Source organism: Ambystoma mexicanum, chromosome 3q (genome assembly GCF_040938575.1).
Source record: "Ambystoma mexicanum isolate Mex_15411 chromosome 3q, UKY_AmexF1_1, whole genome shotgun sequence".
In the NCBI taxonomy this organism is placed as follows: Eukaryota; Metazoa; Chordata; class Amphibia; order Caudata; family Ambystomatidae; genus Ambystoma; species Ambystoma mexicanum.
This window is the reverse complement of record NC_090926.1, coordinates 444,401,137-444,545,315: the sequence shown is the minus strand read 5'-3', so window position 1 is coordinate 444,545,315 and position 144,179 is coordinate 444,401,137. Positions and strand designations below refer to the sequence as shown.

The 144,179-nt window shown below is 45.0% G+C and overlaps 1 long non-coding RNA gene across 1 annotated transcript; it reads right to left on the bottom strand.

The window, feature by feature from the left end:
* Positions 1–64,282: 64,282 nt before the first annotated feature.
* On the bottom strand, positions 64,283–131,034 carry LOC138581875 (uncharacterized). Its single transcript, XR_011304837.1, has 3 exons — positions 130,950–131,034; positions 126,748–126,870; positions 64,283–66,140 (listed from the first exon to the last, which is right to left on the bottom strand). It is a non-coding gene; the product is annotated as an uncharacterized lncRNA (long non-coding RNA).
* Between the last annotated feature and the right edge of the window lie 13,145 nt (positions 131,035–144,179).

The window sequence follows — 144,179 nt, the reverse complement described above, 5'->3', positions numbered from 1 at the left end:
GAGGGCACACAGAATCAAGCATTATTTTTTGGTCAGATTCTAGTGAATATTGAGGTGCGTGCTATTTTGCCTTTTGAATGCATTCTGCACACAGTTGCAGCCAAGAAAGTTATGGTCCTGTTTGTAAACATAGAAAGATATCTTTCATGTGTTACTCATTCCACGTAACAAGTGAAGAATAGAGCTGAAGTCTTCAGGGGCTGCTCAAAGCAAATGCTATATTTCAAGGTCTATTGATAAAGGCAGTTGTAGCCCGGAAAAGTATCTTTGCTTGTATACATGTAGAAAGCTATTCCTCATGTGTTGTATTCAGCATCCATGCAGCAAGATACAGATATAACAGAAGGTTCATACGCTGCCGAGGCTAGTGATAAGCTTCAAGGCCATTGCAGCAGTGTTCTGGCCATCCATTGCAATAAAGGATGCTTGAAGTCCATAGTGGGGAAAAGCTCATTTATCGCATGGAAAGCAATTGAAAACTAAATGTATTTTTGCCCATTGAAATGTATTGTTGCCCATTACACTTTAATATTTGAATCACAGGGAATGTAATGAGAAAACCCAGTCATTACACATTGTTTTATACTTTGCATATATTCTAATCCTTCATAAAGCACACAACAAAAGGAAGTCATGCAGCCTTAGTCTACTTATTATGTGTCCTAGTTTCTTGTGATTTTATACAGACACATGTGAAGCAGATGGTAATTGCATTTTACCACAAGTGGTATTTACTTTTTACAGCAGTCGGTAAAAACTTAAGACCAAACTAGTCACTGTCAATTGGTTGATTACATTGATAACTGTTTTCCGGTGTCCTGGCAAGTATATTCTGGGTTACCACCAAAGTATAAATCAAATACCACATGATGATGAAATTGTGATTCAGGGCGCACCAGTCTGATTTTTACATACTGGATATGATCTGGATATAAAAATAATCGAAAGGTAGTCTTATATATTTGGGGCTCACCAAAATACCATGAAATATCCCAACATGCTCGCAAAAAAAAAAAAAAAGAAAAAACTGCTAAAGAACCTTAACAGGCTGCTCATTGTAAGTTCATTTTCTGGCTAGACAAATTACGCCAATCTACAAAAGGAAGTGGCATAAGCACTACCATATTTCAGAAAATGTGCATGGGTAAAATGTGCAGTTTTCACAAAAGAGTGCACATGAGAAATGTGTAAACGAATCGTACAAAACTATTCACAAAGGAGGTTGGAAAAGGATAAAATACGAACAAAAGAGTAGAGTTATAGATGCATTAATGCATGTTGAGGGCTGCCATCAATATACAACAGAAATGTGAAAATCATCCGCCGACTGTGCAGAAAGGAAGGACAATTGCTTTGGTAAATTAAACATATTTAGCCTTCTTTACTGATGAACCACACATTTGCCATTTGACAGCTATTGTAAAGCTATCTTATGACAGGTATTGCTATCATTCATTAGATAGTGCTATGGAAAGTCCATATAATAACATCATTACCAGGAACACCATAAAACATGGTTGTCTAACTCTAGGCATCAAGGGTCGGAATACTGATGGATATTCAGGATATCCCTCAATATTCTTGAGAAAACATGTGCATGCATTTAAAGTCATTGGGGGTCATTATGAGTTTGGAGGTAGCTATGGTGCTATTAGCTCCATGGCTGCCTCCAAACTCGTGTCCAGGTTCTTTGAAAAGGGACTTTCCGGGTCATTCCAACCTTGGAGGACCCGGTAAGTCCCCATTCAAAATACCCATCCCCATGGGTAATGGGGAGGGAGCTAATAACAGGCCCCTTAATAACGGGCCCGTTATTAGCTCCCTGGTCCCCTTGCGGGACCCTCAAAGGACGTCTGGTCTGACCAGACATTCTGAGCGGGTCCCGCGAGGGAACCTCGTAATGCGTTGGTAAGGGGTTAACAGCACTGGCATCCTAACCAGCGCCGTTAACCCCTTACCACCGTACTCATAATGACCCCCATTGTATGCAAATGTATCCCATGCATATTAATAAGGGGCATCCTGAAAAGCTGACTTGTTTCTGGTATTCGAGGCTGGGAGTTGGACAACTCTGCCATAGAATGTCCAGCTGCTCACTCTACTAGTAGAGGTTGCCAACAAATACAAGCAAGTGCTGTCAGAACAAGGCAAGACATGAACACAATGGCCCCCATTACAAGCTGGGCGCAAAGGGATACCGGGCACCGGTGATGACACTGGTGCCGGTAATCCCTTTGCGCCCTACTAAGAGGTCCCTTTGCGGGTCCCTCCCTTAACGCCTGGTTTTACCAGGCATTAAGTACGGGACCCGCAAAGGGATACTGGGGTCAATTTGCGGTACCGTTATTGCCACCTTCCCCCTTCCCATTGAGCCCTATGGGGGCTCAAATGGGAATGGGGAATGGCATTTCAAATGGGATTTGTTAATCCCTTGTCAATGGACTGCTGTGCATGCATAGGTCACACACATGAGGACACAACTCTAAAGTTATGAAATATTTGGTCTGAGTAGTTTGCCCAGTTCTGTTATTCTTTTCTTCACTTTCTGGTACTTGAAGTTTCACTTTTCCCATTGTAGTTGTAGGACTACAAGTCTGAACATGAATGGCTTAAATGATGCACTGTACAAGTCCAAGATCAAATACATCATTAACATCTATAGTACACATTTATGTCCCTATCAGAACAATATGATGCCACTAGCAATGTCAACAGAGTGTTCTCAAAACTGGGCATTTTCATTAGAGCAGGGATCTGGAACCTTCGGCTCTCCAGATGTGTTGGACTACAATCCTCTCACTGTTGACTGTGCTGGCAAGAGCTGATCGGAGTTGTAATACACCACTTTAGGAGAGCCAAAGGTTTCAGATTCCTGCAAAGGATAATAAACTGAAGTGGAAATACTTTTTAATGCCTCGAGTATGAAAATAAAATGATATAAATGCATGTTTATAATATGTAGCAAAGGGTTGGATTTGCTTGGAAAGCAATAAAGGAAGACTCTCATTTTCAACATAAAAACCTAACCAAAAACACATTCATATTTCTTTTTAAAAAATCACAAGTTTGTATTATTTTTTGGGGTGCTTTCAAAGGTGGAACATAGCAATTCTAACATTTTTTTTTTCGGACTACATGAAAGATGGTGAACAGAAGTAGGTGACAAAAGCTGCTATGCTGGACAGCCCTGAAATCCACTTCATGTCACTCTGTCAAAATTGATCTTGGGTGGGACAATTAACCCAGACTAAACAATCATTATTAGGACATCCGATATCCCGCAATTTCAATCCTGCATCTACAACCTAAGATACACCAATATTTCCCTTTCTCTCCAGCTAGACAAGACTTTGTGAATGCAATCCATTAACACACACTTCGATATTTTTCTAGGAACTTTGGTTTTAACCTTACCCTCTTACATATGATATACGATGAATATGTTGAGCCGAAACTATCACATCTACTAGAACAAAACAGACACATTTGTTCCAATCATTGTATATTTCGTGTTCTAAGTGAACTGGTGTTTCTCTCTCTTTCCTAGTCCAGGATGACTCCTTTCTGTGATCCGCTCTCGTGTGCTGACTTTGCATACAAAATGGCGAGGTGCAGAATGCCTATCAGAAAGGTGCTTTACTGTTGAAAAGTACCATTCAGAAAAAAATAAGTATTACATATTGAATCAGTTTGAAGCTTCCAAAACTATCACACAAGCATCCCAGTGACTGTGAATCCTGGATGTGAGAAAAGTTGTGAAACATCGCCATCCTGTCACTGTGCGATTAAATACACTGCCATAGCCATGTGACAGGAAATGATTACCAACAGCATTCAGCATCACAACGCCAGGTGGAACACATATCTTTGGCCTGTGTAGCTGCATGGAAAATGCCTAGAAACATAACACAAACCAAACCTCATACAATAAAATGCCTCACTCAAGATCTACATAAAAATAAATTCCACCAGTGAATGAAGAGCATCAAAAGACCCAACTACAAATCTGGGCCCATTGCCCAGAGCACCAAATCACCCTATGCCTGCAGTTGCCATGACAGACTTGGCACCTATTGCAGCCATACCGATCATGGTCAATTGGGTTGTCATGATGACCATAATGAGCAAGCATGACAGTGAAAGATCTTTGTGCTTAAGTTAGACATGAAATTAACATAAACAATGTTACCTCTTTTCTACAAGGTGCTAGCTAATTTCAAAATGCAAACACAATCATTGACTTGAGTCATCTATTAGACATAAACATCTATTTTCTTCAGCCATAATTACATCAAACAACTGAAAGGAACATTAATGGGCACCATGTGTGTTCCTTTTATGCCATCTCCTGAATGGGCTGGTATGACAGGGTCTACAGCTCTGATATTTTGTATTGTGCTGTGGGCAAGGTGCATAAGTGATACAATAGTAATATCAGATGGACCTTTCACCCAGCTACATAGCTGACTGTTTTCACACAGCAGACATGTATCATCATAAAGGCCAAGTTAGGGAATCGAATAACCAAAGTGTTATACGAAATGTGTGCCGGATTGGACAAAATATACAAATAGTAAATGTAAATATACAATATACTAAACGTTGTCAGGTTAGGCCTTCTTCTCAGTGGGGTAGTGTGGGGGGAAAATGTGTCCAAAGAAAGTGTCTCTCGTGAAAGTAAAATGCTCCAGCTAAGGTTATGCCAGTGCTCTGTACGTCCTGCGGCTCTATTTCCCGTGGCAATCCACATAATAATTCTTAGCTCACATTCTTATGTTTTAAAGAAAGGGTTCCCTCGACCTTTTTACCACCGTTCCTGGGGTCTTTTCTCTTGAGTTCACAATCTCGAGTTTAAGGGATCCTACGCCCTGTTTCCCACAGTTCTCAAAGTCTTTTCTCCTTGACTCTACGCACTGCACCTGGAGTTTGTAGGCAGCTTGCATTAGCGTGATCGTGAGAGCTAGGCCTTCTCTAAAGGATTGTAATCTAAGTATGAAAGGTGGCTGTCTTAACCTTGGGCCAGTGTTCTCAATAGGTTCCCCACTTCTTTCCTATCTAGCAGGTTTCCGCTCCTCCAACCACCTGTTCCAATCCCTCTCCAACCCATTGTCCCATTTCAGGTTTCGCCACCACATATCTTTGCTATTTGTTATTTGTAACTTTGTATGTACCCTTTGTTATATTGGGGTCCACCACCTCTGATATACAAATTCTCCACTCCACACTTTGCTCTACTCAAAACCTGTGGAAGGGAGCTCAGCCAATCAGGTGTGTTGGAAATACAGGTAAGAACACAAAGTTTCAAACCTGCATTTATCAAGTCACCCAAGGCACTTCACCAAGGTACCCATAATTATTTGTTCTGGCCCCTCCGCCAATGCCACCCACGCCACCCACCCCTCACCATACCCTCCTCCCCCAAGTCATCCCCCATGAACCCTGTGTTCCCTCACTCCTACCTCACTTACCTTCTTGCACTCCCAACACCACTACTCTTTCCTGGGCCAACATTGAAATAGAAAAGTGAGGAAGCCCCTTTTCTACTTACTAAGGCGGTGGCCATCTTGGATTTTGGGTCACACAATGATAGCTCGTCTACATTAAAAAAAAGAAAATAAAAAAGCACAATGCTTGGGAGACATACAGGGTCGCTAAAGGCCCTGAGCCTCCACTGAGGCCTTTGTTTCACTTGGGACCAACCCCAAGTTCCTTCCAAAAATACAAAAAAGGTAGCAGGCACCCCTCGCTCGCCTGCTACCTTTTTTTGAAATATTTACAAGGAACTAGGAGCGCCTGAGAACTTGGTCACCCTGAGTTACCTGGGGGCAACCAGACGTGGACTGGTCACCTCACTGAAGAGGCCCAACAATGCTGAAACATGTGTATGAGGTTGCTCTTGGTACTCTTGTTCAGAGAGGAATTGCCATAGCATTTCGGTGCTGGACAAAGACTGATATGCAAATGGATATTACCCATCTGTGAAAGGTACAGTGAGCAAAAAGTGTTTGCTGCAAACTCTCATCTCAGACCAGGTTATCATGCCATGTTCTTTCTGGAGAGGAGCACCTGCTACCTTTTTTGACATACAAATGCACTATGCTGTCCTTGTATTTGAAACATTAAAATAGATGCAGCATTGAGGTTTATGTGGCTTCATGAATATTAAAGAAGGACAGGAAGGTATGCATCCCTCTAGGCAATCGAACAGCTATGTGTGGCAAGGCACTGTGAATGTGATGAGAATACTGTTCAGACAGTGCAGTACAGCTACTCTTATGGCATCCTTATCACAAATGGAAAAAGAAGGGGATCCTATCCCTTTCTAAGTCAAACATTATTAAAATGTGTAAGGAGGACTTAGAAGACTTCACTTCCTCTAAAGTTGAGACAGTGACAGAGGTAATCTCTCATTATCTCACTTTGGCCTGGTAAAACAGTAGAATATCCTGTTTGCTACGTTTGGGGTCCTTGCAGAATCAAAGATGGGGAGAACTCTGATATGGGGACATGTGGGTTGTGTTTTAGGTTAAGTTATTCATTTGATAATGTGTATTCCTCGTATATTAGCATGATTATGTCTTATTTTATGGATTGTTGTCAACCCATTATACATTTAGTATAATGGCACCAAAACGGCCCTACTGGACCTTAAAAATCAAATTAACGATATCAGAGACTCAGGTAAACCCGCCCTACTCCTTCTCTTAGATCTATCGGCAGCATTTGACCTTGTGGGTCACAAACTACTCTGTCATCACCTATCAACCTCAGCCTTCTTCTCACCCGAGGCAATCACCTGGATCACCTCTTTCCTACAAGGAAGAGCCATGCGTGTCTTCTCAGACCAAGCGGCCGCAAATCCAGACACCATCCTATTTGAAGTACCACAGGGCTCTTGCCTATCCCCTATGCTGTACAACATTCAAGTCCCCATTCCTCTATCCGGCAACTGCGAGGCTGATTCCAACACTCTTAATTCCATCTATGCCACCATCCACACATGGATGGTTGATAACTGGCTCTGCCTTAATGGAATTGCTACTGCAAGATGGAATTGCTACTGCTAGACCCTACTGACTCACGAATCATTCTGGATAAACAATACCAAACATTCACCATCGACAACATTACCATCCCCATCTCCCACTCAGTCAAAACACTGGGATTATACTTAGATTCTAACCTCACTATATCTAGACAAGTCAATGCAATAGCCACCTGTGCAGCCTACTATTCCAAACTCCTCAATGCCAGTAGACAGTTCCTCTCAAAGACAAACTGTCTGACAATTGCTCGAGCCATCATATGCTCAATGCTGGACTATAGTAATGTACTCTTCACAGGAACCACAATTAAAAAGCTAGACAAATTACAAACTATTCAAAATAACGCCCTGCACGCAGCACTGGGCATCTCCTAAAGAGAACATATCTCAGCAGCCAGACAACAAGCTCACTGTTAGCCTGTCCGCCAGCGCATCCTGTTCAAAAAGCTCGCATCACGCATAAATGCATCCATCACACCGCACCTCCATACCTCTTTCACAGACTCATCCTGCCTCCTGCAGCAAGACCCATACGAACACCATATGCCAATCTTCTGCCTGTTCCAAGAATTAAATGTGCCAGAGGTGCAGGCGCGAGCTTCCCCTTCATTGCCTCCAGGCACTGGAATTCCCTACCTCAAGCCATCAGAGTTGTAATATATTGTAATGGCTTCTGCTACAAACCAAATTGATGGTGATGATGACGATTATGTGAAGAAGTGATAGCAAGCAAGGGAGAAAGTGAGAGCGAGGGACATACGGAACAGGGAAAAGAATAAAAGATAGGGGGGGCAGAGAGAAACACTGTGACTGACTTAATTAATGGGACTGTGATGGCGGAGAATGACCGTGATAAAGGACTATGATGGAGCAGGATTGTAATGAAGAAGGATTCTGGTGAAATACTATGATGAAGGAAAAGTACTTTGGAGAAGGACTGTGATGTAGAAGAAAGGCTGTGTTAAAGGAGGACTGGGAGACAGGAAACCGAATATGACAAATAACTGTTATGAAGGAGAAGGACTATGATGAAGGATAACAGCTGTGATGAAGGAGAAGGACTGTGATGACGGGCTGAAGAAGAAGGACTGACAAAGGAGAGGTGACAATGTAAAAGGACTGTGACAATGGATGTGACAAAAATGAAGAACTGTGAGGAAGGACTCTGACAAATGAGGAGGATTATGACAAAAGACTTTGATGAAAGAGAAGGACTATGACAAAAGAAAAAGGACTGTGCTAAGGAAGGGTTCTGAGAAAGGACTGTGATGGAGAAGGACAGTGATGAAGACAGAATCTGATGAAGGAGAAGTACTGTGTCAAAGACTAAAAGACTGTGACAAAGAGGAAGTACCATGATAAAGAACTGACAAATAAGAAGGGTTGAAGACAGAGCCAGACTGTGAACAAGTGAAATTACTGTTACACAGATTGTAACAAAAGCAGTCTGTAATAAAGGACTTTGACAAAGGACAAGGGATATGGCGAAGGACTATGATGAAGGAGAATGACTATAACAAATAACTGAGATGAAGTATATGCAATATGATGATGGACAACAACTGTGACAAACATGAAGAACTAATGCAGGAGAATGTCTGACTAAGAAGATTGACTGTGGGAAAGGAAAAAGACTGTGATAAATGATGTTTACAAAATAAGAGGACTATGATTAATGATTGTGGCATAGGAGAATGACTGTACATGGAGAAGGACTGTGATGAAGGAGAGGGATTGCGATGAAGGAGATGAACTGTGATTGACTGTGACAAAAGAGAAACAATGTCTGTAATAAAGAAGAAGGACTATGATGAATGACTGACAAAGGAGAAGGATTGTCATGACGAACTGGTGGATAAGTGATGTGTCGAAGTAGGATTGCAAAGATGGAGATCTATGAAGGAGGACTGTAATGTAGAAGGACTTTGATGAAAGAGAAATAATATGATGAAGGACAGTGATGAATGAGAAGGGCTGTGACCAGGTAAAAGGACTAGTATGAAAGAGGACTGAGATAATTGAGAAGGAAGGGCAGGCGGGAGATGATCAGCATTTCCTGGCTTTCAGGCTTGTATCACATGGTATTATTGTACATGTATTCATGTAATTGTAGTGGTAAAATTAAACTATGAGAACTGTACAGGAATTCAAAATTATGTCAGAAAAAAAACATCACAATTGCAGAGCGTTTCAGACCTAGCAGGGGACAAGTTGAATGTTGTGTTCACATTTTTTAGAAATGTGTTGGTAGGAAAAGTGGTCAGCAGTTTTTTGAGAGTTGCTAATTCTAAGGGGCTTTCCCAGTTCCTTAATCTGTAGTTACGGCCAACCCATTAACTAGATTAACTTTTGAGGGGTTTGCTGTAATTAACCTCTAGCACATTTCTGTTGCAATTGAATGGATTTCAAAGAGACCAATGACATAGGCTTTACGTCTGAACATATGCACTACATCCCCGTGTAATTAAAGCATGCTGGCTAGAAGTTAGGGTGAGATGTCAACTTGGAGAAAGATGTGAACACTACAAATGTGCTGGAACATCTGAAAGGCTGGTCTTGCTTACTGGGGCCAATGGCATGCCATGATCCTGGTTTGTGAATGATCCACCAAATGTCTACCATGCGGGGCATGATAATGGACTTCCAGAGCTCCAGAAAGTGTTTCTGTGGCTTTGAGGGGAAGTGTATTGAAAGCATAGCTAAGGGATCTTTAATTGTTGGTGGCATCTGTCGGTCTCCCTTTGTGATGACAATTAAATTAAGGGACATGTTTAATGCTGATGTAGAGTGTCAAGTCTTTTGCGGTGGAGATAACTGTGGGTTAGGTAGCCACGCTGGGTCAGGAACAAACAAGCCAGTGGCAAACATATTACCTCACCCAACCCTAAAGTGGCACCAGAAAGTACAGGTTATTCATAACATGTTTTTTCGTGCTTTTTCAAGGCTATGATGGATCCAAGCATGGCTGTCAAATATATTCTTTCAAATTCTATATTCTTTCAGCAGACGGGTGCTGGTGCAATGATTCAATAAGCACAACTGCGCCATTTTGTTTAAATAATTTATTCCAAAATGACCTATCGACTAGCTCCAAACCCCTCCTCTCACATGCTCCAGTCTTGAAATGTTACAGTACAATTTTTAAAACTGCTGATGACTTTTGAAAACAACACCTATTTAAGGGGAAAAGCCTATCCAAAATGGCTTATCTCCTTGTGTGCCCTTTCAATACCCGCAGAAAATATAGATTAGAGCGCAGAGGACCAGAGACCATGCCCAAAAGAACTGGAGAGCAGACCCCAGGTGGCAGACTACAGAGGCCAGACCCAAGAGACCATACCAAATAGACCAGATCCAATGAAACAGAGGCCATTCTCCAGAGACCAGAATACCAGAGACAAGACCCCACATACCAGAGATAATATCAAACTCCGAAAGACTAGACCCACAGAGCGAAGAGACAATGCTTCCACATACCAGACCCCAAAGACCAGAGCCCAGCATCTCAGAGACTGAACCCAAAAACCTGACCAAATAAGAGCACCAGAGACTAGATCACACTGCAGGGGCTGGACAATATTTGAGAGCAGAAAATTGGAGATTCTCTAAGTTTCGGTATGTATAGCATTTGAAACCGGTATAGTGCTTCAATTGTTTTCTTTTCAGAAGACTACTTCACCTCATATATGACTGTAACTGTTTCTCAGATGGACTTATGGTTATTGTTCAGGTTGTATTATTACCTGCACCTCATACTGAATTATGCATACAGTTACATACACCAGATCCTTAGGCAAGACCGGACCTCAGCCCAAACAGCAGAGATCAAATCAGAGTTGATGCTAGACCACAGTGACCAGAAACTCTTTCTCACCTCAGAAACCAGACCAGGGATTAGACCCCAGAGAATGGATTTCAGGGACCAGACTCAAGACACATCCTCAGACCCCAAGGACGGGAACCAGTGACCAAACCCTGTCAACAGACCAGAGAACAGACCCCAGAGACACGTGGTAAGAGACCAGACCCCAGAGACACACCCAGAAAACAAAGAAGATACCCCAGTGATCACTCCCTGGAGACCAAACCCAGTTCCAGGGAACTGACTCCAGGGCCCTGAGATTAGATCAGAGAACAGACCACTGAGACAAGAACAAGAGATTTTCGAATGCTGTGATATGAAATGCAAACGTGGACAAGTGTTTCCAACACAAGTAAAAACAAGATTAAGATCAAATATTATTAACAATAAATTCAATACAATTACAATATGCGGACATAACTCGCTTAATTGTATCTATGAACCATTCCCCCTCATGTAGTATATCGTTGCAAATACAGGGAATGATTCATAATACTAATTAGAATATTGTAGTGGCATTAAGACATGGGGTTAACTAATTTGGGGATACAGATGTAGAAACAGTATAGGAACAGCCATGACTTGTCAGTCAATCTGACATATGTTAGTTCTGGATTGTTTGTTTTATTTGTGGATTGTTTCAATTGTTTCAATTGTGAAACCATTTTGAGCCAAGTTGAGTGAACATGGACATTTCCTTAGTCGTACTTATATATACGTAACACAACGTTCCTGATGCTGATTTTCTAAGGTACACAGCAATGGATGGGATCGTGAAGTTAGAGAACAAAATCATAATATTTCTATTTTGCCCCTGGGTTTTAGGTCTATCGGATAAGATTGTTACAAAATTAGCCTTGAAATGTTTGGTAATAAAATCACAATATTCATGCGTAAGCCAAAGAAATTAAATCATGTATAAAATGTATAAAATGCCAATTTATAATCTAATCGAGTGAAGGGAGGATGTAGACAATAACTAAGAACATAGTATGATAAGGATTCGTGTGTATTTATACGGTATCTACACAGTTAGTTAATGACTATTTCAGCAAACACGATTATTTCCACAGTAGTGCTTTGAGTTAAGGGACTTCACTTCCTACTGTTCATTGCTGGAGACACACACAGCCGCAAAGAATGAACGACAATGCATCTTAATAGATTTGTGATATCTACCTCTAAACCAAATAAATCGAATCACATTTAACAGTGTAATTTAAAGCTTATTACAGTGAAGGGAATAAGTAGATAGAATTAAAGAAAAAAGTAAACTGACGTACAGTGTCTTAATATGGAGGAATGTATGTTGTACTGTTTAATCACACAATGTGAATTCCCTTACTGGTACTTTGGGTTACATGATATACATTTTCGACAGCGATTGTCTGAGGCACACACGATGCCAGAAATCGTACTGTTTTGGGACTGCGTTGAATTATTTCAGATTACCCAGAGGCTGATATGCTGCGAGAACTAAAGGGCACGACCTTCCCTTTTCAGGCAAATCTGTAGTTGTTTCCTAACATTATGTGACCAGGCATATCATTCCAGGCAATGCTTTAAATGGGCCACTTCTACCTGGCCCTCAGTACCTGAACTTCTTATTTTTGAGCATTTGAGTACCTGCACTTCTCAATGAAAATTAAAGCTGTTTGTTTGACTTTATCACAACTTAAAGGATTAGCCTTTGTGAGGCAAAGCATCAGCCTCTCCCTACTCCTCGCTCCGCCACCCACAATGCCCATAATGTCTCCTTCAGGGACCACAATGCAGAACAAAAGGAGAGACAAACATGCATAGACTGTGCTCTCAGCACACCAGGTGCAAAACAGTGGTTTGCTAAGTGGGCTTCACCTGTTACCATTAGTATCCTTTGATGGAGCAGGGATTGAGTTGTATCTGCTAGTTTGATACACAAACATTTTATATAGACATTCACACTTTCTTACTAATGCATAACAATCAACCGGAAGTTTGTGTGGAAGAATCTGACATACACAGCTTTGCCAAAGTGTGTGCCCCTTGGCACATACATTAATTTCAATGGGTATTGCCTGAAATCAAAGGGGTGTGCCTAAAAAGCATCTGTGCCCAAAGTTCTGGGTTGCCCAGAAAGCGTTGCGACAGACTTTCTAGCTTCATAGCTTGGTGAGTACCTGCACTTTTTATTTCTATTTAAAGCACGGTTTCCAGGACAGCACGGAAGCTCACCATCATGTTTTACTTCCATCTTCTCGCCTGCTGGAGAATTGAACCAGAACCCTGCCAGTAACAATCCAGTGCCACATCTCGCAGGTGCTGGATTGAGGAGGTTTATTTGACTTGTGGCATAAAGCCCTTTCACATGCGGCCGAAAAGTCCAGTTCTCGGTACCCCTGCGTTTGAATTGTTTTTGAATTGCTGCAAGTCCTGCAGTGTTTGCAGGAGATGGGAGGAGGGTGTTTGGCTATTGTAATCCGTGTGTCCCTTAAGAGTTGCGAATTGAAGTTGATCGGAAAGGGAGGCAGCATAACGCTGTATGCTATGGGAGGCAATGACACACTTATGGTGGTGATTTAAATGCATTTTCATTCACTGTGTTTTCGTTCTGGTGTGGAGTGGTGGAAACAAATGACTCAGTTATGATGTTTGAAAGAGGGGTGACGGTGAGTATGGGGGGAAGCAGGTGTGGGTGAAGGCGGTGGAGTAAAGGGTGCATCGTTCCACCACTTTTCGTTTTACTCTTCGACCCCTGAGATTGCCATTTCAGCAAAGGCTGCCTTTGAGTTAGCTGAAGCAATTACCCAGCAAATGTCACAGTGCTGTGCTTAATATTCAGAGGTTAAAGTGTAGACGTGTGTCAGAGTTGTAAGAGTTCCTTTGCTTTTAGCGGCATAGTAGTGGGGACGGTGATGTGGTGGTTCCTATAATTTAAAGCTAAAAAAGGGTTTAGGTCTATATGGTTGAAAATATTTGACCTTATCCATTTTGACCTATTTTCTTTGCCATTTTATTTTGGTCGAAATTGCAGAGGGCGACCGCCCGCAAAACTGCCTCCCACATGCCCCCACCTTAACCTATTCCCTTACCCCTCCATATATATTTATTAAATTTAATTTGACCGACAAAAACGATCAAAAATATTCGGTCAAATGGAAAAGGTGAAATGTTTTTCCATCATGTATGCTAATACCTCAAAAAGAGGCTTCTCTTTCAATGTTCTCCCTTTGGACCATTCTTACCTATTTTGCTGTGTGTGTAGTTTTTGTGTTTGTGTGTGTATTTTGTCTTTTTTGGGTGTTTGTATAATTAAAATGTAAACCTAATGTTTCATTTTTTTTTTTCAAATTGATGGTCTTTTTCCTTTTTGTTCTCTTCTGGCAATATTAAAGATGGGCTCAGAGGTGCAGCTAATGTAAGAGGAGGTGCAGGATTGGCCATGCGCTTCAGCCACGCGTGTAGTGGCCAGTTCACTGCAGAGAAGCAATCCAGAGGGGCTGATGATGAGTTATCTCTGATGTCACTTCCCCATAATCATAGTCAGTGGCATTTCGTCCCAGGAGGATAGCTCAGCGGCAGCGTGCTCGTCTTGGAAACAAGACGACAGGGAGCGACACAGGTTCGATCCCTGGGTCCGCGCTTAGTATTAAGCGCGTTATAAATAACCTATCATATCAGAAGAGGCATGGAAAATGCATGATGCCAAACACTAATCGTTTCTTAGTATTTGTTTAGTTCTCCTGTTTTTTGTAGTTTTTTTTAGTTGACAGTTTTTTTGTGTTTTTGTTGACCGTAAAATAGAAACAATACATGTATTGTTGTAAAGTTGCCTTAGTGTTGCCCTTTGAAGTTCATGCCTTTACTCTTGCCCTCCGAAAACCAGTTATTAAAAAAAACACTCTATAAGTACTGATGGAGATTAGTAGTCTAAATCATAATGTAATATACTATACTGTCCTCTTTGTTTTCCTGGTTAAAATTATGTTTCAAAAGTTAAAATAAGTTCACAAAATGTATTGGAATGTCAAAAAATGGGGAATGTGTCATGGCCCTAGGAATACTCATTTGGGCAGCAGTCACCTACCACACAATAGGGCCTCCTGATTTAGACAACATGGATTATTAACTTGCAACTCTCTATTGCATAGATTATCAATACAATGAAGACTTTAGATGAACAATCTCTGAAAATAAACAAAAGAAAATATTTTAATGATGGTGGTCAGTGATATAGCATAACACAACCCTTTAAGTACATTGAAAACCTTTTGTAGGACACAGAGACTCACCCTGCCCCACTTAACGCAGTGCACCATTCAACCTTTGAATCCTGCAATGTTTGGGAATGTAAACCGGCACGCACAGATACGAAAATAGAGAATTCCAGAAGGGGCTATGTTTTAAGCTTTTCACACTCTGGACAGATTTTTATCAAATGCTCTGAAAAATATCCCTATCACGGGCTATGCGAAACTGGAAACTTTGGGGAACATTTGTTAAACAGCGTAAATGTAATAGAGAAAACAATAACATGTTCTTTTAAACTACTTCCATTCGTGTTCCCATAGAGAAAAAGGTGTTTCCATTGAAGTCATGTCACATAAAGCCGATGGACGGATTTGCACCAAATAAGAATCAGGTTGGGCATAAAGCGCTCTAGATGTTCTTTTTTTTTGGCTTGCGGTAAAACGTGCAGTTGTTATTAAATAATTTTACAGGGGGGCTGCCCCCAGTCCCAAAATACGTTTACATATTTCCCATTGTGCCTTGCATCAGTGAGGCTTTTCACAAATTAAAATCTCATTTTTTTGTGTCCTCGTTGCGAGCTATTCCAAAGGTAATCCAGAGGGAAGCTGAAAAAGAAAAGCGCACACATTTATATTGGGAAGAGAGAAAGGGGTGGTTTCATATCAGGGTAGAGGTGAGGTGGGCAAAGAGAAACACATATGAAGTGGGAGAGTTAGGGGTGGCTGGGGAGTGAGCTTGTTACACGCTTTGTGCGTTGGGGGTAATTCTGTGGAATGCCGCAGGATTATTGTGGAAATGTTGCAAGAAGTGCCCGGAAAAAGAAAATGCATCACACAAATAGAAAGGCAGTATTTAGAGATGGTCAAGGAGCATTTGCAAAGAGGGGGATAGAAGCGACGTGGGGCACATGGAAAGTTGCAATGGGGATGGGTAAGACTTTGAAATTCTTGAGTATTTTCCCATTCCGACACTAACCCACCACCTTTTTTTCCTTGATGAGACCAGTTTCACAGTAAAATGGCCGTTACTATACAGTCATTTTGTGGTAACTTTACACACTAAATTTATGCAAGAACTAAGGGAGGGTCCAAAACACCTCTTTCCAAAATACATGCTAGAACATGCAGGTGACCACTAGCATTAATCATCAGCCATGGCCAGAGGGATTTAATCATTCAATTGTGAAGAGTATATGGCCCTTGGCTGTAGGCCTGGCCCGCTCTCCATGGCCAATGTCTCCAGTGCCTGTGCTATTTTTTGTGAATGTATTCGATGTGGTCCTTGGACGCAGCCAAAGGCATCTGGTAAATTACTAAGGAAGGGTATATGGGGCGGGGTTGAGTAATGAGGACAATGGGCCTAAGATTGAGTATAGGAGAGAAATATGGGTCGTGGGCCTAGGCCATATCTGCAGTCTTTTTGCCTTATCGCAGTACAATTTTCCTAGTCATGAAATGTGGCTGGTGCGGGAAATGACATAGGCCACCAAGTAGATATCACCCCTGATGTGTGTTTTGATTTCTTTGTTGATCTCCACTATGATCTCACATATGTGTTCATGGGCTAAGCAAGGGGGTGGTGTCTGAGTTAAGACGCCACTGAATTTCAAGAATTTTGTTATGCTTTATTTGATCCAGGACCCGTTGCCATGGACTTTGTGTGCTATCACTATCCACTGTGCAACAAATATGATAAAAGATGGTGGGACACCGGCCACAGCTTTTCGTCATGGACAGAAGCCACAGTCTTTGCCTGTGTCCTATATCCACATCACTAGTGATTAACAAGGTCCCACTGGCAATGGCTGTGGCCACAGCCTTCAGCCAGATGTCACCAATTATACTAAAAGACCATGGCTCACTGGCCATGACCTTCAGCCAGGGAGCATATACCCCTCAAGAGTAAATGAACAGGTCCCACTGGTCATGCCTTTTGTACCTTTTGGCTGTGACCACTGTCCACATTGCAAAAACTTAGATAAAAGAGAGAGGCCCAATGTCCATAGTCTACAGCAGGCAACCATAATCCCCTCACTACTAAATAACCCGGTCCCAACAGCCATGGTATTTTTCCAAGGACAGTGGCAAGGGTCTTTGATTGTGGCCATTGTTCCACAATAAGGCTAAAAGACTATGGGCCTCATTACAACCTTGGTGCTAAGTGCACCAACTTTACCACCATGGTGTAAACTCCGTTTACACCATGGTGGATGGCGGATTTACTGCCCCATTCCAAGGTGAGTGGGGCGGTAAATCCCCATTTCCCATTTTCCCTTCCCCATTCCCATTTTTGCCCCATAGGGCATAATGGGAGTGGGGAAGGCGCTAATTACGCCGCCGTAAATTACGGCGGCGTAATTAGCACCATGGCAGGTTAGCGCCATGGATTTTAACGCCTGCTAAAAGCAGGCGTTAAAATCAGAATCAGGCGTTAAGGGTTAACGGTGGCGTTAACCCTTAACGCCTGAGTTGTAATGAGGCCCTATGGCCCCCTTTTCTGCCCCTTCTCTCATTTCCAAAATCATTTCCCTCAGAAATTTCGTCTCGCAGCATAACTGTGATCATCATAGGGAGGCCTTGTATTGCAGTGTGAATCTTTCCAGCGATATCACAGCTATGGCTTTTTATTTACGAAAAGACTCAGTGATGCAATGCACCATGGGAAATATATCAAAGTTTACTGCACACCACAACAATTCAACCATATTCTAGTTAGGACTAGAAACAGTAACTTCATTCTATTACAAATCCAATGTTAGCACTCACTTCAACTATAATATTGATGAATCTGGCCTAATACTTGAAGTGAGTGTTACGGTTGGATTTTTAATGGTACAGAGTCATTGTTTATACTTGCAAGTTTTATTGTTGAATTTGTAGTCGTATACAGTGAGTGTTTGTACCTTAAATAATGTTATTTCCACTTTAGGTTGACTGAACGTTTTATGAGATTAACCTTACCTCTCAATTTAAAATGTTTGTTTTTTTAAATATTTAATTTCAGTGTGTTTTGTGGGTTAGTATGCCATATTGCATATGAACATGTATCGTTTAAGTGCATTCAGGATGATTTTTTGTTGAATAAGTGTATTAGAATATGAGCATAAGGCATATAAGCCTTATGCTTATATGCAAGTGCTATGCATATGACAATTAACATCAAAGTTAGTGCTGACTTTGATGTCAATTAGTATATGTATAGTATTGTCTATAACGGACATTTCATACACCACCAACATTTCAAGTTTGTGCCCATTAATTTAGCATGTGTGTTCTAGCTCTTCTATACAAAAGGCAACTAGGTAGCATATGTGCGTGCCATAAAATCGTGTGTCTTAAGAGTGTATGGTGTAAGGCATACGAGTGTTTATGTGTGTATTTGTCTGATGTGTTAAAGTGTAAGAAAAGAGGTGATGGATGGAAGGTTTAAAATTAATCGTACCTCTCGTGATTGATATGTGGTACCCTCCAAACAATCATTATTCACCCTGTCAAGCATTACAGAAAGGGGAAAGTCCATATGTAAATCAGGCTTGGACCCACCCCAAAAGGGAAAGGCCTGCCCAAATTGCTTGTTTTATTTTATGCATCGCATCCATCACCTGTTTTGTTTTGCTATATCAAAGTGCTACAGTTTGTACATATATACAATCTACGTCTTGTGTTTCATAAAAGTGTGTGCCAGAAGAATGTGTTTCAGAAAATTGTGTATCATAAGACTGTATGCCATAATAACGTGTGTCATAAGAGAATGTCCATTAAAACAAATGTATTGTAAGAGTGTGTGGCATACGAGTGAGTGCCATAAGTGTCTGAGTCATAAGTGTGTGTTGTGAGTTTGTGTGTTGTTAGTGTGTGTGTCGTAAGTGTGTGTGTGTGTGTTATAAGAGAATATGTGCAAAGAATGTGTGTGGCATGAGAGTGTGTGGCACAAGAGCATAGGGTATAAGGGCCTGTGTCTTTATTGTCTGCGTCATAGCTGTCTATGCGTTAATTGTCTGAGTTGTACGTGTGTGTGTTATAAGTGTTTGTGACATATGTGTGTGTGTTGTATGTACACGTGTTGTATGAGTGTGTCATAACAGTGTGTATTATAAATGCATTAGTGACATGTGCGTGTGTCATAAGTGCATTTGTTGTAAGAGCATGTGCTTTAACAGTGCGTGTCATAAGAGTGTGTCTCAAAAGAGTGTGATGTAATAATTTGTGTGTGTTGTAAGATCATGTGTCGTAAGAGCATGCATTGTAAGAGAGTGGTGTGTAAGAGAATGGGTTATAAGTGCATGTGTTGTAAGAGCATGAAGTGTAACAGTGTCTGCATTTGTGTCATAAGAGTGTGTCTTAATAGTGTGTGGGTGCACATGTGTGTGTGTGCCTGTTGCAAGAGTGTGTGGTGTAAGTTTAGAACATGACTTCTGCCCTGTAGGAGTAAAAGGGTGAGTACTGGCTAAAGCGTATTTGCCCCAACTCCACCCCAACAGCTAAAAAAACAGTAGTGATCCCTTTCATAAAGGTAAACAGGTACTGTTAAGAGATACAACTCTTAAGAGATACACCTCTTTTGCCTTTGGTGATAATGTGGGTAGAGTGAAGGCTAAACTCTCAAAATGGGTGGACATGTTGTTTAGTAGCAACCCAAACAGCAACAGTACAACAGTTCAAAATAAAGGTAATGTCCAATCAAGGTTGTTTAAAACGATATATAATGTAATTAAACACACCATCTGCAAAGTAAATGAGACAGAACATCCCTATACAAAACCAACAACTGAGGAAAGAGCGCATGACATGTACAGATAGAAAGATGTGCCTCTCTGAGTCATGAATCAGTTTCTAAGACAAGTACAAACCACAGTTATTGTAAAAGCATGTGTACAGGTGGAGAATTGATTAAAGGTGATGTAACCAGCCTCTAGGCCCCAAAGGTGGACCAAGGGGGCAGTTAGCAGTCAATAATGCCTTCTGCTGTACTTTACGGTTCAACGGTATACAATCAGGTTTTTTTGAGTAGTTTGACGAAGTTCAAGTGCAGTGGTCATGTTGTTCTAGACAGGGAGCGGTGTAGAGGAAGGGTCTAACAGGTGCTCACTGGGTTTCAAAGGTTATGATTGAATTGCATATTAAGAGGGCCACCTGGGTCAGATTGACAGTTAGTTTGACTGCAAAGAGTTTGATGACTGGATACATGGTTATGACAAAATTGGTTAAATTAAACGTTTAGGGGCTGTGGATCATGCAGTCCACCAGGTTTAATTTGACGGCTGCTTCAATGACAAAGAGTCACAAGACATGATGCACAGTCCAGTTCAGGCAGTTTCATAAGGCGTTAGAGGATCAGGATTTGATAATCCACCAGTTCAGTGGTTCAGGTACAGCAGTCACATTTTTGCAGACAGAGAGCAGATGTCATGCTAGGTAAAACCCAAGGTTGTGCTGTTCAAAGGCGATTCTTGGAGAAGTGTGGATCATGAGGACCACCTCGGTTTGACAGCGAGAAGACGGTGACTGGATGTGCAGTTCAAGTCGAGCTGCTCCTGTGTGGCATTTGAAGGTTGCAGACTGACAGATCGCCCAGGGTCTGGTAGAGTGTCAATGAGATCAGCAAAGATGATGCTGGTGGTTCAAAGGCAGCAGTTGAAAGGATGAACTTCGGGATCTAGGTGAGGCAGCAATGTGCTCAGATAGCGACGGCAAACCGTTTTGAATTTGCAGTTCAGCAGTTCAGATAGCGGGTGAGTGCCAAAGGCAGTTCCATGGCGTCCTGGTGGTTTGATATAGTCGAACAAGGTTGAATCAATGTTCAAATTGGTTTGATGGTGAACACACAGGAATCTTAGATTGCTTGACTCTTGGTTGCAGTGAATCCCAATCCAGGGACTTAAGGATACGTTTTAGTCCTTGTTCTAGGATTCCCACACACAGGGGAAGCTGGTCCACAACTGATGTGTCCCTCAGCATGGCGTTGTCCTGGGTACCATTGTGGTTGGCACAGAGGCAGGTCTTGTCCCACCAGCAGTTGACCACAATGATCCCTCAGGATGGTTATAGGACAGAGCTCACCTCTGCCTTGGACCCTCAGTATTCACCTCACTGGCAGAGGGCTTTGGGGAGATCTACTCTCCCAACAGAAGTCCAATGAATTCATCCTTGAGTGTTTGTCAAAATGCAAATCAAAATAGGAGTGGGCAACCAATTCCTTTAAAGGCAACAACCCGCATGATATTGGACTAAAGCTAGCCTTCTTAGGGGCCCAATCCCTGTTCTTAGAGCAAGTGCACTTTGCCTTCTGACATCACACTCACAGTTGAACCTGCTCTGTGCCACTGGAGAATAGGCACAGCAGATCAGGCTACTCGTGCAGCAAGGTGCAGGTGTATACTTTGCTTTTGGAATGGTGCTTATGAAAGGGCAATCTGACTGGCAGATTGCCCTTTCAGAGATGGAATCACTATATCATGTTATTATTGTAAGGGAGGCATGGTATCACAAGTTTGACACTGACACAAAAGGTACAATTTGTAAAACCTTTATTAAAGTTTGTGGGCATGGAAAAACTCCTACTTTGCCCAATAGCTAGGATGGGAGCAGCCTCTACCATCAAATAATAATAAAACAGTCCCAGGTGAGTCTGTCAAATGAAAATGGCCTACACTAACACAACCTAATGCCTGCCCTATCTCTTGTACAAAAAGTGTGCAAAGGAGAATATGTATGCAAAGGAAAATCAGTGTTAGGATATATAGAATAAATGTGGCTGAGTCAGCTCGCCTCCCCAAGTTGGACAGCACGGAGTAAGACTTACCCCATAGACAGTATGACACACTCTAGCTCAGGTTCTAGAAACAAAGGCAGTTCAAAACAATGATCGAGGCCCGCCTGGCCTTCCACGTTAAAGTATCTCTTTCAAGCTTTCAAAACACAGTTCAACAAAATGCTTATGCCGGTCTCCCTCAGTTGGGCTTGGAGCTTTCAAAACAAAAAGTTCACATAGGTCTCCCTCAGATGGGCTCTGACTTTTAAAAGCAATACTTGCAGGGATTCCCTTTCCCAAACTTAATTCACATCCTTTAGGGGTTCCCTTCCCCTAACTTATCAAACTTCCAGTCTCCCTCAGTCGGGCTCTGACCTTTTCCTGATCGCGAAGACTTTCGAATGTGCATGACTTTTACTATAGACCTTTGCAATACCACTCCAACTTTCCCTTCAACCACACTCTTGTGTTATTTGCCCCAGTGTCTCTTGGTCTGGGTAGTTTGATGTCATAAGCACAAAAGTTCAATGTTCATCTATGTACTCCCCCCCCCCTTTTCCTGGGGTTAATTTGGACCATGTTGCTTTTTATAGTTCATTCACTTTATCGCTTCATAACAAAATCATTTCACCTTTCACAGAGTCCTAACTTTGATGTGAGTTTTCATATGTAAAATAGTTTACATGTATGAAACGCACTGGTTCCAAAGATATGTGTACATTTCATGTAAAGGATGCCCTTTCATTCTGTGAATGCTTCATACATAGATACATTTTAAAGTGTGAATTTCTCGAAAATGGCGAGCTGAATTTTCAAAATTATTTTCAGTGCACCAAATCATGAAACTATATATGTGCCTCCCAAATATCTTGAAAATTGATGTGGCGAAATGTGAGATATGTGGGCATATGTGAATACCACACATTACAAACTGTTCAAAACCAGATTAAGACCAAATTGTTTTTTTAATATGAATCTGTGTAGCATTTTCTTAAAGTTGGCGTGCAAGAGTGGCTGCCGAGAAATGTACTGTGAAATTAGATCAGTGTTTTTATGGAAGGGTTCAACATGTATTTAAAAGTCATTTTCTGTAAACCCATAAACAACTCATCTTAACCTTAAATATGCCATGCACCAGAATGATGGCATTGTATATAGGTGTTGACGATTAGTTAATTACTCATCCATGCAGGAAATTCTGGTCCTTTCAGTTGCAATGTTCAAATGTTGTGTTGATGACTGTCATTTTCTAATTAATGAAGTGGTTCACCCTCATTGGGATTGGGGAGGGAAAAGCTGGAAGTGCAGCATTCCTAGGTGGGGTAGAGTGACTCTGGTGCTGCCTCTTTGGAGTCCGGTTCTCCCAAACAAATTTTAAATACAGGATGAAGGGCACAATACAGTTCTCAGCAGTGCACCTGGCAACTCCTGAGATGTAATGAGGAAGTGTCAGTTCTCAACACAATACCTGAACATTGCTAGTACATTCACCAGAATGCCTTGCACTGACGGGCAATAAACCAAGCAACTAGACATCAGTGAGGCAGCACTGGGGTCCCTGTAGCCCACTTAGAATTGACACATTGCCAGCTTCCTCATCTCCACCCACTGAGATTCAGCTACTACAGTAATGGAAGATGTCAGTTCTCAACACAACACCTGGACATTGCAACTCCAAGGATCATAATTCCCTGCACTGATGAGAGATGAACTAATCATCAACACTTGGGAATGCCTTCCTGAAGAGAGCATGAGGTGGGAAAGTGCTAGAGCTGACAGGTAGACAATTGAGAACTTGAGTGCCACATTCATCCTGTGTCTCAGATATAAATAGATAGATAGATAGATAGATAGATAGATAGATAGATAGATAGATAGATAGATAGATAGATAGATAGATAGATAGGGCATATATTAAAATCAACATTGTTGAAACTTTACCTTACCCTCTGTGACAAATTGAATTTTGATTCAGAGAAGTACAAGGATGAGTGGGGGTAGAATGGCACATTGAGCTCTCATGCTTCTACAAATAAAAACACAATGCAATCATGATGGTAACATATGTACCTTCAAGAGATATACCTCTTTCTCTTTTTGTAGTAATGTGGGTCAAGTGAAGGCTATACTCTCAAGAGGGGTGTGAATGTGAACTTCTAATGACCCAAAAACCCCAGTATCACAGTATGAATTGAAGAGAATTTCCAATCAATGCTATATAAAAATATTAACATTTTAATTAAACAAACCTTCTGCACATACAACAAAAAGATCACTATACAAAAACCCACACCAACGGAAAGAACAGAAGATGCAATAGAATCGACAAAGTAGCCCCACAAGGTCTAGGGGTGGCAGTTAAGGTACTATCATCAGATGGATAGCTTGATTAAACAGGACCGATTATTTCTAACCAGACTCTAGGATCCATGTGGACCAATTTGGCAGTTCAGTGTCAACAGTACCTGGATTCAGTTATAGGTGGGCTGAGGCAGTCAGACCTGGGTTCGAACGTTGATACAAGCTAATCAGGTTCAGTCAGGCATGTAGGATTGTGGAGGCCCCAGAGGCAAGCGAGTGTTGTGTAGGGGAGAATGCGGGTGCTCTGTGTGGTTGAAGAGTGGCTCTTCAAGATGTAGGCTGGGGCGGTGCCAGGAATGCTTCACAGTTGGCCAGGGCGAGTCAGGCGTTTGCTGCTGGGAGGGGCCAATGAGTGATGTTCCAGCAGTTCGAGTCAGCGGCCAACGGTTATCGAAGTGGTGCTCTTGGGTGAATCAATGTGTGATCGATGAGGTGGCAGTTATTGAGTTAGCTGGGCCAAGCTGTGGTTGCAGCTGTGACTCTCCCATGATTCAGTTTGGGTCCTAGCGTTGAGCAGTCACTTTGGCCTAGCATGTCATGTGCTTCATTAGGAAACAACACAGTGTCAAGCTGGTTTAGAATCAGGCATTAGTTCTGCTTGTTGGAGAAACACAGTCACCGGTTTGAGTGCCTTGCCTTTTGTTCAAGGTCTGGGAAACATAGAGCAACCGTTTTATTGCATTAGAAGAGGGATCGTTGGCTGGTCTGGCCTTCCAGTTGATGTGAGCCTTTTTCCACAGAGGACTCAATGACAGGATGCTTCCATTCAGGGTTTGCTCTCCTAGATTAGGAGTTCTGTTGCAAAGTGGTTGGTCCTGGTCCACAGCACTAGGCGCTCACGATGTTCCCTGGGAGTGGTTAGAGGACAGATATTCCTTCTGTCTTCAACAGTCCTTCTTCACTTCATGTTGAAGAGTACCACTCTTCTTAAAGGAAGTCCAGTGAGTTCTTCAGAACAACTATTCATCCTTAAATTATCCTTGATGATCTGAATTAATCTCCTGAAAGGGTGGAAAACCCCATTTTTAAGAGAAAACATCCTTAGGTGATTAGACTAAAGTTAGCCTGCCTTAATGGTTCAATCCCTGCTCTGGAACAGAGTTGACGTTACCCTGTTGATTTTACAACTAAAGTGCTTGGCTCCAGAGGAAGTGGAGGGGACAGGAAAGAGAGACAGAGAGAGAGAGAGAGAGAAACAGTGATATTCAATATGGTGGAAGCCTCCTTCCCTTCACCACAGCCATCCTGCCTATCCTGATCCCACCCCTTCCCTTCTCAATGAGAACGGAGGCCTTTAAATATGCAGCACCGTGGTTTGAGGATACTCCTTTTAAATGGCTGTGCTCCCTTGATGCATAGGCCTTGGATAGCTGCCACCTGTGCAGCTGTCTTGTGTGGATTGTGTTACTGGCCCTCACAAACAGATCAAAGTGGAGGCCCGGTCTTCCATGTTCTCACCCTGTCATTTGGCTGGCTACACCTAGCTGACCAGAATACACATCACCTTCCATAGCTGAGCTGACTCACAGGAGCTGACACATGTGCGATTTCAGTGGGAATGTGATGGTTGTTATAAGTAGCACCATGCCCTCTCCCAAAGTGAAGGCATTGTTTTTATTTGGAGATTAACCTACCACCAACATGGGCAACCTATGATCACCATAGTTTTGGGGCCAGAGGGGCATATCTTAAATACTGCCTCTGAGCCACAGGGATTGGGATGTCTCTGCAGCTGTGAAGTCAGCATCTCGTGACCTTGGACTCTGCTCTGTGCCACAAGTAGAGAGTGTGCTCCAGATCAGGCTATTAATGCATCAGGGGATGAGTGATTTTGGCATGGAATTGACGAAAAGGGAAATCTGGATCAGATTACCCTTTTGGAGATGGAATTTCCTGCATCATTTTATGCATTAGTAACCCGGCGAGAGCGAAGCAGAATGCAACAAGCATTCTGATTGGCTCTCGCCAGGTCACTACCCGGCCGGGAATCCCTCCGTCGGGATTCCACGGCCTTTGTCCCCTGCGGGGGGTGTGGCAGCCCCTCAGCCAATGAGGAGGCTCCAAGCGGGGCCATCCCCGCTCCGAGCCTCCCCGCGGCTGAGAGGCTGCCTTCACCCCCCGCCGGGGACTCGGGTAAGTCTTTCTGTTTTTTTAATCCCTTCCCTCCTGACCCCCCCAACTTACTTTCTTGGTCCTACGTCCCCGGCGGGGGACGAGGGAAGCCTTCAGCCATGTGGAGACTCGGAGCGGGGCCATCCCCGCTCCACGCCTCCACACGGCTGGAGGCTTCCCTCGTCCCCCGCCGGGGAGGCAGGTACGTTTTTTTTTTTTTGGGGGGGGGTTTCGTCCCACTCCCACCCTCCCAACCCCACTTACCTTCTTTTTGATCCTTTTTTTTTCGGGAGCGGACGCGCTGGGAACACTAGTGTTCCCAGCGCGTCCACTCCCGATGGCCACCATGGAAAGGGAAAACGGACTCCGTTTTCCCTTTCCATGGGGGCGGCCATTTTCTTTTTTTTTTCTCCCGAAACGCTGCAGCGCCGAAACGCCGCAGCATTTCGGGACAAAAAAAAAATGCTTTTAGTGCCCCAGTCACGCAATTTTTGCGTGCCGGGGTACTAATAGAAATAGAACCCTCGCGTCGGGGGCATTACCGTCCCAGGTAATACCCCGGGGCCTTCGGTAAGGCCCTCGCTTCGCTCGGGTCCTTACCTATGGGCCCAGGGGCATTACCTGTGACAGTAATGCCCCCAATGCTCTGGTTCTATTGCTTAATTAATACAAATAAAAAAAGCCAGAGCTTTCATACCCTTGCCAAATGGAAATCCGTCACACCCTCTATTTGTGCTTTTATTCATGTGAGAATGTATTGATGTGTTAAAAGTATTTGTTGTTTTGTATGTTGCATGAATACTTACATTGCATGTGTTAATGTTTGTACTGGGCAGGTAGGTTAATGTTAGTTTTTGTTTGGCCTGTAGTGTGCTATCAATATTTCAGTAAGAGTTTATGTTTCATTGAGCAAGTGATGGTCTCTGGGAATGGTTAGGGAACAGATCTTCTTTCTGTCTTTTAAAGTCCTTGTTCACCTCAGGATGACGGGTTTGGCGAGTATCACTCTCCCAAAGGAAGTCCAGTGAGTTCTTCAGAACAACTCTTTGGCCTCAAAGGAACCTTTAGGAATGGAATGAATAACCTGAAGGGGTGGAAGACTGCTATTTTTAAAGGCAAACATCCTTAGATGATTAGACTAAAGTTACCCTGCCTTAATGGTTCAATTCCTCCTCTGGAACATAGTTGACTTTGCCCTGTTGATGTTACAACTAAGGTGCTTGGCTCCAGAGGAAGTGGAAGGGACAGGAAAGAGAAAGAGAAAGGGACAGTGAAATTAAGATGGAAGCCTCCTTCCTTTCACCAGAGCCCTCCTGCCTATTCTGATGCTGCACCTTACCGTCTCACTGAGAACAAAGGCCTTTAGAGATACAGTTCCATAGGGTGAGGCTACTCCTTTTGAATAGGTGTGCTCCCTTGATGCCTATACCTGGTACAGTTGCCTGCTGTGCTTTGGAACATAGTTGACTTTGCCCTGTTGATGTTACAACTAAGGTGCTTGGCTCAAGAGGAAGTGGAAGGGACAGGAAAGAGAAAGAGAAAGGGACAGTGAAATTAAGATGGAAGCCTCCTTCCTTTCACCAGAGCCCTCCTGCCTATTCTGATGCTGCACCTTACCGTCTCACTGAGAACAAAGGCCTTTAGAGATACAGTTCCATAGGGTGAGGCTACTCCTTTTGAATAGGTGTGCTCCCTTGATGCCTGTACCTGGTACAGTTGCCTGCTGTGTGGCTGTCTTGGGTGGAGGGTGTTACTGGCTCTCACAAACAGATCAAAGTGGAGGCCCAGTCGTCCAGGTTCTTGTCCTGACATTTGACAGGATACCCTGGCTGACCAGAATATACATCATCTTCCATAGCTGAGCTGGCTCTCAGGAGATAACACATGTGTGATATCATTTGGAATGTGGTGGTTGTGATAAAATGTAACACCATGCCCTCTCCCTAAGTGAAGGCATAGTTTTTTTTGGGGAGTTTACCCTGTGTTCAAATGGATTTCTGAACCCTGTCCTGGAAGGCAGAGGTTAAGAAGGCCAGCCTAGTTTCTCGGAACAGGATAACCTTCTGGACAAGCCAGACCAATCAAGGTAGCATTGGTGGTGGTCAAGACTAGGTCTCAGGAGGGGTGAGGGTGAATGAAAAACCTCAATGAGCACACCGAGTAAAGGACAATACAAATCACTGCCAGTCAGGTATATATATTAAAAATATGTGTACATTTATTCAAGGCCTTTGAGCTGCTCAGACACAGAGCAATTATCAACAGTAATACATCAAGCCAATACAACACTACTATAACACATATATGCAATAGCAAGTGGCCTAAAGTGTTAAAGAACAGAATGTGTCCACCACCTAAAAGGAAAGGAAGCAAACAGTGCCAATAAACTTTTAGGCAGTTCTTCATCTTTTTATTTTTTATTATAGATACAGCTGAAATTAATAAACTTTTCATTGTTTTTCATTACAAAATATGTCAATTCATTCATTTTTCATAATTATTAACAGAATGTCAAAATTTAAAGTTTTCTTTCATATAAAAAGAGAAAAACAAAGAAAACAGAAGAAATATTAACATAAAACATGAACATAGAAATTAGTGTGACTACTTTTATCCCCTTCATTTTTATCTTACTATCACTTCTGAACACCATCTCTACCTCATGCATAATACAAGTAAAAAGTGCTCAATTTGATTCAAGTTTTAAAGATGTCAAAAAGTTGACTGTTGCAATCTGTAACATTTTGTGAGAGAAGCCTGCAATAGGAGTCCAACATATTTGCTCATAAAGCAATCCCAGATATCTATGAAATATCTTAAAGTGTATTACTCTCTGCAAAATTAATAGAGGACAATTCACAATCAAATGTTCCACAGTTTCTCCTGTACAACAATTCTGACAGAATCTGCAGATGTTTTCCTGTTTTATTCTAAGTTCTCGTTTGGAGAGTAAATCTCTTGTAGGCCATAAATTGAAACGAAAACGAAGGATTGCATGTCTATAGAATACAGAGGGTATTTGTTCAAGATATTTTTCTGGTATATTTCGGGGTGAATATTTCCAGGGAAATAGCATGATGACGCAAACATAACGCATGATTATCAATCCAATCCATTCTAAAAAGTTGCCTTTTTGCTTTGTCAGGGTTAGATATTAACAGTTCAATGGAGATGTATGCATGTATCTGGATATGATATATCGCCAACAACCATCTTTTTACAAATCGATGTGAACTAGAAAATAGTGTTCTGAATATACTTGGACTGGATGTCTCAATTAAACATTTTCAAAATAGTGCACATATTTTCCAACAATAGGTTGCATACAGAGAGACAAGACCCAGTTCATATCGGATCCAAGAAGTTGGAATACAATGCAGTAATTGCAAGATTTGTTGCCAAAAATGTTTTTCCCATCTGTCACAAATGTTAGATAATATCGGGCTATCTGTTTCTAGACCATATAGAATGGTTGGTATTACTTTTTCTTTCCAGTATGTTAGGGCAGGGAGCTAGGTGAATTTACCAAAACGATGTAGCATAATTTTTGCCTGTGATACAGCCGTCAGTATTTTTTGCTCAATAGATCTATATTGGGCGTTTGCTTTTTTTGGCCCTTCAAAACACATTCCCAGGTACATGTAATCAGGCACAATTTTTAGATGCATATTATTGATATAACATCTGTATTAATACTCAGTTCATTATAGCTAATGTATTGTTCAAAAGCTGTTAATAACTTCTGTAAACCCACTGGCATCTTTGCTATGAGCACCGAATCATCTGCATACATGAGGGCTTTGATTGAACACCCCTTCATTTTTGGCGAATCGGAATTTACAACCTCAAAAGTATGTTTCACATCCTGTATGAAATAATTGAAGACTGTGGACGCTAACAGGCCCTGAGATGTCGGTATTGCTGTTGACAGTAATCCCTGTAAATTTAGCCTAATACGGATGAATGTGTTGGCATGAAACTCATGTATCATATAACACAGAGAGGTTGGACAGTGATCACGCAGAATTTCGACATTAGTAGAACTCTGGATACTGAATCAAACGCGGCCCGCAGATCCACAAATGCAAACAATAGCTGCTGCATTAACTGATGACATTGATATTTTAAAGCATTGATGCATAGAAAATGTATACCTGTGCCTAAACCTTTAACAAATCCTGTTGGTTGGGGATCACGTAGTTGACACAATAACGTTCAAGCTTTGAAGTATCTAAGAATACATTTAGCAAAAAAGAATTCCTGGTATATCAAGGAGGGCTATAGGTCTATAATTCGTTGGTTTTGAATAGTCGCCCATCTTGACTACCGGGACAATGATGAAAGATTGCCATGATCTCGGAAGCGATCTATTCTTAACGATTTGTTGCAAAATCGTCTGTAGGATAATGGCCCATACATGGGTGTTTTCCTTTAGCATTTTTTTATGGATCCCATCAGGGCCTGCTGCCCTGGAATTGCTTGCCTGCATAATATGGTTGCAAATAGTATCTGGGGAGCACTCGAACTGCCACTGCTTTTTAGTTTGCATAGTATAGTTAAAACTGTCGAACACTGGGTCTGAATATAGATCTTTGAAATATGTGGACCATTGCTGTTCCGATATACCACTTGCTTGAGCTTCTATTTGATGAGATCGACTACACTCATTCAGTAACATCCATGTTGCAGCTGTAAGTGATTCCAATCCGGCACACATCCAACTCAACGCCTAGCATGTAATGCACAAGTGAAATCCTTATTTATTTTTGTCTACAAGTTCTTTATTCTGAACGATATACCACCCATATTACTCCCTTCTCCTGGAAACCCCCTGAACCAGGAATCAGGCTGGTTTGCAAAGGTAAAGATTTATTTATGTATTTAAAACTTTATCATAATATGTCTTAATAGGTACACAACAATCACCAATGGGGTGATGTAACACTGAATGATCTCTTTAATATACAAGGAGTAAGTAGTGAGCAAAACAATTCAGAACAGAACATAATACTTGTGTGTGGTTTCAAATAGGATAGCACTGTGGTTAAAGGTTCCCCCTGCACACCCCTCAACCCTCCCAATAGGCAATGTAAAGAGATAGGAAGAGAGAGCAGGTATTCAGAAAAGGCAGAACTCAACAGAATATCAATCCCACTTTCCCCCTTTCAAACACAAGAGAAAACAGAATTGACTGTCAAGCTGTCAAAATGGCTTTTAAAGTTACCTTTGGAATGGACTAGGCAAAAACACTAAATATGGTCTAAATTTCTGAATTTGTTATTAATTCTTATGGGAGCCACGTTGGATAGTTGCATACAAACACGAGCAATGATTTAATACCAATAAACAATTTGAAATCTTAAAGTTCAAGTCGGAAGCAATCAAAAGCTGTTTTACACGTGTAAGAATTGTCCAAAATAAAAATTTGTGGCTTACTTTTCACTGTGCGATATTCACGATAATGAGAGAACCATATAGACTTGGAATACGGTTTTAGATGTGATTTAAAGCTGCAGATGTTCGATAAAAACAGACATTGAACTCTTGTTTCTAGCACAAAAACTGAGGGAGTTATAGGCATTTGAGTAGATGCCATTTTTTTGAGATAGGCGCAAGAATGGAAAACAGGAATACACTTTTAAAATGACAAAAGGATTTCTTACACTAGGGATGACTATAAACAAAACGAATACCACACAGGAACATAGCCACTTGATCAGAATGACTGCCTGCGGAGGAAACTTGCCTTCTTCAGATGAGAAAAGATAAGCGCAGAGATATTTTTTGCAATACTAGTTGTGGAGGAAGATAGGATGGTTTGGATAGAGAGTTCAGACAATTCAAAAATGCTCCTAACAATACAGGTTCTGTATACAAGTAAGGATGGGTTTAAGATAGGGATTGACTATGCAAAGTACATATGCCAGTGCCACAATTCTTTGCATAGATACTCACTGGCTATGTTTTTAAATGGAACCGTCAGGATTCTTATCAGGGGATAGGATCTGGTTTAGGACAGACGGCTGGGCACATCAGACTGGATTGGATCTGCAAGGCCCTCTGGTCAAAGCATGGCACAGGCCCGGATTGGATCTGCCCTTCTTGGTTCTGATGATAATTATTTTCAGCAGGCAAGAAATACAGCGCAGCCCGGCTGTATTATGATATTTACTTTCAGCAGGCAAGCAGTACAGCACAGCCCAGCTATATATTGATGCTTCCCCTTACATTTGTGGGGTTCTGGTTCTAGAATTTGAGGCCTAGCTGAAAATGGTTCAGCTATGCAATGGGTTTCTGATTTACCAAGTTTCTGGAGTCTGGAGCAAGGAAGATGTAGAGTTCAGGAGCAGGCTGCTCTGCCAGCATCAGGATAGTGAGTGAATCTGTCTGTCCTTTTGTGTGGTGAGCTGCCTCTATTTATGCTATGATAAAGGGGGTGTGTGGGCCGGTTTAGCATAAGCTTGCCCATTTTGACAGGTGATTGTGTCAGAGTCTACTCTCTGCCTTGATAGGAGGAGAGAAACAGTGTTTCACCTATATGGTGTGAATTTGTGAGGCTGAGAATCCACCCCTATCTCCTAGAACACAAAATGTACTTTTGACAAAATACATATTTACACATGTGCAACCTCTGTAACAATCACATATACAGATAACATATTTTTCATCGCAGCTCCTCCTCAAAACCCTGTAGCTGTGGGATCTTGTCTCTGCTTTTCACCGAATTTTGCCCTTTTCCTCCGGAACACAATGTCCAATTATTAAGCAAATTTCTACAAGTGTGCATGTTTAACATGGCCATAAGTGTAGAAAGTTTCATAATTCTAGCGGAAACACATTTTGCATAAAATCACTTTTCTTGCCGTTTATTTCCAGAACATGTCACAAGATTTTGCCGCCTCTTGAAACGTGCAGCCAAAATTTAGATTCACAAATCTGTTACTTTTATATTTTTCACAATTTTGACTGGCAAGTTATAAGTCTTTTTAAAAAAAAGTTCTTTATTAATGTTCAGCCACAGATGGTTGTTTGGGTCCACCTCTTTATGTCTCCCTGCAGTTCAGGAGCAGTCTCCTCCCTTTTTGCTCCTGGCAAAGGCCATTTACGACTGTCTTCACACCTCGCATTTCCTTAGTTGCAGCTGGTCATTGTTCCTCATGCCTCTGTAGACCAGATTCATTCCTACCCCATAATTAGAGCTTTTGTGTGATTTCCTGCTACGGGGGAAAGACCTTCCTTCTGTGAGAAAACCTGTTTTTCCAGTTTGTTAGCTTCAGCCAGGTTTAATTTTAATTGTTAACTCTGTTGAATTTTTCCTTAGCTTAAAACAAACTTGTTGTATCAAATCACAGCTAAATTCTCATTCAAGATTTCAAACCATGGGATCAAAACAATTACAACGTGGGTTACTATCAGTAACAGGCCTCTTAGATTGCAAACATTTGATTTCAGTTTATACATGTTAAGGTTTAATCAGGCAGGCTCCTGACAGCTGTCATTCAGGCGTCCCAGGGTACGGCACCGAGAGATTTTGGACAGATCCACAGACAGGCCACTTTTGCTGTGGAAATCTCTTTATGCTTTCAGCTTTTCAGGACCTTGTAAGATCACAATGATTTCTTAAACTAAGTGAATTGTAGCACCCAGCAAGAATTTTGGATATTTGAGGGTGTTCTGTACCGGTATTCTGAAGTTTCAGCAACAAAGAAAAAGGGATTTAAAGCAAGATTCTGGGGTTTAACTTAGCAAAGCACTGCTTTTTCCTTCTCTACTCCATTTTCAATTGTTGTGGAGCCCAGTGACCCAGTTCAGGAGTGAGAGCTCTGTTCCACCACTGACATGTAAGAGGATTCAATTCAACACTACAGCTAAGTCAACGCCTAGTCTATAATACTGAATGAAAACCCTTATTGATATATCTTTATGTCCAGTTCATGCGTTCTGGATGACTACCCCTATATAACACCCCTCTGTTGGAATCCCCCTGACCCCACTGAGCCAAGAAGTAGTTCTGTTTTGCAAGTTAAAAGGTTTATTTGAGACTTTAAACAATATAGATATATATATCACACTTTATAATAAATTAATAATTGAATATCACACTTAATCTGATATGATAAAGATTAACAACGGAGAATCTGGCACTAGCACACTTCTTTATAATCACTAAGGAGTTGACATGAAATGGATAAGGTAGCACACTGGTAAATAGGGACAGAAGAATAATGTGGTAGAGAATGCTTTATAGATTTCAGATGGATGCAATGTTGAATGAAATGCAGTACAGAAAATACTCAATATGATTTCAACAAAACAATGTAATCACTTTTCTCTGGCAATTCACCCCCCCCTTTTATGCAATGCAAGGAAATGGAAGGAAAAGCAAACAGTTCTCAGAAATGCAATCAAATGTGATTCAGTTCACCCCAGCAAGCTTAGACAACAGAAGTTTAAAACACAACCCAAAATGCTTCTATATGTGCTGGCAATGGAGTGAAAAATATGCTAAAATGCTTTTAATTCCCTGTAGAGGTTCAGGGTGAGTGGTATCTAGTTAATATTAGTCCAGGCTCACACTAGCAATGATTCAGGGATGATTAGCAGGTTAAACGAATTTCTGGCAAATGGAAGGCAAGCAGCATCAGATTTTTACACGTGGAGAAATTTGCAAATCGCGGCAAAATTTGCAAATGCGTGTTCCGCGATTGCGGTAAAATTATAAGGGGAAGGAATGTGGTTCTTGGTGCGATTAAAAGCTAAGATTCTAAGCTTTCAGATGAAAGTTACTGCAAGTCTCTAGCCCAAACGGTTACAGAGTTATGACCGATTTAGTAGAGGTTGTTTTTAGTTTTGCAAATTTTAAACGCAACACTTTTTCAGCTTTAAAAATGATGGCAGAATAACACAATTTCTAAGCTGCAGTTCTACTTAGATTAAAAATGGATTGAATTATATGATTTTAACTAAGAGATGTGTTCTGAGTTTTGCCGAGTACTCACAAGAGATTTTGAACCGGAAAGCGACTTGGTCACGGACTTCAGTCTGGTCAGGTCTTCCCGAGTTCCGCTCACAGCGCCTGGCCTCTGGAACTGCTCACAGCATCGGGGTCAGCACTCTCTCTCTCTGGGTACAGCACTGCTTCTGGATTCTGGAGATTGAGGGATTTGAAGTCTCTGTTTATCTTGGAGTCCAAGTGTTGGCTCTTTGAAGGTTGATGGAGGTAAGTATGGATTTTTCCGGCAGAGCTTCCAGCTGCAGATGGAAATGAAGCTCTCCACCTAAGTTTCAGTGGTCCATTTATATGTTCTGCAAGTGGGTGTGTGTGTTGGTCATAACTAAACTTGCCCCTCTCACTTGTCATTGGTCCAGCTTTCATTTCTCCCCTGATTGGGGGAGCTAAGTTGTGTCAGAGTGATGTCAGTCATTTATGATCTCTTGAAAAAACTCCCCTGTCATCTGTGCACCCAAATCTATATCTGATCAAAATACATATTTCACAGTTACACAGTTGTTTGAAATTACATACCCATGTCACATATCACATGAGGTATACTCTGTCCCAAATCTGCTGTTTCTAAGAGCTTGCATTCAAAAATGGCAACTTTTAGCACTTTTTAATGTGCTAAACAACATTGGATCTTCATTAAATTTTATACAACTGTTCCTCACATATCTACCCACATACCAATGCATTTTCGTTTGTCTAGCTGAAACAGGGAGTCTGTAATAGTAATAAACAGCAGGGTTTTGTCCCAGAATATCCCACAATTTGGAGTTTGGGCTTGAATTAAAGGTACATTTTTTTAATTAAGTCTCTCAAAGTTATACATTTCTGTCATTTGATTACAAAGAGTTATCGGTGTTTTTGTAAAATATATATTTTACTTTCAATTCAGTCCTCAGAGTGTTGGAGTCCGCCTCCAAGACTTGGGTGGGTCAGTCACATGCATCCTCTGGCAGGCAGGCCTTTGTTGACAGTAAAACAGTAAAAATCAACATATTCCTTTCAGAGGAAAGGGTCCTTTGTGTGGTGTCTGGCAAGCTGACATCAGGAGGCCAGGGAGCCACTTTGCATTTAATTAACAGAACCCTGTGATTTTCTGGCTCCTTGTGTTGAGTTCTGAAGTGTCAAGAGTTCTCAGGACAGGCAACCCCTTTGAACTTTTAATGACATGAGACCCCTTTCTTTGCACTTAGACAGTTTTGCAAGACAGCTCTCCTGTCAGAGTTTAGACCGCTAGTGCCGCCTTGAGGATTTTGTTGGTACTGCATGCAATTTTGGGATCTTTCTTGGATTAATGCATTCTAAACAGGAATGGTTCTTACATGGTAGTAAATCCTTGCTTAACATTGTTTTGATGGGGCTCCTTACAGTAAGATGGTTATGTGGAACCCCACAAAAAGGGTTGAATCTTTAAAGTGGTCCAATGAGTCACGATTTCAGCAACTTTTTGACATCAGTAACAGTGGATTTTGTTAACAAAGACCTTTCTTTACACTGGTGGGTGGCAAGTTAGGTAACCATTTTGGTGTGCGCACAACTGCGCAGCTCTCCTGGATTCTGGGATGAAATGATGGGCGGCGACAGCGCATCCCCATCTTTACCCACTCCAATGATTTATTTTTGTTCTGGGGTAAAATGATGGGCAGCGACAGCTTAATCCCCACATTCACCCCGTCTAATGATTCCACATGGGTCAAAACCCTCCACAAACCCCCCTGCCCGACTGCGCTTTGACTTGAGTCGAGGGGGAGTCGGTTGCAAGGGAGGTTTTGAACCCTGGCGCTGGTATGTCCACATTATCTTCTTCCAATTCTGTAGATGGCACAGTTCAGCATCTTCCTCTCCATCCGGTCAGATCGATCAGTTCTCCTCGCCGGTCCTGATGGGAAGATTGGGCGGTACCCCGGGCCCGTTGCGTCTCTGCTCCCGGTCTCCGGATCGTCCTCCTTGGCCCGTCTCCCGGTTTTCTTTCTCCTAGGACGACAAAAGAAGAGCGGCAATACCTATCCATAGACATTTTTCCACCACTGTTGAGATAGTGGGGCAGCATATGCATTTCATCATAACGAAACATTACATTCTTATTTTGAAAAAAACAAAAAAAACAGTATAACTAAGAGACAGTTTCATGCGAATCACAATATTTATGAGACTAGATGTGGTATGTTTTATGGTTGGAACTGAATTAGTCTGAGACAGTACCCGCTAGGATTCCAGAGGATTCCTCCAGTTGTTGCAGAGTGTGCCTGGGATGGCAACACTTCAACTGGTTTATGTGGACCCACTTGTCTTCCCCCGCTGCCAAAGGACCTTTGGGGATGTGGATTTTGTAGGCCACAGGGGAGATCTTGTCGATGATCTCAAAGGGTCCCTTCCATGTAGGCAAAAATTTGCGCTGCGTGGCCTGGTTCCTTTGGAAGTTGTATAGATAGACCCGGTCTCCCACCTGATATTCCTTCCTGGAAGTTTTCAGGTCATAATGGGTCTTCATGCTATCAGCTGATCTTTCTAGATTCCGCTGAGCGTAAGCAAAAGCATGTTGGAGGTGTTTCCTTAAATTCTCCACATACTCATGAGTAGTGGAGGCATTTATCAGTGTCTGCTCTTGGGTCCTGTAGAGCAAATGCTGAGGAAGCACCATCTTGCGTCCAGTCATCAACTCAAATGGTGACATTTTGGTTGCAGATGAAGGGGTAGATCTGATGGCCATTAGGACCAGAGGTAATCGGATATCCCAACTTGGCCCAGAATCTGCCACAAACTTCTTTAACATGCTCACAATGGTTCGGTTATATCTCTCTAATGCCCCAGAAGAAGCTGGCCGGTAAGCAATGTGTAGCTTTCTCTTGACCCCCAGTATCTCCCACATCTTTGTCATTACTTCACTGGTGAAGTGGCTACCTCTGTCTGACTCAATCCTTTGAGGTAGGCCGAAACGGGAAAAGATGTGGTTAATCATCAGGGCAGCTGCGGTTTCTGCCTTGCAATTTGGGGCTGGGAGACATTCCACCCACTTGGTAAACAAGCATGTCACAGTCAACATGTACTTATTCCCCCTCGCGGAGCGAATCACGGGGCCTACAAAGTCGATTTGTAAATCTGACCATGGCAGTGTCATCCCCCTCTTTTGGAGAGGTGCACGATGCGTGAGGGATGATGGCTGAAATTGTGCACACACAAGACACCCCTTCAAGTATTGGTCGAGGTCCTGCCCCATGTGTGGCCAGTATGCAACCTCTCTTAAGATTTCCAATGTTGTGTGAAACCCCCTATGACCGGCAGTAGCCGCATCATGAGAGTGACTTAACATCAGGCTTCGGAATGAGGTAGGAACCACCCACTGGTCATGGCCAGCTTTGGATTTCCTTACCAACAAACCGTCTTGGATCCGGAACATTTTTGGACATTTCATCAACACTCTTAGGTCCTCTTTCCCAATGTAATCGGTATCCGTCAGGGGAAAGTTCTCAGGGTCCTCAAGGTGTTGGTAAAATTGACCAATTATTGGATACCCCTTCTGAGCGGTAATCAAATCAGCATCAGGGGTCTCCTTACTCCATTGTGCAATTGAAAGGTCGTTGTGAGCATTTGTCTGGGACCTAGTGATAGCAGTGACCTGGATTTCCCCCAACAGGGACTCAATCTCAATTAGATCCCCTTGGATGGCCCCGGTTTTGGCCAGCTGATCAGCTAAGTCATTTCCAGTTTTGTCTGGTCCCTCTACTTTGGAATGACCCTTGATCTTTTTCCAATAGATGGTCATCTCATTCGAGGTGACCAGATCATCAATGTTTTGGATCAACTTCCCATGTTTCAAGGGTTTGTTGTTAGCACATAACATGCCCCTGGCTTTCCAATTAACCAGGTGCTCCACGAACCCGTTCCGTACATAATCCGAATCTGTGATTATGACCAGTTCGTGGAGTTGATGCTGGACAGCAGTGAGGATGGCTTGATGCACAGCCATCAATTCTGCCACCTGACTACTTCGGGACCAATTTTGTATCCAGCAGAGGATTCTGGGGACTCATTCACCCATGCATTCCCTACGCCAGCCACCAGTTCTTTTTCCCCGTTGTTGTCAACATGGTAAGAGCATCCATCCACATAGACAGTGGGCATTCCCTCACACTTGTCTTCTTCAAAGACTTTGTGTGGGGAATTGAGGTATGCCTCCATGTTGTCCTTGATTTTTAGACTTTCGTCCTCGAGACAGTTTTCTCTGGCACAATCATGCAAGTCAGCCAGACCTTGCGCGAGGGGACTCTTCTTGTTTTGGCCATATCTGACCTCCACAGGAAAGCCTTGCATTGACAGAATCCAGGAAGTAATTCGGGAATTACTCACATTTCCGGTCCGGATTCTGTCACTTTGGAGATATTGCAGAGGCTGGTGTGGAGTCTCCACTATGATGTGTTCCCCCTGGATAAATGGGCGGTAATTCTTCAATGCCCACACCGTTGCCAGGAGTGCCTTCTCACAAACGTTGAATTTTTCCTCCACAGAGGACAAAGTTTTGCTCGCATAGGAGATTACTTTATTGACCTTGTCATGCTTTTGGTATAATACTGCCGTCAAGCACGTATTAGAGAACCCTGTCTCCAGGAAGAACTCCTTGTTTCTGACAGGGTAAGCTAGGCAAGGCGCTTGTGAGAGGCTTCTTTTGAGTTGTTTTACTGCCTCGGCTTGTTCTGGACCCCATTCCCACTTGACCCCCCCCTTCAGGAGATGAATCAGGGGTCTGGTAATCTCTGCGTAGCCCTCAATGAACTTTCTGCTGTAATTAGTCAGTCCAAGGAGGCTCCTTAGTTCTCGCAGAGTTGTGGGGTCTTTCAGTTTCTGAAGTGCTTCCACTTTCTTTTCCTGGGGACAGAGACCCAGAGGAGTAATCTCATGCCCCAAGAAATTAACACGGGTTCTACACCACTGTGCTTTCTGAAAGGAAAGTTTTGCTCCGGCGGCCCTCAACTGCGTCAGAACATAACGGATCTCCGCTATGTGTTCCTCCACAGATGAACTTTTGATGAGGACATCATCTACATAAGCCAGGTTACCCCTCGCACCCAGGTCGGGCATGGCCTTATGTAGGAAAATGTTGAATTCATTGCCGGAGTTGAGGTATCCGAAGGGAGTCCGGGTCCATGTGTACTGCTGGCCCCCAAAGGTGAAAGCCAGTTTGTATTGGTCCTCCCTACTGACAGGCACGGTCCAGTACCCATTGGTCAGGTCTATTGCAGTGAATACCTGTGACCCCTGGATCTGGGCCAGCCCTTGGTCAATGTAGGGCAGTGGCCATCGGGAAGTATGGACCCGTTTGTTGAGCTCCCTAAGGTCAGCACAGAGTCTCCACTGGCCGTTTGGCTTCAACATTCCCAGCACCGGATTATTGAAGGTGCTGTGGACTGGACGGATTATTCCCCTGGACTCAAGGTTCTTAATTATTTCAGTAAGGGACTCCATTGATGCGAGAGGCAAGCGATATTGCTTCACAAACACAGGAGTCATGCCAGGGTCCGTGGGGATTGTGGTTGTGTGGATGTCGGTGCGACCACAGTCATATGAGTCTACCGCAAAGAGATCTTGGAAATCCAAGAAAACCTGTTTCAACTTTTGCTTTTGTTCCAGAGTCACACAGGCATCAGCTAGGTTGACTCTCTCTTCTACCATCTGCCTGAAGCCTGGAAAGACTTCTGGTTTGGCTATTTCAGCGGCCTCCTCCAGCTGGGTGGAGAAGTCCCTGGTCAGAGTGCTGATTTGGACTGGAGGCTTCAGGTGGGAAAGGCAGCCCTCATGGACCTGGAAAATCACCTCATCCCTCCTGAAGTCACAAGTCACAATTTCCTTACCATAAGGGCAAGAGGTGTACACCAGGAAGTTCCCCCCATGCCGGGTAAAAATCCTGTCTGGTGTTCTTTTGTCCTCACTGTCACTGTCAAAATAGTCCTTGGGGATTGGTCCTAACAGTTCATTTACTAAGTCGATGGAAAAATGTTGGTCATCAACCGCCATTCCAATAATGGTGCCTGCGGCTAGAGTAATACTCTTTAAGTCGCTGTTATCCACCTCTATTAGAATGGTGTCATGTTCTATGTTGACTAATGGAGTTGGGTTTACCCCCAACCCTTGCTGTTGGAGAGAAGCGTTTAGATGTATGTAAGCATCAGGGTTTTTCAACTCTTGTCCTCTTTTAACTTTCACTTCCAGGGAGAATTGTCGGGTCCTTTCTAGGATGGTGACTTTCTCTTTAACCTGAATTTCAACTGCATAAGGTAGCAATTGAGCTGACCTAAATGCTTTTTCTGGATCATCAAAGCCCATGGGATTATCCGCTAATCGGGACCAAGCTTTGAAGTTTATTAGGTCCAAACTAATGGCAAAGCGATTGAGAATGTCACTGCCTAAGTAAAAGGCGGCAGTGACGTCTCGCACACCCAACAATTGTGGACTATGCTCTTGTTGCCAATGGAGATTTTGAGCATACACCTGCTTGGCAGGAGATGTTTGGAATTGGGTGCTTCCAGGTCCATTTCCCATTTGTCTATCAGTTTGAATGTGGGAATGGCTGGATCTTTTGGGAGTTGGCGGAACATGGCTTCGCTGATGAAGCTCTTACCGTTGTTCACACACACTCGAGCGAGAACAGAGTCCTTCCCATCATTTAACTGGACAGGGATGAACAACTGCTCTCCAATTTGCTGAATCTCAGCCAGGCTCTGAGCTTATTTCACATCTTTCTGGACTATAGGAGTGGGAGTTTCTGATTGTGGATTAGTAAAGAATTTCAGGGTGTTTCCTTCCAGTGTGGAATACCACCTTAAACTGGACGGAAGGTTGATTTTCAGAAATAGAGAGGACCCCCCATCACCAGTCTGTTGTCCTACTGCTATTACTGTCACGTCTGGAATTTGGCTATTCTGGAAGTGAAATTCTACTTGGTCAGATTTTTGTTCAACCATGTGGCAGGTGCCGTTTAAACTAACATGGTTGAAACTCTGTTTTAATTTTATTGGTCGGCTAGTCTGGGTCCAGAGGACCTTGTTTACGCAATCTATTAGGGGTGACAACCTTCTCAGGAGGTCATTCCCTAGTAAACAAGGGGTGCCCTCTGGGGTCACAACTATGACCGGGTGTTTCAACTTGTGTCGCCCAATTTTAATGTCCAAATCTGCAGTCCCCTCAACGGGAATTTCCTTCCCGTCAAAGTTCTGGAGTTGTCCAGGAAGTGAGGTGAGAGGAATTTGGTAATTCTCTCCCCTTCCTGCATTCAGTTCGTCAAAGGCCCTTCTAGACAGAAGGGTAGCTTGAGATCCAGTGTCCACCAGTGCCAAAATTGTACCCTGCCCCTGTACTTGTACCGGGGCATAATATCTTCCCTCCTTCTCCTCAAGGGGGCACAGATAATGTACATTTTTGGACAACTGGTGGGCTAATTTTCTGGTTTTGGACATCGCTAGTGAAGAGATTTGGGCAGAATTCTGTGGAGAGCCTTGGGAATCTGAAAGAAAAATTTGGCAACTGGAGATCAGAGCCAGTGTGGGTTCCCCTGGCTCTGGTTCCGGCCGCCCCCCCCTTTTTGGAGGCAGTCACCAGGATGGGTTTGAACCAGGGGATTTTCTTGCTGTTGGTTCTGGGATGAGATGGTGGGCGGCGGTAGCTCAGTCTCCACATCTCCCCAGTCTGGATTTGCATCCCTAGGGACCCATTTTTCTTTGGGAGGAGTTCCCCCCTCTCTGAAGGAGAAGATCCTTTTCCCAGGATCCTCTGAGGATCCCTCTCCCTCAAATTGGAAGATCTGTACCTCCTCCTCAAACTGAGTCTGTTTGGGTCTTTTGTTTCTCCTAACCCCCCCCCCTCTGCTCCTTAGGAGGCAGACTTTCAGGGGCAAGAGATTTTGTTTCCGGTTCCTGGGTTTCCAGGGGCTGTTTACAAGTGAGGAAGGAAGCTTCCTCCAAGGCTTTACACCCCCCTTCCCTTTGTGCCTCCTCCCTGGGAACCGGTGAGTTATCGGGGTGCTGCCCCCGTCATTGTTCTGGAGCACCAGGTCCAGAGTTGGGTGCGTTCTGCGCCGGCACGCCCATCTGAGGGTTCTGCTGAGCCCTCAGTATGTGACCCAGATCCCGCGCCATGTTTTGAACCTGGCGCTCTAACTGGGAATCCCGCTCTGGCTGATACGGGGCCCTGTTTTCTCCCCTGGGCTGATCCCGGGAAGGGTAGCTGTCCCTCCTCTGGTAATACCCCGGGTTGGGAAGATTTGGGTACCCCTCCACCCTTGGCCTCCCCTCTCCCGGATTCAGTGGTCTGGGCTCAGGGAATTGGGGAAAGAAGGATGGATGATTTTGGGGCTGAAAGTCGGGTGGATATCTGGGGAAAAAGTTCTGCCCAGGGTTTGGTAAATTTCTGCCCTCCTGTGGGAAGTTTGGAGGGAAGTTCCCTGGGTTAGGTGCTTGGCTGGATCCCCCCCCTTGGGCTGGAGGAGTCCACACATAACCCAGGATGGTTCGATTTCCCTTGTAACGGGGACTTACATAATCAGGAGAGCGAGGGACCCCATTTGTGGGGCTGCCTCCCGGGCTCCCTGTCTGTGACTGGCCCGAGGACCTTCTGGACCTAGCATTATTAGGTGCAGGTAGGTTTTTAGGCCCCCCCATCTCCAAATCCAAAACGGGGGTGACCTTTACCTCTGCCACCTTGGCAGCAGCAGGGGTGCTGTTGGCTTTGGGGTTTTTCTGGGCATTACTTTTGCTATCTACCGGTTTCTGCACCTCATAGATCCGGGTAGCCTGTTCAATGACCCAGTCTAAAGATCTTTTCTCGCGAAAATCCCTCACGAGCTGGGTCATTATGTATTTGGGCAAGGCATGAAAAAATGTATTGATGAATTCTCTACTGTCTGTGCGCACCCTTCTGGTGGTCTGCGCAAAAGCACGTTTCAGTTCTTGCACAAATTCTTGTGGGGCCTGATCCTCCCCACATTGCAAATTGTAGGCTGCCTTGCGAGCCTCTTGAGGATTTCTATGAATGGAAAAATGTTTCAAGATGGCCGCCTTATAGGTGGACCATCTTAAATGATTTTGGTCCTCCAGCCCCGCAAAGAAACTGGAGTATTCCGGGGAGAAGGTCCACTTTACATATTGAATACAGCTTTGGCTGTCCTTCAAATGGAAAGTCTCCATCATTTGCTCAAACAACTCTAAGTGCTCCCAAACAGAATACTTAGCGTTCTTATGGTAAGGCGTGATGACGTTCCTGATCGCCTTAATCTGCTTTAAGGGGTCCTTAAGCAAGGCCCTTTTTGCCTTATTGGCCCTTTTGGTTCGGGTAACCCTGGTCCATTCATCCTCTGACTCAGAGGCACTGCTCCCAGAGGTTTCCATCAGATCTTCCAGGTTTTCCCGGATTCTGCGAGCCTGGGAATGGCTGGCAGAATGTGGGGACCTGGTCTCCTGTTTCCTGTGGTGCTCAGAGGAGTCCTCAGATCCCTCCTTGCTGCCAGGATTTGCTGGGTACCCCCCCCACTGACCTAACTGGGCAGAGGTTTTCAGGATGCCCTTAAGGGGCCTACTCTCCTGGGGTTCCCCACTGAACTGTACTGTATTTGGGTGCCCATACCCGGATGCCCACCCCTCCATTCCTGAGTGGTACTGGCCTATGAGCCCCATACTTTTAGCTGGATAGTAATCTGCCATCCCTGTGGCCCTGTGCTCATGTGCGCCAGGGGACATGGGGGTGGTAGAGTCCAGGGACTGAGAGGTATGAGGGCCTCTGGTACTAGGGCTCCTGAGGTTATGCTCCGGAGTTTCCCTTTCCCAGCGAACCTCATCTCTATCCGCCCCTGCTCCCTGTTGCAATGCAAGAGCCTGCATTTGTGCCTTCAGTTCCTCAGTTAAGGTCTTACTGGACTCTATCAATCTCTCCTGCATCGCTACCTGTTGTTGGAGCCTATCATTGTGTTGACAGAGGGCCTCATTTTCCCTCTGTGCTTCCTGGTTGGTTCTGGAGCACTGGGCCAGTCTTTGCTGCAGGAGGGTTACCTCCTGAGCTGTGTCCCTATTGGCCTGCTCCTTTCTTGCTAGAGCATCCTCCGCCCTCCTGGTGTGCTCTAACAAGTTCTGGTGTTCTTTTTGGAGGTCACCCAGTCCCTGGTGGGCCAGGTGATTTTCTTCCATTTTTCTTTTTAAATGGCAGACTTCCTGGCCTAAGGCGTCTCTTTCCTGACTAAGAGCCTGCATTTGTGCCGCCAGGTCGTCCCTCTGCCTTTTAAAGGCACCAGCTTTCTGGCGTTCTTCATCAAACTCTGCCTGGGTATCCAGGTCTTTCGAAATCAGCTTGTTGCTCTCTGCCTTCACTCTATCTAGATGACTTTGCAGGGTGGCTACCTGCTCCGTGCATGCCCTGTTAAAGTCTAATTGTTGCTCCAGCTTTTTCTGGCTCTGCAGTAAGAAGTCCAAACTGTCTTGGTGCTCCTTTTGCAGGGCCAGAAATCTAGTATCCTGGTCAGCCTTTTCCTGTTGCAGGATGCCCATATCCTCTTTTATTTTAATGATATATTGCCTACTATCATTTTCTGACTCCTGGCTCCTGAGCGGCCTCTGCTCAGAAGAGTCCAGCTCAGATTGGGCCTTCTGTAATGCCAGCAGTTGCCTACTCGCCAGATCTTGGCCTTCAGCACATTTGTCCTGCATGGCTCCCATATGTAAATATAAATATGCCGCTACCCTGGCAATCTTATTGTGTTCATCTTTGGCTTTAGGAGCCATATATAGTTCACTCAGGGCCACATGTAATGGACCCTGATCTCTCCATAGGTCTGACCCTGTTTCAGTGACCTGTCGTGTGATTGCCTGCAACCACGCATCCTGGCCCTGTTCGGTCCATTCACCTCTCACAAATAGCTTATGTAAGAGGTGCTCTCTGGCTATTTTCATGTCCACGAGTGTCGTCATTCTGGAAATTTGATTTCCTTCCTGACTTACAAGAGTTAGTATTTTATTCTTGCAAAACAGACCGTTTCCTTGGAGCGTTCCTATGAGGAGTGCTTTACAGCGTAACACAGCGTGGTGATCCGACCGGATATGTGTATCTGGTCAGCTGGCACGCTGTATTAATCTGCACAAATGGTAGATCTAACCCAAACGATCCCGGACGAGCCCCCAATTTGTAAGAGGATTCAATTCAACACTACAGCTAAGTCAACGCCTAGTCTATAATACTGAATGAAAACCCTTATTGATATATCTTTATGTCCAGTTCATGCGTTCTGGATGACTACCCCTATATAACACCCCTCTGTTGGAATCCCGCTGACCCCACTGAGCCAAGAAGTAGTTCTGTTTTGCAAGTTAAAAGGTTTATTTGAGACTTTAAACAATATAGATATATATATCACACTTTATAATAAATTAATAATTGAATATCACACTTAATCTGATATGATAAAGATTAACAACGGAGAATCTGGCACTAGCACACTTCTTTATAATCACTAAGGAGTTGACATGAAATGGATAAGGTAGCACACTGGTAAATAGGGACAGAAGAATAATGTGGTAGAGAATGCTTTATAGATTTCAGATGGATGCAATGTTGAATGAAATGCAGTACAGAAAATACTCAATATGATTTCAACAAAACAATGTAATCACTTTTCTCTGGCAATTCACCCCCCCTTTTATGCAATGCAAGGAAATGGAAGGAAAAGCAAACAGTTCTCAGAAATGCAATCAAATGTGATTCAGTTCACCCCAGCAAGCTTAGACAACAGAAGTTTAAACCACAACCCAAAATGCTTCTATATGTGCTGGCAATGGAGTGAAAAATATGCTAAAATGCTTTTAATTCCCTGTAGAGGTTCAGGGTGAGTGGCATCTAGTTAATATTAGTCCAGGCTCACACTAGCAATGATTCAGGGATGATTAGCAGGTTACACGAATTTCTGGCAAATGGAAGGCAAGCAGCATCAGATTTTTACACGTGAAGAAATTTGCAAATCGCGGCAAAATTCGCGAATGCGTGTTCCGCGATTGCAGTAAAACTATAAGGGGAATGTGGTTCTTGGTGCGATTAAAAGCTAAGATTCAAAGCTTTCAGATGAAAGTTACTGCAAGTCTCTAGCCCAAACGGTTACAGAGTTATGACCGATTTAGTAGAGGTCGTTTTTAGTTTTGCAAATTTTAAACGCAACACTTTTTCAGCTTTAAAAATGATGGCAGAATAACACAATTTCTAAGCTGCAGTTCTACTTAGATTAAAAATGGATTGAATTATATGATTTTAACTAAGAGATGTGTTCTGAGTTTTGCCGAGTACTCACAAGAGATTTTGAACCGGAAAGCGACTTGGTCACGGACTTCAGTCTGGTCAGGTCTTCCCGAGTTCCGCTCACAGCGCCTGGCCTCTGGAACTGCTCACAGCATCGGGGTCAGCACTCTCTCTCTCTGGGTACAGCACTGCTTCTGGATTCTGGAGATTGAGGGATTTGAAGTCTCTGTTTATCTTGGAGTCCAAGTGTTGGCTCTTTGAAGGTTGATGGAGGTAAGTATGGATTTTTCCGGCAGAGCTTCCAGCTGCAGATGGAAATGAAGCTCTCCACCTAAGTTTCAGTGGTCCATTTATATGTTCTGCAAGTGGGTGTGTGTGTTGGTCATAACTAAACTTGCCCCTCTCACTTGTCATTGGTCCAGCTTTCATTTCTCCCCTGATTGGGGGAGCTAAGTTGTGTCAGAGTGATGTCAGCCATTTATGATCTCTTGAAAAAACTCCCCTGTCATCTGTGCACCCAAATCTATATCTGATCAAAATACATATTTCACAGTTACACAGTTGTTTGAAATTACATACCAATGTCACATATCACATGAGGTATACTCTGTCCCAAATCTGCTGTTTCTAAGAGCTTGCATTCAAAAATGGCAACTTTTAGCACTTTTTAATGTGCTAAACAACATTGGATCTTCATTAAATTTTATACAACTGTTCCTCACATATCTACCCACATACCAATGCATTTTCGTTTGTCTAGCTGAAACAGGGAGTCTGTAATAGTAATAAACAGCAGGGTTTTGTCCCAGAATATCCCACAATTTGGAGTTTGGGCTTGAATTAAAGGTACATTTTTTTAATTAAGTCTCTCAAAGTTATACATTTCTGTCATTTGATTACAAAGAGTTATCAGTGTTTTTGTAAAATATATATTTTACTTTCAATTCAGTCCTCAGAGTGTTGGAGTCCGCCTCCAAGACTTGGGTGGGTCAGTCACATGCATCCTCTGGCAGGCAGGCCTTTGTTGACAGTAAAACAGTAAAAATCAACATATTCCTTTCAGAGGAAAGGGTCCTTTGTGTGGTGTCTGGCAAGCTGACATCAGGAGGCCAGGGAGCCACTTTGCATTTAATTAACAGAACCCTGTGATTTCCTGGCTCCTTGTGTTGAGTTCTGAAGTGTCAAGAGTTCTCAGGACAGGCAACCCCTTTGAACTTTTAATGACATGAGACCCCTTTCTTTGCACTTAGACAGTTTTGCAAGACAGCTCTCCTGTTAGAGTTTAGACCGCTAGTGCCGCCTTGAGGATTTTGTTGGTATTGCATGCAATTTTGGGATCTTTCTTGGATTAATGCATTCTAAACAGGAATGGTTCTTACATGGTAGTAAATCCTTGCTTAACATTGTTTTGATGGGGCTCCTTACAGTAAGATGGTTATGTGGAACCCCACAAAAAGGGTTGAATCTTTAAAGTGGTCCAATGAGTCACGATTTCAGCAACTTTTTGACATCAGTAACAGTGGATTTTGTTAACAAAGACCTTTCTTTACACTGGTAGGTGGCAAGTTAGGTAACCATTTTGGTGTGCGCACAACTGCGCAGCTCTCCTGGATTCTGGGATGAAATGATGGGCGGCGACAGCGCATCCCCATCTTTACCCACTCCAATGATTTATTTTTGTTCTGGGGTAAAATGATGGGCAGCGACAGCTTAATCCCCACATTCACCCCGTCTAATGATTCCACATGGGTCAAAACCCTCCACAGACAACATGCGTGGGAGATTGTCAGCCATCTTTCTGTGCTTTGCAAAGTGCAATTTTCAGAGGTTTTGGCACGCACAAGGGTTTTGCGGCCATTTGGCTATTTCTGCCACCATCATAACACATTGATGCCGCATAGCAGAGCAAAAGTGGGTCAAAACATGCCACACAGAGGAGTTTTTTGTTACTATGGTCTTAAAAAACATTGCACTATCACGATTGTGCTTGGATCCAATCGGTGTATCTACATTTAGCCAATTTAAACCTCTCTTGTTTCAGTGGCGATTTCAAGATATTTTTGCGTTCACTTCGGTATGCAGCTCTCTTTTCTTGCACTTCATGATTATGTCTATCAGTGTGTTTCACTGTTCGATTATTTTTTATCATGATGTTATCTTTGAATCTTTCTAGAATCTGAGTATATGGATGTAAAGTATGATCATTTGCATATACCTTAATGCAATTATTAAACGCCTGCAATTTTGGTATTGACCAGATACATTTTGTTCTTGCATTATTGATAAACAAGGATTGCTGGAGATATTTCTGCTGTTCTCTCCCATTTGAATGTCCCCACTCAAACCGGATTGTTAATAGATTGTGGTCACTTGAAGCCAACGTTGTTACATTTAAAGAAATTATTTGAAGTTTCTGGTGTCAACAAATATATGATCAATTGTGCTGTTGCTGTTGTTGCTATGCAATGTCGGTTGATTAGGAAGGAAGATGACATTTAACCGCACCATTTACCAAGGTAAAAGACCGCTCTAACATTAACGCAAACCACCTTCAAGCCTCCTTGTTTTGTCAGCCTTTTTTTTCTCGATCATAGTCGATGTTAAAGTCACCTACTACAAATGTTGAAATGACATCATTTGTTAGTGCAATAACTTCTAGCATACTTGATAATTTCAGATAAAAAATATAATCCAATATACCATAAGGGTTCCGATATATATTTATAAGTCCAATTGTTCCTGCTGCACAAATCAGTTTCACTAATTGTAAGAAACTACCATATGATAGCCAAGGTTCTAAACTAAAGCCAGATGTTAGTCAGACCGCAACCAGTAGACCCGAAAATGGTCTGCCCTTAAATCCTCTAATTGCAGGAACTAGAGACACAGCATAATTATCCCATACAGGGGGCACAAGCAGCCAGGTTTCTTGAAGTGCTAATACATCAAAGATCATAGTGAAATTTTGTATAGAGGATTCAAGATGATTGTGAGTGATATATAGTACCTCCTGATTGTTACTTAGTTATGTGCTAGGAAAGGATGAGGAGTTGGATTGCAATCTCACTCTGTGATCAGGTTTGTCTGGAGTTCGGATAGATGAATATATTGCATTTGTGTTTTTATTATGTGATCGCACCAGATCTTGGACTATTAAAAAACTCATCTCAAAGAGTTGCATTTTTGCCTTCCATAGTACATTAAAAACATGACGGAATCCAGAGTCTCACTACTGTGAGGTTCTTCCCAGCAATAAATTCAATTAACTCAATATCTCTAGATGTGATAGACTCTAACTCTGCAACATCACCAAAGATATTCAGTACACTTTGTCGATTTAAGTCAAACATAGTAAATTGTCCTCCACGGCCTTTCATTATTACTGAATGACCGTTGGGACTGAGCTAAGCTGGTTAACCTCTTTGCCAAAAGGCTGAGATGATTGTGTTTGGTTAATCATAGGTCTTAAGGAATCAGCAGGTGTTAGCAGAGCTTGTTTGTATGGGTATGTTGAAAGTTGGATATGTGAATAAGCATAGTCCATACATGGCTGTTGCAGCGGGTACTGCGAGATCGCACCTGCATGTGGAATTTTAGTATGGGGGTTAAACCTCTGTTGTGGAGTGTTGCTTTCCAAACCACCATTGATTAGTGTGTTGATCGAGCTCTCTCTTCCACCGCGTCATTTTTCTGCTGCACCTTTTTTTCTGAGGCGCCATATGTACCTTGTCTAATCTGCCTCACATTATCCACCATGGCCGGATAACACCCAGCAATTGGGGCTCTTTCTTTATCTCTGTTAGATGTTTCTAAAGCTTTCGATTTCTCTGCTAAATATGAGTCCACCATTTTTTTCAACACTTCCATCAAGTTGATGGGTGGCGGGATTCCAGAGTTCACCAGGGTCGAATCTGATTGCTATTTTCAATTGCCTGCACTAATTTATTTAGAGGAGAGTGTTGAACAGGCATGTTATTTACTTTTAACGCGATAGCCGGTGTTGCATCAGTCGGGGCCCAATAATGGGCAACTGGTGATTCACTGCGCATGCTTTGTCTTGTGTTGACTCCATGCCTACCCTCATTGTCATGTTGGATTTGCACCGCTCTTGTTTCTTATTCACCTTAGCAGCTACTGCTAAGGTGTTAAAGAATGATGTCATTTTGTTTTTAGACATTTTCACAGGTGGCATATTCTTTGATTTTTTCTATCAGAGTCTGTTTTAGTGCCTTTTTTTTCATTGACTGTGGTTTAGGTTTTCTTTTTTCTTCAGAGGGAGAGAATTGCAAATCAGCTATTTCAACTTCCTGTTTACCGTCATTGTCACTGCTCACTCACGACGCCTCTGCTGAAGCTGTTCTCGCAGAGACAGCAAGTGTGTCTATAGGCTGAATAATATCGGGAATCGTGGGTAGACATCCTCCTTTAGAGGCGCTAGACGGAGCGATTAGCATCTGCTGTTGTGTGTGCTGCATCCAATGATAGATGGCATTGACTTGATCAGCTTGAGTTGTGAGCTTTTGATCTAATTTCTCTAATAATTTATTGTTGTGTTTATTGCAGATAAAGTTATTCCTAACATAGCTAATTGTGGCATACCTAATTGCGGAGAACCACCATTGAACACCAGAATTTTAGGACATTGCCTAGGCGTAGGGTGAACATATGTTGAAGACCCACATAACACTGACAGCTCTGCAAAGTGCAAATCTGCCCCAGATGAATGATTACTACATATGGTAATGGGTGATTCACATTGGCTAGCGTACAGTGATATATTGCCTGCTTCAAGGTTGTCAATTACTGAGCTATTTAGATTTTCATGTAGCGAACTCACAACACTGTCTGATAAACCTACACTCTGGGGTGCATCAACCATGTGCACATCCGGGTGTAGTATGGTTGTATCCGACAGTGATTGTTGCATCGGTGACACTGCTGCCGCCGCTAGGCTCTGACTAACGTCCCATCCCGAGCCACGGGGTGCAAAAAAGGAAGGAGTTTTGACCGCTTCATTTAAAGTGCGCCCCCCCATTGAAATGTTTTTTGAGTTTTGTTAGAAACAGTTGCCTTTATTAATTTGGAAGGGGTAGAGAGTGTTAAAGTAATTGAAGAGCGCGACACACACAACTTTTTTGGGTCAGTCATTGTTATAAAACCTGGAAAATACGCTGTGTTTATGGGCATACACGTTGTCAAAGTATAGGGCTTCTTATACATGAACCGCCACTAATCTAGCAGTGCCCCACAACAACAACAAGGTCTCTAGATTAGAGTTGAATTAAAGCTTCTCTGCAAGAAGCAAAACAGAGAACACGGTAACCAGAATGTCTACATGAGATGAACACACAGCTGGCGGGGTGAAATGATGAAAAATAACAAACAAATAAAAACACAACAAAAATTCAACCCCCTATCTCACCCAAAAACCGGACACGCCGGGCATAGCGGGCTAAGCGGTACTTCAACAAGGTACTTCTCTTACAAGGTGAGCGCGCGCTGGTGCACCTGTAAGCCCAATTTATAGGCCAAATAGGAAGTCTAACCCCTCCAGGGGCATGACACAACACTTGAAAAAGTTGCTGGCTACAAGGAAAAAAACACATGCAAGTTGTGTTGCTTGTAGAACAACTGCGGCTCTTATCAGGTTAGCGTCTTATCTAAGTTTAAACCTGGGAATCGGAGTCAACAACAACAAAAGCATTCCAGAGTGTCCAAGCGGGCTAAGCGGTTCTTCAACAAGGTACTTCGCATACAAGGGCGCTTGCGCTGGTGCGCGTGCAAGCCTGATTTATAGTCCAAATAAGAAGTCCATCCACTCCAGGGGCGTGACACAACACTTGAAAAAGTTGCTTGCTGGGAATCAGAGTCCACAACAACAAAAGCATTCTAGCGCGTCCAGGTGGGCTAATCGGTACTTCAACAAGGTACTTCGCTTACAAGGTGTACGAATTTTAGGCATTTATTTATCAATCAATCCCTAACTGAGTGGCAGTCCAGTCTCTAAGAAGAGTGGAGCCTAATGCTCAAAGGTACTATTAAACGCTGGTTCATGCGATAGTGCAGAAGGGCAAAAACAGTGTCTCTTGCAGGGGCTGTAGCACCTCAAGAAGGTGGGTGATGTGATGAAGAACGAGTTCCCACTATTCATTGAGGGTCTACCCAAAAGGGCAGAACAGGTTTCAGGAGTTGGGAATGGGGCTGTAGCACAGGCTACCTGTGGAAAGGTGAATGGCCCTCAGGGGATACTCGTGCGTAAAATTGAATGGATGCACTAGGGGCTACTGGTAAGGGTTGCAGGTATTCACGGACCCATGGCACACTCTGGACCAAACTTCATCAGTTGAGTCCACTTTGGTTGCAGGTTCAAATGCGGCAGCTGTGCGGCTCTGTCGCTTTCAGCAGCAAAGTTGCAGCGATGATTCTGTGACAGGACAGTAGCGATTTTCAGCTCCTTGTGGATGGATCAGGCCAGTTTCACTGCAGCCGGCTTCAGGGCACAGAGGGGCACCACTGCAAGGCACCTGAAAAGTTTGTTACCATGGCTGGGCGACACAGTAACCACATGTACTCTCTGTTCGGCGCCGTCGCTTTACTCCAGACCTGGGAATGCCAAGTATACAAATTACGGTGTGAGAGTGCCGTGAATACAGAGCTTGCAATATACCAAGTTTTAAGGGTTTTCTTGAAACGGCTGCAGTTTCAGAGAAAATGACCTGTGCAAGCTGGTCAGCACACTGGTTAGCCCAGGGAAATTTCCGAAGAGTCTTACTTGCAGGCGGGTCACCAGCAGTTCCTTGACTCTGCTTTTTAGTTTCAGGATGTTTACATCCTATCCTAGGTTCAGTGAGAACTCAAGAGATCGACCTGGTGTTGGTTTTTGGGGCCTTCGCTTATCCAGAATCTCCTTTGCGCCAAAATTAAGAGGACACAATGAGAGATCTGCTCACAAACAAGCACACCAGACGTAGACCAATTACAGACCACGGTGCTCACAGTCATGCACAGCACACCAGACTCTCTGGCACCCAGGATGTGTATTGGACCTAGACAGTCCAGCCCACATTCTGGAGGCACACACATAAGCCATGAAGAAGCCTGCAAAAGATTGGCAGTTCATGGGGAATGCATGCCCAAATAAGGACTAACCTGGGTTGGCTTTACCTGGGGAAGGCAAAGGGGCAACATGGCCAAAGGAAAGGACAAAGCACATTGTGGCATGGCCATTTTTGAGCCAGGCCATCTTCCTGTGCCAACCACGTTAAATGCAGTTTGCATGGCAAGAACGGGTTACCAATAAGCAAAAAGATAAGCTGCCACGAGCCCTGACCACGGCACATCTGCACTTCTCTTAAAAAATCCTTTGAGGGAGTATATGGCCTTTGGAAATTAAAGGAAGACCCAAGCACACTGTAATGTATATGGAACTTTAGAGCTTGTGGAAATGGCAGTTTCTGTGTCCCTTTTCATTTGCAGTGTAGTATATGACTGTTAATTTCCCCACTGTATTCAATGTATTGCACAACCTCATTTTCCAAAGCATTGGATGACTTTTATATTTCTCAAATGTATGTTCCTGTCTACCTTGCACTTTGTGGGGATGTTGTGGACGCAATCCTTGATCCCTTCAAGAACCAGTGCTACCTATTGCTGAACTGCAGCCTGTAAAACCTTTCAACTCTTCCTCCCACTCGCCCCAGCCTATAATTTCAATCTCCCCTTTGTCTTGGTGTGAAGCCTCTCTGAGCCCTGCAAAGCAAGTTACACTTGTGTCCATCCTGCGTGGGGGGCTCTGGAAAGCCATGTGTACCTATAATTCCAACTCTCCTGACTTGGGAATTACACAGAATACCTGAAAATGTGTGTCCAGCCCTGCATCTCATCTCCCCTAGAAACCAAACAAAACTTGGCTCCCCTAGAAAGCAAACAAAACATGTCCTGGCAACAAACAAACCAGTTGCCTGATCTCCCCTTTTCTGGAGAACACACAAAAAAAATGTATCCCTGGCCAGCACGTGTTGTGTTCCTGAGTGGGAGTGACAGCCTTATGCAAGATTTGTGGAGAGAGAACAGGAGACTTTCTTTTTGGTTGCTCGTGGTGGTGCGCCGACAAGGGGAGGGGGGGAGGAGGGGGAGTGCAGCAGCGCTCTGGAGGTTCCTTACACAGGTACCCTGGTTTTTCACCAATAGGGATCCTGGCCTGTCTGCCTTATCCCCCCCCACACCCCCTCTGTCTCTCTCTGTCTCTATTTCCTTGTGTATCTGTGCCTGTCTCCCTGTGTCTCTGTGCCTGTCTCCCTTTGTCTCCAACCTTTCTATTTCTCCCTTGGGGTCCAGTCTCCACCTTGCATTCAAGGGTACTCCCCAGGCCCTGGATTCCATGCCAGTGGGTGTGCCTTACTAATATGCCTGCCATCAATGCCCCACCTTGTGCCCGCAGACTAGTGCATGCTATCACTGTGTCCAGTGAGTCTGATTTATCCTGCTGGCAATTGGTTTACTCATCTTCCTGTAATAAATATGATTTATTTCTTCTGATTTCTACAAAGACTTTGGTGCCTTCATTGTGTTCCCACTTTTCAGTGTAGCCTGTCTGTTATTGCTAGAAGCAGGACCCAGTCCATCTGTGTACACAAAGAACCCCCACCGGGTCTGTTGAGTCCCTGGTACAAAATTGTGGCACTGCCTGGGGTCTTCCAAATGGCCTCCCCCGATTTGGCCTGCCTCCCACTTCCACAAGCTTCATAAATAATATTGTTGTAAGCTGTCAATATGTTATCATATGTGGACAACACCTCTAATATTTTCTACCCGATTAGCAAGGATGCCCAGACCTTTGGGACTCACCTGAACTTAAAGGTCAATGGGACTAAGTCGTTCCCTTATACTGATCATACTGTTCCTTCCATGGATCTCATGGGCGTTCTGTGGGCTCTTGGACACACCCTCTATCTTTACATTGAGAACATTCATTCAAATGAAAAATTACAGTCATCAAACCTGCTAACTTATCTGTCTGTTCTGATGCATAAACTGAAGTCATGGACCATGCTCCCAATTGTGTTATATGGCCTGATTTCCTTGTTAAAAATGACAGTACCTTCCAAATTGCTTCACATCTTCTTGAACGTTCCATGTGGCAAGGTCAGGCCTTTTTTGAAACTTCACAAAGAGTGATGGGTAGATATAACTCGAGTTCCAGTTGTTCAAGATTGAAATGGAACCAACCACTCAAACTATTTCATCTGTACAATCTAGTAGCTCAGTCCCAGGTTGCTTTTGTGTTGTTGTTAAACACTAGGGGCCTGAGTCATGGAATTTTTTGCACGGTGCAAAGTGACTTTTCACTGGTGCAAATTGACTGTGCACTGCCAACAAACACCTTGAATCATGGAATCGTGCAAAGTGTCTTTTTGCTGTGCAAAGCCACTTTGCACTGCAAAAAATACATTTTGCATGGTTCCATGAATCAAGTTGGATCAGTGCAAAGTGTATTTTTGCATGGAAACGTGACTTTGCACGGCAAACAAAAAAAAATAACTGTGCACGGTTCCATGAATCAGGGTGTTTGTTGTCTGTGCAAAGTCAATTTGCACCAGTGAAAATATTCTTTGCACTGTGCAAAAAGTTCCACGAAGCAGGCCTCAGATGTGCATCACTCACATAATGAGATGTGTGCCCCATCCCTTTGACAATGAGTCATTTTTGACTTTATAAGTGACAAGTGTGATTAAACTGTAACTTTGAGCCTTCATGTACCACAGTTAATGCCTTGTTTAGGATATATTGACGCATATGAATGGTTGCTTCCAAGAAATGTGATACAAGACTTTGGGGATTCCCTGATCTTGTCCCATTGGCGACAATGATGTGCAGAGTAGATGGGACCTTTACTCTGGGGGAGATGCTCCACAATGGTATGATTATGTTGCTGGTTAATTTTCAAGCCAATCTGGGGGATGATGGGATTGTTTTCTTAAAATATTATCATATGCATGCTTCATTTAGACGTTATTGGTTTACCTTTCCATGTGCACCTCCCTCACATCACTACATACAATTCAATGTGCATTTGAGTGTTTGTAGACCACTGGAGTCTTCCCCTTCAGACTCTTGTAGCATCCCTTCTTTCGAAGGCGCAATCTAAAATGGAAAACAAGTTGGGCATGCAGATTGTTTCTTATCTTGCTGCTCTGAGTTATGATTTACCTTCTCACACAATGTTTTATTTGTTCAGCCACAACACGTGTTCATCATATTTTGAGGCATAAGATGTATCAGCCCGAAATGATTTGGTACAATGAACTTATCTGGGTAATTGTTGGGTTTGTGCTGCAGTTTGAAATGCATGATATTCTACATGCCAGGAAAACATTTTTTTTGTTTTTTTGGGCCATTGAACTTCAATCTATTACATATGCACCTTTTAGTTTGCACCAACTGAGGAAGCTATTTATCAGTATTGTACATGTTCTTGCAGCTTCTACAGATTAAGGTACAGCATAGTCAAGGATCTTTTGGTTTTCAGTTTGCGTGGTTTACTGAGACTGTTGTCTGAGATTTTACTCATCCTGATGGTTTGCCTTCCCATGTTTACAAAAGAGTTGCATGGATGTTTGTCTTGGTTTGGATGTGTGTGAAACCAAAAGTGAAAGCATTATGAAATCCTATGTTACTTGTCTGTTGTTGGAAGGTTTCAATTATACCGCATTGCTGATATGTATGAGACATCTGGAGTATGTGTGGTGCTATGATGACTCACTTTTGTGGTACATATATGAATGATGTGGGCATGTGTTGATTAATTCCACAAGATAATACTGTGATGGTGATTGGGTTGTATGTTTTTCCTGAGGTTGAAATTTGATTACATGTTTTTTGTCTGATGCTTTTGTATGATAGAATGCATGTGTTTCATGTCATGGAGTGGTTTACGGTGACACATTTTCTACTATCTCATTGTAGTGTTGTTTAGAATGAGCAATTTTCTAAGATTCCATTTGACTGTCATGGTTCTATAATATTGCTTTCTATGTTGCACTGTATATTTTTTGTCTGTGCTGCCAGGTTGGAAGTGTGGCAATGATATATATGTGTGGCAAGGACATGTATGGTGTGTGATTGCGATTGGTCCCTGAGCCCAGTTTGCTGTGTTTTGAAATTTGGCAATTTTTACGATTTGGTGTTTCATTTTTGAAATTTCGAAACAGGAGACATGGATTCCAATACTGTCTTTAGCACCTCATCAAAACAGTGCAATGTTGAGCATTGCACCTTATCTTCATGTGCCTCAGTACACCATCAGTTAGTTATATGTCACTCATTCACAATCCGTAAGTAAATGCACCATACTATAGGGCTAGCTCTTGCCTAATTATTATGTCATTTGCGTATGGTGTTAATGCCCCATTCCAAAATGCGGGTTAACGACCCGGCAGCCCAAGTTATCGTCTTGAGCAAAGCAATGGTGGCTAACGTAGGCTCTGGGCAGTTAACCCCCATTCTAGTCCTTGGAAGAGGTGATGCAAGCTATTAGAACCCTGGGTTGCCAAAGTGGTAACTAGTGGTGCTAAAAAAGAGGATTTTCCTTCAATCAACCGAACGCCGCTCACGTTCCGTTGAACGAAGGAAAATACTTTACAAAGATGGCTGCCATGGAAAAGGAAGATGGGGCTACTTATGAGCCCCATTTCCTTTTCCATGGTGGCCGTTATGATATGATATGGCATTTTTAACGCGCCTATACACAAGTGTTTCAAGGTGCGACGAGGCAGGGAGGGGGAACAAGGGGAAGACAGACAACGATCCTACTAGGCCAGGTGTCATTTAGATCGCGCAAGTGCAGGGGTAGGGGGGAGGGAAAAAGTGCAAGGGGAAGGAGGAGAGGGGGAAATGCAGGGTAAGTAGAATAAAAATAAATAATTGGGCCAGCTGGTGGCAAGTGCAAGGTAAGTGCAGACAAGTGCTGGGAAGGGGGGCTGTAGGTATACAGAGACAGTCCCGCAGTGCAGGGGTTGCCAGGGAGGCAGTGCAAGAGGAGAGTGGCTGGGCCAATGACCGAGGTCGGTGAGAGTGGCCCAGTTGCAGATTCAGTGCAGTTTCAGTGAAGAATTTTGCAGGGGAGAGGGAGAGAGAAAGCAGAAGCAAAGAGGAAGGTTTTGAGGTGTTTCCGGAACCGTAGATGGTTCTCCTCAAGTTTCAGGGAGGCAGGAAGGCTGTTCCAGAGGGAGGCCCCTGCCGAGGAGAGAGATATACCCCCAGCTCATTGCTTCGAGAAGCGGCTGACCCTGAGGGAGTTGGAGACGGATGAGCGAAGGGCTTGGGAAGGAAGATATTTAGGAAGAGAGAGTTGAAGGTATTTAGGTCCTAGGCCCCAGAAGGCCTTGTGGACAATGCAGAGGGTTTTGAACTTAATCCTCGCAGCCACAGGGAGCCAGTGTAGAGATTTCAGTCCTGGAGAGATACGGTCCCTGGGCTTGAGGCCAAGGACAAGACTCGCAGTCCTGTTCTGGATGAGTTGCAGAGGGCGGAGAGTGGAGGCAGGCAGATTAAGATAGAGGCTGTTACAGTAGTCCAGCTTCGAGAGAACCAGGGCTCGGGAGACAGTGAGCTTCTGGGGGAAGGAGAGGAAGGGAAGAATACCTCTGAGGAGGTGCAGCTGGTAGTGTGACTTCTTAGAGACGTCAGATATATGAGAAGAGAAGGAGAGTGTGGAGTCGAAGATGACCCCAAGGTTTTTTGCCTTGCAGGTAGGAGCTGGAAGAGGGCCAAGAGAGGCTGGCCAGAGAGCTGCAGAGAAGGAGGCAGTGGGTGTGCCGATGAGTAAAATCCCAGTCTTACTGGCATTAAGGCAGAGGTCATTGGCGACACACCATTCCTGGATAGCAGACAGACAGTCAAAGATGAAGGAAGGAGAGGAGGAGGCCGAGGGTAGCCTGAAAATGAGCTGGGTATCGTCCGCATAGCACTGAAAGTTGGGGCAGAGAGCGGTGATGCGGTGGGCAAGGAGTGCCAGATACTGGTTGAACAGCCAGGGAGAGAGATTAGATCCCTGAGGGACACCACAGGTAGAGAAAAAGATGTCAGAGAGGAAGGACCCCAGTTGGACCTGGGAGGGTCGATTGGAAAGGAAAGAGGTCAGCCACGCCAGAGCCTGACCAGTGATACCCAGGTTATCACGGAGACAGGGAGCAGAGCAGAGAGGAGCACCTAATAAGGTAATTAGGCGGGGTGGGGACGAGAAAAAAATAAAATAAACGGGGACAGGGGTGGGGGGAAGATAGCGGTGGGAGAGTCAGCCATCAGCCGGCATGGAACACAGGCTTTCACTGGCGGTTCAAGTCTGTGTTCCTAGCCAACTAATTGGCTGCGACCACTCCCCCACCCCCACCATGATGTTAATTCAAAACAGCACCTGATTCCTCAATAAGTGATCAATACAATACAAAATACAATATTTCAGTGCACTTACAGGACCTGCTCAAATTCGGAGCATGCATAACAGAGAGCACTATTAGAACCCCGAGCTATGTCAATATTGAAAATTAAAAACAATTCTCCAAACGTATCTGTAGGCTCACAAGGGTTCCAAACTCTGAACAGGCTATGGGATTAGGTCTGCTGACATCATGAAGCTTAACAACCAAATTATTATTTGCGATTCAGCTGCGTGCCCCCACTTTTATTCCACGCCCCTTTCAGAGCTCTTTTCTGTCGCCTCACATGTTTGCTAATACATAAAGCATAGCAAGATGCGATTCTGGTTTGCTCACTGGATAGAAGCAAATGTCTAATATATTTCAATGTCATCAGGTAGCTATCCGGGGGCGCTACTGGTCTAACTACACACTGACATGTCCTGCCCCTTATGGCATGAGAAAAGAGGGGAGGGGAACATAGGAACGTGAGCTACGTGTCTTCCGTGGATCGGTGTACGGGTGATTAAAATGCACTGTTTGTTTTACTTAAGCACAACAGTCATAGAGTTACGGGGCAGTGAGCTAGAAAATAGCATTTGCAGTGGCAGCAGTCCCTTCGCCAATTTCTGTGACCTTTCCAAACCTAATTATTTCACACTTTGTCGTTTGCTTAGAGGCTGGCAGAGAAGAGAAAGAGGAAGAGGGGACGGGGGTGAGAGGGGAAAGGCACCGGGCGCAGCGTGGCCAAGGGACAGAGGGCCAGCAGATTAAAAACAGAACGAGTGGAGAGCGGCGATACAGCCACAGTACTGACGGGCATAGGGAGTAAAAACCAGGGATTCAGTGACAGGCGGGAGAAGCAAGTAAGACTGTAGAAACATGGGCAGACAGGTGGTTTTGGGAGATGGAGCATGGTGAGGAAGGAATGTAGAGGCAATATTGACAGACACTGAGTGAAGAAATAGCAATAGAGGGTCAGACGAAATATACAGTAAGGGACCGAAGGACGGCCAACAGAGACAAATTGTGCATCATTAAAAGTGTGGCGGTGCAGTAAAAAAATGGTGGTAATATAATTACTTTTTTTGGTGGTAACCAAATTACCACCATTTTTCCAGATTGTAACATTAAAGGTGAAGCAGAGCATTTCCCTTCAGCAACACTAGGGAGGTGAATATGCCACTTTACTGCCAACAATTAGCAGGGAATACACAGGACCAGGTGGCAGTAACAATAATTGAATTTGCCGGTAATTGGCAGATTTGCCACTGAATTACCACTAAACTCGTAATGAGGCCCAAGGAGTGCAGAATAGGAAACAAGGCTAAGTAGTGAAAGAGAGAGTTGGGATTGTGAAAGTCATACAAGAACAGATACGAGTAACAGAGGGACACAGAATCATTGATAGAGGTGGCCGTGAGGCACCACAAAGCACACAATAGGGAATAGCTGGGTGGTAGTGAAAGGCAGAAGGGGTTCAGGCCAGTGAACAGGGGGACATTAGTAAGGTGCAAGGGGCTTGGAGATAGGCAGTTCGGAGCGTAGAGAGAATGGAAAGTGGCAGCTGAAAAGTCTTCTCTGAAAGGTAACCATGAACCAATGAAAGGTAACCAGTGAAGAAAGGCAATGGGGTGCTTTGGGATATAGAGGGAGTGCAGAGTAGGGAACTGATGGATTGTCATGGGAGTAAGAGTATGCACTAAGGAGGACATAGAGATATCAGTGAGGGGCAGAGGAGGGCTAAAACACAAATCATGTTTCTGACTGCTTTGACAGAGATTCCCTTCTGCCAGAGACAAAGAGGGTGCTAGGTGTGTTCGTTGGAATAGTGCCCTGATTGTACTCCCCCTTTCCCTCTCCCTGGCAGTTCTGCATTCTCCCTTCCTCCCTGCACTTTGCGTCATCGCACTTGCATGATCTGAATGAAACAAGGCCTAGTAAGATTGTTTGTTTAGCCCTTCCTTTGTCTTCCCTCCCTTGTCTTGTTGTGACTAGAAACACTTGTGTACAGGTGTGTTATACATGACTTATATCACATCATATCACACTTTCCCACTCAGGGACTCCTGTGTCTCAAATGTGATAGGGCTGTTGTCTTCATTCAAAATGGAAAGACACACATAGTGAAACTGTGCCTTGACACTGATCACGTGTTAATGTGAAACAATATCAGTGGTATGTTATTAGGTTATGTTACTGGGCCTTGTCATAATGCAGCTTTGGCTTTCAAATTGCCATTTGGCATTTGAAGCCTGCAAGCAACAGAGAAATTGTCCCAGAAAAAAACAGAGCAGTACTGCGGAAAAATACATTCCTGCAGGAGTGCGATGCTGTGTAGACACGAGGCCCAAACCCCCCAAGTTGAGGAAGCTCTTTGCCCCTGACTGCAATGAGTCCCCTGAATGCTTTGTCCGAGACAAAGCATTCAGGAAAATTCTGCAAGTCTTGCTGTGTCTCAAACACAGTGATCAGGAAAATGCAGTGAGCGGCAGTCAGGAGCAGAGAGATTCCTCAACTTGGGAGTGGTTTACGGCACCCATTGCATATCACCATTCAGCTGCACATGTAGCGATGTAGGGCCTGATTTCCAAAAATGTTTTAACTGGGACTATTCAATGTTAAAGCATTTTCGTAAATCAGACTCACAGTGTTCGTATGAGCAGCTATACAACTATTTCATAGACTGCATTGGAAAGTCGTCCTTTGCTCAACAGTCCTCAAACAATGAGACCGTCCAAGGCTATTTATATGGCCAATGCTTTGCACACATTTTATTGGTAGGGTGACTATTCTGACAGAGGAAAGAGTGTGCATTGCATGCTCGGATGGAATAAACGTTTGAATTGCTAGTTCAGACTTGTTTGATAATTGGTGGTCATTGTTATGTTTCCAAAATGCACTTTGTTTTTATGCAAAGCAGCCAGAATCCTAAATTCAGGGCACACATATTATTTGACACTTAGCTCCGCCCTTCAATCCCACACTCTCCACTGACAGCCCGGCCCCAGTTCGACCCACAGCACTGACAATCTGTTGCCCCACTGCCACGTGCAAAGGGATAGGGGTTTTTCCCCAGTAAATAGTGTCTATTTCCAACAATGCCTGTGAACTGAGGTTTGTTCTCAGCCCTTTAAGATGGGTTAGCAATAACTTAGAGATGGACGGTGGATGCAGAGTTTATTCAAACATCAATAATAGAAACAACTCAGGTAGTTGGCTAAAGATACTGTTTTAATATCAATTATCTAAAACAGGGAGTACATTGGATATCAACAGACATCCCTCATCATGATCTCTCTCTCGAGACTTCTCAACGCATTTCATAAAAAAATAGATTTTTTATAGTAAAAAATCATCATATGTGACTTTTAACCTGCGTATTACTAACATCATCCTACGTGGCAAACTACAACAACCTAATGGTGAGTGTGATGGGTCCTACAAGGATCATCCAGGTTACGGTCCATACTTGCTTAGGGCAGAGGTAGAAAATGATTTGTTTCTTAACATCAGGTGGGGCAACTAAGCCCTTCCCTTGAAATATGTCAATATGAACGTCACTAAATATACAACGTCTAATTGGCTACACAACTATAGGACCCTTAATCATGCGGTCCTCTATCATTGGTTACTTTCTAACCTCTGTCACTTCCCTCCCAAACCACGTTAGTGGTATGCAGGTTGAAAGTCCAGGTGCGGATGACCTGGTCTTAACCATAGCTTCCCACCAATTAGCATATTCATCCATCATCACCTCAGTGGTCCACTGTCAATAAGGTCTTTGAACTCAGCCTTGAACATTTTCTTTGCTCTGGGAAATTCACGGGAGTGAAGGCACACTCTGCCCCTTGTTCGTGGGTGTGAAAATCATGCTCGTCCAACTTCTCCCCACGTGACTAAAGACCACAAAATTGAGCTTTCAGTGTATTAAAACACTATTCTTTAATAGACTTCTGACGTCTTCTTGTTTTTGTCCATGCCTTCTGAACTGGAGCTTCGTTCTTTCACACAATTTTTACCTAATGTCTATTTATCCCAGTCTGATATGATCTTGGCTTCTTGGCTCATCCAACCTTGCCTTTCTGAGTTTCACAGTTGTTAATTCACTTGTTTTCTTACTGCGCCACACTTGGAAACTGAAAAATGTTGCCTTCCTTCTTCTGCTCAGTACTGCTATCGTACGTAGTGCTAACATCCATCCTTTACTCACTCCCATATATATATATACATGTTGGCGCATGCAGCACTCTATTCACTATTTAGCTAGCCTTTAAGAATACTTCATCTGCTTGTGTTTCTTTGCATGTGTATATGTGTGAAATAGCTTGATCTCTTCATTATGTCTGCAGCATAAGTTTCTTCGGGCCTCATCACGAGTCTGGCGGTAACCCTTTAATGCGGCGGTAGCGCTATTACCACCACATTTAAGGGTCCACCAGATGATGGCTTCGGCGTATTTCCCCCCAGCTCTGAGCTGGGGGACATCTGTGGCAAAATTGCTGATTTTTGGTACAATTACCGCTGGCGGGAAATCCGCCGGCGGTAATAGCGTGAATTTTCCCCATTGGGCCCAATGGGGAATGAGGAATTCCCGAATGGGCCCAATGGGGAATGGGCAATAACCCTTCCGCCAAACCCGTGATCCGGCGCTAATAGCGCCGGGGGGTTTGGCGGTAGGGCTATTAGCTCCGGCGCTAATAGCTCTGGCGTTACCGCCCAACTCCTGATGAGGCCCTTCATCTTGATCCCAAGATTTCATTCAACTCTATACTTTCTTGATGCCTTATTGAATTGTCTACATTCTCTAATCTCTGCATCTATTCCCTATACGTCAACTTTGCACTGCATGACAGTGATGGTGATGATGTCACCATTCTTTTTCATCATTCAACTCTTCTGTTTCTTCCGGAATTTCATTCTGGCGACCATCATATTGTCTCGTATGCAAATATGGTTTCCTCAATGGGATCTTTGCCTCCCAGATTCTGCTTGGTCTCGGTATTTCCACTAGTACTGCACGTGTTTCACACTCCGGCATCCAACATACAGGTGCTGTGGGCGAAATGGTTGATATGCGGGTACTTAGCGCCTTCTCTACACCTGCAAATAAAAATGTAATGTTACAGCAGGGGTAAGTGGCAGTAGGGAGCAGGGCAGAGGTTAACAAAAATATTAGTGGTAATAATGATACAACTACCACTACCTTTTGTACTACCACTAACAATAATGATACACTGAACAATTATATGTCAAACATTACCAAGTTAGTTAATATTTTGATCCTCATGTGGCCTTTTACAGCATTTTCATCAGGAACACTGCGGTTATTACTGGTACTGTATGCAGTATCATGTGAGGAACTGGAGCATTATGACTTGACTGCCATGACTGTATGGCAGCACAGTCATGCTAGACATGTAATATTCATAAAATACAGCATTTGGTAATTAAACACATGCATTCATTCACTGTGTCCTCTAACCCCATGTCTGTGTTTTTTCTTTTTACCTCTGCATTTTCATCACTGTGGGAGGCAGGGAAATGCATAATGGACAACACTAGATCAAGCCACTACAGTCCCACAGAGAGATAGCAAACAGAGGGATTAGTGAAGGCCTTGTTCCACATTGTACTTCTCTATTTACAAAAATGACTATCGACTAAGCAGGAAAATATGGATGAGTGGTGCCTTCTGTTCCCCACACTACTACTGAACCAGCAGTGATACCACTGAGGCCATTCATAATCATAAAGGTAGTGCAGACACAGCCCGACAGCTATGCCTCCTTCGCCATTTGTGGTAACATGGAAAGAGGACAGGATATCCTCTCTTTAGGGACATGAAGTGATAACATTAGCAACCCAAACATAAATGGACAAATGTTTCAGAATAAAAGAATGACCATGCAAGGTTATACAAACAATGTGCACTTTTAATTAATAAAGAAAAATGCAAGTAACTATCTGGAAAGTGATGGAGTGGTGTAAAGTGGCAGTCGGGAGGCTGTTTACTGAGGAGAGGAGCTTGGATCTGCAGTCTGTCTTCTGTGGTCTCACTGTGGAGGCGTTGCCTTTAAAAACCTCAAACCGCTGCGGCGCAGTGATGGAGAGTGACAGTCTTTGCAGTCTGTGCGGCCTGTGCGTCTTGTGGATCCCTCCTTGGTAACACACATCTGGAGGGATATCTTTTCTGCAAACTGATAAAAATCTTAAGGTACAAGATGTCTGTGCTAAATTTGATCAATTGGCCGTGTGTTGATGCCTCTATTGAGGAGCGGAAAAATGGTTAAACCTTATTTCGCAAAAACTCATTATATATCCCACACAGATATGTTGGTGGCAGCAAACGTATCCCTTCCTCCCTCTCCAGAGTCTCTTGCATCATTCTCCTGTAATACTTTAGAGGACGGTATTATTCAGGTTAGATTGGGGCCTGACCCCCCTACTAAGAAGAGCTGTGAGAAAAAGTTTAAAGATATCACCTCCTACTTCCCACATAAGGAGAAGAGGAGTTTGGCTAGAGTTGCTGCAGATTTGGAGCACTTTAACAAAGCAGGCCCATCGGCGATGTCATTTTGTAACAAAGGCCTCCCTGTGGTAAACAAGTCCATTTTGGAGTGAGAGTCATTAAATCAGGTGCCGGGTGCCCTAAATATGATAAGTGAGATGCTTTCCAGTTCTTGTGATGATGGTATGGCTAACACTCCTCCGGATTTAGAATTAAGATGTGTTCCAGACCTCAAAAGGCCTTGGCACTGGGGGGGAAACCCCATGGCAGTTAAAAGGTGTTAAACACAACATATTTAGCAATGAGAAGCCTCTTAAAACTACTACTGTTTGTAGAGGTTTATCGAAGGATCCCGGTACCAACACGGAAAGAGAAATTCGTCAGTTGGCAATTATGGATTTAACGCCTGGTATTAATATATGTGACAATGTGGATGATGGTGGCGCTCTAATGTTTGTAGGTGAGTCATCCCTTTTGGACACAAACACCCTATTAGGTTTACCACTTAATACGTTGGATGTGACTGTTGTGAAAAATGCCCTCACTAAACTGTTGAAACCAAGGAACAGCAATTAAGAAACTGAAAAATCTGCCTATTTTGAAAAAGAATAATCAATTTGTCAAAGGTTTTTTGTAAAATATATTTGTGCAACCTTCTGTAAAGGCACTAGTGACTACAACTTTATCTAGTGATTTTAGGCCTGCCACTCTGAATACAAATAATCCATATGTTACTTTTGAGTAGTTGGCCAAGGTCCTGTTTTATGCAATGACAAAAGTGCAGATATTATTGTTGAAACCATTTCTGTGAATCAGTCACAACAGTGTGGCCCAGCTTGTTGGAGCGGCCTGCACCATAAACTGCAATGATATGGGGCAGACCGCCATGCTGGTGTATTTGTGGCTCAGAATATAACTGCAGCCAGTACTTTGTGCCACTTGCATGATTTGATGGCTGGCCCGGGTGACGCTCTACCTCTTTTGCCTGTTGAGTCACTTAGGGCAATGGTGGGATTGCCCATGAATGAGTGCGTGGGGTTGGCAAATAAGTATCCAGATGGGGTACAAGGGACACTGGCCACATTTTATAGTCTGGGTGTCTCATCTAGCCCGCTTATGCAGACTGATCATTTGATGAGGGGTGACGGAGGATCATGTGATCATTATTCGCTTGGACCTGGGCCTTACACCTGCACTGTGAGTAGATCTTTGCTAATGTTATGAATCTCCCCTTGAGAACTACCCAGGCAGTATTGTGAGATTCTGAACATCCTCATGCTGTATTGCTTGAGAGTTTACTTCCGAACAAAAAATCTGCTGTGCTTAGACTGACTACTATATTTCGTCTCCAGTCTGAGATTCCTAATTGAGATGGAATCTCTTCAGGGGACGTTCAGAGAGAAGACTTTCTTGATTGGCATACAACTGATAGGTTGTCGGTGTATTTTGCCTCTGGACTGGTTTATAATGCTGTTATGAATGAGAGAGATAATCTGATTTTGCTCCTATTCATATGAAAGGTGTTCTTAAAAAGGTTCAACTTTGCTAAAGGGCCTGATAAAGAGTGTCTGCCTGGGGATGAGGTCCAGTGTTTAAAAGAAAAAATGAAGATCTCAGAGGAGACCAACGACTACTTTTGGTTGTTGAAGGCAATACGTCTTTAACACTAGATCGGTAGAGTGTAAGAACGCAACCCAAGTCGGTTGGTAAACCATTCTCTCTTGGAATTCACAGAGACATTCACATCTTTTCTCTTATCCAGAATTAGGCCTGAAATGTAAGTCTACGTGATTGTCACCCTGCAGGAGACTTGGCTGTCAGTGTGTCTGGTTTTTGATGGCTATGAAGTCTCCTTTCAAACTGCGAAGCAGGGACTGGTTGGTCGTCCATCTGGTGGCTTCCTAATCATGGTAATATCGTGTAATGCCTTTTAGGTTGTGGGGAGTGAAGACCCTAGTTTTGGCATTCTGGTAACCCATATTAGATTTATGGGCAAGATTTGTTTAGACCTGCTCATACTTAATGTTTATTGGCACAAAGGCATAGGACATTTGAAGGAGAGCTTGTACTGGCTTGCGTGTTATGTGAATGCTTGGCTTGGCCAGTATTCAAATGTTAGCAGATGATCTAAATTCTGACCAGGTAAACTCTACCTGGAGAGTTGCTGTATTCTTCAATGAATCTTGTGGTAAGAAACATAAAAATGTAGACATTTGGCAGAATGGCCTTATCGGCCTGAGAATGTCACAATTGCATGATATTCTAAGTGAAGATATTGTTTCTGTAATAACATGGTCGAATTGAATATATCACTCAATGTTAGATTATATTTTTGGGGACTCCTGGTTCTTCTCGAAATGCTTCGATTTTAGCATTTTACATGATGAGAAGAGTGATCATTTCTTGTTGGAGGCCTGGTTTGAGGTGATAATGGGAACACAATGGGAAATGGTGAAAGGACTTTCTGGTATGATAGCTAATGTGACTGGCAACAGAGTGACATGGAATGACACAAATGTGTTTAGATTAAATCAGTGCGTATCTAATAGTTTATTAAATGCTATGGATGCATGGATGATTGATACTTTTTTCTGTGATTCATTTTGTGAATTCCATTAGGTCTTTGCTGTGCACTACCGTTTTGTCTGGCCAGAAGGAGCAGGTTCCTTGGGGTAAATATCATCCCCATGTGTATAATAAAGTGGTGGTGTTATGACGAATGGATATCAGGCGGTCTGTGAGGGACACACAGAATAGAACTGATCTATTGCCTGAACAGAGGTTCACTCTGATCAAAGCATTACAGCAGTTTTAGAAACTGGCTTCTTCAGATGCGAGCCTTAAGACTTCAGGAGGATGCAGAGGGCATGTTAGAGACCCTTAGGAATACAAACACCAGGGTTTGTTGGTCCCTTATTAATGGTTTGGATCCAACCCAGTCTAGCAGGGAGTAGTACCTGAATCTGCTTGCGTCTGGAAATTGGATGCCTTGTATGCTGAGGTGGAGGGCTCAAAGCTTAGCCAAGTGTTAAGAGGGGATACAACCTCTCCTCCTGCTGGAATTGACATAGATCACAGGGTGGTTTTGAAGGTGATAAACAAGCTTTCCTACTTACGTGCAGCTGGACCAAATGGTCTTTTGAATGTTTTGTTCAAAGGGGGACCGATAGTATGGGCTAATATTCTAATGAGCTTGTTTTTAAGTATTGTCACCTCTAATACCTACCTGGTCTACTGCTTGAATTGTCCCAATCTCGAAAAAGGGTGATGGAACTAATCCTCTGAATTATTCGTCCATTGCAATCCTTGATGCTAATAGATGTTTGCCTAAATCTTGCTGTTGCATCAGGAGCAATGGGCTGCGGAATCATTTGTTTTGAAGCAATGGCAAACAGAATTCCGCAGGAACATGGGTAGCTCCTTGAATGGGTTTCTCCTGAAATGTGTGCAGAATTTAGCTTGGAGAGCGAAATATGATTTCATCTAGGTTGGTTCAGTGGATTTATCATCAGCATGTGATGCAGTAAATCGTAACCAATTGTGGATCAAATTGCACTCCTGGGGGATTTCTATGGGGTTGTTAAGATTGATTGTAGGGCTGTATGCAGAATTTGATCTATGTGTGTGTCTTAACCATGATGGTCTGCTCTCCCATTGGATACAAATATTTCGGGGAGATAGGCAAGGTTGCGTTCTCGCACCCTCCCTATTTAATATTTACTCTTTAATCTTTACTTAGCTGACATTGGTAATTATTTGGAACCTGCAACATTTGTGTCACCCAACTGTTTAATTTGAGACCATATTGGCTATGTTATGCTGATGATTTTCTTTTCTTTGATTGTACCACTATAGGTCTGCAACATCTCCTTGATGTTTTTTTTTTGTTTAACTAAGAAACACTCCTGAAATATGAACCCGGTAAATGCAAAAGTGCTACAGTGTACTAAGAGAAGGGGAGAGTCTACATTTTGTTGGCATATTGGAAGTGAGGCTGTAGGTAGGGTTTACATGCTAATGTATCTTGGCTTCCTGGTCACTGTGAAGCCTAACATAGGAAAGCATCATTACTGGCTTCATGAATGTGCCATGGCCATGGCAAATCTCCTAAAACTGGTTGAGTCCACGTTATGTAAATGTTCCCTAAAACCAGCTATTTGATACTATTTGTGGAAGATTGTACCAACATTGTTATATGGAGTGGAGTGTTACGCTTTATCAATATTAGAGATTTTACCTACCCTTGAAACATTGATTTGGAGGCAGACATTGATAGTGCCCTTGTCTGTCACAGTGGATGCAGTTTGTTATGAATAGGGGATTGTTTCACTGAAGGCAAGAGCATTCTGGAAGATTCTGTCCCTCTTCCAGAACATCTTCTGCCCTAATATGGATTCCCTCTATGTTGATTTGAAAGTTCTAATGGAAGCAAGAGGATGTATCTGGATTGAGAATATACACAGGTTTACTAAGAGTCTTTTAGCTGAAATTGGTTGTACGATTGAAGACCTAGTGGAGAGACCAGACACTGTTACATGCTCTCGTTAAGTGTGTGACTGAACTTGTATGGTTGATAATATGCATATGTACCCCACATTAAAGCATTTAGTGGGTTATCATAAAAAGCTTGGAATTCTTGCTCCCTTCCTCTCACTCTATCCTTATAAGAGTATGTGATCTCTCATTTTGATATTTTGCTGGGGCCTTATAAATACTAAGCAGATCTTGGCAAGATATTGAATGCTTTCTGAGGAGCACGCCATTTGCCTCTTTTGTAAGGGAAGTGGGTAGATTGAATCACTTGAACATTTGGTGTTATTTTGTTATTCTGTACAGAGTTTATAGTGTACTCTTTTGAGGAACATACTCCAATCATGCCCGATGAGGCAGGCTGGTTTAATATGGGATGTTTGTTTAGTAGGACGTACCACATCCGTAGTGATAGCTGTTATAGGTTTTATTAAGGCACTAAACTTGTCTATTGTGCACTGAATAATTAGATTTGTGATTATGCAGTTTTGTACTATGTGTTCATTGTATATTTTTTATGAATTTCATGAAACATGAATTTTAGGGATTATGAATTAAGATTTAATACGATTTTATATTATGCTTCTTTATTTCTATTCTTTATATGTTTTCTGCCTTTACTTGTACAAACATTGAGTTGGGGTCTATGAATTGAGACTTGAGATGTTCTTGAATTTAATGTTCCTAAATTGTAATGTGTGTTGTTGTGCTATTTGTATATTGTTAAATAATATATTGTGATTGTATGTTAAAGGTTCTTTTTTAACTAAGAACAGTACAAAATAAAAAATAGCACTCTAGGTACTTGAGCAGGGGATATCAGGTAAACAATGTCAGCAATATCACTGTTCAAAGGACTTGTCTTTTAAGAAAAAGGATTGCAAACATTGATTTATGAGTCACTATGGTCTCAAATGTGGATCTGGGGACAGGGCCTCTTGAAAGAACCTTATTCCTTGTTGTCAGGGGTTTTACAACATCAAACTCTGCTTCTCTGTACTTTCCTTGTGGTCAAACTGGGTTTGGGATGTGTAAAGCCATGTTGATTCAACAGCGAGTTGGCGCTGTGTCAGCTTTGTGATGGGGCTCTGTGCGGTTCGAGTCATTGTTCAAGATGATGCGGTTTGAGTCGGTGTTCAAGTCAGGTCAAGAGGATGTCCTGATGGTTTGATATGGTGGACAAAGATATGACAATTCAAAGGCTTCTGCAGTGGTGAACTGGTGTTGAGTTATGGTGGTGATGATGGCTACTGGTGTGAAGCAGCATCAAGCCAGTTTGAAGTTGCAGGCAAGCATGTTAAAGGTACGAAGGGAGACAAAAGCAGCAACATGGATCCTTTCCAGGGTTCAAAGGCAATACACAGCGGGGAAAACAAAATTCCAGCTGATCTTGGGCTTTCAGGTTGGTATGGGAGCCCCAGGACAGGTAAAATACTTTTGTTCTGCACAGGCCTAAGGGCAATTTGGCGCTATGTAAAAGATAATATAGATAGCTGGATAGATAGATAGATAGATAGACAGACAGACAGACAGACAGACAGACAGACAGATAGATAGATAGATAGATAGATAGATAGATAGATAGATAGATAGATAGATAGATAGATAGATAGATAGCCACCCCAGGGAGCTGGACTGGCACCTACAGTTAATCCTTCACCTTCTGAGAGAAGCCTGGTTTTGGTGAAGCTTGCAGAGTGGCAGACCTTGGTCCAGCAGAAGTCTCCTACACCGTTCACTTGGAACAGTTAGGGGACATAGCTCTACTCTGCCTTTGATTCCTTCTAATGTTCCCTTACTGTTTGTTGACTTTGGAATGTACTGCACTCTAATTAGAGGTTCCGTGAATTATTCTGGTCTTCTTGAAAGTCCACAGATGAATCAAAAAAGGCATCGGAGACCACTTACTTATAAAGGCAAATTGTCATTGGGATTGGAGAAAAGAAAACCTGCTGTAATGAATGGGTCACTCCATAATACTTTCTACTAGTGACCTCTGCCTTCTTGATTAATAAACAGAGTGCACTGTCCTGCAGGAAACCCTGCCTAAAGTCTCCTTCCAGGTGGCCAGGGGAAGGCAGACACCTCATTATCCTAACCTTGGGGATGGTGTACTGTGGGAGTATCACTTGGGAAAAGACAGAACCCAGGGTGGTGAGGAGATTATGTGGGATGAGACACAGTATTTTTCCTCTGGGAGGAAGAATCTTCCCAAGGTACCGAAAGAGGTAATGGCTTATTGTCATGTTAATGTACCTATCTCTCATATTAGATCTAGAGTTGTGGAAATTAATGTTGAACAATCTGAGCAAACTTTACCAAAAGAAAGATCCTTTTTGGTATCCCAAACTAAACACCTTCCTCAAACCCAAGGGCACACTACACAGGAATGTGGAAATATCTTCACTAAGCTAGTTTCCTCTGTATAGGCTAATCTTCATAGCACCTCTCTTAATAATGTTAAGAGAATTAAACATACCTTTACAAATAATGCACATATTATAAAACCTAACTTTGTGGAAAGAAACTAAAAGCCCCAGAACCCTTAAGGGACTGAGAAGAGGAAAAGGGCCAAATAGGCACAAAGTTGTCAAAGTCAGGCAATTACGCCTAGTAGCCATTGCAGTAGTCAGGTAATTAAGGGTAATAGCCCACACCTGACAATTATTACTGAACCTGGGAGGCATAACAGGCCCACTCAGGGAGAGAAAGAAGGAAGGAGTGGAAGGAGCTGGAATGCTGGCTCGGGTGCCGGCTCTGACAGTAGAAGCAGAAGGAAGACACAAGGGCGTCGGAAGACGTGCTGTACAAACAGTTTTCACCATGTGAGCCTGATTGCCATTGTTTTGCCGACCAACTGGCAAACTTGTCAAGTGGAGGGTCTTGGAAATAGGGAACACTCTCTAGGTGTGTGGCCTGACCGGAGAAATGAGTTCAGGAGAAGGGTGTGGGTCGCCAGCAAGCCAAAATCAGTAGAAGTTGTATTTGAAGAATAGAACAAGCATTGACTAAAGCCAAGATGTACCCCAGCCATGTAAAAGGCTGCACCCTTGAATGGATAGCTGACCTTGACTGTAGGGTACCTATTAATGCTGTCACGTGCTGCCCCTGGCTGGACCACTACGTCATGACCTTCACCATCCCAAATCCCTTGCCTAACTCACATGTCCACCCCCCCCACCACCCACCTGGGCCCGCAGGTCTTGCAAAATCACCAAAGATAAAAATCACCCCACAGCTGACGGGTCTACAACCCAACCACTTTGTCCACCTCTCTAAGAACCCAGTTGCTCTCGCAGACCTTTACATAAAGACTCTTGCATTGGCGGTAGCCACAGAAACCCTGCTAGCACCTCATAAGTCAAAACCTATGACACACTCCAATATTTAGTTCACTAGTAACCTACAAGAGCTCTGAGGAAAGAAACACCAGGTGGAAGCATCCTGGACAAACTCCCAAAGAGGTGCTCACAAAGCTCTGTTTAAGTCGACCTCTAGGATTTATAAACACACCATCACACAGGCCAAAGCCACATCCTACAACAACAGAATTGCCAATGCCAATTCTAACACAAAAGAGTGATAATTTATCCTTAGGGAATTGGAAACCCCAGCTCCACCACCCCTTGGTATCACCAAAGATGAAACCAGGTCTGCTGACATCCAGAAGGCCATGTCTGATAAAGTTTTCACCCTTCAAGAGAACATTCTAGCAAATAATCCTTGATTCAAAACTCCTCCTCATCTACTCCCATCAACCCAACTCCCCATAAATCTGCCGCATTCAACTTCCACAGTGGCTCGAAAATGGAAGTTGCTGCCATCCTCAAAAGTCTAAAGCCATCCAGATGTAAGGGTGACACCTTCCCTGCGGCTATCATTAAGGACTATGCTGAAGCCCTTATCCCCTTTATCACCAGCTTTATCAATGCCTCCTTCTCATTTGGTATTGTTCCTTCTAGCATGAAGGAAGCTTGGGTTCTCACATTGATCAAAAAACGGACACTTGACCCAGCAGTTCCCAGCAACTACCACTCCATCATGACTATTCTAGGTAAACCTAATGGGGTGTTTCTGCTGAAAATCCTAGAGAGGGCTGCCTATACTCAAATCCAGCACTATCTAAAAATCAACCAGATCCTGGGACTGCACTAGTAAGGCTTCCGACCAGGCCATGGTCCTCAAGAACCAGCTTGACGAAATCAGCAACAGGGGCAAGCCTGCCCTCCTTCTGCTCTTGGATATCTCTGCTGCGTTTGACTTGGTGGACCACACAATTCTATGCCACCACCACACCTCGGCTGATAAATTCTCTCATGAAGCCATTCCTGGGTAGTATCCTTCCTGGCTGACAGATCAATCAGAGTCTTCTCAGAAGCAGCCTGTGCCCCTCCCTCCCTACGCACTTTGAAGAGATGCAATTTATAGCATTGGTGCCTATATTCTTCTTTTTGTATGTGGAGTTTAATGAATTTTAATGCCATTATGCTTTTTTAGGAACATTTTATATTTTGGTATTTCATGTGTGTACCCTCTTACCACATATGGTGGTACCAGTGAAATTTTGCAGGCTCCTATCCAGGTCAAACCGGTGACAGTGACCAACAATGAAAAAAAAACATTGAGAGAGGATGACCCTATGGCTACCAGTGCCAAAAAATTGAAGCAAATAAGAATCCCTAAGGTCATTTGTAAACCTGTAGGCAGGGGCCCTAAACCTAGGCTACCCGTGAGTCAACTCTCACTGGATTCCTATTAACAACATTGGCAGGGAACCTGGCAGACAGGATTCAAGTAACAGAAAAAGCAATATGGGAAGCTTCCTCCTCAAGAGTGGCTCCCAATGCAACGGAGGATGGGGGACTGGGACAGGGGCTTTTTGCACCTAGTACCCGTGTAACACAAATGCTAAAAGGGCCGCTACGGGGGGTGTCAGGGGCATAGCCGCCCAATCAGGACATAGAACCAGTAGTTTTCATAGGGGATAATGTAACCACATTGTCCCCTCCAAGTGAAGTGGCAGAGGCCTTGGATGATCAGGGGCCAACTCCACTATCAGGGGATGACTCAATAGCCTTTTCCACAAAGGATGATGATAAGACATGGTCGGAGGCTCAACTAGACCATAAACTGAAACCCCTATTCCAACTCTTGGCCCCAAATAGGGTGCCTCTGACAGGGGGCCCCTCACTGGACACACATTGGCTAGCCAACTAGAGACTACAGACACCCTTCTCCAAACATTCAAAAAAGGGGTCATGTACACTCTGATAATAATGGATGATTCAATTAGAGATTTGAAAATGAAAGTGGATGTCATCAACTAGAATTACACTGGGAGAGGGCCCAGCACAGTGCAAGATCCTATTGGGGAAACAAGCAAGGTGGTGCAGGGGTTAAGGGTGGGCATAGCTGTAGGTGGCATTCCACGCCACCCACATCGACTGGTGCACTGACAAGTTGCTACGGACTGGGGATGCCAACGGAAGGGATAAACTCTTCATAAACATAGAAGTGTGCCTTGCTTAAAGTAACGGATAATGGCAAGGCAAGCCGGGCGAGTGTAGTATTAAATCTCCCCCCGATGGTGGCCCACTTAGTAGGTGTAATAATGGGGGTCCAGGGTTTACCTAGGGGGGGGGTTTAGAAACAATCTCATCTCTGATGAATAAGGCCACACATTGGATACAATCTAACTTGATGGGTCCAAACATAGAGCCTAAATCAGTCCTAATGGCCAGAAGAGTGGGATGGGTGGGCCCCACTAGGAAGTCTGTTGAGGGTGATTGCATTGTGATTTCTTTCTCCAATCCCATTTTAGCTAGACATATGGTGACCTCAAACTTAACCATAGGTCTGAGGGCCAATGACTCAAAACTAGATAGTAGATTGGTGGGTCTGGATTACTTTTAAGGTTGGGGGCAGCCCCACCAGTGGGTGGTAGGGAAAGGTATACACTTGGGGATTCATGCTGGGATGATGGTGCTGCCTCGGCCGTCCCTAGTGCAGCACGTGCACCTACATTGGAAACTGTGAGGGGGAACGGCCACGAACGATCAGGGCAGGCTGAATCCAATTGGAGCCTTGTAGCTCAGAATAGATTTGAGCCATTATCCTCTCTGGATGACCAGGATTGACAGGTGGTAGTCCAGTGTACACCCTTAGGAGGTCTTTGGTGAGTCTACAAGGCAGGTAGGCCACAGGATTTAAAACTGTCTCTTGGAATATCGCAGGCTCCAGGGGCAAAATGCAGTTGGATGAGAAAGTGGAATTTTTGAAGCACCACAAGATCATCCTACTGCAGGAAACACGGGACCTGGAGGTGCCCCACATGGATGGCTAAGCCTCTTATGGCATCCCGCTAAAAGGAATAGGATAGGACAGGGTTTTGATGGTTTGGTTGTAATGGTCAAGGCCTCCTTACCATGTAGGGTGGTGGTGGTTGAGACCAAGCTGGAATTTTTACAACGCTTGAGGTTCAAATGTTCTGGCACTGATGGGTTTAATGTTCTGAACTTCTATAATAGCTCCAATGAGGTGGAGGGGGAGATTTGGTTGAAATGAAAGAATTTCGTAAACAAGTACATGGCAGATCCAGTGAGCTCCCAGAATAGACTTGTCTGGACCTGGCGGGTGGACCGGCACCCGCAAGCAGAGCATGTCGGATGCACCGGCACCATTCTGAATGGTGCCAGTGAATCCGACCTCCCCATTCCCATTTAAGCCCCATAGGGCTCAAATGGGAATGGGGAGCATGTTTTACCGGTGCCCGGGAATGGGAAAATACCGGGTCCACCAACTCTACAGTGGTACCTTGTTTGGGCCAGGAAAAAACATCAAATCTGGCTCATTACATGAGCACAATTTGACTGTTTACGGTTGACTCAAAATGTAATGGTGATTCGTTCACCCAATATGCACCAATGGACTATGTTTTATCTATATGTTATGTGTTTGTGTTTGATGAATGTTTTTCGTCGAAGAAACATTTACTACCTAAACACCATTGCAACCTCAGCCACGAGACCATTCCTATCCCCAAACAGCTTTCTTACCATTGGCATAGCTAGAATTGGAGCCAGGTTAGACTATTGCAACACTCTCGGGTGCAAATGGGTACTTCAGTAATGCAGGGCTATGGGGTATCAAGCTCTGCGGGTATCTGAGGTAATGCGTAATCTGAGAATTGTTATCATTCACGGCCGAATTAAAACATGAATTGATGGTGCCATTGTGGCTAGAGACTATCTGAGAATTGGTTCAGTTAGGGGTGAATGAGGTATGCAGGTGGTGGGGGGTTGGGAGAAAGAGAGAGAGAGAGAGAGAGAGGGGCGGGGAGAGAGAGAGAGAGAGAGGGGGGGAAGAGAGAGAGAGAGAGAGAGAGAGAGAGAGAGAGAGAGAGAGTCTGTTGCAGAATAGGCAGTATTTAAACCTCATGGTATTCCAGTATGGAGAACAACCAATGCTGGAAGCCACCAAAGGATACCTGCACTGAGAACTCAGGACCAGTATGGGCTAGAGGAAACAAGCAAAGATAGGGTGCATGCACTTTGCAACATGGGGGCATTTAGGGGTAATAAGCATGTGGAAACTGTAGGCATGGAGGGCTGCATACAATCTGATGATTAGTGTAATATGAGGTTGGCGGATTACTGAATGTGCAATATCGATGGGCTCCATTTCATGCAGTGCTGGCAGACATGAAGATCCTACGTCATGCAAGGATGGGGGACTTTAGAGGCAGGGAGTTTTAGAGGACTGAAGGCATGGAGGGCCGCTGGTGGCATTCAGGGCTGGGCAGCATGCACGATGTTGGAGTTTGCAGGGACGGTTCTTTTGAGGCTGGGATGGAAATGGGGATTGGAATTCAAAGGCTTGCAGGCTAACTGAGTTTGGTGCACATCTGAGGTTTGGGACATTGAGCACAGGGAAGGCATTCTCTGCTGGTGGGTCTTTCAGTTTTAGGGACATGTAGGACAGATGGTCTTTTGAGGATATGAGAGCATCTGAGTCACAAGAAAAAAAAATACATCTTGATGCACACCTAAGAAAATTAAAATTGTGATCATATGTAAAGATCTATGTATTATCTTTTAGCTTCGAGACACAAGTGAGTAGAGCAGTAGAGACCCCGTCCCCTTTCCCTGAGGTCTTGAGTAGGTCAATTGCCCCGCCCCTCCCACTCCACTCACCTGAGCCTCACTTTTCTTTCCAAAACCCTTTCCACCTCCCGACCCTCCCCAAGCCCTGATTGGCTGCTCGTACTTCCACCAACACCAAGGGTTAGACCCTCGTGTGTAGCCCCTCACTGCACCATTATTAGCTTGCAGGTGCAGGTGACAGGTGCAGTAGAGCCCCAGGCTCCCTTCACCCTGGTTTTGTGCAGGCCACTTGCCCACACCCTCCTCCACCCCTCACCCTAGCCCCACTCTTATTTCCAAACCCGATTCCAGCTCCCGACCCTCCCCCAAGCCCTGATTGACTGCTATTACTTCCACCAACACTCTGTGTTATGCCCTCGTGTTTAACCCCGCACCATGCCATTTTTAGCTTGCAGGGCAGGTGGGATGTGCAGTAGAACCCCGTCCCCCTTTACTGAGGTCTTGTGCAGGCCACTTGCCCCAACCCTCCCCTGCCCCTCACCGGAGCCTCACGTTTCTTTCCAAACCCCTTTCTACCTCCCAACTCTTCCAAAGCCCTGATTGGCTGCTTGTACTTCCACCTACACCGAGGGTTAGACCCTCTTGGGTAGCCCCTCACATTGCCATTGTTAGCTTCTAGGTGCAGTTGAGTGGTGCAGTACAGCCCCTGTCCCCTTCCCTGAGGTCCTGTTCAGGCTGCTTGCCCCGACCCTCCCCCACCCTTCTCCGAGCCCCACTTTTCTCTCCAAACCACTTTCCACCTCCTGATCCTCCCCCAAGCCCTGATTGGCTGCTTGTGCTTCCACCAACACCGAGGGGTAGACCCTTGTGTGGAGCCCCTCACCTCGCCATTGTTAGCTTAGCTTCCAGGCACAGGTGAGGGGTGCAGTAGATCTCCTGGCCCCCTTCCCTGAGATTTTGTGTAGGTTGTTTGACCCTACCCTACCACGCCCCTCACGCAAGCCCCACTTTTCTTTCCAAACACTTTTCCACCTTCCAATCCTCCCCCAAGCCCTGATTGGCTGCTTGTTCTTCCACCAACACCGAGGGTTAGACCCTCATGTATAGCCCCTCACCTCGCCATTGTTAGCTACAAGGCAGAGGTGAGTGGTGCAGTAGGGCCCTCAGCCCCCTTCCCTGAGTTCTTGTGCAGACCATTTGCCGCAACCTTCCCCCGTCCCTCACCTGAACACGGCTTTTCTTTCCGAAACACTTTCCACCGCCCGACCCTCCCTCCAAGCCCTGATTAGCTGCTCGAACCTCCACCAACAATAAGGGATAGACCCTCGTGTGTAGCCCCTCACCTTGTCATTTTTAGCTTAAGGCGCAGGTGAGTGTTGCAGTAGAGCCCCCGGGCCCCTTTCCCTTAGGTCGTGTGCAGGCCTCTTGCCCCCACCCTCCCCCACCCCTGTTATCGGTGGTTGCCAAGGCATCATCCCACCCCTTAGCCTGATTTGTCCTGTGCCAATTAATAATAATCATCATGGTAGGGTAGCAAAATGTTTTTTGAAGCCCCTGCAGTGAAGGACCCTGATGCAAAGGAATGCTCCCACAGAGACAGCTCCAGAAAGTGTCTACATGCATCCTCATATAGAGCTGGAAGATGGAAGCGGGCAGCAGTCAACCAGCAGCAAAAAAAGAAAAGGTAAGTGTGGCGAGGTAGGCCGGTGATAGCAATCATTGCACCCTACTAAGCTGACCCACCACCCTATTTCTAATTTACGATTATATCCCACAGCAGTATTGTAATGTATCTCACTCCTATTACATTGTGCTAACTAGAAATACAGAATACATACAGAATAACTCCTTGAAATGTAACCCCACTCTCATTACCAACTCCTCCTGGCCCCCTGCTGCCCAACATACCTATGCCATCAGTCTTAGTCATTATCCACCTCACCTATACTGGGGAGCCATCTTGGAACTTGTCTCTCCTAGACACAGAGCTGTGAAACTGGGCGTGTACCACATCTAGACACAATTGTGAGGGTTGTCATGTGCCATAACTAGACAGAGTTGTGGGGTTGGTCCTGCATCACACCTAGACAGACCTAAATCCCACTATCTAGGATTGTCAAATCTAGGTGTGGTATCCCTTGCTCTACCATTTGTGCAAAACCTAGGCCTTCTCTCCCACTATCTAGGATTCTCTAATCTAGATGTGTTTTTTTTTCTCGTTGACTGCCATTTGTGAAAACTAGGCCTTTTCTGCCACTATCTAGGATTCTCAAATCTAGGTGTGTTTTTCTCATTGACTGCCATTTGTGAAACCTAGGCCTTCTGTCCCACTATTTAGGATTCTCAAATCTAGGTGTGTTCTCCCTTGGCCTACTATTTGTGCGAAAGTCAGGCCTTTTATCCCACTATCTAGGATTCTCAAATCTAGGTCTGTTTTTCTCATTGACTGCCATTTGCGAAACAGTGGACTGTTCTACTATCTAGGATTCTCAAATCTAGGTGTGTTTCACATTGACTGCCATTTCTGGAACCTAGGCCTTTTCTCCCACTATCTGGGATTCTCAAATCTAGGTATGTTCTCCCTTGGTCTACCATTTGTGCAAAACCCAGGCCTTTTGTCCCACTATCTCCGATTCTCGTATCTAGGTTTGTTTTTCTCATTGACTGACATTTATGACACCTAGGCCTTCTGTCCCACTATTTAGAATTCTCAAATCTAGCTGTGTTTTCCTGTGGTCTACCATTTCTGCAAAACCCAGGCCTTTTCTCCCACTATCTCAGATTCTCGTATCTAGGTTTGTTTTTCTCATTGACTGACATTTATGACACCTAGGCCTTCTGTCCCACTATTTAGAATTCTCAAATCTAGCTGTGTTTTCCTATGGTCTACCATTTCTGCAAAACCCAGGCCTTTTCTCGCACTAGCTCAGATTCTCAAATCAAGATGTGTTTTTCTCATTGCCTTCCATTTGTGAACCCTAGGGCTTCCCTCCCACTACTTAGGAGCCTCAAGTTTAGGAAAGTTTTTTTTTCCCATTGTCTGCCAGCACAAATCCTAGGCCCTCCCTTTACCTAGGAACACCGAGCAACCACTGCATGCAAGTAAATATAGTCAGGTCACTGCGCAAGTTAGCTAGGAACACGTTGTCTACTTAAGATAAAGAGGTAAGAAAACCTGCTAACCCAATGATATAACCTCAACTTTCTGCATACATTTCTCATACAGAAATTCACACAACCACTTCTCTGCACAGCAATCCACACATATTGCACCACATTGGAAAAACAGACAAACAACACATAACCAAACACAACAGCACATGGCAATTCGCACCAACCCGGAAATCACACCTAAGCTCAGCGAATGGTGCAAACCGAACTGAAGCTGCCAACAGATCATCACAACTCTCACTGTCCTATTCCCATTACATCATACTAATTCCTTACCCCTCCATTTTCAGATCTGCCAGAGTGTCTCTGGACCACTCCGTTGATGGTGTGCAGTACAAATACCTTTAATATTAACATTAACATTGCATTAACATTGATCCATTTGTGGTTCTCCCGGAACACTGACAAGAAAACTAGTAGTGAGAACAATCAAATATCTGGCCTTGGGACCCACACAACTATGTAACATCCTGCCTTTATGCCCAATTTACCATGACCGTAGGACATGGGGGGGGGGGACAAATCCACCCCACAAAAATTGTAGGGGGAATAGAATGGCATTTATCCTCCCCAGAATAAAGGTGCTTGTTGGGTTAGGTTGGCACAAACCCAGTGCACTGAACTGCACTCTCTGCAGTTGCAAACATCTGCAGGCTGCTGCAGCTGTCACTGCATGCGTGCAAAAGTAAAAGTTTGTAAATGCCCTCGTTTCGTTTGGACCTTTAAATTGGCCCTATGGCCATTCCCACCTGGTAATACCCTTGGAATGAAGCATTTTTGCTGATAATGTTACAATTCATCGTGTTGAAAACAAGGGGTGGATAAACAATTTGACACAATTCATGACATGATGATGATGACATCTTAAACTTAATGATGCCAACAGCAAGATATCCTGAAGCAAAATATACTTCAATGGACTCCAATGTAAGTTCTTGTTCCATGAAGACAATGTTCTAATTGACTTGTTAAACCTTGCCGCTGTGGTACTCTATTTGCCTTAAATATCACAAACATTTCCAATTTGACAAATGCCCTGTGGCCTGGACACAGCAGAAGTTAAAAGTGGCAAGGTCAACACATGCAGACAACCTTAAACATGTGCAGGCCAGCACATTAATAACATATGTTTTTTGATGTTATCTTATGTAACGTTATTAGGATGTGCATAGCACAGCATGGGCATGTTCATACTCTCTTGTAGCCAGTAGGATGGGACACTGTGCCAGTAAACGTGCTGCAGAGAAACCAGTCACATAAAAGCGATTGCATTCATAGTTTAGATTGCCTTTCACCACATTGGTTTAAATGCCTTTCCTCAAAAATAATTATGTTTTCATGAAATGTACAATATCATCTATGTATTAGATAAACATAAGAAATCAATAAAAAACAAAATGTGGAAACATCAGATAGAAAGATAGACAGGTAAGTAGGTAGGTATGTGGATAGATAGATAGATAGATAGATAGATAGATAGATAGATAGATAGATAGATAGATAGATAGATAGATAGATAGATAGATGGATAGATAGATATCAAACATTAGTCATGTGCGCTCCTCTTTGAGAACGAACACGGCAATAATGGCCTGTTCTTTGGGAAATTACCCACTATGGAGTCTGCAGCCACACTTAAGCTCACTGTACCTTTCACAGATGGGAAATAACCATTTGCATATCAGTCTTTGTCCCGCCCACATGGGCAGTCCAGCACTGAAATGCTATGGCAATTCCCTTCTGAACAAGAGTACCAAAAGCAACCCCATACATGTGTTTCAGCCTTGTTGGGAATCATCAGTGAGGTGGAGCTGTTCCTCTCCGAGCACAGTGAGCAAGGGTCCACATCTGGATGACCCTGGGAAATTTAGGGTGACTAGACCTAAGGCCGTTCAAAAAATCAAAAATGAGTCTTGGGCGCTCCTCTATGAGAACAAAATGGCAAAATGGCCTGTTCTTTGGGAAGTTATCCACTCTAGAGTCTGCAGCCACACTTTAGCTCACTGTGGGCCTCATTACATGGTAGGCAGTAGCCATGGTGCTGTAAGCACCATGGCTACCCCTTACCGCCTTCTGGGTCTGGGTTGGTGTTTTGGGGACTGACCGGGTCATTCCGACCCTTGGGGACCCGGTAAGTCCCCATGCCAAATAGCTAATAACACGTTAAGGACGGGACCCGCTGAGGGACCTCGTAGTAGGGTGGTAGGGGATTACCGGGGCCGGTAATCCCTTATAGCCATCTGTGTAATGAGGCCCTGTACCTTTCGCAGATGGGAAATATCCATTTGGATATCATTCTTTGTGAAACCCTCATGGGCAGTCCAGCACCGAAATGCCGTGGCAATTCCCTTCTGAACAAGGGTACCAACAGCAACTCCATACACGTGTTTCAGCCTTGTGTGTGTGTCACATGCTTCTCAAACAGGAAAGTTAGGAAACAACTGTTGTATCTGCCCAGCAGGACCCAACTGCCGACTTGATTTACCTTAAGAAGCGTGCAGCTGTCGAGTAGAATCTCCATCTCTCTCTCTCCCTCCTCTATAACGTTGTCAATGGAGGCACCCTGCTGGCAGAAACAGTAACGTACTGCGCACCCTCATGCATGGACCTGATGATTTGTTTTTTATATAGCGCTTTTATCTAAGCGCTTTATATAGGACATATTTAGATACATTACTATTGTTAACCAATCGAAGTTGGTACTTTATTGATCCCAGCTGGATGTAAGGCGTGTTGTACTTTCTGGTATTTGGACCTGAATCAACACATCAAAATGACTGATCCCCGCCACAGAAGCGTTTAACCCATTGAGCCAGCTTGCTGTCTTATTAGCTGTTTTCATTCATGGGGTGATATCTTTTTGAAGTGCAGGATCCTTATTTGTCCTGACCCAGTTTTTTGGACTGCTTTGTATTACACTGAAACTTTTCCACAAAGGCCAGCAGTTTCTCAGCCTGGGCCTTATACGAAAACACGAACATGTGAAACGGTCTCTATTTTCCACTATAATTCTCTAGTTTTCCTCAGCACAGGGGTTTGCTTTCTGCTGAATGTTAACATTTTCCACTCTTATCCCTCCATAAGAATATCTGGGACTGCAAATTACGCGGGCATACCTATCCCGGTGTCCTTTGCTAGATGATTTTCGATATTGGTGTTCAATGTTCAGGGTTAAACTCATTTCCATTTGCATTACCGTGTATTCCGGAGCCTGTAACTCTTTTACTCCCGGGAAAATAAATTATAATCCATTATCCCATACATTTTCTGTACGGTTGTATTGTCGACTAATCCCTCCCAATGGCACGCCCGATATAACATAAAAAAAAGCGAGCCGGTAAAGGGTCCCCCCATTCATTGCTTCTGGGCACTGGGGTTGTCGTTGACGCTTGGGATATTACCTTTCATGATCACCTAGTGAACATTAAATGATATTTGTATTCCATATTTGCCCTTACCCTTAAAATGCAGCTTGTTACATATGATTTTTTTAGTTGGGGTGGGGGGGAGAGAAAAGCTGACCAAAACATGCATGTAACCTGCCGTTTCTATAGATTCACAAGGACATAATGCTTAAATCCTTATGCTTTGGAGAAAGGGGGGCATAATATGATTAATGCATACTGCCACATTTTATATAGCGCTTCTATGTGCTGTAATCAGCCCACTTCTAAGTGCTATAAACTGGAGTGTCCTTTTAAAGCCATTTTATTTTATTGCTTTTTGTTTGTCATCATTAACTTAGGGGTGCAGTTTGTACATGGATAGCATTGTGCTGTGCCACACTCTAAACCACTTCCCCAAAACACTATTAATTACACTTCAATGGTGGGGACACTCAGCCTGTGACCGGGATCCAACCCTGTGACACTCTACAGTTGTTAGCTTCGGGGCCAAAGCGTTGCTCCCGGGCTATTTTCCCCAGCCCATCTCTAGCAACTTAACTACGCCTTGCAGCCCCCTTTAATGGTGCTATCTCTGTAAATGAAACATGCGCGTTCAAGGTAATGGGACCCGTCGGCTTACTTAACACTTACCAAAACTTCTCAATTTTGCCGTGAAGCTTGCGACAACCCGGCTGTGCGTTTTCACGTGCCTCTGCTGCCTGTGCTCTTGACGCGGCTTACCCAAAGGACCTGCTGTCCGTTATTTTTTAGTCTGCTGACTAGAACGTTCTCTGGACTACTATCCTTTCCACTTCTCGTTGTGCTCTTTGTAAAGCTGAAAACGATCTTACTGCGACTATTGCCTCAATTTGCTGCCACGCTCAGTTTGATGAATTGCAACATTTCCCCGTGTTCACTTGAAACTTCCAACTTGCCGTATTTCGATTCCTCTGCCCACCGTATCCAAATCGAGCAGAAGTGCATGAGGAAAGGAACCAGGAGTCTGTCTGGAGTTGTGGGGTGCACCATATACGCCAAGCTGGCAGGGAATGTCAGCTAGTCGTTCTGGGCTCTGTGTACAGGGCACATGCGCCCTGACCTGGTTAAACTCTAGTCCCTCTGGGCAGGCGTAGCACCTCGTGACATGAGCCTGATAGCATTGATTTATGGTCCCATTGCTGACAGGTGCAATTTTGATCTTGCACGTGGGGGAACCGGTCACGGAAGCAAAGGGGGGTTGGGGCAGAAAGATAAATGTGAATGGCAGTTGCACTCAAAAGAGAAGAGTATGAAGGGCCTGGGAGATAGGAGACAGGGATGAGACAGTAGAGGAAGGGACCTTTGTGTGAGGGAGTGAAACAGCAGGAAAGTGAAGGGGATGGGGGAAGATGGGGGGGAAGAGAGGAGGAGGATGTTCATTAAATGAATGGAGAAAGAAATAGAGAGAAAGAAAGAGAGAGAAAAAAGAGAGAAAGAACTAGAGGAAGGAGCAGTTTGAAGTCGGAGAGGTCTTTAAAGAGAAAACTCACTTTGAGAAGAGCGGCGAGGAGGCTAAGCACAATGGCCATATCCTGGTTCCTTTCCTCACTGCTTTCCTTTTTCTTAATTTTCTTCTGTTTTCTTTTCTTCTTTTCTCTTGTTTTATACAGTGATAATATGTCATTTAATATGTACTGCTATTTTAATTTTGTGAAAAGTCGAGTTCGTTGACTAAAATATAAATAAATAAAGCAAAGTCCCTAAGGTGTCCCCTTCCCCGCAGATTTTATGTTTCTCCTACGCCCCTGCAATTGACTTTCCCTGATTTGTGAGTAGAAGTGGCCTAGAGTTTCTATTAATGAAGAACAATCCTCCTTTTACTGATTACTGACTTATGACCACACAGAGAGAAGAGAAGAGTAAGGTCGAGTGCGTGGGACATACAGAAAGAGAGAATAAGAGTGATCAGCGAGAGATAGAGAAAGGAACGTGAGAGAATTAGAGAGAGAGAGAGAGAGAGAGAGAGAGAGGTAGAGAGAGCGAGAGAGAGAATTAACAAGAGAGCAAAAGAAAGAAAAAATACTAAGCGAAACTTCCAGAGCTGTAAAGAGGCTCAGAATGAGCAAACACATAAGGATGGCCAAAAAAAAGGTGAGAGAAATATGGATAACGAAAAATAAAAATATAAAATAGGGAAAGCGAGGGAATGGGGAAGTTAAGGGAGGAAAATAGAACAACCTAGAGGGTCATGGGATAAAAAAGTAAATATAAAAAATAATAGTTGAAAAAGGAAAGAAAAAAGAAAGAAATATGGTTGGATGTACAGAAAAGAAATGGGACTAGCTTCTCTACTGCACAGAGAGTGCTGCTCAGAGCTAATTCCCTCCTACAATTTATTACAGGTTTTAAATCTGAATTGGTTTGGGCAGCAGTTGTTACAGGGGAAGGGAAAAAAGACCTTTAAGATTTGTTTTCTCAAGGTGGGGTTATTAATTATTGATCTTTGTTTAATTTATTTTTTACAGACTCTGGAAATGGGAGCCAGGGCATCATGATCAGAGCCGGCATCTTGTTCTCTTGCCTGCTGGCGCAAAGAGCAATTTACAACTCCACACCTCTACCCCGCCCCCTCCTCGCGCCGAACTCTCGCAACGAATCAACAGGAGTGCAACGGCGCGGCATAAATACATGAAGCCAGCAGGGCCCGTTTCTCAGACCGAGATGAACGGCACCTTGGAACCGATGGTTATTCGGGGATCAATAGCAGGCCTGCTACAGCATTACACAGACACCATTAGGAATGATCTCAGTGAAATAATTGGATATCTGCCTCCCATTATCATTTACAGAGGGCCCTGGGTCTGTCTGGAGCTGTGCAGACGGAACCACAAGGACTGTTACCTGAAACACTCTTAGACTACGTCTAACAAATGTGCCATCGCAGTCATCCTGGGAAGTATGGAAAAAGCTGAGTGCTTTGATCGTATAAAAAAACATGAAGGGTGGGCAGCCAGAAACCATGAACTGTAAGCCCTGATTGACGTTAAGAATTTCGACTGATGATCTGCACGTCATGTTGAACTTGCCGTAAAGTAAAATGCATGCACAACATACAGAGGCGTTGCCAGGGGTATGATATGATATGATTGTTTATTTATATAGCGCCTATACACAATGTGTTTCAAAGCGCTCCACAGCAAGGAAGGGAACAAAGGAAAATACAATAACATTCTTACAGGCCATGAACAACAAGAATGTGAAATTAACTATCGTACTCGGCCTGACGACATTTCAGATAGTGCAAGAGCCAAAACACAGATAGGAAGGAAATGGGAACAGACAAGTGACTACCGTACTAGGCCTGACAATATTTCTGCTGGAGCCGGAGAAATACAAAAGGTAAGGGAGAGGGGAGGAGAAAGGAGGGAGAGAAACAAAACAAGCAACTATCGTATTAGGCCCAAAGACATTTCGGATAGTGCTGGAGGGGTGGGGGGAGTAAAACAAGTAAGGGAGATGGGAGGAGACAAGCAATTGTTGCTATCATACTAGGTCCCGGGACAATTCTGCTAGACTAAGTGCATAGAATAAAGTAAAGGAGGGCGGTAGGAGAGAGGGAGAAGGGAGAGGAGGGGAGAACAGAGAATAAAACAGTGAAAAAGAGCAGATGGGAGAGCAAATACAGTTGTAGAGCTCGGTGAAACACAAAATGTTACAGGGAACAGAAAAATGAAGGGAAAGATTCAAGATGACAATGACCACAGCATGATACAGGGTCACCATGAGTATGAGATGCAGAGGAGGTCCAGCATGAGAGTTGAGAAAGTGAAGCACCAAGAGTCAATCTGTCCATGAAGTCAAATCCAAGCGTTGGCAACAGGTCGGTGATGGTGAAACCAGATTGATTCATGACAACTACTGCAGTGTGAGGGGAGGACAGAGCAAGATATCACGGGGGCAGAGGGGAAGTAGGGGCAGAGCGAGATATCACAGAGGACCCGAGGGGGGGTGTGGGCAAAGTGAGACATCATAGGGGACCTGAGGGGAGTAGGGGGCACAGCGAGACATCACAGGGAACCAAATTGGGGGGGCAACAAGATATCACAGGGGATCTGAGGGGGTGGGGGTCACAGCGAGACATCACGGGGGACCAGAGAAGGTGTGGGGGCCACAGTGAGAGAAACGGGGGACAATCGGGGGTACAGCGAGACAAACGGGGTACCAGAGGGGGTAGGGGGCACAGCACGACATCACAGGGGACCAGAGGGGGAGGGGGTACAGCAAGATATCACAGGGGACCAGATGGAATGTGGGGGGCACAGCGAGACAAAACAGGGGACCATAAGGGGGTGGGGGGCACAACAAGAAAGAAATTGGGGAGTAGAGGGTGGAGGGGGTCCCAGCAAGCCATCATGGGGGACTGAGAGGCGGGATGGGGGCACAGCGAGACAAAATGAGCGACCAGAGGGTGGTGGGGGTCACAGCGAGACATCGCATGGGACCAGATGGGGATGGGGGCACAGCAGGACATTATGGGAGACCAGAGGGGCTGTGGGGGCACAGCGAGATAAAACAGGAGACTAGAGTGGTGTGGGGGGCACAGCAAGACAAAATGGGGGACCAGAGGGTGGAGAGGGGCGCAGCAACCATCATTGAGGATGAGAGGGGGTTGGGGGTCACAGCGAGACATCACAGGGGACCACAAGGGGGTGGGGGGCACAGCGAGCCATCACAGGGGACCAGAGTGGGGTGGGGGCACAGTGAGGCAAAAGGGGGACCAGCACGTGGTGGGGGGTACAACAGGACATTACAGGGCACCAGAGGGGGCTGGGGGGCATAGCGAGACAAACAGGGGCCAAGAGTGGGGGTGGAAGTGGGGTGCACATCGAGAGAAACGTGGACCAAGGGGGGGGAGCACAGCAGGACATCATGGGAGACCAGAGGGGGGTGGGGAGTCACGGTGAGAAATCATAGGGACCAGAGGTGTGTGTGGGGGCACAGCGGGACATCACGGGGGACCAGAGGAGGATGGGGGGCACAGTGAGATAAACGGGGGACAACAGGTGGGTGGGGGGCACAGCAAGACAAATGGGAGACCAGAGGGGGGGGTGGTTGAATATCAGGACATTACGGGGGACCAGAGGGGTTTAGGGGTCACAGTGGGACATCACAGGGAACCAGAGTGGGGTGGGGGCACAGCAGGACATCACGGGGGACGAGAGGGGGTGGTGGGCACAGCAGGACATCATGGGGAACCAGAAGGGTGTGGGGGCACAGCAGGACATCACAGGGGACCAGAGGGGGTGGGGGGCACAGCAGGACATCACGGGAGACCAGAGTGGGGTGGGGGGCACAGCAAAGCGGGCAGCATTACGGCAGCAGACAGGGAGCAGAAAGGGGCCTTGGTTGAAGGCCTTTGTTGTTACGGCCGGCTCCCACCTCCCGGTGGCTGCGATTGGTCTTTAGGAACAAGGCAACCAATGGGAGGAGTGAGGAGGGACAGCAGGCAGGCCATGGAAGTCCCAACAACACACGCAAATGATGCAGGCATTTTTGAAGGGCCAGAGCAAAGAGGCCCCAGAAGTTGAATAGGAACGAAAAACCAGAGAAAACCAGAGAGAGTGGGGTTTAGCACATTTAACAACAGGATGAATCAGTCCTCACACTGCGTGTGGCAAGGAGCACACATTGAAATCCTCCAATGTAATGAAGACGCAGCATGAGATTTGTGAGCAAGAAGTCAATATGTCTTACCCAATGCAGTAATCTGCCTCAAACATGTGGATTCAGCAGTATGAGGGATGGAACATCAGGGACAAAATGCTCCGTCAGGCATGAAAGGAAGCATCAGATGGGTGAGGGTTAAGGGGTCTTTTGGTTGTATCCCTGAATAGAAGCTCAGGGGGTATAACCAAAAGGTTAGCTAGCCCCGAGTGCCGACAGTACAGACATTAGTGTAGCCACAGATATGTTCTCGACCTAGTAAATCCTATAATAACATTTAAAGTTTTTACTCATGCAATTTCCACTATGCTACATTTTCATTCATTTCTATGGTGGAGAGGAGGCACAGAATAATGCTTGTTTTGGCCAGCACTATCCTCTAAGCCAAATACAACAGCATTTACACCAGCATGATACATTCATAGTGGCCTAAATGCTGTGGAATTCTATGAAATCACAAGCAAAAATCAAGTGTCACAGCAACTCATTCTGAACGTTACCTGCCATGCTTTAATGAATTTGCACTGCTAAGAACACACTGTATGCATAAAGACAGTTTTGCCCTTCTTTACAGCTCCTCTTTGCACTTTGCAGTGCAAATGAGAAAAATTGTCCTGATTTGACCTGCCTGCATCTAAGGGCAAACCTAACAGGTCCCCACGCATCAATTCACACTTGGAATGAAAATTACCTATACAATGTTTTCCGCTGATAGCACCCTCTTCTGATCATCTGCAAGTTCTATCCACTCCTTCCATGCTTCACATTGATTAAGAAATCAAGGGACGGCTGCATGAAACAATATTTGTGGGCAGGATATTTGAAGCCTGGCATGGCCTCGACATACTGAGGGGCCTTTCAAAGACATTTGCCCTCATTACAACACCGGCGCTGAGCCATGGCGCTATTAGCACCATGCTTGGTGCCGGTTTTGTAACGGGTCCGCCATGGTTCAATGGGGAATTACCAACCTATTCCATGGTTGGCGGGGCAGTAATTGCCCATTGAACCATGGCCCTTCCCCATTCCCATTTTCGCCCATAGGGCTCTATGGGAATGGGGAAGGCGCTAAGTACAGTACCGCAAATTTGCGGTACCGTAATTAGCACCAAGGTCCTTTTGCGGGTCCCTACTTTAATGGCTGGTCTAGACCAGCCGTTCAGGTCAGGTCCCGCAAAGGGACCTCGTAGAAAGGCGCTAAGTGTTTCCATGGTGCCCATTTTCTTTGTTTACTGTTCTGTTTCTTTTTTATTCAATGTCCGCCATGGAAAGGGTGAAGGGACTACATGTAGTACCTTCTCCCTTTCAATGGTGGTCGTCTTCTTTGTTCACTTTTTTATCTTTTAAATGGCTGCCAAGGAAATGTAGAATGGACTTCTTTTCCGGTTTATTTTACATTTTTTATGTATTCAGTTCAAAATGCAAGAGCATTTTACAACCAAAAAAAGATGCCATTACTACTACTGTCTCACGGCCCAGAGAACAAATAGCAATAAGCCCATCGCTTGGGGGGCTTTACCGCTTCATTAACTATGGCACATAGTTACAGGTTAGAGTGCAGTGATGGCCTTAACGCAGGGCCTGGGGCATTACCTGACGCGGTAATGCCAACCAGCTTGAGGTATATAGCTTAATTAAGGTGGAGTCAGAAGGAAATGACTAAAAAAGACATATTCAAATATAAAATAGAAATCTAATCAAAGTAGGTCAAAACAAGTTGCACCATGATTGTAATGTATTCATTTTATTAAAACATTCTAATGAAAAGGCTTCAATATAGGCTGCCAACATCAGTCAATGTATTCTCTGCATGATACTCTTGCTTCCCATCAGTATTGGAAAATACATAATCTAATTCCTGTAAGTGATTTCAACCCGGCATTCCACCTAAGTCAATGCCTAGCGTGTGATGCACAGCTGGAACCCTTAATTATTTATTTATGTACATACGTTCTTTTTATTTCTGAATGATATACCCTTATATCACGCCCCTCTCTTTGAATCCCCCTGGTCACACTGTACCAGGAAGCAGGCTGTTTTGCAAAGTTAAAATGATTTATTTTGTATATTTCACAATATATATATATATATAACACTATTCAATATTTATACAAGGATCACCAATGGGGTGATGTTGCAATAAATCTCTTTAATCACACAGAGTATTGGTAGAAAAATAATGCAGCATAGAATGAATACTTTGGTGTGGGTTCAATCAAAATGCAAGTGATCACTCTTTCCCCCTGCACACTACTCAATCCCCCCAATATGCAGTATAAAGAGATGGAAGGAGAGAAAACAGGTTTCAGGAATACACACTCAACAAATACAGTATCAATTCGAATTTCCCCCAGTAAACACAGAGAAAAACGGGAATGATTGCAACTTGTTAAAATAGTTTTGAATGTGGCTTTGAATGGAACGGTACAAACACTGAAAATGGATTTAATTCACTAAAATGGATTCAATACTAGTGGGAGCCACTTTGTATAGTTTCAGATAAACACTAGCAATGATTATTGAGTAATTAGAAGATTGGAAACTTAATTCTGAGGTTGGATGCAATGTACAGCTGTTTCACACGTGATAGATTTGAGCCAAACAAAAAATTTGCGGCAACATTTTCTGCGCACGGTAAACGCAATTGCGGACAAATTATAAGGAGTTGGAATGGGGTTTTGGGGTTCTTGGAAAGCCGGCGATGTTAGCTTCAATCTGACACTTAAATTTTGATTCTAGCATACACGGTGAAGATGTTATGAAGGTTTTTGTAGAGGTTTTATTTTAGAAAGAGTCAAAATTTGTAAAACAGGGTTGCACTTTTTAAAAATTACAAACAAGGTATCTTATACTAGGGAGACTATGAAGCCACAAACTACACGACAGCACAGCCACCAAATATATTAGCGCAAAGATGATTTTAATACTACTATTACCAAAGGACTATAGGGATGAGAGAAAGATTCAGCTAAGGCCAAAGATTTTCTACAATGCAGTTCTGGATATAAGAGAGTGGGTTTGGATAGGGATGACTTATGGATAATACACATGCTAGTGACAATCCTATGCTATGGATACTCACTACCACCGTTTGGAATGGACCCGTCAGGGATCTGGTCAAAGATCTTTGGACTGGAATTCTGCTGGCACACCCGGACTGGACTCAAGGCGCTCTGGTTCTGCACTCAGCACGGCACTCTGGACACTGCACAGCAGGATTGGGCTGGATCTGACGGGTTGGTTCTGGTTCGCAGCGATCTGGCCACAGCTCTGCTCTACTGCGTGGGATCTCTAGATTCTGGCAAGAATTCTTATCAAGAAAGCAGCACAGCTTTTGTTGTTGCCCTTGGAGGTCTAGGGTAAAATCTGGTTTCAGGATTTATTAAAGGTCAATCTGAGAATAGTTCATCTTTGGAAGTGGGCCTTTCTGCTTTCAAAGTTCTGGAGTCTAGAATATGGATTTCTCTTGCAAAGTGCTTCACCAGCAATCGTATGGTGAGTGGATGTTTGTCCTTCTAGGTCCTAAACTGTCTCTATTTATGTATTTTCTAAAAGGGTGGGTATACTGACTTCTACTAGGCACACCCCCTGGTATTCTATTGGTTAGGGTCTTTCCTCTCCTGTGATTTGAGAATAAAACATGGTGTCATGATGACGCTGTATTTTGTAATCCAGGGAGTACCTCCCATTTGTTTCTGCACATGAAATCTATTTTTCATACAACACATATTTACAATTTCACAAACTTGCTAGCAACAGCATATTGATATCACAGATTTGGTGGAGCAAGTATTCATCCGAGCTCCGTCTCAATGTAAACTTGGGTCTAGATTTGGCAATTTTTCGCACTTTTAGTCCAGTACCCAACGTCAGATTTGTCCACATTTTTACACACATGTTCACATGATATCTGGGCATAATCATGTGAAGTTTCACGTTTCTGGCATTGCTACAATTGTTAAAAAACCACCAATTCTGTAGTCACGTCCCTGAACATCGCACAGAGTTCTGAGTAGTTTTAAAGTTACCAGAATTTTCATATTAACAATACTGTAATTTTTCAAATTTTTACAATTTTGCACAGTCTTCTGTCAGTCCTTTTCAAAAATATACGTTCTTGTGCTTTAAGAATATACATAACTGTCTGTCCCGCCTCCAAAATTTTGGTGGGCCATGAGCAATCCCTACCTTTTTCCCCTGGCAGGAGTTTCTGTTGACAGTTGCACTGCATATCTTTTCAATCAAGGGAGTCTTCTCTCCCCAGAGCAGCAGAGCAAAATCTCCTCCCCTCTTCATTAACACCTGACTGGAAGTTCCTGGCCTGTGATGAGAAGCAGAAGGGTGGTGTGTTTCCCAGTGGGGGAAGCTTCTTTGAGGTTTTGCTGAATCAGGTTACTTTAAAGTAAATTGTGACATTGTTCTTTGTTGAAATTAAAGTTAACATTTTTAAAACAGGCAAACAAATCTCTAATTCCAGTCTTTTTAAACATAGAAATTAAAAAGTTGGAACCTATATTGCTTTTGATAGAAAGTCACTTCATTTCAACCATTTGATTTTACTGTACAAGTTTAAGCTTCCAGTGTAATTAAATGACAGCTTTCATACAGGCGGCCAACAGTACTGCACCCATATCTGACAGATTTTCCCAGGAAAGCACCTTTTTTTAATGTGGATATTCTTGTGATGAAATCTGTTTCTCCTGACATTGTGTACGTATGTGGATTCTTTAAATGAAGTGACGGGTAACACCCAGCAAGGATGTTGGATCTTTTCTGATGTTTGGGAACCATTATTTTGTAATTTCAACAACCAAGGAAAAACGGATTTCGGAGCACTTCTGGGTTTCCTTGCAATAAAGCACTGCCTTTCATGTAGTTTCCATTTTCACTCTGTGGGCAGCCCAATGACAGATCAGTAGTGTGGTCTCCTGTTCCACTACTGACACAGGCAAAGTAGATTGGCAGCCAACTTTCTGGTTTCATTGCACAATTCTCAGAGGTTTAGCGTGCATAGGGCTTCTTGCGGCCATTTTGCTGGTTCTGTTGCAACCAGCACACAGTGCGTTCACAGGGCAGAGCCTAGTGGGTCAATGCATCCCACATTCCTAGTGCCTGTAAATGATGATGTCATTCCACACATGGACGATAGTGACATCTACGGTGGAAAACAAAGTATTACCACTCTTCAACTGTCTGTTTATTATTGCCTGCTGAGAAATCAGGTTGAAGATGCCAGAGAGGCCGAGCAGATCCCCGGCTTCAGTGCAATCTTTGGAGCCTGCTGAGTCCAAGCCCGGCTAAATCCTGTGCACTTAAAGCCTTGACCATCCTTTTCTGCCGGTGCAACCCTCTCGTTGACTGGTAATCAGATGAGATGAAGATAACTAGGGTGCTGCATAAACAACAGCGTCATTTTCATCTGCTGTATTTCCACTGAAATGTAATTTTTGAGGGCATGTGCTCACCCACCCCAGAGACAACTCATTATTCCAACCAATATGCTTGATATGAGGTTTGCCAAAAAAATGAAAAACAAGTTGAACACTGGCAAAGAGTTTTGAAAACAATAGTAGAATTGCTGTGAGCTTGGGATGAACATTTGCTTTATGAAATGCATGTATAGCATAATGTCTAACCCAGTAAAACTAATGTATAAAGGTAGCACTGCAGGAGAGATTTCAACCCATCCACCAGGTTCGCACCCTTTCTCCAGATTGGTGCTTAAACTTTTAAAATATCCTTGTTCTGAGTTTGAAACATGTACACGTGTTTCTAAGCTTCAAAACAACACGACACCTCTGCTTGTTAGTAGTGATACATCTGCAACTGTACTTATTCATGTCCCCAATTTCTTTGTCACTGCACATTTGACAGTGTTGCCAATCCTACTCACCCACATTAATAAGAGGAATACTATCCAAATATAATTCTTTACAAAAGTGCTCTGTCGAGGCAAATGACATGAATGGCAATTTCTATAGCAACATACAAACGTATGGAATCAATAGTTAAATAAGTCACACGTGCCACAAAAAAGCAAAGGAAAGTGGCTTTCACTTGCTAGGATTAGAAAGCAAAGCACACAACCCTCTGATCAGTAGGTGGACATGAATGTTATGTCCTGGCCTGCGTTCACGTAGGCCAGGCAGACCAAGGCTGGGGGCACCCAGCAGACACATACATACATGGCAGGCAGCCATGAGGGACTGTGTTGCCCGGCAGGGGCACTGTCCTGGTGGAAGGCCCTGCAAGGCAGGCCCTCTGCCAGCTACACAGCACCATCATGGTGCTGCACAATAACTACACGGAACACCATGGTTGGTTACTTTGAAGACTAAATGAGCACATTTATTTTTATTTAGTACGGTCACACGGTCACTGCCACGAGATAGGAGCACAAGCCTGGGAGATGCCATGCTCCCAGGAGGGGTAACCCATTACACTCCTCCTTTGCCACAGGGAACAAACAAATGACAACCATCACTGGACATCAAGGCCACTTACAGTTGTGCTCTAATAGTTACACACTTACTGTGGGTGACAGGGATGGTGCTATGTTTGGGGTTTCATCACATTTTCAAAGACCTTTTATCAACCTGGGTGTGCAAGATCGAAAGCCACTGAAAACACCAATGAGAGCTCTGGCACCACTTAAAGCATGCCCACACATTTGGATGTTCACAACTTCACATTGCCCATTGACTGGGCCATTGACTGGGCCATCTTAGGCAAGTCCAGGTTTGCAGGCTCCCAGCCTTCATGGGGATGTCTCTGGTGTCCATCTTGCGCACTCGTGGAGTTGCGGAAGATCAGTTCACACCTTTGCCAGTGTTAGTTCAGGACGGTCACACCACAGTCAAGGGGCAGGCAAAGCCGTGCCTGGGGAGGCCCAGAGGCCACATCAGCCTAGTCCATATAGCACGCGTCCACCACTGGCAGGGTACTGGTGATAAGGTGACAGGCCAATCGTTACACTTCTCTTTCTACATGGGGCCGCTGGCAGGAAGCCCCAGATGGCAGGCTGTCTGGGCAACAGGCCTGGGAGGGCGCACAAGCACTCGTGAGAGCTGCAACCCTATTTGCCAGTCCAGTTCCTCCTTTTCCAATCACAGTGTGGGAAGATGACAGGACCCACTGGATACCGTTGTTATAGGAGGGGGTGCAAGCACTCATTAAAGCTGCAACCCTTCCTTGTTGTTCCCCTTTCCATTCTTCCTCTCTTTTTTTTTCCTTGATCGTCCCTGTCACTGGCGTGGTGCCAACTTCCATGTAGAGAGTGCAGGTGGCCATACATTTTTTGCATGAATACATTGCTCCCCTTTGTTTCCACCATGGGGGGTCGTGACGTGGAGGGAGGGCCATTCTGCCATTCCCTTTGCCCATTGAGAGGAGGCACTGGCATGGACAGCTTCTCTTTTTTTTTTAATTCAGTGTGCTCCTATCCGGAGCACACACACGCTCACCGCCAGCTGGCCCAGAGTTCAGGCTGCTCTTTTCTGAAACTGGAGCGCATCCCTCTTGGGGATAGGTGCACACACCCTGACGTCACCGGGAGGGCCAGTGCGAGCACAGGGACTCATCTCTGCTTCTTTTCTTTCTTGCGGCCGACACCACACTCCTCCCCATCGGCCATATGCAGGCCTGCACCGCCACTTGCGGGGGGGGGGCCCACCAGCGTAGTCTGCTCCAACCACACTGCTCTCCTTCGCTCCGATTCGGAGCGTGAGCCACACACCCAACATCTTCTCCTTCACTCCGGTTCCAGAGCACAGCAGCGGGCCCTTCCACCATGCAGCAGAGGCCCCTCAGCATCTTCTATCTCCTTGGGCGGTGGGGCGGTAGATCCACCTCCCCTTCTCATCGAAACCTGCCACAAACCCCTCGCAGGGCCTAGCCAGAAAAGTGCCTGACAGCCACGGCGGTCGGGCAGGCTCCTTCTTCCTTCGTGACGAGCACGCCAATCTACAACAGGGAGCATAGGGGCCCTCACTCCTCATCGCCAATGTTATGTCCTGGCCTGCGGTCACGCAGGCCATGCAGACCAAGGTTGGGGGCACCCAGCCAACATGCTGGGGGCACCCAGCTGACACATAGGCTGCGTCCACGCAGCAGGATTACGGGCATGGATCACCCTGTTTGTGTCGGGATCACCCGACTCGGCCTCAAGGCTGGGCGCACCCAGCAAACAGCTCTGGACCTGGGGCACCCGATCAGCCAATGAGCACAAAGCCTCATCAAGGCCTGGGGGCACCCAGGCTTATTAAGCAGACAACGCCATCGTTGCCCAGCAGGGACACCGGCTTTCAGGGGTAGAGTTGCCCAGCAGGGGCTCTACAGACATGGCAGGAACCCATGAGGGACATCGTTGCCCGGCAGGGGCACTCTCCTGGTGGAGGGCCTTGCAGGGCAGGCCCTCTGCCAGCTACACAGCAGCAGCATGTTGCTGCACAATACCGACACGGAACACACAATAACGACATGGAACACCATGGTAGGTTACTCTGAAGACTAAAATGAGCAGGAGGCCGTTCATTCTTTTTATCAATACGGTCACGTGGTCACTGCCACGAGACAGGAGCACGAGCCTGGGAGATACCATGCTCCCAGGAGGGGTAACCCATTACAATGAAGACACTGCTTGGATTGGTCCCAGGTATTTGAAATCAGGAGTCCTCCTGGACGTTTGTCAAAACTCCAAATGTGTATTTGCTACTTGCCTTCATTGTATGTACATGAAGGTCTGTGCATTGGGCATTTACACTGCTGCATTTACAGAGAAATCGTTTTCCATATACCTGGTTTCCACTTTCAGCATCTCCTCTTCCATAAGTCTGCATGTCGTCCTGAAGCTGTTCATATTGGTAGGCATGGTGGAAGGATACAAACACATGAATGTTAAGATGTAAAATGAACACCAAGCCCTGTGTGCATTATGTCTCCTTGATTCCAACATGAAACCCTTTTATCACAGCCATGTTTGTCATTCTTATGTTTCCAAAATAGAAGCTGATTTTAGGCAAAGCAGTAAGGAACCTTCATTTGAGCTATTGGCTGCACGCGTTTCTCATATGCATAGTTTGAAAACCTGCAATAGGAATGTACAAGGCTGGCCCTCATGCATTGATAACCTTCTGAAGAAAGACATTAAAGAGGTTTTCAACGTTTTGCTCAGTAACACAATTATAACATGATTTCGATGACTATTTGTGTTATATGTACTGGGCAAAGTATTTAGAAATTAACACTGTAACATTTTACAATGAGAAAAAGAGACATTATACAATAGTATTACAATTACATATTTCCTTGTTTTAATGCCTTATTTATCTCGCAAAGTTCTCTTCCTTCTTAGAAAGGGTAGCACTCAGACTAAAACAAATTATATGTTTCTTCTGTGAGCATACAATCAGCGCTTAATTTTTATTATTGGCACTGATTACTTGGTAATGCTGCTGAACCCATACATTTGTGTAGGTACACACACTAATAATTAACACAATATAGAAAACAATAAATACAGGGGTAGCCCCTGCAGTCTGGTCTCTTACAAGTTCAGTAAGAACCCATTGACTGCCTGCACAGACTTGCCACTCCCCCACAGATATCCCCTCTATGGAAATTGTTCTATCAGAGTGATTGAAACATTCCTCCAAATACCACACCAAATGAATTGTTTCAGGCTTTTGTGATCCCATGTAGATGAATGTTTTCCTGGCCAGGGTTTGGCAAGAGCAAGGCCCACTGCAGAGATGGTGAATAGGACAGAGGCAGAGAGGACCGCAGGGCACCATATGTTTAATAATGCACCTGCATCACAATGCAGCAGGATAACTTCTGAGGTATGATCCAGTTGCTGCCATAACCACCATGATCCAACCTGGGCCACGCTACCTGCACCCATGGAGAATACACCATTGCCATGACACCAGGGCTCAGATTCCTAGACCATTCCTACAGGAATTCCTATGTAGAACCTGGATGGACTTATTGTCAGGCATATTTCAAGAAGCTCTTTCAGATGCATGATCGGAATTCTCCCCTGTTGAATGCCAGGTGCATTTATAGTGGGAAGCCTTCAGTTTAGTAGTGCTTGCACAAGCCAGAATAAATTGTCCGCCATGAGTACAAACCAGTCCATCTCTTTTATTTACTGGTCGTGTTCTAAGAATGAGGCTACACCCACCCACAGGAGACATGGAACAGGATCGTTTTATGGGGGATAATTTACCTTATGGGGTCTAACAGACACTTCACCAAACCTGTTACTGGTTGCCTGGCTCTCTACAGTAATCACCGTATGCTGAGTCACCACAATGTCTCCATCGTACTGACCAGTGTGTTGAACTGAGGAAACTCCAGATGTCTTCAGAAGTATTACATTCACTCAACATAGTATTACTCTCCTTATAGCTCAGGCTATCTGAGCTTGCATGTTACATTCGACTTGTGGTTAGTGCAAAATGATACCTGCTCCAGGGAACCAGACAGTATATTTTAAGGAGCAGGCCGGTCATCTTTGGCAACCACCGGAGTGGAGACATTGATGATGCTTCTTCTTTTACAACCGCTCGCATACCTAAATCTCACCTAACAGTGACATTTGCACACATCACATTTCTGATGTGAATCTGCCACATAGTCCACATATTTCAACTACATTTTGTCCCCAATGTAAGTCCACATATTTCAACTAGATTTTGTCCCCGGTGTATCTTGAAAACCAGTTGTACACAGTAATTTGTGATGCTATTTATTATCTCAACACTGTGTTGCTCCTTGGCACGCAACAGGGTTGGAGGCACCCTCATGCGCGACGGTGCTGGCTTTGGCCACAAGCCCACTCCAAACTGGAGCATGAGGATGCATCCTCTCATGCACACAGCCGCTCAGGCACCTATCACTCACTGTAGCAGTAGTGGATGCAGAGTTGAAAGAATAACTAGTGCATCCTGATGGATTCAGAGCCCATGTCTGAATCTAGTGTGAGCCTCATCAATAGCTCAAAGGCCTCATCCACTGGTTGATCCCTAAATTCGCTGTGTTCTAGGATGCAATTCATTCCTCTGTTGATATGTTGAATGCTTTCAATAAAAAGTACATTTAAAACCTGTGTTATTCATTCATAATTGATTTTGTATTTGTTTTGTTTAATGTAACCCCTAATGCTGCTTGTTTACTATTTACTCCTTTTGTTCATCCCCTGATGTTACTTGGTACACATTTCTGTTAGTGTGTCCACATTATTGCTTTAGGAATTACAGTACAGGTTCTTGTGGATGCAGATCGGTTTCTACCATTAGTATACTATGCACACTCACTGACCACCACAAGCAATGTATGTAATGTATTCATTTATTGAGCATTTGTTAGATGCCTATACAACCCAGTGGTGTTTAAAGTGCCACAAGGCACACGAGGGAAGGGAGCAATGGGAGTAGTTAACCAATAGTAATAAGCAGTAAATAATCAAACAATCATGGTCGTACTATGCCTTGGGACATTCGGACATGCAAGAGCAGTGAAGGGAAGGACAAGGGTGGTGGGGACAGGTGTGGGCAAGTGCTAGTGTGAGCCCAAGAGGGGAAGTGCCAAGGAGTGTCATGCAAGGGTACCACTGGCTAAGTGCAAGGGCGGAGGTGTCCCATGGGGATCCCTTCCACCCGGCAGACTGCCCAGAAGGAAGTGCCTGTGGGAGGGAGGTTGGGGGGTGGGGGGTGCTGGTGTTGACTGGGCAGAGAGCCAGGTAACCTGTAGGACTCATGAAGGACCAGGCCACCTGTCTGAGCGGCAGTGGGGGTTTAGAGGGAAGGGGTCAAGAAGAGATTAGTTTTGAGAAGTTTCAGGAGGTTAGGCTAAAGTTTGAGTGGGTCAGGGAGAATCCAGATGATCCGACCGCAGTTGAATCTACTGTGGCCGGGATGTTCGCATGAGAAAGGTGCAAACTAGCAAAAGTTTGCATCTTTCTCATGTGAACATATGTACATACCTACAACCCCACCCACACCCACAAAACACCCATGACACATCCTCACCCATACCCTCCACACACCCACACCTACCCCCTAACATAAACAAACCCCACTTACCTTCATCATCACGCTGGGTCCCTGCGCGCCAGTTCCCTTTCACTTCCATGATCGGGAACTGGCGCTGCAGGGTCCTTTTCTTTTTTTTTTTCTTGTACAGGGTGCTGCACGGCTTTCCCCCACAACCCCCACTCGCTATACTGTTAACTATAGTGAGCGGGGTGTTGCGGGGGACAACCCCGCAGCCTCCACATTTTTTTTTTTTAAACTTAACCTACAATTCTAGCACCAAAAGTTCAAACTTTTGGTGTTCGAACTTTTGGTGCAAGCATTTGTAGAAATTTTTGTACATGCAACCATTTAGATACAGGCCCTCATTACGACCCTGGCGGAAATCGAAAAACGATGGCGGAAATGCAATACCGCCATCGAATAGCGCTCGGTGCGACTATGACCCGTCACCGCAAAGTACGAAGCCATTAGCGACACCGTAGTGAACGCCAACGCTAACTGCACCAAGCACGCGCGCGCCCGCCATGCCAAACCGCAAACACCACCATGGTGCAACGGTACGCCAATTCCGACCCTAGCGGACATGTACCTAACGCCATCAGGCATGGCGGAATGTACCATTCCGCCATGGCGAGAAGTACGGCATCGCGAATCAACCGTAAACGGCCCCACTGAGTGCCTGTACACCGCTCCCTGCCCACAAAGTACAACTCCCTGTAGGTGCAATGAAGTCACAATGCAACCATTGAAATGTACAAAGCACCCATGCATGCCAACGAACAAAAGCAACACAAGAGGGGCCAATGGGAGCTGCAGGTCACAGATGGCACGAATACAGAAGCCATCCCAATGGACATGACCACAGTCCCCCACCAAGAAACGCACGCAAACACAGGCACCTGTGCCCAGCAACATTCCGAAAATCACATCATTCCACCAGTCCACCTGGCTGACCGGCATCTGTTACACAAAACCCAATCCCCCGCCCCTGAGCATGACAACATTCACACTGTCATATAGGCAGCCCCCATCCCTGACCTCACGGGCTCAGTAGGCAAACGCGCCCAGTACAGTACCACGCAACTAAACCCCGAAGCTGGAACCCAATGCAGATCTCCTCACAATACATCGCCCCCCAAATAGGCATATGCCACATCACTAGCAAAGAAAAACGCTACACGGGCCAAATCAGAATAGCAATTTATGCACATCAAAGACACCAAGCCCATACAGCCATCAGGCCATGAACTCCAAAACACTAATCACCATTGTGGGCTGCATCCGCAAGAAATGACCAGCCACTACTTGTGTGTCGCCCTGTACCCCCATGGTACACAGAGCCACATTCACGTACGAAAAGGCAACATGGAAGCGCACAGAACCGCAGGGCTGTCCCAATGGGGAGGCACTAGTCCAGCTGAAAGGCCGAAATGTTGCTCCGAGACACCAGTACTGCGTAAGGGCATGTGGGCCATTGGCGATCGTCCCATAAGATCGTAATGCTGCTCCACCGATTAACACGAAGCAGCAGGTGTCGGGAGTAAAATCCATCTGCAGGAGTGGCATACAGATGGCAGTGGCAAAAGGGGAGGAGATACCTGTCAACCAGAAGAAAAGAAAAAGAACAGAATGGCCATCAGAACTACATTCGAACAACTCACTTCAATGATCACACGAAATCCACAGCCATATGCATGCTAGCCCACTCAAAAGGATCATCACCACCCCAAAACCACTTGCGACTCATAACCATCTATATCGAGGTGCAAACACCATCACTAACGAGTGTACCTGTGCATGCGTCTGTCAAAACAGAATCCATCAGATGGGAATGTCAACGTGCATGGACACAAGTGTCTGAGGGCGCCTCGAGTCAGGGAGGGCTCAACAAGGCCAGATAGACGATGGTCCCACTATGGCAGGCCTGCATCACATAGCGTAGGGTAGGCGGATAGATCCCAAGAAGCCCTGTACATGGCAAACTCTGTATCAAATCACCTGCCCATGCATCCATTCATCATTCCCTCATCCCGGGATCAAAACGCCTGAATAATTACTCACATGACATTAGAAACATCCATTGAGTCTGTGCGTCATGCAGCCTGCAAAATCCACAGTGCCCCAGCCCGTATTTCCAGTGTTGTGAAGTAACATGTATTTTGGAACGGCCGGCCTCATCGCCCACGTAGCTAATGCGCATCCCAAACTATTCATATCAATCATTGCTCCCTCGCCATGGGCCCTGTCTCAAGGACATTGAACAATAGAACGTTATATTTGCAGTCAGACCTGTGGGCATCTCCTCGCCGCCAGCTGATAACCGAAAGCGCCGCCCTTCGAATTCCTCATTTGCAACATCACGTCGAAAAGGCATCTGTGGCCGTTTGAAATCCCTAATTATTCCATCGAGTGCGGCTGTGTGTGAAAATGGCAACTGCCTTCACCCACGAATGGGACGCCCCGCCCGTCGTTGCAACTCGGTACAGTGATGCATGAGGGCCCACCGTTACTCGAGTACTACGTTCCACTGACCCTTCACAAGTCTGTTCGCGACTGCACAGATGGAATGGGAAACAATGGGACCATAGCCGAATGAACATAACAACCAATCCAACACGCCCATCGGGTACAAATACATGATAGCAATAGCAAGATACCATTCCCCGATTTGCAGCGTTGTGCGCGTGACGTGCTCGGCCAAAGGGGAGAGCAGTTTGCACAGGTGGAATGAATCACCACAGGTGGAGGCCATACAGCCTGAAAACACATGAATTGCACAGCCAGTCTCCTCCCACAACCACACCGAAATGCTACCGGCAGGACTCGCGATGTTGGCCCTGGGGGACCTGATAGCGCTGCAAGTGCTCCAACTCCAAGAGGAAGACGAACACCAACTACAACCGGCCGCACGGAGGAGACGCAGGAGGAGGAGGAGGGCAAGGCAGGGCCAGCAAGGCCCACCAGCACAGCCACTACCACCACGCAGGCAGCCCGCAATCCCACGCCTCCGAGCACATCCGTTCAACCTCACTGATGAGCAGATCCACACCCTCTACCGTTTGGACCGGGACACCATAGCCGCCATTGTGGATATGACACAGGCTGACCTTGTCAGCATGATAGATAGCCCAACCGCCATCCCACCCCTACTGAAGGTGGTGTCTGTACTCCACTTCCTGGCCACAGGCACCTACCAGCACACAGTCGGACAGTTGCATGGCATTTCTCAGCCACTGTTCTCACGGACACTATTGCAAGTGCTCGATGCCCTCCTGCAGCACGCAGACGACTACATCTGCCTACCACGCTCGGAGCAGGAAATTACAAACACGAAAGTGGGATTCCATGCACTTGGCGGCATACCGGGTTGCATTGGTGCCATCGACTGCACCCATGTGGAATTGGTCGTCCCACATGCCATGGAGGCCCAGTACCGCAACCGAAAACAATTTCATTCCCTGAATGTACAAATGGTGTGTGACTCCAACAGGATCATTACACATTGTTGTGCCCGATTCCCTGGATCAACCCATGATTCTATGGTCTTGAGGAACTCTACAATACCACGCTACATGGAGCGACACGCAGGGAACAGATCCTGGCTACTCGGTGAGTCTCATTACATGCATGATGATGTGGGGTATGTGAATTGGCAATGACCTGGCAGGAAGGGGGGGGGGGTGTGCGTACGTATCAATGGCATTCCACATCATACGTTTCTCGTCCACATACAGGTGATGCTGGATATCCACTGAAGAGATGGCTCCTCACACCAGTCCGGAACCCACGGGACCAGCATGAGGAGGACTACAACCATGCCCACTCACGTACCCGTGTAGTCATAGAACAGGCATTCGGCCTACTGAAGGGCCGTTTCCGCTGCCCCAGCAGGTCTGGCGGGGCACTCCTGTACCGCCATGAGAAGGTTGCAAAGATGGTGATGGCATGTGTCATGCTCCACAACATGTGCGTACGTAGAAATGTGCCCATGCCCCCTGACGCAGAACTGCAAGCACCTGATGATGGTCATGATGAGGGTGGGGATGTGGCAGCACCTCATGGAGTCTGCGAGGCACCGGAGGCCCGTGACATTCGTCAGCATCTCATTGATGTATGCTTCTAGCACTCACGCCTGGTGGCTGATACATGGACACGGGACTCGTGGCACTGCGTGTGTCTGGGACATGCACAATATGGACTGTACGCCTATGATGGCCTAGTACACAAAGATCAATGTCCACACATCTCATTGGTTGATCGTGCACTTTTTATGGCATATGTGATGTCATGTTGAACACCCTATCGACCCGCCACCCAAGTGAGCCCAACACACCCCCTCCACCCCCCTACCTCCCCCCCGAACACCAGTGTCCAAAGATGCTCATTGTCAGTGGGCTGTCGCTATTGCAGGCCCCCTCTGCGGGTATCAGGGGCACCCCTGCCTGTGGAGCGCAGGTTCCTTCCAGATCTACGTTGGGGGCTGCCCTGGACGGAGCTTGCAACGGATGATGTGTCTGCCTGCTCACGTCCATGCATGTCCCTAAGGGTTTGCGAGAGCTCAGTGAGCACACGGCGCACTGCGGCAAGTTCGGCACATACGTCCTTGGCCGTCGCATGCAGTTCCCCCCTGAGGCTCTCGGTGCTTCTCTCCATTTGGACTCTCAGGCTCTCGGTGCTACTCTCGATTTGTGCCCTAAGTGTCTCAGTTGATGTTTCTATGTCTGCCTTAGTGCCCCCACATTCATCAGCATGGTCCTTGAGGAGCGTGGCCAGTTGCTGCTGTTGTTCGATCAACTGGTCGAGGGACTGTTGCCTCTGCTGGGCCAAGGCCATTTGCGGGGGTGTCACGGAGGGGCTGTTGTCCTCATGTTGCATTGCCACTGGGCTTGTGGGGGATGGCCAGTCGTCGTCTTGTGGGTGCCCCTGCGTGGTATCCTCATGTTGTACGGGATGGGACAGACAGGGGGATTGGGACAGGTCATGGATGGATCTGACTTCGGCATCCCCGTTTTCTGTGTCGGAGCATGCTGCCATCAATGGGGTGTCACCTATGGTGCTGCTGCCACCGGAGGCAGTGCCTTCTGTGGCATCCATTGGGGGGACCTGTGGTGGTGGTGTTGTGGGCATGCTGGCTGCTGGGGTGCCTGTTGATGTTCCCTCCTCTGTGCTGCCACCTGATTTGTGCTGCTGCCGTGTCTTGATGCGTGCAGCTGAGGTGGAGGGTCTCTGGCCGTTGGTCTTGGCCCTCTTTGCAGGTGTGCTGGTAGGGGTGTCCTGTAGCTCGTCGTTTGGATCGGACCCTGTGGTGGAGTAGAGGAGGGCGAGGGTTATTGGTGGGTCTGTGGGAATTGGAATTGCATTGTGTCACATGCATTGGGGTGGTACCTGAGGGTGATTTGGGCCGGGCCCTTGGAGGTGCTTTGATTTGTGTGTGGAGTGAGGGTGCAGTTGTTTGGCAGCCTGCAGTTAGGGTGTGCCTGCTGCACGTGTAGTGCGTGTATTAGGGGTTTTTAATTATTTATGTATTTATTGTGGGTTTTAACGTGCGCTATCAGGCCGATGTGTGTGGACGTTCTCCTGGACATGTGTTTCTGTTGCACTATGTGGACGCATGGTACTTCACATGGATGGACTGTGTGGATTTGGCATAGTTTTTCCTGGCCCACCTACCTGTATCTTCGGATGTCTGCACTCCTTTCTCCATCCCTCCGACTCCCTCTATGCTCTCCATTCCGATGGTGGAGGCACAGATTTCTTCCCAGGGGGTCAACTTGATGGGTGATTCAGGACCTCCCCCGGTGGCTGTGGCAATGTTGCGGTTGGCAGAGAGTATGCTGCGGACGCGTATCCGCAGGTCGTCCCATCGCTTGCGGCATTGCTGTGGGGTGCGGGGTGCGGTCCCCACCGCACTTACCCGCTGTGCCACCAGGGCCCATATGGCCTTCTTGTTTGCAAGTGCCGTCCTGGTCATTTGCGTGGAGAAGACGACGGCAGCATTCTCCTGGAGGGTCTCTGTTAGCACGGTGAGTTCCTCACGGGAGAAGTGGACCTGCCGCTTGCGGTCGCACGCTTTCTTCGCTACTTTTCCCATTTTTCTTGGTTTCGCTAGGGTGGTTGACGGGTTGGGGTGTGTTTCAGGGTAGTGATTTTAGTGGTTGTGTGGTTTTAGTGTATTTATAGGTGTACGCCGGGATGTTTCCCGTTCCGGGCCCATGTTTTAACTTCCGTTTCCGTATATTTCCGGCCACCGTACTTTCCGGTAGGCGCACACTGCGGTGACCGCTAAGAGGGGTGGCGGTATTGCACCTGGGGCGCTGTACGGCGGCGGTGTGGGCCGTTTTGGGGTCATTTCCGCCATCGCGGACTTTGCACTTCCGCCATGCCGTGGTGCTCGTGCCCGATGGGTCGGAATGGGCCGCACTTTGCTCCTTCGTGCAATGGCGGAAACGCTATTTACGCTGTGGCGCTCCGGTCAGTCGCTTTCCGCCAGGGTCGTAATGAGGGCCACAGTCTTTTTGTACAAAACCGGTCAGGGAGGCTAAAGCATCAGCCAAAGAGAGAGATCTGCAACCACTCTCTGCTTGGAGAAGCATTTGATAAGAAGAGAGTTTGAGATATAAGAGCGGAGTGCTCGCGGAGGGAGGTATTTGGGGAGAGAGTTGGAGATAAGGGGGTCCCAGGCCCCAGAAAGCCTTGTGGATTTTGCAGAGGGTCTTTAATTGATCCTTTCGGCCACTGGGATCCAGTGGAGAGATGTTAGGGTTGGAGAGATACGGTCCCTGGGCTTGAGGCCAAGGATAAGTCTTGCAACTGTATTCTGGATTAGTTGAAGGGGGTGGAGGAGGAAAGAGGCAGATTCAGAAAGAGAATGTTACAGGTGTCCAGCCTGCATAAAACCAGAGCTCTGGAGAGATTAAGCTACTGGGGAAAGGTAAGGAAAGGAAGAATGCTTACAAGGAGTTGAAGCCGCAAATGGGCTTTCTTGGAAAGGTCTAAGATGTGAGGCGTAAAGGAGAGAGAGGAGTCGAAGATGACTCTGAAACTTTTGGAACTCAGTGGAAGGTGAGATAGAGGGCTCAAGGAGGGTAGCCAGAGGGCAGGAGGGAAGTATGGTGCAGGTGTCCCAATCAGAGGGATATCAGTCTTACTGGCATTAAGACAGAGATCATTAGCAGCACACCATATCTGAATAGCAGTCAGACAAACAGGAGTGAGAGAGGAGGAGGAGATAGTGGAGGGAAGTTTGAAGGAAAGCTGTGTGTCATCAGCATAGTACTGGAAATGATGAGAGAAGGAGGACATCCGATTGGCAAGAGGGGTGAGGTAGCTATTGAAGAGCCATGGCAAGAGGATAGATCCCTGGGGAACACCACAAGTAGTAAGTGAAGCAGTGGAGGAGAAAGGGCCCAGTTGCACCTTGTAAGGGTGGTAAGCTAGGAAGGAGGTCAGCCAATCTACTGTCCTGTCCCTGATGCTGAGTGTATCACAGAGCCGTGTTATGAGGATAGAATGTTTGACTGTGTCAAATGCAGAGGATAGATCAAGGAGAATGAGAGCATCAGTAGAGTTGTAGTCAAGAATCGCGAGCAAAATTTTTACGAGTGTTCAGGAAAGCAGTTTCCATGCCTCTAGATGCCTGGAATCCAGATTAATGGTTGTGGAGGCAACCAGCAAGTTCAGTGTGATGGATGAGTTGGGGGAAGAGCAACTTTTGCAAGAAGGGTGGTGGTAGAGATGGGGCAATTGTTAGTCAGGCAGGAAGGGTCAGCAGACATCTTTCTTAGGAGAGGGTGCACAAGAGAGTGCCTGAGGGATGAAGGGAAGGAGCCAGCAGCGAAGGAGTGGTTACAGAGACCAGCTAGAGGCGGGGCAAGAGAGGAGATGTTGTTCTTAATAATTCTGGATGAACAGGGCAGCACCTGTTTGGATGACACCTTCATAGAGCGCACAACTTTAGAGACCTCATCAGGTGCAATGGGTGAGAAGGTGGAGAGTGCCAGGAAGGGAGACCAAGGGAGGGAGGAGAGCAGGAGCAGGAGTGGCAGTGAGTGAGGACATGTTTTAGTAGGTTCCCATAAAGTACTTTATTTCCATGTACATACAATACTTATTAAACAGTGAAAACCACAGAGACTCTATTTACAAGCAGTTGGGCTTGCAGGCAGAAATCAGCTGATAATTTGAAAGACAAGATGAGCATGTTTGGTTTGATTGCCAGATGTATGACTGCTGCATAGTGGAGCATGATACGTTGCGGTGTTATCAAGCTACAGCAAACATGGTCTGTACATCCTAGACTGTATATCCAGAGCCATCAAAACATAACTGTAAGGGCTTTTGTGTCCCTCTTTATGTGATGCAGCATTAGGTACACAGTGTTACATTGACTCAGGGATCTATAACCTCTGGCTCTCCAGATGTTTAGTACTAAAATTCCCTCCAGCTCTAGATGGCATAGGCAACGATGCGAGATCAAGGGAGTTTTAGTCCAACTCATCAGGATAGTTGCAGATCTCTGGACTACTGTAACTCTAAAAACAAAGCTGGATGCGGACTCTACATTCCTCAGGTGCAGGGTGTGGATTATATGACTAGGACCTGCAGCTTCGCTTTTGGGATTATTCAGCTGTGTATCCTATAATATGTGCAAAACATAAATGAATGAATACCACATTTCTACAATGATGATGAAAAACATGTCCTATAATCTACTTGTGTGTGAAGGCAGTGAATGAGAGACAAAGTCGGTGATTGCGTTTCTCTCTGAAAATTGAATGTAGAATGTTAAACAAATTAAAAAAAAAACATGCATGTGCCCATAACAGCAGATTTTGGGACCCAACCCCCAACATGAGGCCTGCCTCAGTTGGATATCATCAAAGCCCATCATCTGATGAGAAGGTTACTGTGCAATACCACCGCTCCCTCAAAACAGACCAACACAGACAACCACTGCCAGCACTTGACCAGGGCCCCAGCACACATTAGATTTCGGAACATAACTTGTATTAAACATCTCAGGGAACCTCACATCTACTTAGGCATACTTTATTATTCCATTTAGGTTTTTAGTTGCGAGGCCACAACAAAGTTACAGTGCATGTCCATATATGAAAATGAGGACACACGTAGGTAGACATCATAACCGTGTTGTAATGTACACAGTATCTGTTCTAACACAAATACATTACTGGGACTGGATGCTGGAGGGAAAGGCACACGCTGGAAACCCTAAATAGTCATAGATTAGGGCTAGAGATCAGCACCCAACATTGCAGCAGCACCAGGCATTGCTCACTGAGGTGCAACCACCAATCCCCCAAAGGATTTCACCTGACTTTGACCCAGTGTTTGAACACATCTGTAATTAGCATACACATGTGTCTATAGCTATGACAATGGGCTGTGTAGCACTTACGAGCCAAGCTAATATTTCACACTATGACTATCACAGGACCATAGAGCCACGCAGTTTCTACGAGAGCTGTGTCCTGAACATAGAACCTTGAAATTGATCAGCCACAGCGTGGGTGTGTATTCCCAACCTGAAAATGAAAAGTGGATCTGACACCCAAGGTCCCCGAAAATTCTGCCCCCTAAGCTGCCGATAGAGACAAAGAACACGAATGTGCTCAGCATTAAACTGGGTAAGTACAACACTTGCCAACCATCGTGCTTCAGCCTGCCCAGCTTTTACAGACCCATGTATGGGCATTCCCGTCCCACACAGGGTGACTAAGCACAACAAAAGAGGTCATAGCTGGATGGTTTAGAATTGATCTTTACCTCTGGAATTGCTCTTGGCAACCCTCCAGACCAACCTTTTTCACCTGCAAAGCCATTAGAAAAGGGGAAAGACATATGCTAATCAGGCTTGCACCCACCCGAAAAAGGATAGTCCAGCCCAAAGTACCTGGTCACAGCCCTTCTGCACGAGACTACACACACCCTCAGACATATTTTGGGCTTTCTGGGCTCAATCAGTGAGGAGTAGATTGGGTCTCTAGCCCAGCAGCCACTGGTCCCACATCTTGGCAAACCTGTCCCACTCAGGGTCACTAAGCAAAACAAAAGAGGAGATGGCTGGAAGGTTTGAAATTCATCCAAACCTCTGGCATTGCTCTGTGCACCCCTCCAGATCATCATTCTTCAGTCTGCCAAGCCATTACAGAAGGGGAAAGACCATATACAAAATCAGGCTTGTTCCCACCCCAAAATGAGCAGTCCAGCTCGACCTACATGGTCACAACCCTTCTGCACGAGACCACATGTATTTCCAGACATGTTTCTGCCTCCATGAGCCACATCAGTGAGGAGTAACTTCAGTCTCTAGGACCAGCAGTCGCAGGACCCAGGTGTGGACATACCCGTTCCACTCAGGGTGACTAAGCAAAACAAAATAGGTCATGGCTGTGCAGTTTAGAATTAATCCTTACTTCTGGCATTGTTCTTGACAACTCTCTAGAACATCAGTCTTTCGCCTGCCAAACCATTTCAAAAGGGGAAAGACATAAGCAAATCAGGCTTGGTCCCACCCCAAAAGGGGCAGTTCAGCCAGAACTGCTTGGTCACATCCATTCTACACACGACCATATGCAACCCCAGACATGTTACGACCTCCTTTGAATACAGGCACCACTAACCTCTGCTCCTCATTTCCTATTTGATGCCCCCATATCTCACATGTCATGTTCCTCCCCCTCCCTATCCCTGCCCCTTGGCTCAGAGAAACAAGCATTTAGGTACCTTGTAAACTAATAACACACAAAAAACATTTCAGCAGAGGATGAGTAGGTCGGTCTTAGTAACAATAAACAGTGTCTGTGCAACATGGTCTGCTTAATGTTCAAACATTTAGCATTTGAACACTATAAGCGGTGGTGCAAGCAAGTGCATGTTGATGAATCAAACATCAAGGTATGCTTTCCTGTTCTTCAGTGGTCCACCATCCTCATCATTGTGCATACAAAGTATGAGTGTGACCACATCCAACTTTGTAAGAGTAAAGTAAACAAGCTCTTTTTGGATGCAAACAAATAACATGTGCCCTCACCCCTTCATCAATAGCTTGTACACAGGCATTCATCAACCATCCTCCTCGATACCACACCCGCTCCTCCATCCTTGAACTTCCAGACCAACGTCTGTCCGCTGGCAGCCATCAACCTTGCCCATCTGGCCACTGTTGTCCCATCTACAGCACACACTTTGCCATCCTGCACTTGCCCCCACAATCTCATAAAAAGAACATTTGTCAAAAGCTATAGTGTGCACTTATTAAATGTATTCATTTTGGCTGAATGGAACAATATAAAAACAGCATAACATAACACAACATAATGGTGTGAGCATTGAGATCGAGTGGCATACAGTCCATTTAAATATTGGTTGAGACCACATTCTGCTCCAAGACCATATGTAGCCCTCTGCAACTTATCCAGAACAGGACTGCGAGACTTGTCCTTGGCCTTCCCCCAGAAGCTCACTGTCTCCAGAGTTGTGGTCCTCTCTAGGATGGACTATTGTAACAGCATCTTTCTAAATCTGCCTGCTTCTACGCTCCACCCTCTGCAACATATCCAGAAGAGGACTGCAAGATTGTCCTTGGCCTCAAGCCCAGGGATCGTATCTCTCCAGCACTGAAATCCCTGAACTGGCTCCCAGTAGCTGTGAGGATTAAGTTCAAAACCCTCTACATCATTCGCAAGGCCTTCTGGGGTCTGGTGCCTCAATACCTTCAACTCTCTCTTCCTAAATATCTTCCTTCTTGAGGGATTCGCTCATCCGCCTCCAACTCCCTCAGGGTCAGTTGCTTCTCTAAGCAACGAGTTGCAGGTAGACCTCATTCTTCGGCGGGTGCCTCCCTCTGGAACAGCCTCCCTGCCTCCCTCAAACTTGAGAAGAACAATCTCCTGTTCCGGAAGCACCTCAAAACCTTTCTCTTTGCTTCTGCCGTTTCTCCTCCTCTCCTGTGCTGACCTGCTGGCTGTAACCTGAACTGCACTGGCTACCTGGACACCCTCTGATCTCGTGCCCAGGTCCTTCCCCCGCTAGCATCTCACAACTGCACTGCCCACCTGGCAACCCTCGCACTTGGGGACTGTTTCTATATCCCTACAGTCCCCCCACCAGCCCTTGACACCTGATGCCCCACACTTAACCCTGCACTTTCCACATACTGGCCGTTTACTTACTTATTGTTATCATCTTTACACGTACAGCACTGTCCCTTGCCCCTTCCTATGAATGAAACTTGGCCTAGTAAGATTGTTGTCTGTCCTCCCCCTGTTCCCCTCCCTTGCCTCATCGTGCCTCAAAACACTTGTCTATAGGTGCGTTATAAATGCCATATCATATCATATCATTGTATTAATTTAGTTCATCAACCAGGCACAGTTATCTTGGGTAAGGCCATGCTGTTAAATCTTTGGGGTGCCCTGCAAAGGTTGTGGCTTGAGACTGAGCTTGTGACCATACCAGAAGTACTCCCTAAATTGTGCATTGCTCAGGTCAGTGCATTTAAGAAATCTACAGTGGAGTGCTTGCAGTTATTGTTCCGTACAATTCGCACTTGTTGGTGTTCTCTGGGTAATGCCACCCCAAATACAGTTACAGTTACTGCAAAATGATGTACTGTTAAAAAAGGGTGTGTCCACTTTCAACGCACAAAAATAAAATTCCTGGGTGTTGGATCCTTCTAGACACATACTTTGACTAGATGTTTGGGCAAGGGTTTGCTCAAAAGGTATCATTTTCTCCTGAAGGCCATCCCGTTGAACGATTCTAGGCCAATGGTAGTCTCATTTATAAACAAAACATCCTCAAAGTCTTACCCCATGTCCATACAGGCTTTGTTGTGTCCCACCCACTTTTGTTTATTAATGTTGTGGATCATAGGATGTAACCTGCTGAGTCATGAACCAAAAATGCTTGTATTCCTATGTATTCCAATCCAATTTACATAGAGACGTATAACAGCCTGGCACTTAAGGCATTTTTAAAAGACATGATTATTCAATAGGAAAATAAATTAGCACAACTTTAAATTTGGAAAATGTCATATATTGATTCAGTAAGAAACCCTTTTTACCTGAATAATGGAAGTTAAACTCTGCTGTTGTGCTTAACTGCAATACTCACCCTAACAAGGCGATGTCTGTAAATTGCAGGTCATGTATACCAGGTTGGACAGGCACAGCACTATGTGTCTGTCCTTAGTCCCCTTTGTGGCATGTTCTGAAAATCGCAGGTTATTTGTGTGTGCAGTAACACTGCTTCAGAATCTAGCTGGTATTGTTCTTGCTATCCCGTGGCCTTGGGGATAGGGCAGAGCACAAAAGAGTTATCAAATACGCAAGCCAACTAGGCTTTAATGAGCAGACTGCTTTCAGAAGACTAGGCAGTGTTCTTCGCCAAGTCTTCTGAAAGCAGGCCTGTGCGTTGAAGTGCAGGATCTGGGAGTGTCCTATGTTAGCCCCTGGGCCTGAGGGACAGAGCACTTCTCCCCTAGGTCTCCAGGAAGATGTCTTTTGCCGGAGCACCACTCTGTCTTGTTCCGGCCCATTTCCTGCCCTGGCACAAGCCCAAGCCCAAACAGGGCTTAGAACTTGAAGGCACAATTTTCATACGTACCCTGCAGCCATATATATATATATATATATATATATATATATATATATGTGTATGTATATATATATATAACCTACTAGTTACGTTTGGTCTTGTGGCACCGTGCCAAGTATTGAAGATAGGAGACCATGGTTAAGGTGTCAAGGACAGCTACATTTTTATATATTTTTTTTTAATTTTGTACATTTGGAAGGCCATGAAGCCATTGGTTAGGCACCGATGGATGCCAGCACCATGCTGGCTATGGCCAACAGGGCATCTGTGGCAAAATAGCCATGCCGAAATAACCTCTGCCGAAGGAACCACTCCAAAACATCCTCCTTCTCCTTTGATGCCTCTCACAACACTCCTCCCAAGTCCTCTGTGATACTGCTCATCACACACTTAAATCTACAAAGCGCCACATCGCGACACACCTCATCACTAATGGAAATTACCTACCAAAAAGCCTGCCCAGGAATCACAAATTTGAAAGCTAACTTGAATTTTCCTCATTTCATTTTGGACTCAAAAACGACTTACTTCGTCCGTTGGTAACACAGAAAAGAAAATTGTCCTACAGTTTTGGTTTCAGTAGCCAAATATGGGAACAAATGTCCTGAAATTCTGCCCACATCTTCTCACATTTCCCCTTAATAAAATCATCTAGGTGTAAAGGAAATGAGTACCCCCTCCCTCTTAAACTGAATGTAAAGAAGATAGACCCACTCCCCCTCAAACCGAATGTAGATAACTTGGGTTGATGAATGACTCTAAATGTTGTAGAAATCAGAAATGTAGTGCCTTACAGAAAAGCGCTTCCCCTATTTTTTGGAGTCAAAATGTGATGTACAGTAGAGAATGTGTCAGGTAGTACATGTTATGATGATACATTATCAAATAATCTAGATTTAAAACTAAGCAGATATGAAGTTATGAAGTTATGGGTTAAAATAGGTTTGTCAGGCATTTCTTAATTGGTCAGCCATGTTGGGGTTCGAGACGAAGTAGGCACTCTAAGCTGGATTCTGGGCTTACAAATAAGTGAATTTCTGTAGAACCATCATGAAAGGATAAAATAATTACCTCATGGTAGTTCAGTGAGATTTCAGTAGTCAAGGACACGGTGTCTGGGTTCCCTATCTCTAATCTTGACAGTGATGAGCCGTGGGAGTGAGGTAGCAGTCAAGGGAAGATAGTGGGTGTTGCATTCATCTGGTTCAAATAGCAGTGAGTATGCAGCTGATGCCCATATTTGGGCCTATGGGACAGGAAACTATGAAGGAGTTGCTAAAAGTATCTTAGGACTTACGTCTGTAATGTTCCCATTTCAAAGGTCAGGTAGAGCACACACAATTTTAATCAGTTACAGATGTAAGTATGACATGGGAGCTTTTGTGAATTGGCAGCCCAGTCAGCCAGCCCTAGAGGAGGAAGGGGCTTGTCTTGGAGTGCCTGAAGCAATGAGAATGTCCTGCATCATAGACAGGGAAGTGAGCCAACCAATAAAGTTATATAAGGAGGGAAATGTTATAACTTTTAGCAGAGGCCCAGAGATATCGTTGATGCTGTATCCTGTGTCTTGCCTGCTGGAAGAAATAAACTTGCTGACTTAGAAAGATTCTGCCTCAGTGTGCTGATGTGCTCCAGAGTGTTTTCATGACCCCAGAGATGCCAATGCCCAGGAGAAAGTGTGATGGGACCCTCCTCTACATAGGTGTCTAATGCAGTCCTCAAATTATCCAAAATGGCAGGAAGTAAGTGCTAAAGGCCTAAAATAGTGTGCAAGGATGGCACCGGCCTATAGAAAACACCTCATCAAACAATATGCACCGAGTGAAACGGCATACCCAGGTGAACTGGCAGCAAATGAAAAAAAAAACAATCCTGTCGCATATAGCCATCTTGGCCTCGTTTACACATTACATGGACACTTTAGGAATGGTCATGTTGCTCTCAATTTGGCTAATTTAGTCTTTTATGACCTTCACTCAGACAACTAAATGTGAAGAATTAACCTGAACTATTCTTCCAATTTCTCCTTGACAGCCCCTACAAATGATACTATCAGCTCATCCAAGGGAGGCTCCCGGAATGAACCAGAGATAACTTGCATAGAATCCACCCCCCTGGGAACCGCAGGGTCACCCCCATCTGCTGTCTGTTTACTTACTAATAGACTTGCCCTACTATTGCAGTATTGGTTTCCTGATCAATCATCTCAAACATTCAAGTTTGATCATCACAAACTAAGAGACTTTCCTACACATGTTCATGTTTTGAATGTCCATCTTGACCATATCAAATTCCTTGAAAACTGTATGCAAATCATACCATTCCCTGGTTGGGCCACCCCGGAATGGTGGATATGGAACCAGAAGGTCAGTTGGTTGTGAACCACCTCCACTAGCTGTGTGGAAGCAGTTCATCTGAGTTGCCATGCCTTGCTCCATCCACGTCATGGATGAATCTTTTGCCACCGAGCTAGGAATCACCTCTCCTATTTGACACGGGAGCAACGCGACTATATGAGGTCCACCTCAACAGGGTCATGTGCCTGTTTCTTGCATTGTTCTCCCATGATCCCAGCATCGGCCTATCCTCAAATATTCTGCCCCTAGTCAGTGCCTAGCACCAATCAATCTGAAACCCCTTTTTTTATTACCGTCATCCCTCATCCAGGACCACTCAATCCTAAATTCCAGTGCTCCAAATTCTCCCGACATGGAGCATGGCCTTATCCCATGTCAACACTGGGATACCTTTTTCTTTTCCCATTATCAGTTTGCTCAGATACTCCATGCCCCCACTTGCCCTTCTGTCTTCCTCATTTGGTCCATTGGTAACTTTGGTAGAACCTCTCACAGCATATCATGCAAACTATACTTGAATGGCTGCATGTTGAACTCCCGTTGTCACTGACAACATGGCTGCACTAACTTCAAACAAACTCTCATCTTTCTGGGATATGACCATCCATGTATGTAGCCCATAATGGCGTGGCAAGCTTCCATACATTCTGCCTCTATCTTTCTGTCTGTTAACTTCTGTGTTTGTCTTCCCACCATCTCTCATCAGCATTACAAGCTCCTTTTGCCCTCTCCTTAAATCTGTTTAATCTCTGAGCTTTTTCCTCACTACAGCTTTCTCGCTGTACCTTTTACCTGTACTTTAACCTGTGGCTTTTAACGTCTATCTGTCTGCATGGGCTTTCACAACAGAAAATCCTTCAAGGCAACACAGCAGCAGACAGCCCCTGCGGCGGTGACCTCCCCTGGCAGTGATGCCCACACTTCTCCTTCATCACTAGTGGGTCCCACATTTTCCTTCCTCTTGGGATTCTCTGAATCTGGTCAGGCTGCCATGCCAAACTCTCTATCCTATTCCATTGCAGTCTAGCAACCTCCCATTGTCTCAGAGACACAACCTGCCACACCTTCTCTCCCCAGCCACTTAAAATGTCACAGTTTCTGGTAATGAGGTGGCTACTCACCAGGAAACAGCATTTTTTGAACACTTTAGTCATAGCCCTTATATGCTGCCTTTGTTTGGGGTGGGTGTAGATGTATCTCTGTTTTTCACAGAAAACTCCTTAAATTAAACACAGTTGTCTGGTTGGTTCATTTAAAGTTGGGTGAGCAAGATGGCCTAAAATACTATAATGATGAAGAGTTGGATGAGGTGTTATGAGGATTGCCAGTAAGCATTCCAGGCATTACCTCCCCATCCCTTGCCTGAGTACTTACTTATGAGGTGTACTAAAACAATTGATTGACCTGCAGAACCAAAACACCATTTATAGCACGCCATCTGAAATGAATTAGTCTCAAACAACATGATACATTTGTTCATAAAACAGCAGCTTGTAGATTCTCGAGAACTAAGATGAAGAATCTTTCCCCTACCGCTGCAACTCAAGAATCCGTAGTGATGCATACAAGTGAGCTGGTTAGCCCTAGTGGTGGCTCTGTATATCGCTTACAAGGGAACTCCCAAGGCCACAACCTATGCTGCTGCCATCCCACTTGTTTATCTTGATTGGACTCCTTGCAAAAGGGGTTTCTTTAAGACTGAACTAGCCAAATCCACTGTGCCTCTCAGCCAACTGCTTATAGATGCCTGTGAATCTTTATGAACCTTGCCAGATAGGTTGTGGGCCGTAGACAGGGGATATACCTTGATCTGTCTAGGTAATCAATGAGAACCCTTGTGATATCCAGAAAGTGCCATCCTGCCTCCTCTCCAGTATAGAGGGAGGCAAATCATCAAGGAGCATGATGTATTGAGCATACCTTTGACGATAGATGCAACTGCATCTGAGAATGGCTGCATCTTGTTAACTGATTAAGGAAGGTGATTGCCCTCCTCCCCCCAAGCCCCAACTCCACTGATCTCCTGGTGGATGTGATCGTGGCTAGAAACATAAGGAATGTGACGCCTAGACTGTCTAAGGGTTTAAACAAGTAGATCTTGGAGGGCCTTCAGCACTAGCTGGAAGGCACACAGAGGAATCATAGATCTATGAGGACGCCCAGTAGATGAGCGACCAGCTTTTCACTGCTTGAATGACCCAAACCATGATTGTTCTGATGGCTGCTTGCTGCACCCTGGGAGAGAAGATGGCTACCTGCAGGACAACAAACACATCTATAAAACTGCAATAGTGATGGAAGGCCAAAGGGAAGAGGGCACAATCACTGAGCAGAGCACCAGCATTGAAAGGTCTTCTACAGATGTCTTTATGCATTCAGAGGTTATGGTCATTTTCATTGCTTAATGAGCGTGGTGTGTGGGCTTGGGAAATGCCTATTTTTGAGACTCTGCCTCTCAATGACCATACTGACCATTGACAGCTATTTGACTGGTATAGAAGATATATATTCTGAATTGGAGGGGGGTGGGGATGAGTAGGTAATAACCATGTTGGAGCTATCCCCAACTCATCAAGAGGTGGAATCAGGATTTACTGGTTTATGGGAGACTACTATAATCCAGAGATGTATTTATGGGAGGGACAAACAAGGAACCTGCTCCAGACCCCAACTCTAGCTGCCTGATGGAAACAAGTCAGCAAACAAGTTTTGTTAAACATAAATAACAAAAGCCATTATATTGTTCTGTTTTGACTCTAGTGTATGCAGTGTGTGTGTGTGTGTGTTCACAACAGCACAACTAATGTTTGTTTATTTGTTTGTTTATGTCTATAGCACGCAAACCCCATGCGGTATCTAGATGCTTGAATTTAAGAGATTAGTTTCAGTGCTCCGGGTTACAGAACAGGAAGCGTAAGAGGTGAATTACAACATCGTGGAACGTCCAAGGTAATACATCACATGCAAAGTGCAAAAGCGAAGTACATGGTAATCACATCCATTGAGCCTGACCCCATGTTGCAGGGCGGCAGCAACACACAGATGCGAAAGTCAAATCAGTGGGAAAATACGTGGTGCCTACCCCACATTACAGGGCGACAGAAGCACATAGATGCGAAAGGCAAAAAGTAGGCAAATACATGGTGCCTACCCATTTTACAAGGCGGCTGCAGCACACAGATGCGAAAGTCAAATCAGTGGGCAAATAAATGGTGCCTGCCGCATGTTGCAGGGCAGCAGCAGCACACACATTCGAAAGTCAAATAAGCTGGCAAATATATGGTGCCTACCCCATGTTGCAAACCGGCAGCAGCACACAGATGCGGAAGACAAATCAGTGGCCAAATACATGGTGCCTACTCCATGTTGCAGGGTGGCAGCAGCACACAGGTGCAAAAGTCCAGCAATGGGTAAATACATGGTGCCTACATGGTGCCTACCCCATGTTGCAGGGTGGCAGCAGCACACAGATGCAAAAGTCAAATCAGCGGACAAAAACATGGTGCCTGTCCCATATCTTAGTGGCACAAGCGCCAACCAGGGCTAAAACCCCAGCATTAACCAATCATCATCATCCTGACCAGTCACAGGATATAGCCCAGGTGGCAGCTTACCATATATTCATACAGAACACAACGAAATTGGGAACAGTGCCTAGCAGTTGTAGACTGGAAAATAACCTTTTACCATGTTGCAGGGGGGCAGCAACACACAGATGCTAAAGTCCAGCAATGGGCAAATACATGGGGCCTCATTATGAGTTTGGCGGCAGCCATGGAGCTATTAGCTATTAGCTCCATGGCTTCCGCCAAACCGGGCTCATTTACCGGGTTCCTGCAATGAGGAATAACCGGGTCATTCCAACATTTGAGGATCCGGTAATTCCTCCTTGCAGAGGGCTCAATGGGAATGGGGATGGAGGTAACAACGTGCACATTACAAGTGTCCCGTTGTTACCTCCCTCTTCCTCTCACGGGACCCGGAAAAGACGCCTGGTTTTACCAGGCGTCTGATCCGGTACCCACGAAGGGAAGCTCATAATCGGCGCTCCCGTAATGAAGGGGGCCGGTCCCGTACCGGCCCCCTTCATTCCGGGAGCGCCAGCCTTATAATGAGGCCCATGGTGTCTACCCCATGTTGCAGGGCAGCAGCAGCACACAGATGTGAAAGTCAAATCAGTGGGCAAATATGTGGTGCCATGTAACATCTTCACCTTTCTTTGTGGAATTTCACACAGAAAAACCAAAGTTGAAATGCATTTGAATAGGTTTGGGTGCCACAATAGTTCAGAAGGTAGCTCAGTTTTAAGCACATGTTGCTGAGATTTGGACTCATATGTCCTTCCACAACAAGACAGCCTCAGCCTTTCCTCTTCCTGCGGGTTGATAAACTTCAGTGTATGAACTGTGGTGGTAGTAACGCCTAATGTGCTAAAGCAACAACACGTCTGTACCAGAAAGCGCTAGTTATGAAAACACAGCATCCGGATGGTGCAGGTTTAGAGCTCCGTTCCTACAAATGAAGTTTGTAAAAACTTGACAGCCACACCCAATGAGGAGCATAACACATTAGTCAGGAGGAGTGATTAGACTGCATAACCAGATTGTGGCAACTCATACCCCAACTATGCCATTGGATGATAATGAGAACCTGAATAAATCTTCTTATCTCACTGCATAGCACTGAGGTTTCTTCTGTGGAAAAGCTTACCTTCTAACATTCTAGTTGCATCACCTATCCCACTGCTTGCTATTTCTTTCCAAGGAGGCCATTTGAGTTGACAGGGTTCTAGACAGGAAAGAGCTGCCCAAATGGCACGTGCCTCTGATGATCTCATTTCAGATATGCTTACTTGACACAACACAAGGTTTGCTTTTTTTTACAATGTCTATAACAAACTGCAACTCTGTGTCATACAATTATTATATGCGGCTAACCTTATCACATAGTTTGTTTTGTTGGGTGTATTATTTAAGGAGGCATCCTTCTTTTGCAGAACATATTTCTGTAAAGATTGTGTTATTGATATTGTCTTGCTGGTTTATCATCTAATGTGTGTACTTTCCAAGTCAGGTTACAAAATTGGCTATTGTTTTAGTTGATGAAAGTCACACATCTGCACATAATTGCACCTTTCTGTATGACATGTACTGGGAAATAATATAGGTCAATTGTCAAAAATGCATACTATGCTAAAATGCCAGCTTTGCCATTTACCCAAATTGTGTCCATTGTATACTTGTTTCAAAGTGGTCAGGTCATAAGAGGGATTTGGTTCTCTGGGTACAATTTTCCAAAACGCCTCCATTGTGGCTTAACTGGCTTCAGTGTTGCTTGATAACAACATATTGCAAACATTGTTACATTGCAAACCGCAAAGTCATTTGGTTCTTCGCTCACTCATGTTACCACCACTTGGAGAAAGAAAAACACTCTTCCAATTTCAACCTACATTGGGATATGTGCGACTTGGTAACGTTTCATCTGTAGCCTACATCTATATTACACTATTCACAGGGCTCCCACCATATGTCGTGTCCATTTTGAGCACATGCGTGTTCTATGGGGCTGCTAATCCTAGATCTGTGTCTGTGGTGAGGAATGGGTAGCTTCTTCATATGTCTACTGATTTGAGTCTTTCACCTATACTACAGCCTGCATGTATACCTTCCTCTTGCTGCTAATGTTAAAATGTGCCTCTACCTACTCCAGCCAGGGTAAAGGGGGTACAATGGACTTGGTAGGCATACCCATGGTTATTTTGATTGCAGCCGGGTCAGCTTATCAAGAAGTGTCTTGAGCTTTCAATGAAATGAGGCTGATGGCTCGACCTGAGATTGTTGGATCCCTTCATTTTTTTTTTAATATATATATTTTTTTTTAGTTTGGGCAAGGCAAATGTGTTTCCGCTTGGCCCCACAATACTTTGAGATGGCCCTGCCATGAATGCCTTGCAGCCCTTCACTCAATTACAACACTAACAACAGGGACGTCATTTCACCAAAATGCCATCACATGACCCTTGACCTCCAATGACATCACAGGAAGTGATGTAACGTGACCCCGCCCCCGAGTTACATCACGGGAAGTGATGGCACACAACCTTTCGCCCCTTGACAAAACAGAAGTGGCATCACATAGCACAGTTCCTCAGTACACTAACATATAGTTATGTCACTGTAATATGATATACATTTCATACAATAACGGATCACCATATGTAGCGTCAATATCAGTGTGTATATGTCCATATTACCAGATTACTGTGAATGTAAGCATTTACACTTACCTTGGCTTGCCTGCAGTTACGGTCATCTCGAGGTTCCGGACAAGGCAATAGAAGTTGCTCCTGCTTGGTGTTGGTGTGCTGCGGCCGTCCTGCTCCCAGTCCTGTGCCACAGGATGCAGAAACCTGGCATAGAAGAAAATGGCATCACATGGTCATGGTGCACAATTACACTTAAACTAATGCAACATGCACCTAACGAAAACAAAAGAGGCAACCAGCATGGAGAAAAGTAGCCCAGCAGTGAACACTTAACCCGCTGAGCTGTCTTACTAGCTATCTATCCTTAAATGTGCATACCACATCATTTGGTAATGTGTTGGTTATGGGGGTAACATTTTGTATTAACATAACAATTATTATTCGAGTGCTTAGAAGTAGAAGGGACATGTCATGCTGCAGTAATAAACCTGATCATTGTAGTGATAGATAGTTTGTAAAGAACTTGTGAGGTATGTGTTTAGATATCCTCATAAATATTTATTTCTAACTGCACAATTGATTCTACGGAATATTGTGTCACAATTGGATAGCTCAAGAGTTTAAATCATATGGCCCTTTTCTATTCCCAATGCAAAATGTGCTGTAAAATGTGCTGTTTCAACCTGAAGATGGTTAAAGCTCCCTGGCATCACTCAGCGGGGGATTCTCTTCCCCTGTACCAAAAATCAAAAGCTGCCACCCATTAATAAATGCACAGTAAGTGAACTTATCTTGAAGTGAAATATACAAATTTCGTTCAATTGAGCTAAGGGTGGCGCTGTGGGACACTTATGACTCCCCTTGTTCAGTGCAAAAAGAGTAGTGAACCCCCTCCATTCTTGAAAGTTCACAACTGCCACTGCAGTTTGAGATTCCCATGCTTGACAATTCATTTGAATTCTGTGATTACACAACATGAAGAGGCGAGCAATGAGAACAGGCAAAATAGATTTACTACTTCATGGAGGTCATTTCAACAAGAGACGTAGAACTGGTGACAGTTCTACACAGGCTCACATTGGCAACTGCTGGTGAGCAAAGTGATAGTGAACTGAAAACTATGAGAAAGCGAAGTCCAAACCTGCTATGAGTGATGGTGACAAGTCACACAAGGCGTTGGTACACCATTTTCCTACTTGCACCATAATTCTGGGGAAAGCAAGCTATAACACATGCAATGAAATGCAATGAACTGAAAAAACATTTTGAATGTTTTGAGAGAGGGTAATCACGCAATCCCAAAAGACTTTCTGAATAATGGATGGGCACAAGGCACCAACAACCACAACCTTGTCATGATCTACGCATTACTCATTTTCTTACCAAGACCCCAAGATTACGTCGGTCGTCTATGTTTCTTTTCATCAAGTCTGTCGCATTATTTAAAGACCCACTTTCCTTTCTAGATGCAAAAATGTCACTTTCCGGCTTCTTAAAATGGAACTTCTATTTAAACACAACGAATGGAAAAATGGACGTACATCCTGGGCTAAGTGCGAGCTTTACAACATTTTCACTGAGTGCGACTGTGCCTCCTCCCACACCAGTGTCCCAAGGCTGCTGGTACTCGCGCTCTTCGTTGAATATCGCTGTTGCCAGGTGGCGGCAGTGAGCACTGTGGTCCCGGGTCAGCGGGCTGCCCCTGCCTCTAACGGGAAGACGCACCAGGTCCTGAGGCGATTCGGCCCCTCAGCGATGCCTGGGAATAGCCTCCTCTGGCAGTGGAGGAGACCGCGCGTGGCCAAGCCCCTTTCTGCCCTGCACGGCTCTTCTCGGCTGCATCCTCCGCTCCTCCCACCTCCAGAGGTGCTTCTCGAGCCATGCAACATGGCAGAGTCGAGGCGAGGTCGGATAAAGTTCATGGTTGCCAGGCAACCATGAAGTTACGCGCTCCAGCCAGCCTCCAGACCTAGTAGAGCCACGACCACCCCCCAGGCAGGCATCATAGAGCTTGTCTTGCCGTGCAAAGAAGTACTGGTTGAAAACTTTATTTTAAATGCAGCGCCTGCCTTGCTGCATTTAAAATATAGTGTTCAACCAGTTTTCAACCCAGAGGTCGCAAAATGTTTACAGATGTCGCAAGGGAATCGGCAGAGGTCGCTGTCGCGGCCTCTTGCGACCACCAAATGATGTCCCAGACTAACAAGCATTGTCAAAGCCAACAGTTAGGGCTTCTGTGAAGGTTGTTTAAGGCACTGACATAATGGTACTACATAGCTATAAGTCGGCACGTTCTGGCACATGATATTGGTACCTGGGCATATTATGATATTACCTGGCAAATATCTAATGGCTATGCCAGTGCTTGCTTCTACCAGAACTTCAGTGCAAGGAAAAGCTACAACAACACCGATTAGGGATGGGCAAACCTTAAAATGCTCAACTTGAATGCCGGTTTGAACCTTTTTTGAAAAGGTTTGAATTGTCTGGATCAATACGAGCTTCTATGGAGATTGCTTGCAAATCAAATTGAGTCGCGTCAATAAATTCTTGATTCGGCTGAAATGGCCTCGACAAAATTCTAGCTATAGGCCCTCATTAGGAGTTTGTCGGTAACCTGTCGGTGCTACTGGCAGGTTACTGGAAAACTCCTATTACCTTAACAGGCGCACGATATCCAGGTAAATTCCCATTTCATGCAGTCCCATAGGACTCCATGGAATTGGAACCACTGAAGCACCAGTGCTTCAGTAATTTTTTCTGCCAGTAGGGGCCTTAACTCCCGACAGGTCGGCCTGCCGGTAGTTCACTGCCCCTACCTGCAGACTCTGAGAGACCTGATCTGGTAACAACGCCGGAGCTGATCATACCAGCATTCTTTCTGGTGTTTTTACCGGACCAGCTAATTCGTAATGAGGCCCATAGTCTTCTATTGCTTTTAAACTTTTAAAATACATATGGGTTCAAAAAAAGGATGGGGCAGATTCTCAAAATGTGTTGAGTGTAGGTGATGAGATGCGCTTGAACATTTCATCACTTGTGTCCAAACAATCGTTTTCCTTTTCATCATATGGGTTGTGAATCTGCACATCACACATTTGCAGATATGCAGATGAAATTGTTTTGCCTTCTTTGTGCATTTGTACAAGCAAGCAGGTATTTTGGAGTATTTCAGAGTGCATACAAATCCACAAAAACAATGCACTGAGAAATGTGCATAACGCAGTCACAGTCCTATGTGCCTATTTGTAACGGGCACAAAGTGTTGCACAATGCATGGACGAGCGATTTCTGACTCTTTCAAGCCTCTCCTTAAAAATAGAACAGCTGTGATATGACCCGCTGCCATCTCACTTGCATTTCCATTCCTAAATCAGGGATACAAGTATCTGTTCTCCTTTTTACAATTTCACAATGTATGAAATGTGCTTGCAGCACTGGGTGTCTGTCATGCATTAGTGTTGGTTGTGTGCACCCAAGACTAGTGAATGCAAAGGGGCAAGTGAGCACATCATTTTAATTGTCCCACACCCCTCTATAATGTGCTGGTCACCTTTGTGAAGAATGTTCTTTTTTTCACAAGTGATAACTTGCACATCTCATCACTTGCACTAAAAAAGTGTGCCTTATTCTCAAAGGGCAACTGAATGTGCACAATATAGATACAGACATTCAGATGCCCTTGTCCACCCCCTTTGTGGGTTTGCACACAGAAGGGGACATGTCTGTGTAATTCAAAAAGCACCCATATACAAATCTGGCAAATGAGATGTGAAATAGCCATCGTGATGTATGCCCCCCAGCACCCCCAGCACCCATGTGGGTTCTGGAGCATGTCAAAGAGTCTCTCTCTCTCTGCTCTCTGCTCTCTGCTCTCTCTCTGCGCTCTCTCTCTCTTTCTCTCTCTCTCTCTCTTTCTCTCTGCCTCTCTCTCTCTCTCTCTCCCCTCCCCCTCTCCCATTTCCCCTCCCCCTCTCCCATCTCCCCTCTCCTCTCCGTATGCCAAGTTCTCTCTTGCTTCCTGTCTCCATTCTCTACAGCTTTCACTTGCATGCTTTTCAGCCTCAGCCGCCGCGCGCTTCTGCAATCTCCCCCTCTCTCTGATATCCACCAACGTGTTATCAGGGGCCTCGGAGGACTGCGCATCCAGAAGGCCGTATCACAACTGAGCAGCCAGCAACAAACAGCCTCTCGCTGGCTCGGGGAAAATGCGCACAGCTGGGGAAGTATTTAGACACAATTAAACCATATTATGAACAAACAGAAAACGTAAACAAACTTACGCTGCGCAGGTATATCAAAACGCAGAAGAGACACAATGAAGGGCAGGCCTTACTGAAGCTGCTCGCTCTGGGAACGAGAAAAACATTGCACGCAAAAAAGGCGGGGGCTAGAAAGAGAGAGAAACAAAAGCACTGCGCCAGTGAAGCAAGTGCGAAAAGAGAACATTAGCAGAAAGAGCAGCCTGCCTTTCAGCAAAATGGCGGTCTCTCTGTGGAGTATCCATTTTGCTGCTGCTAGTTTGCCCAAGCCAGCAGGGGGATACCGTTCAACTAGTGGTGGAACCAGAGAAATCATGCCTACATTATCCATTCCTTTCGGAGATGCTACACCAGACCTGGTTTTAAACTTGCATTCTCTGACTTTTAATCTGGGGTTTATAATGGTGAAATGCAGGACTGCATGTCACAGAATGAGCCAGGCAAAATATGGGTCGGGGTTCTGGCTTGCCACTACGAGCAAAACAAGATCTGAGTTGACAAAAGGCCTTTTACAAATGTCTCCTCACTTTGCCTCCCCTATACATGCCAACCTGCCACATTCCATATTGGGAAATGCAAGGCTAGTCCTTGATTTAACTTTGAATTCTGTGACTTGTGGTCCCAAAATAAACCTAGGACTTCAATTTCCAGAATGAAAGATAGACTCAGTTCTGGACTAGCATATCTCAAATGGAATGGGTCAAGTCCTTGTCCTCAATTCCTGGAATCGTGTCTCTCCAGCTCTAAAACCTCTCCATTGTCTCCCAGTGGATGCAGAAATTAAATTCAAAACCCTCTGCATTGTCCACAAGGCTTTCTGGGGCCTGGATCCTAAATACCTTCAGTTATCCCCTGCAAATACCTCCCCTCCCGAGCTCTTCGCTCCTCTACCTCTAACTCCCTCAGGGTCAGTTGTTTCAAAGAAATGAGCTGGGCGTAGATCTCTGTCTTCGGCTGCAGCCTCTCTCTAGAATAGCCTCGCTCAGGGCCATCTTAAGCACTTTTGGGGCCCTGGGCACAGACATCTTTGGGGTCCCCTCCACATAACCAAAGGAATTAAGTGATCAAGAATATCTGGTCGCACCCCCACCCCCACCGCTCGTCATTCAAAATGAGCATGTTTACTCCCTTTATGTACCCTTACCCTCTTCATTCTTGCTCTATTCAGAATGAAAAACAAGTAGCATTTGAAGGCCAACATTGGTAGTCTACAAAGAGGTTACTTCTGTTCTAGAAAAGTGCTGAAGCATGGATAGAGGAGACCAAATGGAAGAAATGAGAAAGCTGCACATACTATAGCATGAATAGTGGATACAGATTAGAAGCCACCAGGAAGGTGTGTGTATCCAGACAGACTGAGATTTGAAGTGGGACATGGATTTCAAATAGTGTTGCCATTAGGGATCAAAGGAACAAGTGCCTGTGGTGTGCAATATATCAATACGCACTATTAAAGTGGAAGCAACACCAGTGAAACCATGAGTGAGGCTTTTTTGAAGATCATACCTCGAGAAGGAAATCACTCTGAAGGGCTGACAATTTTGAAAGATTTAGGGATTGGCAATTTGGAGAAGTTAGGCAATACAAAATTAAATGAGATTATGATTATATCTTTGACTCTATCAAGGGAAGTATTTAAATACCAGCATACCAATTAATTTTATTTATCAGATTTAATTTGTGTTTGTCTTTTGTATTTTAAACCTTTAAATACTTCCAAAACATTGGCTTGTGAACTTATCATTTATAAACATGCCTAAAAATCTTTGAGTTTTACCAAAAAAGCAAACTGTTTTTTGTTCCCAGAATATGCTTGTCGGAGTCCTGCAACACCCCTTCCACTCATAGGGCCTAGATCAAGATCAACGATCAAGTAATGGGGTAAACGGGCCACCAGCATGTGAGAAGGCGAACCTCACAGAAGACAGCACAGTAATGTAAGAGATTTTACATTATTTGACCAGGATCACTGTATCGTCTGCTGGCAAAGCTAGGAAACAAGCGTGATCACTTTGGTTCCACAGTCTTGAATATGGATACTTATTCACCTCTTGGACTAACAGTTTATGCTAATCATTGGAGGTGATTGCCTAGGTTTTACATCACCCTATCTGAACAAACCAATTTCTAGATCTACACCATACAGATGACATGTTAGTTTTTATAGCAACCCCCATCTGGTGCAGGTACATTGCTGATAATAGCACATGTAGTGCTGCAAAACCAATTACATATGCAGGCCGATTTATAAACTTCAGACATAGGAAAGGCTCAACCAGCCTTGCCGGAATCTCCTATTCTAATCCTGCATATGAAAACATATCTCTGCAATGAGTGGTTAACACACTGCGCCAACTTCTGAACCATTGTGGCACTCAATTTATCAATATGCATTTCAACTTTGGCTATTGCACATGGTCAACTTAATTCCCACAGGAAGAAGGAAATGCTACAGGAGTTGTGCCGTAAGAAGCACATAAATTATGTATACCACAGTGAACACAGAAAGCATTACATGATGAATTGATCAAGGCAGAAAGTACTTGTCAAAACAAACAAGCAATAGGTTTAGAGCTTCAGCAGCATGGCATAACATATCCTGGCATGTGCTATTTAAGTCTGGTGAACAGTGGAATCTTACTCCTATAGATCAGGCAGCCTTGCAGGGCCCCCTCCAAGGTAGGGGCTTGGGGCAAGTGCCCCTTTTGCCCTCCCATAAAGACGTCTCTGGCCTCCCTGCCACTCTAAAACTTGAGGAGAACCCTCTCCGGTTCCGGAAGCACCTCAAGACCTTCTTCTTTGCTTCTGCCTTTGCTCCTCCTCACCCCTGCTGATCTGCTCTCCATTGGCACTGTGCACCTGGCCACCCTCTGTCCCCTGGGCTCAGGTACCTGCTCACCCTGCCACCCTCCTGCACCGCCTCATGGCCAACCCTTGCACTGAGGACCGTATCTGAACCCATACAGTCTCCCACTCCCCCATTTTCTAATGTTTCTGCACTTATCAGACTTGCCCAATCTGCTGCCATAAACACAGCACTTGCCACTTGCTGGCTGCACTACTACTGTTTATTGCCTCTAGTATCTGTTTGTTTTTATTTATTGGTATATATCTGTGTCTCCTCTGGTCCGCACCCTCCACTCTCCCACACACTTTTCCCCTATCCCTTTCCCATGCACTTGCACGTTCTCAATGTCACTGGGCCTAGTAAGATCGCTGTTGTGTTCTCCCCTTTTCCCCTCCCCTTTTGCCTGGTCGCGCTCTGAAACACTTGTGTATGAGCGCGATACAAATAAAATATCATATCATATCATGGTAGCATCAATGCTCCCCTACAGCAAGTAACTCCAACTGGAGTCCTACTCAGCTCCACCATCCACTCCAACAAAAGGCTCCTACTTGGCAACTTGCAACTACCCGGATTTCCCATAGCGCTATATTCCTACCTGGTGTCCAGTTTCCCACCGTCCTCTCCCACAACACAAGAACTCCACATGATGCATGCCTTCATGCCATCTTCATCACCCCTTACCCGGCATCGTGCCTCCTCAACCTCTTCTTCCCCCTAAAAGACATTTACTATGGATTGTGTCCCTCCCGCCCTCCAACAAAGGAATACTTCTGAACATCATACCTGCATCTAGCCCCCATTACAAAACTCCTACATGGGGCAGTCAGGGTCAGTGTCCACTGATTGCAACTCCCCCTGCCAACTTGGTTCACGAACATCCATCCAATGTAACGACTGTCAGCTGCTGCCTTCACATCTACTTTTATCTCCACTCTGTCCCCACTATAGACACCACCTTTGTAACGCTCACCTGGTATCCACAGGGACGCCACCCAATTAGGGTTGTAACGGTAAACCGGTATACCGGTATAAACACCGTTGTCAATTTCATTTTGCTTCAATAACCGTTACTGCGTTTGTAACGATAAACCGAGTGAATACACTTCAATTAATGCATTGCAAATCGGGCTGGGCTGGCTGTGTGTTGTTCACTGACCCTGGGGGACTGGAGGAGGTGGAGTTTGCCCGGGCCCAGGCTGGGCTGGGCTGGCTTCAGCAAGCCTGTTTTTGTTTTCCACGTGTACTGCAGTGCACTTCAATTAATGCATTGCAAATGGGACTGGGCTGGCTGTGTTGTTCACTGAACATGGGGGCCTGGAGGAAGTGGAGTTTGCCTGGGCCCAGGCTGGGCTGGCTTCAGCAAGCCTGTTTCTGTTTTTCAAGTGTACTGCAGTGCACTTCAATTAATGCATTGCAAATAGGGCTGGGCTGGCTGTGTTGTTCACTGAACCTGGGGGACTGGAGGTGGTGGAGTTTGCCTGGGCCCAGGCTGGCTTCAGCAAGCCTGTTTTTGTTTTCCACGTGTACTGCAGTGCACTTCAATTAATGCATTGCAAATAGGGCTGGGCTGGCTGTGTTGTTCACTGAACCTGGGGGACTGGAGGAGGTGGAGTTTGCCCGGGCCCAGGCTGGGCTGGCTTCAGGGAGCCTGGACTCCCTGGAGGAGGTGGAGTTTGCCCGGGCCCAAGCTGGGCTGGGCTGGCTTCAGCAAGCATGGGAGTGGGAGGAGGTGGAGTTTGCCCAGGCCCAGGCTGGGCTGGCCTTAGCAGCCTGGGAGTGAAGTAGGTGGAGTTTGCCCAGGCTCAGGCTGGGCTGGGCTGGCCTTAGCAGCCTGGGAGTGAAGGAGGTGGAGTTTGCCCGGGCCCAGGCCCAGGCTGGAACATTCCTGAATCGTGCACGTGTCACTGTTTGGGCTGCATACCCTGCTGTCACACTTCCAAACTCTACATGCTGTGGCTGTGCCACGGATTTCCAAGGTTCCAGGAAGGTAAGCAGCCCCCAAACCAGGACGCTATCCTCTTTTTCTTCCCTCCCTTCTCATGGCCTTCTTTCCCTCTGTCCTGCTTCTCCCCCTTTGTTCAAATCTAGTCCTGTATGATTAATGCCCCCTTAATACGTGTGATTGCTACTTAAATGTGTTGTTATTATCTATCTACTATTATTTGAAATTCTATATTTTTAAACAATTGAACCGATTTGGGTGCATCACGCAAGGAAATTTGGCTGTCACACTAAGTTGTCAGCACCAGCTCGTAACAAACTGTCCCCTGAGCTGCACGCTCCATAGACTGATAATGAAGGACATGTTGTTTAATGAGCAGGTCGTAAATAGAGGAGGGTTCTACTAGTGCTGCGGGAGAAAAAAGAATGGCATTGCAGTTGGAAGCACGAGAAGGGGTGTGTGTGATAGGGTCCCAAACTGAGCTAAAGGAGATGTGCCTATTGAGTTGCAATTAAGTGGTACGAGGGTGGACTTCCTACTTTAGGGTTCATACATTCACCAATGTTCCCAATAGTTGGGGTGACTGACAGTCTGTCAGGTTCTGAGACCTGTTGTCTGTACCACATGCAGTGGTCGAAGTGTGCAGGAACAGTGCTCCCATGCTTTTCTTTTTTGCATTTCACTGTTCCTATACTTTTACTTTATAAAGAAACCGCTCCAGAATGGTTTCTTTTTTAAATAAAAGTATAGGAACTATTAGAAAGTCTGCGTCTGCTGTCTGACCCGGGTAAGGGTCGTGATGTCTCAGCTGTACCTGTGCTTTTCTACATTAAATGCATGCGACCACTAGTGCGCAGGTCGTGTTGGAGTAAAGCACTCACTTTATGTGCCTGAGTTTCCCTGAAGTCTGCAGAGTGACACAGAACCTCTTAAGATTCTGCTGCTAGTGTGCGATTTCAGCACACCCCAAGGCACCTCACACTTAAAGGTAAGCCAGCCTTATAATTAACCAGTCGTTTCATACCTGGGCCTGGCCAAGTTCTATGGCAATCTGTCAGCAAACGCACGAATGTTAATTTTTATTTTTGCATTTCATTACCGTTGGGTGCCACATGGCATATGAACAGAGATCTTTGCATTGCCAATTCCAATACTACAGTCATGAAATGCAAAAGTTAAAAGCTCAGTTGACATGTGTTTTTTTTCTCCATTACTTGAAAACCCATGTTTTAATTCAGTTGTGTGGCTGTGGTGGGCGGGAGCGGTGCTCCTATACTTTATTTTAAACATTTCACTGTTCCTATACTTTTATTTTGTAAAGAAACCGATCCGGAATGGTTTCTTTTTTAAATAAAAGTATAGGAACTATTAGAAAGTCTGCGTCTGCTGTCTGACCCGGGTAAGGGTCGTGATGTCTCAGCTGTGTCTGTGCTTTTCTACATTAAATGCATGCGACCACTAAGTGCGCAGGTCGTGTTGGAATAAAGCACTCACTTTATGTGCCTGAGCTTCAGTGAAGTCTGCAGAGTGACACAGAACCTCTTAAGATTCTGCTGCTAGTGTGCGATTTCAGCACACCCCAGGGCACCTCACACTTAAAGGTAAGCCTGCCTTATAATTAACCAGTCGTTTCATCCCTGGGCCTGGCCAAGTTCTATGGCAATCTGTCAGCAAACACACAAATGTTAATTTTTATTTTTGTATTTCATTACCGTTGGGTCCCACGTGGCATATGAACAGAGATCTTTGCGTTGCCAATGCTAATACTACGGTCATGAAATACAAAAGTTAAAAGCTCAGTTTATATGTGTTTTTTTTTCCATTCCTTGAAAACCTGTGTTTCAATTCAGTTGTGTTGCTGTGGTGGGCGGGAGCGGTGCTCCTATACTTTATTTTAAACGTTTTACTTTTCCCATGATTTTATTTTAAAAAGAAACCAATCCGGAATGGTTTCATCTTAAATAAATGTGTAGGTAAAAGTTGAAATTTGCACCTCAATGCATGAATGCACTGCACTCAACATTCCCTTAAACAGCAGGTGTCTTGTTTGGGGTTTTGAATTGCGTGTGGGAGGGAGTGGGACGATGGGGTTTGGGGGAGCGTGGTTCAAGTCAGCAGGAAGCATAGCTCTACTACTTCTTTTCGCACACTTCGACCACTGATCCATCCTCCCTTACTTGTCTCTTGGGAATGGTTTTCGTTTAGAGACCTGTATTTGTATAAGTGATTTGTTTTTGAATGAGCATCATGGTCACTTTTGGTGGTTAAGTGATTGCCGTGTGTGGCCTTGCAAGGCAGTAACAAGCCTGTGCAATAAATAGTATGTTCTAATTTCAATTATGTTGTATGACAAAAAGTGTTGTCGTCCAGTGTGTGGCCAGGCACTGCTCCTCGGTCTCTAATGGCAGAATGCAGTTGCTGGTGCTAGGCAGTACTTTGCACCCTCGGGTACTAGTGCCATGTAGGATTCCCTGTTGTGTTTGCTGGTGCCTGGGAATTAGTCCCTGGCGCCTTTCCCCTGATGACAGGGAAAACTCGAAAACGTGATTCTCTTATCAGGTAAAGCTCCCTCTCTTTGCCCATACTATGTAATTTGTTAGTCCCTTTTGCAGCTTGTGGGGGGCTGTACCACTATACTCGGGCAGACACGATATTGCTCTGGTCTTTACACGGTAGGATTCTTTGCGAATTATTCTCCTGTTTGATTACCAAATTCCTTGCAGAACTGTTGGTGTCCACCATGCTTATAAACACACGTGCGCACTATACTGCAATAACCGCGGTATACCGTCATTTCAAATGAAGGTTATCATACCGTCAAAAAATCAATATCGTGACATCCCTACACCCAATCTGGCTGAACTGCTTCCAACCTGGACCCACTCCCTCTGGTTCTTGTTCTGCTGAGGACCTAGTCTGGAATACAGGAGTTCTGAGTTTAGCTTATAATCTCTTTTTCCTTGAGCCCACCTCCCTTGTGGACCCAACGACCCCCTAGTGTTTTCCTCACCTTGGTTTTCGATATGGTGCGCTCTCTGTCCTGCTGTTCTATGCAGGGGTGCATTGTGGATGGACGTGTCGCAGCCGAGTTGCTTCACTGGTGCTGGTCCTGTGAGTCCAGTCCTGCTGCGACTCAGTTCCTCAGGTAAGTCTGCTGTTTTTACAGCTTGTCCTTAATTGCAATTGCCCCTGTTAATGTCTCTCCTTCTCTCTTTGGTGCGGAAGGGGTTCTGAAGGTGCCGTGCTGGCTGGGGCTGTGCTGGAGATGGTAAGTGAAAGCGCGGAGCACAGCGCTATGTGCTTTTCTTGTGATGTGCTAAACTGTGCTGTCCCTCTCTTGTTCAAATTGCCTTGGAGTAATTATGCGAGTTAATCAGTCTTGCCTTTTCTCTTGCAGGTTGTCGGAAGACCGGAATGGCCTTGAACCAGAAGAAAGTTCAACTCAGGTAAATGCGAGACAGCCGATCGTTGTTTGAATGTGAAGAATAAAAGCTTACTAATGCTGCATTTCGATTATTCTCCCCCAGGTTGCGGCTTCCAAGAGAGAGAACAAGCGTTCGCCAAGATGCTGGATGTTTTGGACACTGGAGCGGATGAGAGGAGATGGACTTGTTAACAGGTAATTGTACTAATGGTGTTCTTCTGCTTCTTCTTGCAGGTGTCGGCCCGGAATGCTGAAGAAGATCCGACAGGTCGTGGTGAACGTTACGCTGAGAGGGCAGAGCAACGCAAAGCGTGTTCTCCAGTTTTGGCGTGGCTTCGGTATCCCAGGTGCCTTCAGGCCAGACCGCACCCTAAATGCTAGACTGCATGGTTCAATTCTGGAACTGAACCATGTGGGGGCATGCATGTTGTGACAATGCCATTGTGAGCTCCAGCTCCCTCTTCTGCCATATGAGCCTGGCGCCAAAGGTGCCAGGACTGACTCCAAGAGTCTTGGGGGACATGAGTAGGCCCTTGGGGTCATGATGAGACACTGTGGTGTGGCTCTGGAGGCCTGACTGCCAGGGCGAGGGGTAGTGGTCATGACAACCTTTGACTGCTCTCAGCAACCTCCATCTTGCCATCACCAATACTCTTGACATTCTTGCCCAAGACATGAAGATATGCCTGAAACATGCCTCCAAGCATAACAGCTGGTATGACTCCAAACTTGCACAGCTGAAACGCAAGTGCAGAGCAGGTGAACATAAGTGGCAGATGTCAGGCTGACCCTCTGACAAACTGGTCTGTCGCCTGCTCCAAAGGCAATACTGACTCTCCATTCACTCCAAGAAAAGTGCCCACATCCAGGCTTGTTTCTCTGGTGCATCCAACAACATGGCTAAACTCTTTAAAATCTGCAAAGAAGTAGCCAACACTTCAGCAGTCTCCTCCTCACCTCTTCCTTTCAGGCCCTCTGTAATGCACTGGCCACACACTTCACTGCAAAAACTCAGGACCTCATTGCGTCCCTCTCCCCCTCCCCTTTCCCTACCTCTGGCTCCTATGGCCTCCAATTCCCCTATGCCATTATCTCCTCCTTCTCTCCTATCACACCTTATGAGGTCACCAGACTTCTGCACTCCATGAATGTCTTCTCCAAACAGGTCTCCCCTTGTTCCCCCAGAACCATTAAAGACAATATTGGTTCTCTTGCCCCTGCACTTGCAGATTTCTGCAACCACTCTTTTGCTACTGGATCTTCCCCTCCTCACTTAAGCACTCCCTTGTGTGCCCCTCCTGAGAAAACCTTCAGTAGACCCGTCGTGTCCAGCCAACTGCTGCCCCATATCGATCAGAACCGTCCTTGGAAAACTCTTGGAGAAGCTGGTCTTCCCCCAACTGATCCAGCACACTGAACTTGCTGGCTGCCTGCACGACCATCAGTGTGGATTCCAAACATCCAGAGGCACAGAAACTGCTCTTCTGAACACCTGTGAGGAACTGCTCACATCTCTTGACTCCAACTCTCCAGCTGTACTCATTCTACTTGATCTCTCCTCTGCATTTGATATGATCAACCACTCCACCCTCATAAAACGACTCTACAACAACCTAGGTTTCTCAGAGTGGGCACTGGACTGACTGATCTCCTTCCTCAATGACTGTCCGTTCCATGTTATTCTGGCATCTTTCTCCTCCCTCACCTCTATCTCCACCTGTGACATCCCTCAGGGCTCCAACCTTTCTCCCTGGCTCTTTAACACCTATCTTGCTCCACTTGCACACCTCATGTCCACCTTCTCCCCCAACTTCAAGTGCTATGCAGATGACAAACAACTGTTCTAACTTCCCTCTGATCCTCCTCTTACTTCCTTCATCATTCCTGACTTATCTGCCATGCAGTCCTGGTGTATTTCCAATGACCTCTGCCTCAAGCCCAGCAGGTTTGAGATCCTTCCTATTGGGACTCCTGTTTCCTATTCCTTCCCCTCACTCTGGCCATCTTCTATGGGTCTCCTCCATCTCCTTCGTCTGAAACCATAAACCTTGGAGTCAGCACTTTCCTTGGCACCCATTGGCCTATGCCACCAGAGGCTTGCACTTATTTATTGGCAGCTGACTACTCTCACCAAGTCACGTAACAGCTGTTTATTCTCTAGCACTTCCCTCTTTTGTACACCTAGCACTTATCCCCCTCTTCCTCACCCCTTCTATTTCTACACTGGCACACTCTGAATGCTCACAAGGCCTAGTAGGTGTGCCTTTATCTTTCATTTTCATATTTGCTTTCTTTCCCATGTTGCCACCCTGTTGCCCTGTGGGCGCTTTGAAACACAATTTACTTGACGTATAAGCGCCTTACAAATACACAATAATTAAAAAACAAATAAATACAGGCGAGTGTGGACTAGCAATGCGTGCAGCGATCGAACCAGTTGTTTGGCCTGAGCTGGCCCGAGTCTGGGCTGGCTCTCCATGCTCTTCTCTCACCATCATTTTACAGGGAGATTGATGAGGAATTCATCTTCGGAAAGGGCATACAGGATAGTTGGGTTGGTGTGCCAACTGGCGTCTGTGGGAGGCTTTGGCTTTTGGATAGGATTAAAGTCATCTGAAGGATGGTGGGGAGGTATGATAGTGGGATGAACCTCAACCAGCACTGGTTTCACACTACATGCTATTGCCCTTGACGCCCTCAAAAGCCAGGACATCTTTTGAAAGGCAGTATTTGCCAATGGTTTCTTACCGGAAGGATAGGACAGCTTGAGGAGAACAAGAAGAACGTGTCTGGTGCAATTCCAGTAGGATAGTATTTTAACCTTCATGTGAGCGTTCCAAAAGTTCCACATGTGTTACATTGTAATTCTCATTACAGGGATCGAAATTGAGGGGAACTGGGAGCTATGTATCTCCTGGTAATACCACAGGAGAACCAGGTTGGCTTAAAATCGACAGCTACCAGGAGCTACATTTGGCTCCAGAGGCCAACTGGTGGCATACAAATATATGCATATGACATTAATCCTGTGCATTTAGGAATGTGCATACATGAGCACGAGGACACACCCAGAAGATGTGTATAGCCTAATGGGTGATATTTAATTGAGACAAAGTTATAGTTTGCATGTCATGTGGGAGTTAAATTTGCGGCCCGCTATATAACAGCTCCTGTTTTCCAGAGGCAGCTCCTACGCACTGGGTGATGCCGGATACCCTGGAGCTGCTTTCATCTCCAGCTAATCAAATCCTTATGTCGATCCCTGTCATTTGGTTCCTAGAGCTTTCACAGTACCTCGTTCCAATTGTACGTCTGTACAACTTTGTGAAGGGCATCGCGGGGCCACTTACAGAAGTCGTATCAAGCCCTGCCAATAGTGTGCTGGCAGCTAGCTCAATAAATTGGGCACTCTGTTCTGGGTGGGATCTTCCGCTCAGTAAATCGGGCACTCTGTTCTAGGTGGGATCTTCAGCTCAGTAAATTGGGCACTCTGTTCTGGGTGGGATCTTCAGCTCAGTAAATCGGGCACTCCGTTCTGGGTGGGATCTTCAGCTCAGTAAATCGGGCACTCTGTTCTGGGTGGGATCTTCCGCTCAGTAAATCGGGCACTCTGTTCTCAGTAACTCTGTTCTGGGTGGGATCTTCTTCTCAGTAACTCTGTTCTGGGTGGGATCTTCCGCTCAGTAAATCGGTCACTCTGTTCTGGGTGGGATCTTCAGCTCAGTAACTCTGTTCTGGGTGGGATCTTCCGCTCAGTAAATCGGTCACTCTGTTCTGGGTGGGATCTTCAGCTCAGTAACTCTGTTCTGGGTGGGGTCTTCTTTATCACTTGCAGCAGATTTTTTGAAAGTCTTTGTGGCTGAATAATGCAAAGGCCAACATACAGCGTACCATTACATTGGATCGCAGTGGCGCTTCTTAGACACAGCGTTATCACGTGGCGAAAACTGCTGGAGCAAGCGATACGCAAAAAGCAACTTACTGTTGATTTCACATGCATGCAGATTTCAATAAATGCACATGTCCAGTGGGTTTCCAATTAGAATTTCCTATCAGTTCGTGGCTCGCTTTCCCATGGGAAATCCATTGCATTGCGCGCAGTTCAAAGTTGATCGATTGGAGGTAGTGCTTTCAAAGGGAGAGCGAGGTAGTAATTGGCTCTCCTCGCCTTGCTGATGACCTATCAAATGTGTCAGCAAACTAATGACTTGTCAATATATTCATTTTTAATCCTGTCAATTGTGAGGTGCGGCTATGCTACTGCATAGGTTAATTAATGTACAAACAACAATTTCCGGCAATGAATCTGGGACCACACAATTTATTTTGAGCCCGCATGGCTAGAGATTAAGATCTGATTACACTCCTCAGTTGGTGTTGAAGCACCACAGACTATGAAATTTGAAATATTTCATTTGGTCCGGCCAGCGTAAAATCGGGGAGGTATCTGAACGTGTGTTTAGTGTCTGCCTGCGCTGTTCTGAAAGCCCTGCTCCATCGTATGTGTGGAAATAGAGTTACAAACTCTTTTTAACCAAAAGGCACCCAGTCTAACCTTATTAAACAGGTATGTGTGCGTTTCTGTGTCAGATCTCCTTAAAAGTCATGTTAAATAAGCAACAGGCCTCACTGCCGGTTAGGCGCATTGCACATAACAATGGAAGTCATTACAAGTCCGCTGGTATCCCTGTAGGTAATTACTGCGGGATACTAGGGGATTACTGTACCGTCCCTGCCGCCTGATATGCCGGTATTACTGGGATATTACAGGTGGCGTAGATGCCAGTAAATCGCCATTCACATGGAGTCCCAGGGGACATAATGGGATGGGGATGTCGCAATCATAGGCACTGGTAATACGTGTGTCAGTGATTGCGGAAATGGTCTGCCGGTAGGGTCCTGAACTACCGGCAGCTCAGGCCTGCTGGTAGATCACAGCCCCTTCCGGCAGACTTGCAGTTTGCCAGTCCGGAAAGGTGCCGGTACACGTTGGTACCAGCTCCTTATATCTGCACTGGCAAACTCATAATGAGC